Genomic DNA, 117336 nt, shown 5'->3' with positions numbered 1-117336 from the left:
CAGCTCAGTCATGAGTTTGAGGCCAGCCTCAGCTATGGAGCAAGTCTGTGGCCAGCATAGGGGACATGAGATCCAGGGTCAGAGAAAATGGACAATGAGGTAGGTGGCTTAGCAGGTAAAGGCCTTTCCTTTAACATAAAGAAATAAGCCTTGATGGATGGGTGGTGGCACACACCTGTAGTCCCAGCACTTGGGAGGCAGAGGCAGGCGGATCTCTGTGAGTTTGAGACCAGCCTGGTCTACAAGAGCTAGTTCCAGGACAGGCTCCAAAGCCACAGAGAAACCCTGTCTCGAAAAAAAAAAAAAAAAACAAAAAAATCAAAAAAAAAAAAAAAAAAAAAAAAAAAAAAAAAAAGAGAGAGAGAGAGAAAGAGAGCTCAAAAACAAGATAAAACAAAAGCCCAGGAAACAGATTAAATGAAGTCATATTAGCTACCAGCTGGAAGCATCAGTGAGAGCCTCACTTTAATTGGGGACAAGATTGAAGGACTGATTGTCAATCCACTGACAAGTTGATGGATTGTTAATGTGGACAGTATGTAAGCAGCTCATGGGGTCCTGTGCCCACCCCGTGGGGAGGAGCCTTGACTGAGTCCAGAGGTTTGGCCACTCCTCCTACCCCATCCTGGGCTCTTGGAGAAGGGAACATGGTATAAGCACTGCCCAGCTCTTGTCCCTCCTCAGTTATGATGACACAATTTCCCATGAACTGGCAGCAAGCCCACCCTCCATTCAGGGATATGGTACAGCTTGTATAATACAGCAGGAAGGGTTACTTGTCCCCGGAGGTCCCCTTCCTCACCTTCCCAATGGGGTCAACCAGAGAAAGGCAAGTTCATTCTCCCTTTCTGTCTCCGAATAATTTATATACCAACTTTATAATATGTACAAAACCCCCCACACACTTGGAAAGGGGAATTAATTCTCATCACCACCTAGGACAGAAACTACCTTTGCTTAATAAACAAAAGCCCTGTAAGCATCGTGGTTTGAGAGAGTGGGTTAGACAGATGGACATCTGGGGAGGAATTGGGGGAGGGCTACAGTACCATGTACAGAGATGTAACAGGGCAAGTAAGGAATATTAGAGCTCCACCAATGCCCTGCTGCACATTGGCTGTGGAAAATGGGGTCATTCCTTTTTAAAAGTTCCCTTACTCCCATGGCTTGGAGGAAATGGCCTTGCTCTGTCTGTATTGCTTAGGGACTGCCTGTGGCTGGGGTGGTTGGAGGAAGGTCAGGCTTAGTAAGGTGAGGACTGGAGAAATGGCTTTGGTGCTGAAGGGAGGGGGCTGCCCAGGATGGGAGGGTGTGGTACACACCATTATTGCTTCCTCCTAGGGCAACGAGTGTTGTGTGTGTGTGTTAGGGAGTGAGACTCTGCAAAGTTAGTTGAGTGGATACTGGGAGAGTGGACCATGGGCCGGAGCTGCCCACGATGGGAGCAGGAGGGGGGTACCAAGACTTCATCTATGGCCACAGGAATCTTTAAGGCAGAAACAAGAGGAAGAAGCAGCCAGAAGGAGGGTGTTTGTGTGCATACAACAAAGGCCCCTTCCTCCAATGGAGATAATTCAAAGTGATCCAAAGTGGACCAGGAAGGAGGTGGCATCTGGAGAAGGGACTTTAGCCCCAGGCCTGACACTGGTAGAGGAGGTGAAACTAGGGGTCCTTAGATCTTAAAGCAATAGCTCTTCTGACCACTACTCTCATCAATATGGCCAGGGTTGTACAAAAAGATAAGAAAACAAGAGAAGGAAGACGTTGTGTGTGTGTGTGTGGGGGGGACAATGAGCCAGGGAGAGGGGCCCCTGCTGTGGACCAGACACTCCCTGTGGCTCTCCCTGCTGCTATTCCCAATATGGTTCTAGACTCCCTCTGGACCCCAGAAGGACAGCCCAAAGGGCAGCGCCATGCCTAGACTTGAGTATCAAGGAGTAAGTCTCAAGATAGGCAGGAAGATGGCGCCTTGGACTTGAGGTTGACATGATGGGTGGGGTGCAGGGAGGAGGGAAATAAGGGGAACCAGGAATGGGGAGGTGGTGGCATCTACAGTTGCTGTGTTTCTTTCTTTCTTTCTTTCTTTTTTTTTTTTTTTTTTTTTTTTGTTCTTTTTCTAAAAACGTTACAATTAAAATTCAAAAAATAAAATCCCTTTTTTGGGGACTTCAGTTCCTGGCTCCCCAGACCCCACCTCCACAAAAAGCCCTGTGGGTAAGGGCAGCGGGGAAGGGTAAAAAAAAGAAAAGAGAAAACCCCCACTTTTCTGTTTTCTTTTTTTCTCAGGAGGGCCAGGAGTCGTCGAGGTGGTCCATGGTGAGTGAAGACAGAAGGGAGGAGGGAGGACCCATACGTGAAGGGAACAGGGCTCAGGCTGGGTCCCCACCTGACCCCAACCTGCCTGTAGCTGAGACGATGGCAGAATTGTCTCCTGATGTCCCAGAGCAGGCATAAGCCCTGGAGGCAGCCACATGGTCTCTTGGGGCCTCCGCCTCTGCCGCCATGGAGGGGAGGCCCAGGAGGCCCGGGGCCTCCTCTGAGGGGGACAGTGTCCTCAAGTCAGGCAGAATGGAGGTTCCAGGGCTGAAGGAGCAGCACACAGACTCCACAGACTCCTTGGGAGCAGCACATGCTAGATCTGTCCCCTGCTTCAGAGATACCTTTGATTGTTCTGTAGCCTGAGCTGTGATGTCATCTGGAACCAGGAAGATTTCCTCAGCTGTGGGCAATCCCAGAACCTCCAAGGAATCCTCCTCCTCCTCCTCCTCCAATGTGAGCTCAAACTGGAACTTGTCAGGTGGTGCTGGATGGCCAAGACCTCCCGGCTCCTCTTCTGGGGGTGGGGAAGGGCTCTGCCGGATGGCACTGTGATACCAATCCCTGTTGTCTTCCAATGTGTCCAGGATGTCTTGGGCATCAGGATGGACAAGATCTGCCCACGTCTCCCACAATGGGTGGACAATGTAGTCAATGAAGCCCACCTGGGGAAGGGAAGAGCGTCTAAACAAGCGGCTGGGTGCAGCTAATAGCAGGGTCCACTCAAATAAAAAGCAAGCTTCTAGCCTGGCAATGGTGGATCACATCTTTAATTCCAGCACTCAGGAAGCAGAGGCAGAGGGATCTCTGAGGCCGAGGCCAGCCTGATCTACCGAAAGAGTTCCCAGACAGCCAGGGCTACACAGAGAAACCCTGTTCAAAACTCCCAAAATAAAACAAAACAGGCTTCTAAAGCCTGGGGATGTGGCTCAGCTGATTGGCTGACAGACCTTTGTCTAGCATGTACGAAGTCTTAAGTTCCATCTCAGAGATGTGTAAATCAGGCATGCTGGCTACATGCCTGTAATCCAAGCATTTGGGATATTGAGGCAAGAGGAATAGATGTTCAAAGTCACCCTTGAATTTGAGGTCAACTTGGGCTACAAGAGACCCTGCCACAAAAAAACAAAACAAAACAAAAACCTAAACAATCCCCCAAACCCACCAGCCAAATCAAACAAACAAGCTGAAGATATCTGAGGCTGAACTCTGTCCTTGGCCCATGTGTACACACGTGTAACACACACATACACATTTCTAACCCAGAGATTTTGCTTCTTTAAACTTGCACAAGCAAGATTAGAAAAACCATATAGGATGAGATAGCAGCAGTGACACACATCTTTAGTCCCAGCACTTGGGAGGCAGAGGCAGGCTGATTTCTGTGAGTTTGAGTCCAGCCTGGTCTACAGAGTAAGTTCCAGGACAGCCAGGGTTACAAAGAGAAACCCTGTCTGGAAAAACCAAACCAAAACAAAAAACAAAAAACAAAACAAAAAAAAAAAAAAAAAAAAACCAAAAAATCATAAACAATTGCTGGATGTGGAGGCATCTGCCTAGCAGAAGCAGGCAGGTCTCTGTGAGTTCAAGCCCCACCTGGCATACATAGTAAATCCCACGACAGCTAGAGCTATCGCGTGAGACCCTATCTCAAAAAATCAAAACAAAACAAGTTCATGCCTGCAATCCAGGCACTGGAGAGACAGACAAAGGATCTTCAGGCTAACCTACACAAGGAGTTTGAGAACTGCTTGGACTAAGAGAAGATTGTCTCAAACCAACAAAAAGAAAACAATACTGGACGGTACATGCCTATACTGGGAGCACTCAGGAGCCTGAGGCAACAGGATTACCACAAATTGGAAGTCAGCCTAGTCTACAGTAGCTCCCGTTTCAAAATCCAACTACCCAATGACCAAGAAAAATGTGAAAAGTTCCATATTGGGCTGGGAAGGAGGCTTAGCAGTTAAGACTATTTATTTATTTATTTATCTATTTACTTTTCAAGACACGGTTTCTCTTGCTGTCCTGGAACTTGCTCTGTAGACCAGGCTGGCCTCTAACTCCCAGATATCTGCCTGCCTCTGCCTCCTGAGTGCTGGGTGAACCACCACCATCTGATCTAGCTAAGATTACTAGTTCTTGTAGAGATCAGTTCCCAGAACCCACATAGCATTTGTAACTCTAGTTCCAGGGAATCTGATGCTCTCTTTTGGCTTTTGTAGGCACCAGGCACACACATGGTAAACATGCACACATATAGGCAAAACATTCAAACACATTAAATAGTTTCAGGGGGCTGGAGAGATGGCTCAGAGGTTAAGAGCACTGACTGTTCTTCCAGTGGTCCTGAGTTCAATTCCTAGCACCCACATAGTGGCTCCCAACCACCTATAACAAGATTAGGTGCCCTCTTTCAGTGTGCAGACATGCATGTAGGCAGAACACTGTGTACATAATAAACAAACAAACAAATAAATAAATAAACCTTTTTTTTTTTTTTTTTTTAAATAAAAATAGTTCCGTATAGCCAGGTGGTGGTGACACATGCCTTCAATCCCAGCACTTGGGAGGCAGGGGCAGGTGGATCTCTGTGAATTCAAGGCCAGCCTGGTCTATAAAGAGTGTAACAGCCAGGACTGTTACACAGAAAAAAAACCTGTCTTGAAAACCAAACAAAATATGTACCATCTAGGGTTTCTCTGAGGCTTTGGAGTTCTTGTAGACCAGGCTGACCTTGAACTTGACCTTGAACTCAGAGATCCACCTGCCTCTGCTTCCTGAGTGGTGGGACTAAAGGCGTGCACCACAGCCCAGCTCAATATTTAAAATTTTTTTAATTTGAGATAGTCACTGTGTAGCCATGGCTGGTCATGTCCTTGCAGAGATCTTGCCTGCTGCTGCCTCTTTCTGTTTATTTTTATTTGTATGTATATCAATGCTTTGCCTGTATGTATATATGTAGGTATAGCATGTGGGTGGCTGACATCCAAAGAGGAAAGGTGAGCGAGCTGGACACCCTGGAACTAGAGTTAAAGTTGCAAGCTGCCATGTGGGTGCTAGGAATCACACCCAGGTCCTCTGGAAGAGCCACCATCTTTCTAGCCCTGTCTGCTGGGATTAAAGAAGGCATACACCTATACACTTAGTTTTTGTCCCAGTATAGGGTGTCAGAAACAGGCAGATCTCTGAGTTGCAGGCCAGCCTGGTCTACACAATAAGCGTCAGGCTAGCCAAAGATACATGGTGAGGCCTGGTCTAAAAAAAAAAAAAAACTAAAATTTACTTCTTTGGAGGTACATATGTTTCTTGGCATGGTGTATGGTGTGAAGGACAGGAGGCAGTCTTGTGGAGTCATTTCTTTCCATTCAGTGTGTCAAACATTTTTACCTGCTAGGCCATATCCTTGACCCACAGACAGGATCCTGTTATGTTGTCCTAGCTTGCCCCAAATGTTTGGGCTAAAATACACCTTCTGTTACAGTATAAAGAGTAGTGTCTTTTGTCAAGTGTAAATATAGGTATATACTGAAACTGAGGGCTAAAGGTATGGTTCCTTTTTTTTGTTTGTTTGTTTTTTTGTTTTTTGGAGACAGGATTTCTCTGTATAGCTGTGACACTTGTCCTGGAACTAGCTCTATAGACCAGGCTGGACTCAAACTCACAAGATCTGCCTGCCTCTGCCTCCTGAGTGCTGGGATTAAAGGCATGCACCACCACTGCCTAGTTTATATTTTACATTTTAAATACTATGCTTAAGAGAGCTAAAAAATATAAATGCCTCTAACCTGTAAGCCCCACTTGCCCAAGGACAGTTAACTTCCTGGAGTTCTGGGGGCTGCTGTTCATGGAACAGAACAAGCCATGTGGTTTTGCTTCTGTAAAGCTTGGTTGTCTCACTGCACAGGACATGCTTGGTCACATGTAGGTGGGAAATACACAGGCAGGAAGAATGTCAGGATGTATGCTTGCTCCTGATCACACAATGGTGGGAAGTTTACTGCTTTATGGGTTTTGTCTTTATAAGCCTTTAACTAATGCAATTTGTAGCCATACTCTGGGAATCTCAGGTATGGACCTTGCCAGTGTCTATCATCCTGGCCAATATTTAATAAAGCTTGCTTTAAACTTAGCTCTAAAATTGTGGTAGTGATCTTATTCTTCTCAGTGAGATTAACAATACAACTTTTTTTTAAAATCCCCTAAAGGAGAGGGGGGGGGGTTGTAGTTGGTAGAGCATGCTTGCCTGGCATGCATGAAGCTTTGAGTTTCTTTTCTAGCACCTCATAAACCAGGTGTGGTGGTAAAGACCTATGATTCCAGTACCAGAGAGGTAGGGCACGAAGATCAGAAATTCAAATCAAGGCTTAAATATAAAACAAAAACTCAAAAACCACCCCCCTTCCCACATCCTACCCCACCTCACACAAAGTATTGCTCTGAAAACTGCCTAAGGTTACAGCAGACTTGGATGTTATGATAGGTGCAAAGCAGCCAGACGTCTGTGAAAAATAACCACAGCGCAATGCCTCAGATGAGGGTGCTACAGAAGACTAAACACAGCTTCTTCCCCGCCAAGACTGAGACAAACAAGTTTGTAGTGGTGGGCCAAGCTATCCCCATGCTCTGGCCTTGAGGCTCTGGACCTGTACCTGAGACTTCTCCACAGAGGCTGTGTGCTTGTCACACATGGGGCTAATCTCCATTCCACGCTCCCGTTCCCGGTCACCCTGCTGGAAGAACTCAGCCATGATGCGGTCAGTCCACTGTCGATAGAGCTCCAGGGGCTTGGTGGGGTTGCTGAGGTCAGCACAGTGCACCATGTTCCTGAGGACCTGGTGAGCACAGGGAGGGGCCATCAGAGGCCAGAGGCCAGGCGGAGTCCCTGGCTGTGGGGCCTCGACAGAGGGTCTCTTATAGCCCAGATCAGCCCTGAATTTACTGTGTAACTAAGGCTGACCTGGAACTTTGATTCTGTCCTCATCTCCCAAGTGCTTGGATTACAAGGTATGCAACACCACATAAAGGTTTAGTTTTTAGTGGTTTTTTTTTTTTTTTTTTTTTGGGGGGGGGGTTCCCAAATGGAGTCCCAGCTGGTTTTTGACTTGTGGTCATCCTCCTGCCTCTGCTTTTGGAATGCTGGGATTACAGGCACCAGGGTAAAGGTTTTCTTAACTCCTACCGTGTGTGTGTGCGTGCGCGCGCGCGTGTGTGCGTGCATGTGTGTGTGTGCGCGCGCGCGCGTGTGTATGCATGTGTGCATGGCGTGTGTGTGGCGTGTTGGGTGCAGGTGAAATGAGTGAAAGAAAAAGTAGAGGTGAGAAGCATATGTGAGGGAAATTGAGAGGTGAGAGAAATGTGGAGCAAGATGGAGAGGTCAGGAGAGAGGACTGGGTGGGAAGGGCTAAAGAGAAGGAAAGGGCTGATAAAGGGAGGGAAGGAGAAGCATGGGTTGGAAAAGACAGTGATAACATGGAAGAGGGCAGCAGGGGCCATTCAGGAAGCAGGGTGCTAGGGCACCTGGATGCGGTCGGAGTAGTTGTCCAGCAAGAGAACTCCCGAACTGGTTACTTTCTTCGTCTCCACCATAGTCTTCAGGTCAGCCAGGAGGGTCATGTGTTTGGACATGTCTGTGGCCAGTACCTGAGGGCAGAGTGGTATCAAGTCAGGTGGCGAAAGCTTGTTCAGCAACACCATGTCACCCACCACGAACCTGGAATTATTTTCCTCTGCCGACCTGTAAGGCTCCTAACACCCCTCTAGACTGGGGCCCCGCCCTGCAAACTAATTCCCGCCCACTGCACTGGCCCCACCCACCATGTCGATGACCATCTTGCGCAGGCTCTGCCGCTGGCGCTTGCTGAGGTTCTGGAAGATGTCGCAGTTCTCTTCTTGCAGCAGCTTGAATCCCACAGCCAGATGGTGGTTCTCAAGCACAGACTCATCGTTGTACATCAACGCCAGCTCCGAATCTGCGGCAAGACTGAGGTCAGGAGAGGCGACTTTGGGTACCACGCCCCGCCCAGTGTGCACCTTGTCTCCAACTGGCTCCACCCTCAAAGTGACCAGCCCCAGCCCGTACTACATGGGTCCAGGAAGGCATCACCGTAAGCCCCGTCCTCAGGTTGGCTTCGCCCAGCCTAGGCTGTTGCTGCCACACTCCACTTTGTCTGGTGGGCCTCACCCCTACCCCAGCTAGCTCATCCCATCCACAACAAGCCCCGCCCTCATTTGGCTGGCTCCACTCCCACAAACCAGGTCCACAGCCAGGTTGGCTCCATCAGTATATAATGCCCCCAAAGCTAGCCCTGCTAAGCCCACCCCCAACCCCCGGTGGTCCAGTCTCCACAGCACAGTTGTCTCACCTTCATCCTGACCAGCCCAGCCCCCCCCTAGACTAGCGTCATTCTCTCAACCCAGCCTGATGGGCCAGCTCCACCTCTACTCAAGCAGGTGTTGCTCTCATGCCAAAGTGTCACGCCCCGAGTCTGTCTATACCCTGAAAGGCCACTCACTGGTGTTGATAAGGAACTGGTTGGAGACGCCAGGGTGGTCCACATCGTGGATGGCAGCAGCAAAGAGGGCGGCAAGAATCTCCAGGTCTGTGAATACAGCCTGGGGGCAAGGAGAAGAGGTGAGGGAGAGGCAGAGCCTGAAACAAGGGGAATAGCACAGACTGAGAGTTGGAGGGAGGGGGAGGGGTCCAGAAGAAGGAGAGAAGACAAAGACAGGAGTCTGGGCAGATGGCTGAACCAGTAAAGGGCTTGCTATGCGAGCATGAGGAACTGAATTTTTAACCTGGACCCTACAAAAAAAGCCAACTCTGATGGCCTGCTCTTGCAATACCAGCACACTGGGAAGGTCAACAGGTAGATTCTCTGGGGCTCCCTGGCCAGCCAATCTGAGAGTCCAGGTCAATGAGAGATCCTACTTCAAAAACCAAGGTGTTAATCTCAGCACTCAGGAGGCAGATGCAGGTGGATCTCTGAGTCAGACATCAGCCTGGTCTACAGAGTGAGTTCCAACTACATGATGAGACCACCTCAAAACAAAAACAGGGATGCTAGAGACAGCCATAGAATACATCTGTAATCCTATGAGATGGGAATCGGGGCCAGGAGAACCCCCCCAGCCCTGGGTCAGCTCAGCTAGCCTGGCCTATGCAGCCACAAATGAGATCCTGTCTTCAAACACGGTAAAAAGGGACAGCTGACACATAGGAGTGTCCTCTGACCTCTGAACTTGTGCCTGGCTCACATACACATGCCCCCCACCAATAAAACAAAAGAGACACTAGCAAGATGGCTCACTGGGTAAAGGAACTTGCCACCAAGCCCAACAACCCAAGTTTGAGTCATGGACCTACATGGTAAAAAGGCAGAAAAGACCTCCAAAAGTTGTTCTCTGACTTCACACATGCACAACTCCCTCCCCCACACCCCCCTGCTCAATCACAAGATAAAAACAACAACAAAAACCCAGAGAAGATAAGATTAGAGAAACAGGATAGAGACAAGATCAGAGGGACACCTGGGAAGGAGGAAGATGGTAACAAGGGGCAGTGGCAGGCACTTATAAGACACTTACATCTAGTGCGGGGGTGGCCAGCAGCACATGTGTGGATTGGAGCACATCGGCTGCATGCAGGCTGTTGTGGTAGGCCACGTCAGCATGGTAGTGGTCTTCCAGGGTCAGCATGTAAGTCACCATAGTGTCCACAGGGATGCGGAATTTCTTCAGCAGGTCCCGCTCCTAGGAGCCAACAAAGGCTGGACAGTGACCCCTGCTGGCCCCAGTACCCTGTCCCAGTCCCCTACATCCCAGCAGCCCCCTGTTGTCCCCATCACCTGGAATACTGTATACATGATACAGCCCAGTGAGCGTCCTCCAGCGTACTCCGACACACAAAAGATGTTCAGGCCCCATTTGCTCAAGTTCTCCAGTTCCTGGCAATGATAGGGGTGAGAGGTCAGGAGTGTGCATGGCCTGGGGACCTGAAAGCCGCTTCCTAGGGCTGTCAGACTCATTTTTTGCTAACAAAATGTGTCCAAATGCATGGACTTTTTTATTTTTTAACTTTTTTTCTAGAAGATTTATTTATGTATTTTATGTATGTGAGTACTCTACTTGCATGAATGCCTAACATAACACAAGAGGGCATCATACATAAGAGGCATCAGATCACACTATAGATGGTTGTGAGCATGCCGTTGTTGGGAACTGAACTCAGGATCTCTGGAAGAACTACCAATGCTCTTAACTGCTGACCCATCTGTCTAGCCACCCCACAGGATTTGTCTGTGTAGCCCTGGCTGTCCTGGAACTCACTCTGTAGACCAGGCTGGCCTCAAACTCAGAGATCCACCTGCCTCTGCCTTCTGAGTGCTGGGATTAGCACACCCAACCAAATTCAAAGACTTTAACACAGCACTGTACTTGTGTGTGTGCAGGTATACACACCCATAGAGACACACCCAACTCTGGGTGTCCTTGTCAATCATTCCTTGTTTAAAAAATTCTTTTAAAAAGCTGGACCTTGATGTGGCTCATGCCTTTAATCCCAGCACTTGAGAGGCAGAGGCAGGCAGATCTCTTGAGTTCAAGGTCAGCCAGGGCTACACAGAGAAGTCTAAACATACAAACAAACAAAGGGGGACTGGGAGGAGAGGAGGGAGGAGAAACTGTGGCCTGGATGTAAAATAAATAAAACCAAAAAAAAAAAAAAATCTTTTTTTTTTTTTTTTTTTTTTTTTTTTTTTTTTTTGAGACAGGGTTTCTCTGTGTAGCTTTATAGGCCAGGCTGACCTCAAACTCTCAAGAGATCCACCTGCCTCTGCCTCCCAAGTGCTGGTATTAAAGGTGCCACCACCACTTGGCTCAAAAAAAAAATTATTAAAAAAAGACATTTAAAATATTTTTTATTGTATGTCCAGAGAGGCCAGAAGAGGTGTTAAAATCCCCTGAAGCTAGAATTACTGTCAGTTTTGAGTTTCTGCCCTCCCCATCATGGGGTGCTGGGAACTGAACTCAAGAGCTACATAATAGTAGCAAGCACTCAAATGGCTGAGGCATCTCTCTAGCTCCAAAAGTGTGTGTGTTTGTGTGTTTACATGTGTGTCAGTCAGAGGACTAGTAGTGGGAGTTGCTTCTCCCTTTCTAGCATGTGGGTCCTGGGTATTGAACGCAGGTTACCAGGTACCAAGTACTTGTTCATTTTTTGAAATAGTCTCTGCAGTGAACTGGGAGCTCACAGATTTGGCTACTCTGGCTGCCCATCCAGCCCCAGGGACTGTCCTATACTGTGTTCACTTAACCAGAACTGGGATAACAGGTCTACACAGCACATCTGGGTTTTTATGTGGGCACTAGGGATCTGAACTTGCCCCAGTCACACCCTATCTTTTCTTTGAGACAGGGTCTCCTGCAGTCCATATTGACCTTGAACTCACTCTGTAGTGGAAGATGACCGTGAATGCCCAATTATCTGATTCTATCTCTCCAGTGCTAGGATCACAGGGGTTTATATGGTGCTGGGAATGGACTCTGGGAACTCAAGCACACCAGGCATGCATTCTACCAACTGAACCACATCCCTACCCATGCCTGTAGTATCTCTAGCCATTATGTATCAAGTGCTTGAGCTCAGCTGGTGGGTGAAGGAAGCTCAGAGAAATGCCTTTACTTCTCGACTACCCTTCAGGACACAAGCTGGATGGGAGCCAAGGCAGGCTTATCCCCAAGCTGAGCTCAGACTCTAAGCTGAGCTGGTCATGAGGCTTTGGCTGTGTTGGGGTGAGGGAAAGGAATGCTGGTCTCCTCCAAATACATTACACAGCTTTTACTAGAGCTGCTTCAAGTGAGATAGAATGACTGTCTAAATCCAGGCTTCTGCTGAATCTACCTGGAATCATTCCCTGCTCATCCTTCACTTCCATCCTGAAGTAACTCAGGCTCTGCATCCTGGGACTGTGGGTTACATGTGTCCCAAAGACCCAGCCTTTGCTGAATGCCTCCCCAGAGAACACGGTCCCCACTGAACCCCACCACCTACCTGTGCTAAGAGCTCTTCTTGATCAGTCTTGACTCCAAATCGTGGGATACTGGTGTTTATGTTTCCAGTGTGCACCAGCTTTTTCAACCCTGTGATCTGGGACATGGGTGGAGACTGTCGTACCACTGGTGGTGGGGGCTGCTGGAAGGCTCTCTGTCGTGATGTGGGTGATGGGATCTCCACTTCGTTCTGCTTGTCTGTCAAAGATCAGGTAACAAAGCATGAGACCCCCTTTCAAGGAGACTACCCCCATCCCTCAGTCCCTGGCGATGTCCTCAGATATCTCACTTGGTATAAGACAATCCTTCTGGGGGTAATGCTGGTCTATTTTCTGAGGCTGGAAGCCAGGACACACATAAGAAATTTGCTGGAAGGTGGTGGGCTGCAGTGGGGGTCTTAGGGATGATCCTGGACTATGGAGTACCCTCAGACTGGTGCCCAATTTGGGCCACAACATGGTATGAGACATGAGGAGGTGGGAAGGGGGTCCCAGAGTAAGGTGCTGCTGACCCTGGATAGCCAGGGAAACTTCTTGGCTAGGGAAGACGCCCCTATGATGGCCAGGAGTAGTGGCAGGAAGGGGAATCACTGGTAGGTGAGAGGGAAGGGAGGTCTTTGGGTCCATGACCCTCTCCCCTGGCACCAGCCAGCCTGGGGACCACTCCCAGAGATTCTTCTTGAGCTTTCTAAGTTTCTGAGGGCCACCTAGACTCATCCCATCCCATTATGACCTTGGAGGAAGTAATTTGCATGCAACCCTCCCATTGGCTGCATCCTCAGAATTCTGAGACATACCATACCCTCTCACTATTGTAGGAAGGCTTAAAACTGAATCTCCTAATTTTAAAAACTTTTTTTGGGGGGGGTTGTTTATTTGTTTTTCAAGATAGGGTTTCTCTGTGTAGCTTTTTTGGAGGCTCTCCTGAAACTCACTCTGTAGACCAGGCTGGCCTCAAATTCACAGAGATCTGCTTGTTTCTGCATCCTGAGTGCTGGGAGTAAAGCTCTGCACCACTACTGCCTGGGGTCTTATAGTGTAGTCCAGGCTGGCCTGGAATTCTCCTCTCTCAGCCTCTTAGCCTTTTGAGTGTGGGATTTTATAGTGTGCTCCATCACCCCAGCCTTCTTAAAGTTTATTATCTTTTTACTTAAAAGGTTTCTTTTATGTGTGTGCTGCAGGTAACCTGGGAGGCCAGAAGAGGGCATCAGAAGTCTTGGAACTGGAGTTACAGGTGGCTGTGAGCTGCCTGGTGTGGGTGCTGGGAACCTAAGCTGAGCCCTCAGCAAGAGCACTATTCACACTTAACCACTGGGCCATCTCTCCAGAGCACCTGCTTTTTTCTGTTATTGACTTTTTGGTTTTGTTTTTGAGACAGGGTCTCTCTGTGTGGCCTTTGCCATCCTGGAATTTATTCTGTAGGCAGGCTAACCTTTAACTCCAGTCTCTATCTGCCCCCAAAGTTCTGGGGTCAAAGGCATGTGCTGCCAAGCCTGTCCTTTTAGTGATTTGTTGTTGTTCTATTTTTTTGTTTGTTTGCTTTTGCTTTTTTTTTTTTAAGATAGGGTATCTTTGTGCCTGGCTAGAACTCTGAGAAATCCGTCTGTCTTAGTCTCCTGAGTACCATGATGAAAGGCATGTGCCACCACAATGATTCACTTTTATTAGTTTTTTAAAAGTATTTATTTGGCCTGCTGCTGGTGGCTTACACCTTTAATCCCAGCACTCAGGAGGCAGAGGCAGCAGATCACTGAGTTTGAGGCCAGTCTGGTTTACAGAGTAAGTTACAGGACAGTCAGAGCTACTCACAGAAATCTTGTCTAGGTTGGGGTATTTGTGTTTATGTGTGCTCCTATGAGGACAAGTAGATGTAGAGGTCAGAAGACAATCTTAGGTATCAATCCTCTACATCTACCCTGCTTTTGTTTGTTTTTGAGACAGGGTCTGACTGTCTATCCCTGGTTGGCCTGGAATTTGCTTTATAGACCATGCTGGCCTTGAACATACAGACATCTTCCTGCCTGACCATTGAGATTAAAAGCTGTGTATCAGAGATATTCTATATATTTTATTTTGATTTATTGAGAGAGCATCTTGCTATGCAGCCCACGTCGTCCTTAAATTTCCAGTTCTCAGTACTGGGACTATAGGTATGAAACATCACACCCTGCTCTTGGCCTTACTCAGTGTGCTTGGTTCAGTTTTGAGACAGCGTCTTTTGTTTTTGTTTTTTTAAGCCAATCAACTATATAACAAACTATGACTTTGAACTTTTTCCTCTGCTTCTCCAGAGTGGTGGGATGACAGCCTGTGCACCAGGGTGGGTTGATGCTGTGCTAGTAAAGGAGCCCAGGCCATTGTGTATGCCACAGTATGCCAGGACAGAGCTCTACCCATTGACCCCCTTCCTGACTGCTGCTTGGAGGCTTTGTAAAGTTTAAGAATTCTATTGGAGCCTGGTCTACATATTGAGTTCCAGGCCAGCCAAAACTACACAACGAAACCTGTCTCGATAAACAAATAATGAAAAATAAACAAGAATTTTAATGGAGATTTTGATTTTATATTGGTATTTTGTTTTATGTGTGTGAACACATATGCATGCAGGCCAGAGGGGAATCTCCAGCATTGGTGCTCCAGAGTTCCAGAGTGTTGGGGTAACAAACTTGTTTTTTTTTTCTTTTTTTTGAGACATATGTAGTCTGTCTGTCCTAGAACCTGTTATGTAGACCAGGCTGGCTTCACTTTACAGAGATCCTCCCATTTCTGCGTCTTAGTGTTAAGATGAAAGGCGTGCCTATGCCAGAGCTGGTGCCACCGCAACCTCTGCTAGCTCTACCTTGTTTAAGTCAGAATTTCTCATTGAACCCCAGGCTCACAGATTTGGCTACACTGCCTGGCCAATGTCTATATCTACAAAGTGCTTGGATTATATATGTACAATGTGGTACCTGGCTAGGGATCTGAATGCAAGTCCTCATACTTATGACATGGGTGCTAGGGATCTGAATGCAAGTCCTCATACTTATGAGGTCAGTACTTCAATGACAGAGAAATCTCCCCGGCCTGAGATATTTTTAATATGGGCTCCACAGAAATTGGGTGGTTTCACTAAGTTTGAGAGGGGACTCATGAACTCAGTGACCCTTGACCCAATTCCCCACCCCCATCCCACTTGCTGACTTGACACTCACCCAGGAATGTTGTGGAAATGTACTCTGAGACCTGGTTTCCTGACCTGCTCATTTCCGACAGGTGTGTGAGTTCACGGTTCAGCATCCTTTTGAACTGAGGAGAAGGAATGGGTGATGGGGGTCATTGTGGGGTGCATGTGGATACAGATATGTGAGAGCCCTTCCCAGTAACTCCCTAAAGGCTTCACAGTTTCTCCACTCAGAGCACTCAATTAGGCTGCTTGATGGGTACAATTACCTTTTCCTGTCCTCTTGGCTCTGGAGGGGGGCCTCCCCTAACTTGGGAGGAGATTCCCAGTTGAGGAAAAGGACACCCCCCTTATGGAGAGGAATGCAAGGAGCACCTGTGGAAGGGAGGGGCTCCTGCTAACCACAGAACCAATAACACACCAGGAGAGTCCTGTTGCCATGGTGATGGGAGTCTCCTTAGCAACTCCCCCTCCAACCAGCTGCTGAGTCCAGAAAAGGGGGGGGGCAAGCCTGAGGTCCTTTAACCCTTACTTTCCCAGAGCTATCCAGGGCCTAGGTGTTGTCAAACATGACCTCATTCCAGGGGTATAGCTTGGAGGGGAAGGTTGGGGGTCTGCTATTCAGCCCCAGCGGAATCTGGAAAGTTACATGGTTCTTAGCACCCAAGCTCTGGAGAGGGGAGGGTTTGGCCAGACCAGTGGGGAATGAGCGAGCCTAGGAAATCCCAGTCCCATCACCTTGGGGAGTGGGTTCCAATCAAAGTCCCTCCTCCTTATGGGGTAGATAATATACAAATGGGTGGAATATGCCCCCAAATGGGTTTGGGGGTCGTCTCCTGGCCCCCAATGTCCCTTCACACAGGCATCTTCTGTGACATTGGATTTGGAGCAGAAAGGGCATTTGCTCCCCACTGGCAGCACCCCATAGCAGGGACAGACTCTTGTATGGGTAAGGCAGAGAGGTAACACACAGGAGAGGTGACCCACACTGCTGAGTGTGGTCATTTTCTCAGTGCTACCCAGAGACCTGGACACAGACACACATACGCAATCTCACACAACTGTACATAATCCCACACAGCTCAAATGCACCAACTGAAAGGTACATACCCCAATAAGTAGTCATTGACATTTGGGGTCACACACCCCAAGAAACATCAAGTAGCACCACCTACATTTAACAAATAAACCCCAACACAAAGTATCTGGTCCATTCCAGGAACCAGGCAGGATACCTAGCCATTACAGACACATGCACAGCCAGGTACAGGTCAGCCACCCAGCCAAAGAGACACCTTCCCTAGTAAGACTCCCCACAACACACACACACACACACACACACACACACACACACACACACTTACACACAGCCACCACCATCCATACCCAGCCCTGGGTCACACAGAAGCCACAAAGCATATTCTATGGCCCACCTATACATGAACACAGCTGCATCTAAGTGCCCATCCCATAAGGTCAGAAGTCCTTGATGGACAATGTCCCCCCACCCTGACCCCACGCTCCCCTACCTGGTCCCACCAGCCCACCAGCCAGGGCTTGGAGCAGGTCTCGCAGAAGAAGTCCACCAGAGGCATGTTGGAAGCTCAGCTTTGGGCTGGCAAACAGGTAAAGTAGTCCCTGGGTCAGTGATTGCCTGGGGACTGGGGGCAATGGTGGGGGAGGAGGGGCTGGGCAGGTGGGGACACTGTCCAAGGGGAGCTGCGGAGGGGCCTGGGCCAGCCCAGAAAGACCCCTTCCCCTCCGCACTCCCAGCAGCAGCCCTGGTTACATGGTCTGCCAGCCCCTGGTCATGATGGGTCCCTCTGTAGCAGAGGCAGTGAGAAACCTATGCTCATGGGGACAGGCAGGGTAAGTGTCCTGGGAAGGACAGCTGTGCTGAGGAGGCAGGGGTTCCTATGTGCACTGGTGTGTGTGTGTGTGTGTGTGTGTGCGTGTGTTTGTGTGCGCTTCCTCTCTCTCTCTCTCTCTCACTGCAGTACTGAAGGCTGCACTTAAAGTCAGGTGGTGCTGGAGGTGGGGGGGGCGTTAAAGGGGCATGGGAGCCCATGGGCCTCAGCCAGGACTCAGAGGAGGCTGCTGTGGGAAGACTGGGAAGACAAGGAGTCCCTCAAGCCTCTCTGAAGACACATCTCACTCATGCAGGGACACGGCCAGATAGAGAAACACACTGCACATCACATACATGCCTTGAGACACACCATCCTCAAACCCAGACACTGAATACAGCCAGACACTAAAACGCGCGCGCGCGCACACACACACACACACACACACACACACACACACACGTGCACGCACGTGAATGCTGAAGTTTCAAGGCCATCATACAGCCCTCAGCACACAGAGGTCCTCTCAAGTGCCCTCAGACAGCACAGGCTGCAAATCAACACACTGTCACAGAAACACATGTGCAAGAAAGTGTATGCTCTCACACACACTTTTAGACAGTTTAACCCATCCTCAGGGACACAGTTGTCCTTGAACTCCTTTTCCCAGACAAGCCTCCACCCACTCAGATATATGTACTCCTGAAGAATGCCCCCACCTGCACACTCATTTCCTGATAGACACCCACCCACAAGGGCTGCACAGCTCCCAGAAGCCTCATTCATTTGGCCTTGGCGACTAAATGGTGCCCCCTGGAGTCAGGCGTTCACACCCCACACACTGGACAGGGAAGTCCTGTGCCTCCCTTTACAATGGCTAGAACTTGTTAAAAATCACAGGTTCTCAGATTCAAACCCAGACCAAAATCACACCATCAGATGCATCGCTTCAGCAAGCCCCACACCCATAACATACTATGTGACCACTTGTGCACACCACATACCCTTTTGAAGGTACACACCTGCACACAGCCCCTCAGAATGACACTAAACACACTTGCAAATGAATAGTCAAAAAGCCAATAGCCATGCAGGTTGGAAGCCAGGGATACACACATACCACACACCTCCAAGAGAGAAAGCTATCTGTAAAACTCAGCTCAGAGTTATAAGCTACTTTCATTCTTCTAAAGGCAGTCAAATGCCAGGCTCTACATCCGAGCTCAGTCCTGCTCACCACCTGAATTTGGTGATTAGCTTTGCACACAGTCCTGCTCCAGGACTGCTGCTATTCACTCCACTTCTCTACACAGTGATTGGTTCTGCCACACTGGACCTGCTAAGCCTCTGGCATCATTCACAGCTCACGGAATTGGGTCCACCCATGGATTCATAGTACCCCTGCAGCCCTGCCTAAAGGCTAGCCAACCAACATCAGAGGATTAACCCCACCCACCATACCACCCATTCCGAAGGATTCAGGCCGCTCATTAACTCAAATCCACTCCACAAGCTTTACCCTGGCGACTGGCTCCACCCACCCCAAACATTCACCTTGCCCAGTCCTCCCACCCACCCCGTGAGATTCACCTGCCTACTGGCTCCACCCACCCATCAAGATTTGACTTGCCCAACAGCCCCCTCTCTCAAAGGTACTAGCCCAGTCCACCACAGATTCACCCAGCCCTCCAGGCAGAATTAGCTGCTCACCGGCCCCGCCCACCTTGTGCGAGGCCATCTCACTGACAGAGCGGTAGGTCTGCATGGTCTCCAGCTGCTCCAAACACCAGTCTAGCTCTTCCAGGGTCTCCCGGGCCAGCTGCTGGCATGTCTCCTCTGAGAAATGGGTGTTCAGGGAAGTGACCCAGAGGGCCCCCAGGTAGTCTCCCACCCCAGTACTGAGGGCATATCCAGGGCAATGGGGGGGGGGCTTCCCCCAACCTCTAGGTTTAACTACCTGACAGCGTGGCCTTGCAGACAGTGGGTGGGCCGCCCAGTGGGGACCGCCTGCAAAAAAATGGGACTCTAATGTCAGTCTGGGTTCTCTGAGAACCAGCCTCCCTCTCCATGAGTAACACCGGTTTCCCTAGTTTTGAACTCATAGAATTTCAGAGCCTGAATTTGTCTTTTGTGAGACAGTCTCAGCTGAGGCTGACCTCAAAGTCACTAGGTAGCCAAAGATGACCCTGATCCTCCAGATCCCACAGTGATGGGATTGCATATATGTTCCGTTTTTCCCTGTGCATGGAGTGTGGGGGACAGAACTCAGGGCTTCATGCATGTGAGGCAAACCGAGCCCCAGCCCCAGTTATTTATTATTTGTTTATATTCTGGCCTCTGAACTATACACTCAGCCCAAGAGCCCATACAGAGGAAGGACATGAACACTCAAATAGATGAAGCTAGATTCTTTTGCAGGGCCTCGTTGTAGCACAGCCTGGACTGGAACTGGACATCTTGTCTCAGCCTCTTCCTGTGTACTGGGATAACAGGTGAGGGTTACCATGTCTGGTTGGAATGTAATCTCATTTAGTCCACATCTGTGGTAGGCCAGATCCTATGTTTTCAAGTTTCTTGGTCTCCCTAACTCTCTCAAGCTTTTGAGTATGGCCATAACCCTCAAGGACTGCAATTCCCAGATACCCCTCTGCCCTAAGATAAGAACTGTCCCTCCCCTGTTTTTTTTAAAGGCAGGGTCTGACTGTGTAGCCCTGACAGGTCTGTTGCCCACTTTGTAGGCCAGGCTGGCCTTGAAAGCACAGAGCTTCCCCTATTCTGCCTGCAGAGGGCTGGGATTACAGGGGTACGCCACCATGCTCAACCCATACCAACTTCTAATTTTATTTTTTATTTTTTTAAGATTTTATTATGTATACAACATTCTGCCTCCGTGTGTGTGTGTGTGTGTGTGTGTGTGTGTGTGTGTGTATGTGTGTGTGCCCTCGTGTACATGTGTGCATGGGGGTGTGGATCTCCTCAGAATCCAGAAGAGGGCACTGGATCCCCAAGAGCTGGAGTTGCAGGCAATTGTTAGCTGCCCCATGCGGGTGCAGTCCTATGCAAGAGCAATGCTCACTCTCAACATTTCAACAGTTCATTCATCTCTCCAGGACCCGCCACACCCCATACCTATTTTTTAGAAAACTTTCTTTCACATTTATCATGTGGATGGGGGGGGCATGAAGGCCACAGTGAATGTGTGGAGGTCATTTCTCTATCCTCTGTGTGGGCTCTGGGGATTGAACTCAGGCTGTCAGGTTAGGCAGCAAGTATTTTTTATTCATTGAGCCATCTTGCCTAACTGGAACCATCCTTATTTGCTGAGCATATGCTATGTACAAACAATGTCCTATTTATTGAGCATACACTGCGCACAGACAACATCCTAATACTTTGTGCATGTTGTCTTCTGGGCTTCTTGAAGAAGCTTTCTAATTAAAGCAGTTCAGCAGCTTTCATTTTACTAAAGAGAAACACAGGCACCACCCCCCCCCAGCTACTATTTGTCTAGCAAGTTGGTGTCACAACCTGGAACTCAGGGCTGGAGCTAGAGCTGGAGCTTGACCACCATCCATGTCGGCCTTTGTTCCTAGAAGCAGTGGTTCTCTGACTTAGAAGGGTTGCTTGAACAGTCAAGGACTGGCTGGCCTCAGGCCACAAAGCAAGGCTGAGAACTGAGTCCAGCTGTCCTTTTTCTTTTCCTCCACTTTGAGACCAGGTCTCACATAGCCCAGGCTGTCCTGAAACTCCCTATGTAGCCAAGGATGAACCTAAACTCCTGATTCTTCTGCTGGGTTGCCAGGGGTGGAACCCAGGGCTGCTCCCAACTCACTGAGCTGCATCCCCAGACTGAGTGTGGGCTCCAGGGACTCAGCTCCACTTACTTGTTGCTGGGGATGGGCATATTGGTTAAGAGTGAGAAGTTGCTTCGAACGCTGCGAAGACTGGCCAGCACCTGGGGTGAGGGACAGCTGTAAGGAGAGATGTCTACCTGCAGGGACCACCAGGCTGGGCCCTTTTCCCATGAGGGGAGGAGGTCTCTCTCACCTGGGCAAATGGTGTCACAATGAGGTCTTCAGCGTGCCTGAAAGTAAAAATGGGCAGGTGAGGGTCCAGGTCTTCGGGATAAACACTGTCATGATTAGCAAGGAGGAGACAGGACAAGGCAACTGTAGGGACATACCATAGGTGCCACAGAGGGGGAACTGTCTACACAGTGGGGCCCAGAGAGAGAATGATGGTAGATGGGGGCTCTCCCATCCCAATAGGGGCTTAAAAGCAAGGGAGGACTGGAGGGTTCCCAGAAGTGGGGCTCCTCTTTTGCTGGAGTGACAATTCATATGGCTGTGCTTGGGATACAGCTCAGTGGTACAGATTGCCCACCACATGTAACTCTCCAAATCATTCCCAGCAAACAGAAGAGAAAAGAATGCAAACTAAAAAGAACCAGTCTGTACCATACCATATGCTATAATCTCAGCTACTCAGAGAGCTGAGGCAGGGGGATTACAAGCTTGAGGTCAGCTAGTCTGCTCATGGAGATGTAGCTTGGGTAGAATGCTTGCTTAGCATGCAGGACGCCTTGGGTTCAATCCCCAGCACCATATAAATAGGAAGATCAGGAATTTGAGGATAGCTTCAGCTACATAGGGAGTTTGAGGACAGCCTGGGCTTAGAGTCAGAGGAGAGGGGCCAGACTTGAAGGCAACCAGTGACTGGTTGTGAGCAGAGCTGGTGGGCATGGCCAAACACTTGTAAGTCCCCTGTGAGAGGAAAGAAGCTGCTTACCCTTCAGTGGGGAGAACAGTGTGTGGGGGCTGAGCAAAGAGGGGGTGGGGTGCCCACTCTTTGCTGAAAAGGGCAACTTGTGGCAGGGCCAGCCCCAAGGGATCTGGTGAGTAGGGCAGGGTGTGCTCACGCTTCGCTGGTGACAGATGAGTTCCTGGACATAGTCTTGGGTGACATGTCATAGTCACTGTCTGAGCGATAGAGGAAGGACTCTCGGCGCTGGCTGGTGGCTGCCCCAGCATGCAGCACAAGCCCTGGGCTCGCCTGCGAGTCCAGGGGGCTGCGCCCAGGGGATGGTGTTGGCCCATTTTCTGCCTCCAAGCTGCAAGGGACAAAGGGAAGAGGAGTCAGGGGGGACTAAGATCATGCTGGCAAGGTCAAGAGGTGTGAAAGAGAGGAGGTTTATAGCAGAGGTACAGGGAGACAGGAGTGGGAGACAGCATGAAAGACTTGTGTTCATTTCTTGAATGTACCCCACTTTACTTTTTACAATACGTGCGCGCGCACGCGAGCACACACACACACACACACACACAGCACTTGGGAAGTTGAAGCAGCAAGAGCACTGCCATGAATTTGAAAAATCCTAGGTATATGGAAAATCCTGTCTAAGGCCAATTAACTTAAAAATTTAAAGACCACTGAGACGACCCTAACCTCCCTCTTATATCCACTCCAACATCCATGCACTTTCACCCACATATGTCCACACAAAATAAGGAAGAATGTATTAATTATAAAACTCAGGTAGAGGATTCAGAAGTTGTCCCAACAGGTCACAGTCCAAGTGCCCATACCAAGAATCCAAAGAAAAGCATTGTGGGCTGTCAGGATGCTGTGGGTGAAATGTCAGCTGTGTGTAGATAAACCTTGGCTCCAGCTTTAGCAAACCAAGGTGACCTTGGGTTCACTGGCAAAACGAAATCCTCCAAGAAAGTATTGGTGGTGCATACCTTTGATCCTAGCACTTAAGAGGCAGAGGCAGGAGGCTCTGAGTTAGAGGATCTCTGAGTTTGATGCCAGTCTGGTCTATAGAGTGAGTTCCAGGTTACTTAGAGAAACCCTGTCTTCAAAAACCAAAAAATGAAACTATAAACAAAACCAACATAAAAACAAATAAAGTTCACACACACACACACACACACACACAAAATCAACCGAGAGACTGGGTGCAACCCTTTAATCCTAGCACTCGGGAGGCAGAGGCAGGTGGATCTTGAGTTTAAGGTCAGCCTGGTCTGCAGAGGGAGATTCAGAACAACCAAGGCTACACAGAGTGAAACCTGTCTCAAAAAACAAAACAAAACAAAACAAAACCACCTGAGTGACTGGAGACACAACTCAGCTGTTAAGAGCACCAGCTGCTCTTGTAGAGGACCTGGGTTTGATCCCCAGCACCAATATGATCACAACCGTCTGTAACTCCAGTTCTGGTATCTGATGCCATTTTGGCTTCTGTAGGTGTCAGGCACATATGTGCTGCACAGACATACATGCAGGCAAAATATTCATAAATTTAAAAAAATAAGTATTTGTTAAGTAAAACTTTGAGGGACTTGAGTGGCTAAATGCAGGAAAACCATTGGAAAGGCCACAGGTCAAAGCTGGACAAAAATGTTCATAGCAGCTATCAACTATCAAACACAAAATAACCAAAACAATCCAGTAACTGAGGAGTTACATATTTTAGCAAACTTGGGACTGTGGAATAGTATACACCATGTAAAAATGGATGGCTAACATTGTTTGTGTTCATGGGTGCACACAGGTGAGTGTGTGCCATGGCCCATGATGTGGTCGGAGAACAACTGGGGAGTCAGCACTTTCCTTCCACCGTGCGGGTTCCAGGGCTTGACCTCCAGTCATTCTGCTCGACTGCCAGTGCCTTACCTGATACAAGACAGGGGTGAGGCGATGGCTCAGTAGATACAACATCTGCTGTGCAATGAAAAGAAACTGAATCCCAGTCTTCAGCATCCATGTAAAAGCTAGGTGTAGTGCCATGCATCTAGGGGGTCTACAATCCCTGTGCTGGGTAGCAGACCGAGGCAGATCCTGCAGGCTTAATTGCCAGCTGTACCCAATACAGCCAAACAGCAGCTCTATAATACAGATCCTTATCTCAAAAAATAACATGGAGAGTAACAGAAGATGTTTACCTCAGACCTCCAGACATGCACACCCACCCCACATATACAATACACACAAGGAAAAAGATAAAACTATAATCACACCACATTACACATGTCAAAACTCATAGGACTAGCCCAGCATAGTGTGGCTCACCTGTAATTCCAGCACTTGGGAGGCTGAGACAGGAGGATCACAAGTGTAAAGTCAGCCTTGACTACATACATAGTGAGACCCTACAAAGACCCTACAAAACCTAGGGAAGTGGTAAGGAGCTTGTCCTTGAGGCCCTGGGTTCTATATCTAGCATTGAAAGATAAACAACTAAAGACTCAGGCCAGTGAAATGGCAGTGATTAAGGTGCTTGCGATTCCTAGGACCCACATAGTGGAGAGAGTACTGAGTCCTAAAAGGTGTCTTCTGACCTCCACATGCAACTCAGCATGTACACACACACACACACACACACACACACACACACACAAACTGTGTTTAAAAATAAAGCTGGGTGTTGGTGGTGCACACCTTGAAGTCCCAGAGCTCAGGAGGCAGAGGCAGGTTTATCTTTGTGAGTTCAGGCCAGCCTGGTCTACAGAGCTAGTTCCAGGACAGGCTCCAAAGCAATACAGAGAAACCCTGTCTTGGTAAACCAAAATAAATAGAATAAAATAAAAATAAAAGCTGAGCATACTAGTATACTCCTTTAATCTCAGCACTACAGAGACCAACACAGGCATTTCTCTGAGTTTGAGGCCAGTCTGGTCTACAGAGTGAGTTTCCAGACAGCCAGGGCTACATAGAGAAACCCTGTCTCAAAAACAACAACTCTGAAGGCAAATACATAGAGAACTTCAGCCTTTACAGTAGGGCTCATTTAGAGAGCACTTGCTGTGCCCAGTGCACGGTGTAAGTTGCATTCCTCTGGAAGCCACTGTTTCTGATTTCAGACTGTTTTTAGACTTGGCATGTGGTCTTCATATAATGACATACCTTGGGCCCAGAACTCCAGCCTAAATGTGGAACTGATTTCCATTGTGTGAGTGAGTGTTAGTGCCAAGGTAGTTTGGAGGGTCAAGGACTTCAGGAATCACTCTTCTACCATGTGGGTTTTGGGGACCGAACTTATGTAGTCAGCCTCAGGGGCAAGTCCTTACCCACTGATCCATCTGGCCCACTCTACTCCTATCCTTACTGTCTGCCTGCTCCTGTTAAAATGTTTTGTACATATTGATGCATTTATTTCTGCACCATTTCTTGAGGTGGGTCCTGGTAAAATCCCAAAGAACGTGAAACCTGAGGCACAAGTGCCAGTGGGTACATGGGGACCACATTCTGAGTTTGCTACCACTGAGGACCCCAACCCTTGGCCCTCTGCACAGGAGCTTAGGCTGCCGTTTAGGGAAGATGAGACCCACACAGACCCTGAGAGGGCTCTTATCTGGCATCCTGGTGGCAAATCGGCCTGCCCCTAGGGAAGCAGTGCATGTCAGTGGCGGCACAGGGGCCTTCATGGTAAGCAGATGGTCCCTTGGGTGCTGTTGTTTGTGCTTCAGGCCTGAATGTCCCCTGAGCTGAGGGCAGGCGCAGGGGATGGGACTGGGCTGTTGAACTGAAGCCTGGGAAGAAATGAGGGGGTCAGCTAATCCTAGACTACAACCAAGCATAGAGATCTCAGTTTGATCCCTGGACTTAAACTGGACAAAGAAAGTGACTTCCACAGCTGTCCTCTAACTTCCACATGGGTACCATTATACACATGCCCATACATCAACACACACACACACTCACACAAAATACACATCAACACACTCTCACACACAATACATACAAATGTAAGGAAAAAAGACCTCTGCCTCTCCTGTCTGTCACTGGCTGCTTAGAGGTGGCCCACAGTCAGCCAGAGAAATCTACACTGGGGAGAAGGGTAGGCTGGCACTGTAGCCACCAGCCCAGCCAGCATGGGTACAGTGTGCTCTAGACTCTCACTCTGACCTCGGGGCAACACAGTCAAGTGCTGGCCACAGGGAGACCTGAGTCTGGACCACCAGCAGCAGCAGCCACAGCTCATGTATGGCAGGCTAGTGCTGGAAAGGACACGGGGTTCCCAGGCCTCCCTAGCCACATTGCCTTGCTCAGTCAGGGAGCTTCAGGTTTTTGAGACCCTGTCTCAAAAATGTAGGTGTAGAATGGTTATACGGCTCAGCAGGTAAAGAAAGGTTCAATCCCCAGGACCCAAAGAATGGAGAGAGAAAATGAATACCCGAAAGTTGTCCTATAACCTCTGCATGTACCAACCCAGGAAATTAAAAAAAAAAAAAGCAATAATAAAAAAGAACCCAAACATAAACAAATGCTATTGAGTGGCCCATACTAGGTGCTAAATATGTCCACATATACATTATTATCCCATTTTCCAGGCAAAAAACCCTGACAATGTGGAAGTCAGAGAGGATGAGGGGGGCTGGGCCGGGATTAGTGGTAAGGTACTGCCTGGCACTCACACAGGCCTGGGTTCCATCCCCAGTACTCCAAGAGGTAGAGGCAAGATGATCAGCTGTCCAAGGTCACCCGCAGCTACCCAGTAAATTAGAGGCCAGCTTGGCTATTAAATAAGCAAACAAAAGCGCTGAATAAGTTGGTCAGCGGTGGCTTTGAACTTGGGGCTGCTGTGCTCTGTACTGTAGCAGCAGAAACAGAGGACCAGCCTGCTACCTCCAGGTTCTTTGCCTGTGTCCACCTAATTGCCTCAGAGGAGCTGCCAGGAAGCCTCCATGGGAAGGACTGGTTTGCTCTGTGAAGGTCACAAGGAGGTGAGTGTCAGCTCTGGCACGTGTCTGCAGTGGCTCATGGTGCCAGGTGCCACTGATGTTTATGGAACTGGATGTCTTGGAGCATGTGATGGTCTAGGGCAGGGGATTCCTGTATGTCTGTATCCATGCAGGACTACACACGAGGGGGAGGGGCAGGTGTCCCAACTGCCCAGGTGTCTGTCTCTGTGCTCCCTTAACCTCAGGAGAATGCCCCATACAGATACTATGGCTGTCCCTGACCCAAGTGGTTATAAAGTGTGTGTATGGGGGGGGGTCTTTCTTATCTGCAGAAATGTGTATGCATGAGGCTTGGGAGTGTCTGGGTAACTGTGTCTTCCTGGGAACAGCAAGGTGCACACCAGGCTGTGAGGGGTGTTATGCAGGTGTTAACATTTGTGATCACCTACCTGTAATTGCCATGGTCCTTTGTGGGTTCTCCCAGTGCCTTGACTAACCACGAGACCCCAGTCTTGTCTAGAATAGCAAACACCCGTAACCCAGTTTAACACAAATGTGGGTGTGGCTGAATGTGCTCTCGCTGGACACAGTCTATGTGCCATCATGTCGTGTCCATCAAGGTATCTGACCAGACTGTGCAGTGAGGCAAGGAGGACTTCCCAACTAAAAGGTCACTTCCTGGCACAGCTCTACCCATCCAGTTCAAAATGCCCTCTGGGTAGCTCAGGCGCGCGCGCGCGCGCACACACACACACACACACACACACACACACACACACACACCACCTTCCTCCATACACCAGGGCTTGGTTTGTAGTCTGACGGCCCCAGCTGGAGGGGGAGTTGTGTGTGGAGAAACCATGTAAGGCCTTATGGACCTGGCTCTTGGCCAGTGGCTTGGGAATGCAGCCCAGGAGACAGGCTGGACACCCGTATTTGCTACCAAGGAGAGTGCCAGATACTCAGGTTGAGGGGAACAGGAGCCAGGAACCCCAACTTTGGATAGACAGGTTGAGGTGGAAACTAGCACTCATTTTTGGAGCCCTACCATCAGCGAGTGCCCACATTTTTAAGGTTAGGACAGGGGGCAGGGTCCCTTGCTAGATGTGGTAAGTTACTTAGGGGACTCCTTGAGCTGGCTACTCTTCCGCCAAACAGGCAAGAGCACCTTCAGGTCACAAAGAAAGGCAACTGGCTGCAGGCCACCCACCTGACACATCTGCTGGGAGGGTGTCGAAGAGTATCCTCCTCGCTGAAGGAGAAGTGGGTCAGTGACTCTGGTCCCAGGGACAAGGCCAAGGCCGGGGGTCGGGCCCGGGCCCGGGGTGCTGCACTGGAGCGCATGAGAGCCAAGTGCCGTCGGGGCCGGCATTGGGGACCAGCTGCTGCACGGGGGTGGGGGGTGGGGTACGGCGCTGCACGCCAGGCCAGAGGAGCCAGTGATCGCCGGCACCGCCTCCACACTTGTCGTATCCTAGCCCCTGGCACCACCCCTGTTGCCCCCCAAGGGACACGATCCCGAGTGCTGGCGTCCTCCTCACGCGTGTGTGTCCGCAGCGCCTGCCTCCCTCTTGCAGAAGGGCCCTGTGAAACTGAGCGTCCACCTCCCGACGGTCCCTCCCTGGGCTTTAAGGACGCCCGGGGCTCCGGTTTCCCCGGCTCCTAGCCCGCGGCCCTCCCCTCTGCCCCGGCCCCGCCCTCCACCCCTCCCCGGCCTGACGTCGAGCTGTGCCACCTCCAGGTCTCAGATCGCCACCATGCGCCCCGCGGGGGAACCAAACACACCCCAGAGGGCGGAGTGCAAGGCAGGGTGATCAAGACCCTAGGGAGGGGACTAAGTGACAGAGGTAGAGCTGGGGGGTGGAGGGACAAAAAGCGGGACAGGCACAGAATCAAACCCAAGGGACATTTATGTTTCCACACCTTGCCCCATCCCAAAGACTAGGCCTATCCTCTTCTTGTCCCCACCCACTTTTTGCTCAGTGCCCAGGGTGACTTCCAACAGTCTCTGTCCTAAATTAGTATGCATGGGGGGGGGGGGCGCACAGCAGCAAAAACATAGGCCTGTCCCAGTCTGCTGCAAAGTTCAGTCTCCAGGAGAAAGGGATGTTTGGAAGGCACACCGGATGTGGTTTCTAGGCCTGGCTCCCTCAGGCTTCCTGTCCCCACAGCCCATCACAGTCTGGCCAAGCAATCATCCATCCCTTATGGTACAAGGTGGTATCACTACCAACTAAGACCTCGAGGAGGGACTGGGTGACATGCATGGAGGTAGAACTGGGAAGAAAAGGGACACAGAATGAAATCCACCTCCATAAAGCAGCAAAACAATGTCATTCCAGTCTGTTACAGGCTAGAACTCAACAAAAACTTGTTCCCAAGTGTGGTAGCTAATGGTGCAACTCGAGCACTATTGAGTGGGCCTGGGCTACAGAGTGGGACTTTATTTTAAAAGCCATGGCGCTGAGCACACAGCTTAGCTAGCAGAGAGCCTGCCTAACACACAAAGGCTCTGCCTTGAACCTGGATGGTGGGGCATGGCTATAATCCTTGAACACCAGAGTGACAGGAGAATCAGAAGTTCAAGACCACTCCTGGCTATATACAGTAAGCAGGAAGCTAACCTGGGTTACATGAGACTATGTCTCAAAAGAAATCAACACGCACACCACATCTGGAGCGATGGCTCAGTGGTTAAAAGTACTGGCTGCTCCTCCAGAGGACCTGGGATTTAAACCCCCAGTATCTACAAGGAAGCTTACAACCATTGTAGGGGATCCCATGTCTTCATCTGGCTTCCAAACACACCAGGCACACACATGGTGCATATACAGGCAAAACACTCAAACACATTAAAAAACGATTTAAAATTAAAAACAAAACAAAAAGCTAAGGAAGAAAATCAAAATCAAGAAAGGAATAGAGCTTTAGTCCTAGCCTGGTCTACATAGTGAGTTCCAGGCTAGCCAGAACAGAGCAATCAGACTCAGTGTGGTTTCCAGCACCCACACTGGGTGGCTCACAACTGCCTCTGACTCCAGGCCCAAGAGGATCCAGCATTCTCTTCCAGCTTCCACAGGCTCCTGGACTCGTGCACATAACTTAATGCTTATGTATATCTATGGGTGAATGAGCCATTAGTTCTCTGTAGCTGGAGGTGCCAGTGCTTATGGACCCCCAATGTGTGATGTGGTTGGTATTGGGAACTGAACCTCAGCAAGTGTTCTTAGCCTCTGAGCCATCTCTCCAGTCCCTAAAAAAGAAAAGAAATCACAAGTCCCGTGGTCATACTGGATGCTGGGTTGGCCTCAAGTCCCCCAATGCATAACCACAGACTCAAGTAGGCAAAGGAAATGCGAGAGACCCTGCATTTATTGAGCACCTACTGTATGCCCTATCAGATTTCTCCACAGCAACCCAGGAGGGTAAGATGATTTTATCTCTACCTCAGACGTTAGAAGAAAAGCGAGGCTGCAGTAAGACACCCTTCTCCAAGCCCAACAGATGGCCATGCTGGTAAGCGCAGAAAGGCCTCGAACCCGTGGCCGGGGCGGTGCACACTCACCCGGTCCACGCCTGACGGCCCCAGTCTTGCACACTACCGCGGAAGAGCCGCAGGCGTCTGTGGGGTGTAGAGGATATGTTGCCGAAGAACGAGGAGGCTGCGGAAGGCCCGGGAAGGAACGCGTCGTCCTCGGCCGCCGCCTCCAGGCAGGCTGCCATGCGCGGCTCGGGGATGCAGCCCCAGCCCCGCCGCGCCATGCGCCTCCCGCAGCCTCGGCCGGCCCTTCCGGCTGCACTCGGGCCGCCCTTGGGGCGGAGCCCGGCTGGGGCGCCTCAGACCTCAGGAAGCCCAACCATTTTCCTCCAAGGCGCGCGCGCAGCGTGGGATAGCCACAGACCCCTAGATATCCCCTTTTCTTTGCACTGTCATTGTTTTCTGAGCCATCCAGCCCAGGACTCTAGAGTGCACCCACAAATCCAGGTGGTGTTCTGAGAGCCCAAGGGTCCTTCAGACCAAGGCCACTGACAGCATCTCAGGTAGTTTATTCACTATTTTTTCCCCCCCGCGGAGGAAAACCTGGTCTCACTGTGTAGTTCTGGCTGGCCAGGAACTATGAGACCAGGCTGGCCTCGAACTCACAGAGATCTACCTGCTGCTGCCTTGCAAATACTAGAATTAAAGGTGTGTGCCACCATGGGCAGACAGCAGCTCTGATTTCTAAAACTCTCCTAAAGCATGTACAGACACCCCCAGACTCCTTGACTCACCTCCCACAGGTAAAGGCAATGACCACAAGCCATTTGGATTCTCCAAATCCTAGTCTCATCACCTACGGCAAGAAATATCCCTCCACCTTGCAGTGGCTCCACAGCATCCTAAAATGTCCCTCAAAAATGCCAAGACCCTAACATAAGCTTAGGGTATCTCCAGACACATGTGTGCAAACCATGGTGACACTACCAAATGCTGAGGGATCCAAGTAGTGCAAGTAGGTTAATCCATGGCTCTTGGGCCATTCCTAGACCTTCATTCTTGCTTTATGTTAGTTATTGTTTGTTATTTTATTATTGCTTGTGTGCACTCCCATGCACATATGCATAATGCACATGTTGTGAAAACACAACCTTCAGGAGTCATTCTCCTTCCTCTGTGAGGGTCCCAGCAATTGGCCTCTGAGCATCAGACTAAGTAGCAATCATCTTTACCCACTGACCCATCTCAGTGGCCCCAGCCCCAGATTTTAGGTCATAATCTGATACATCTACAATCTTGGAAATGCCTCTGAGTGCCACCTAGAGTTCACAAGGTCTCCTGCAGCCCAATAGACCTCAAACTTGCTATGTGGCAGTCTGAGTTTAAACTCTTAATCCCCATGTCTCCACCCCTAGTTCCAGCATTTCAGGCATGAGACACTGTGCCTAGTGTACTTGGGTGCTGGAGGTGGAACCTGGGCAAACTAGGATGCAGGCTAGGCAAACACTATGGACTGAGCCACAGCCATTGGATTCTTCCTACCTCCTAAGAACCTTAGAAAGCCAGGCATGGAGGCTCATGCTTTTAATCTCAGCATTCTGGAGACAAAGGCCAACAGATGTGTGAGTTCAAGGCCAGCCTGGTCTACACAGAAAGTTCCAGATCAGCCAGGGCTACATAAACCTGTGCAGACAGAGACAGACACACACACACACACACACACACACACATACCCACAGCCCCCATACAAGTATAAGGTGCCATCAAGCTCTGCTTATCCTACTTTGTGACTGGTCCCCTACAGTTCACAAGGTAACCCCAAGAATCCAACCTGCTCCTAGAGGCAGGCCCCATGGAACACAGAGGGTGACATCTGGGATCCCAGGTATGACTGCACATCCTCAACAGTGTGACCCAGTGTAAAGCCCTTTGGTGATGAGGAAAGCAGCCAGAGGGCAGAAGACTTGAACACAGCCAGCCAACTGCTTAACCCACCCCACCTTCATGTCCCCCAGGAGCTCAGCTGGATGCACTCAAAATGCTGCTGTCCTGGCCTCTTGGGCATGTATGTTTCACCATGCAAGAAAGCTTGCTGTACATCAAAAAGGTTATTTCAAGGTCATGTGACCTATGAGTGGCTGAGTCAGAATCTAAAGCAGTGTGGTTTTTCTTTGTTTGCTATGGTTTATATGAGGTCAAGTCTCTATCCATTAGCTCAAGCTAGCCTTCCATCTCTCTCTCCCCAGTTCTGAGATGAAGGCGTGTGGCACCAGACCCTCTCTACTCCAGGGTTTGCCAACCTTTATTAAGAGTCCCTTATGAAATGGCCTTGTCTTCCCCATGATACAGTAATAACTGCATAGTATAGTCAGTTGTCTCTGTAGCTGACCATTTCACATCCTCAGATCCATCCATACACAGACTCAAACACCTCTGAAGCTGCCACACACTGTAAGCCCAGCACTGCCCAGGCACAGACAGGAGGGTCAGATATTCAAGGTCATTTTGGCTACATAGTGAGTTTGAGCCAAATCCCAGTGGGGGTTACATACGACCTTGTCTCAGACAAAAATCTTTTTTACCCTTTTTAAAAGACTTTATTATTTTGGGGCCTAGAGCAGTGGTTCAGTGGTTAAAAGCATGGACTGATCCCCAAAAGGATTTGAATTCAATTCCTAGCATACAGGTCAGATAGCCCACAACTGCCTATAATTCTAGCTCAGTCCAGAGTCCCTGTGGGCACATACTTACAATGATAAACAATGAGCTGAGCTTGGTGGCGCATGCCTTTAATACTAGCACCCCAGAGGCAGGTGGATCTCTCAGTTCGAGGCCAGCCTGGTCTACAGAGAGAGTTCCAATACAGTCAGGGTTGTTACACAGAGAAACCACACATCTCACAAAACCAAAAATAAGTAAATAAAATTAAAGAAATATTTTCATTAATTTTTATGATCACTTTCCATGTGTGTGGTAGTGCCTGAAGAGGCCAGAAGATGGCGTTAGATTCCTGGAGCTGGAATAACCAGCAACTGTGAGCTGCCAGATGTGAGCGATGGAAGAGAACTCAGGTTCTCTGCAACAGCAACAAGTCCTTACCTGCTGAGCCATCTCTCCAGTCCTTGTTTTTATTTTTAATATCTGAAATGTTTATTAATCAATCTAGTGTCCATGGGTGCATGTGTGCAGGCCACAGGACAGCCTTTAGAGTCTGTATCCTTCTACAATGTGGGTCCCAAGGAACACACTCAGGTCCTCAGATGTCACAGCAAGTGCCTTTACCTGCTGAGCCATCTCTACTGCCTAACATCTGATTTTTAAGTATATTTGGAGCTAGGTGTGGTGGTGTGTACCTGTCACCCAAATCTGAGAGGATAAGACACTAGAATCAGGGGTTGAAAGCAATACATATGAAGACTCTGCCTGGGGTGTGGAGGAGTGGGGGAGGCCGTATAAATGGCTCAGCAGGTAGAAGCAGCTGCCAGACCTGCTGACCTGACGGCAACCTCTGCTCTGGAGACCACACAGTGGGACAGGGGACTCCTGAGTCCTACATGTGAACCATGATTTACACTGGCTGCTCTTACAAAGTACCCACATAGTGGTTCAAAACTATCTGGAATTCCAGTCCCAGGGGGATCTGGCACCCCCTTCTGGACTCTTCCAGCACAGCAAACACACAGTGCATAAACACACTTGTAGGCAAAACTCCTGTACACATGAAATGAAAATATCTTAATTTTTTTTCCACAACAAAAGTTTCCTGGTCATGGAAAGGGTTGTGTTGGATCTGCATAGGAATCATGGTGCTCTACAGAATCAATCAGAATGTCTTAGACTGCAGTAGTGGCCTGGAATCCACTCCAGGCATGGTCCTGACCTAGGGGTGTCAGTCATAAGGGACACTTGCAGGCCTGGTTTTCATCCCAATGTGGTAAAACAAATAAATAAAAATATACTTAATTTTTAAAACTGCATACAGAAATCCCCAGAAGCAGTGTTCCTTCACTCCAGAGGTGGGGTCATATTGCTGCAAACTTGGGTTTCCACCTATGGCCCTACTGACACTTGGGGATTAAGTAACCTTTGTCATTCTGGGTGACTGTCCTGTGTAGCATCTGACACAGTCCCTTACCTTACCCACTAGATGTCAGTAGCACACTTCGCTTATGACAACTGAAGTATCTACAGCCTTAGGCACAGTTCCTTGAAAGGCATGGACCAGACCTTTGGTTTGACAACTCCTGCCCCAGTCCCTGTAAGGTCCAGACACCAATCACCAGGACCCAGGAAAGTCCCAGTGCAAACCAGCAAGGCATTATTGTCCCCTAACTGGCTCTAGTTCCTCTGCAGTTTGTGGTTGTATTGTGTATTTGGAATGCCCTGGGTAGTGTTTTTTGTTTGGTTTCAAAACAGTTTCTCTGTGTAGCCCTGGCTGGTCTGGAACTCACTCTGTAGCTCAGGCTGGCCTCAAACTCATAGAGATCCACCTGCTTCTGCCTTCCAACTGCTGGGATTAAAGATATGTGCCACCACTCCCTAGCTAGAAGAGAGGCAGTGGTGGATTTTTTTGTTGTTGTTTTAAGATTTCTTTATTTAATGTGCACTGGTGTTTTGCCTGCAATCTCTGTGTGATGGTATCAGGCCCCCTAGAACTGGAGTTACACACAGTTATGAGCTATTATGTAGGTGCTTAGAATTGAATGAACCTTGGTCCTTTGGAAGAACAGCTAATGCTTTTAATCGCTGAGCCATCTCTCCAGTCACCCCATTCCTCAGTAGTGAGTTTCTGCTAGGACCATTTCAGAGATTTAGAAACCAGAGGCCAGAAAGGGCAAGTCACTTGGACAGGGTTCCTAACCTAGAAGAAATAGAGCTGGGTTTTCTAAATATGTATTTTTATTTTATATTTATAGGAGGTTTGCCTGCATGTGTAGACTGACAACCCCAGATGCCCACTGAGGCCAGAACAGGCTGTCAGACCCCCTGGAACAGAACTGCCGTGTGGATGCTGGGAACTGAACCTGGGTCCATTGTAAGAGCAGCCAGTGCTGTTAGCTGCTGAGCCAGCTCTTTGAGACCCCCTAGGACTCAATTTTTAAAAATAAAAATAAATTTGTTTTATTCTTGCCAGGTGTATACCTTTAATCTCAGGAGAGGCAGAAGCCGGTGGATTCCTGAGTTGGAGGCCAGCCTATCTACAGAGAGTTCCAGGACAGCCAGGAAAACTGTCTCTAAAAACAAACAAAACTGGGGGCTGGAGAGATGGCTCAGACATTAAGAGAACTGATTGCTCTTCCAAAGGTCCTGAGTTCAAATCCCAGCAACCACATGATGGCTCACAACCATCCATAATGAGATCTGGTGCCCTCTTCTGGCCTGCAGGGATACACACAAACAGAACACTGCATACATAATAAATAAACACATAAATCTATTTAAAAAAACAAAATTATTTTATTTTTAATGATGTGTATTGTGTGTGTGTGTGGGTAGATATGTACATGCGAGTGCAGGTACCATAGAGGATAGAAGTTGCCAGGTCTCCTAGAGTTGTAGTCATAGGCAGGTGTGAGCCTGTGCTGGGAACTAAACCTGGGACCTTCTGTGAGAACCATGTGTGTTCTTAACTGCAGAGTGTTTCTCCAGGCCCTGGAATTTTTGTTTGCTTGTGTGTTTGAGACAGGGTTTCATGTAGCTCAAGCTGGCCCAGAACTGACTTGAGACCTTGAATTTCTGATCCCCCTGCCTCCACTTGAGAAGCGCTGGGTCACAGCGCACCCCATGCCTGGGTCATGAGGTACTGGGTTAAAAGTCCATGGTGCATGCATTCAAGCAAGCACAATTGAGCTATAAACCCAGCTTCTTCATTTTTTAAGATTTTGGGTTTTGTTTTTTGCCAACATTTATGTATGTGCACTATGTGCCTGTGCCCAAAGAGGCCAGAAAGGGGTACTGGATCCACTGCTCACCCAAATGACCCAGATTCAACTTCCAACAACCACATAGTAGCTCACAACAATTTGTAACCCTAGTTCCAGGGAACTCAATTAACTCTTTTGGTCTTGGTAGGACACCAGAAATGCATATGGTGCACAGACATACATCAGGCAAAACACCCATGCATATAAAATTTAAAAATTGTATCATTCCTCAAGGCTTAACCTCCAGAGTGCTAGGATTACAGGTGTGGCTGTCACATTCAGCCTTAGTCCCTTCCTAGGCGGCCACTCCTCACCAGAATCTAGAAGCTGCCCCAGGGCCTTTGCACTGCCACCAGACACACCCATCACTAGGTCTCTACTCAAATGTCATCTCTGCAGAGAGGCTTTGCCTGACCTCAAAATTCCTCTGTGCTTCCTATCCCACATGTCATCTACAATTATCTGATAGCTTTGTTATATCTGCCTCCACCACTGAGAACTCCAGACAACAATCCTTTTTTTTTTTTTTTTTTTTTTCTGTTGTTTTGTTTTTCTTTTTTGAAACAAGATCTCATGTACCAGGCCAGCCTGGAGCTCACTAGATAGCTGTGTATCATTGTGACCCTAGCCCTCTCTTTCACCTACCTCCTGAGTGCTGGGATGAAATCAGGACTTCTCCAGTGCTGGGCAAGCACTCCATCTGCTGAGCCCAGGCAACAGAAATTCTGAGCCAAAACCCTGAGCAGCCATGTCTGGGAGGAAGGTTCCTGACAGACGAGGAAGCTGAGGCAATGGAGCAAGGGAGGGACAGAGTGGTTGCATTTGATTTTTTTCATACCAAGAGATTCAGCATGTAAAGGCACTTGCTGCAAACCTGGGGACACATATGGAAGGGGAGAACTAGCTCCCACAAATGTGTCCTCTAACTGCCACATGCTTGCCATGGCACCCTTCTCCTCTCTCAACTCAAAACAAATCCAAAGAAATACAATAAGAGAAGTAAAAACAGCTGGAGAGATGGCCTAGCAGTTAAGAGCACTGTCAGCTCTTCCAGGTTTGAGTCCCAGGTTTGAGTCCCAACACCCACAGGTCACTAACTACTTTAACTCCAGTTCCAGAGGAGCTAACACCCTTTTGTGGCCTCTGAACACACATGGTACACAGATATAAGATGCAAGCAAAACAATCATATACATCAAAAATACAGATAAATCTTTAATGATTTATTTTATGTCCATTGATTTTCTTCCAGCATGTATGTCTGTGTGAGGGTGTGGGATACCTTGGAACTGGAGTTAATGAGAAGAAGGATGAGAAATTGTCTCAGGTCTAAGTCAAATCTTATGTGAGCTGCCATGTGGGTGCTGGGAATTGAACTGGGTCCTCTGGAAGAGCTCTCTTCTCCTTCTTCTCCTTCTCCTCCTCCTCTTCCTTCTCCTCCTTCTTCCTTCTCCTCCTTTCTGGCTCCATCTACTCACTTTGTAGGCCAGGCTGGCCTCAAACTCAGAGAGACCCACCTACATCTCCTCCTGAGTGTTGGCATTCAGGGTGTGTGCCACCACACCTGGTGAGGAGCCAATGCTCTTGACTGCTGTGCTATCTCTCCAACCCCAATTCAATCTTTAAAAAAAAAAAAAAAAAAAAAAAAAAAGCCTGGCAGTGGTAGGGCTTGCCCTTTAATCCAAGCTTGCAGGAGGCAGAGACAAACAGATCTCTGTGAGTTTGAGGCCAGCCTGGTCTACAGAGTGAATTTCATGACAGCTAGAGAAACAGAGAAATCCTGTCTTGAAAAGCAAAATAAAAATAAAAAAATAAAAACACAACAAAAAAGTGGAAACTGTGGTATCTGATGTCCTTGCCCTAGCAGCAGGTGGCTCCCCAGGCTGTGTCTGTGAAGACAGAGGTGGCCCTGCTGCTACAGGGACTTTTCCTTTGACTGGTATCATCTGAGGAAATGCTTTCCCAGAGTCCTTGGCTGTGCAGGCCCCACACCATTAGACTACAGTCCCAGGATGGGTTCTTCTCACTCATTCTAGCTTTGATAACAGAAAGAGGCTCAAGGTCCCAGGATGAAGCTCAGCTCTGCTGCCAGCACCAAGTAAAGGAGACACAGTGATATGCACTTGTAATCTCAGCACTCGGGAATAAAGGCAGAATCATCTGGAGTTCAAGGCGATCCTGAACTATACAAGATCCCATCTCAAAAACACTAACAGGGAGGCCAGGAGGTGGTAGTGCATACCTTTAATCCCAGCACTCAGGAGGCAGAGGCAGGTGGATCTCTGTGTGTTTGAGGCCAGCTTGGTCTACAGAGTAAGTTAGTTCCAGGACAACCAGGGCTATGTGGAAAGACTGTCTCAAAAAACTAAAACTAAAAAACAAAACAAACAAACAAAAGCCAACAACAGTAGGGGGTAAAGAGATGGCCCCAGGGGTGAGAGCACTCTGTGTAGGCATGAGGATGTGAATTCAAATCTCTCACACTCATGTAGAAGCCAGGTCTGTAACCCAGTGTTGGGGGCTGAAGAGAGGTAGTTGCTGGAAGTCCATTGGCCAGCAAGTCCAGCAACAACTTCAGGCCCCAGGATACATCCTATCTCAGTGGAAGAAAGCAGGACAGCAGTGTCCTCTTTTGGCCTCTGTAGCATGAGCCATGCACATACTCAAGTACAAACAACAGGACTAGGGAGATAGCCATGTTTCCCAGAATAGATTACACTAAGACAGAGAAATTGGGGTTGGGGACTTAGCTCAGTCAGTGGTAGAGTGCTTGGTAGCAAGCTTGAGGCCCTGAGATTAGTCCTAGCTGGTGGGTGGGGGACTTAGGGCTGGAGGCTGACTCAGCAGTTAAGAGCACTGGCTGCTCTTTCTTTGATTTCTAGGACCCACACGGGGACTTACAACCATCTTTAACTCTGGTCCCAGGGGATTCAACGCCCTCTTCTGGCCTTCATGGGCACAACATGTGTGTGCTGCACAGACATACAGCAAAACACCCACACACATAAAATAAAGAATAATACACTATTTTTTAAAGAAAGAAATGTGGCTGTGGCAACAGCTTGTAATCTCGGAGCCAGGAGGGGTGGAGACTGGGAGATACTGTCCCCTAAAACCAGTAAGCCAGCTGTGGTGGCACACATCTCTGAGGCCAGCTGGGTCCCCACACAGAGACACAGACACAAACAAACAAAGGGAGATAGCTTTTGAAGAACTAAAACTGAAGTTGTCCTATGACTGCCACTCTCACAGATACATCTGTATGGGGAGCTGGCCAGCTGCCAAGCTAGGTTCAGTGAAGGACTCCATGCCAAAAGCAAGGTGTTGGGCTAGAGACCAGCTTAGTGGGCAAGATTGCTTGATGATCTTTAAGAAGTCTTGGGTTTGGGTTACTCCAGCTAAAGGATCTGACATCTTCCTCTGATACTCAAAAGCTCCTGTACACACCTGGTACACATAGATAAACTCAGGTCTATACACATAAAATAAAATAAGTCTTTTTGTCTGCCAAGATGCTTCATTGTGTAAAAACACTTAACACACAGAACTTGTCATCCATGGAACTCATGATGGATGGAGGGAATCAACTCCTTAAAGTTGTCCTTTGACCTCCACATTTGTACTGTGCCCAAATTCACACTCAGACAACACACAATAAAAATAATAACTATTTTATTAATAGTTGACAGTAATTATGAATAATAATAATTAATGGGGCTTGGGGGTTTTAGACATGGTTTCACTATGTAGCTCTGGCTGTCCAGTAACTCACTATGAGGACCAGACTGACCTCAAAATCACAGAGATCCACCTATTTCTGTTTCCTAATTCCAAGAATTAGAGGTGTGCACCACTATGCTCAGCCATACACACAGTAGTAAATAATAAGGCAAACAGCAATTGAGGAGCATGAACAACACTGACTTCTGTTCCCACATGTACACACATGCATACACCACATACATAAGATAAAATGGGGCCTGTAAGATAGCTCAGTGGCTAAAAAAGCTTGCTAAAGAAGCCTGAGAATCTGAGTCCTGAGACTCACATGGTAAGCTGAAGAACCAACTGTTGCAAGTTGTCCTCTGGTTGTCACTTAAATGCTCAAACACACACACACTGTAATAAAAACTCATAATATATAAAATGTAATACATTGAAAACAAGGCTCCGAGATCACACAGGGAAAACATCATTCAAATCTTCCTGGTGTTCTGGAGTGGAGACCTGGCTCTCTGTGTAACTTCAATACTGTTATTTCTCTGTGACCTTGGCCACCTCACTCTGAGGAGGAAGTTCTCAAAAAGAGGTGGTTCACTCAGGGTTAAGAGCTGGCACTGGTCTTTCAGAGAATGGGAGACTGAATCCAGCACCCCCTGCAACTCTAGTTCCAGATGATTCCATGCCTCTGTCCTCTGTGGGCACCTGCACTAACATACATATACCTACTCCCCCACATACATATAATTTTAAAAAATCCAAATAACCAGGCATGGTGTCGCACCACGGAGGCACAGGCAATAGGATCTCTGTGAGTTCAAGGTCAGCCTGGTCTACACAGAAAGACACTGTCTCAAAAAGAAAAAAAACAAAACAAAAACAAAAGGCAGGCACAGTAGCACAGACCTTCAGTCCCTGAACTCTGAAGGGCAGAGTCAGGTAGGTTTTTTAGAGCTGGAAGCCAGCTTGGTCTACACAGCAAGTTCCAGGACAGCCAAGGCTACATACAGTGAGAACCTGTCCCAATAAACAAACAAACAAATAAACAAATAAAGATGACAGCCAAGGACATCGCAAGGTGTACCACAGAAGTTGGAGTCAGAGGCTCTCGTGCTTGCTGGGACCCAAGCCTCAGAGGCAGAACAGGGCTGGGAATCGTTCCTGGACCAACTTAGAAGTTACTCCAGGAGTGTCCGCCAAATGGCTGTTTCTGCTGCTTTGGCCTAAGGGCGTGGACTTAGGGGACACAGCCCTGTCCCAACCTGCTGTTGGGCCACCTGGCGCCCAGCTCCCCTAGGCATTCCATAAGCATGAAACCCGAGAGCCAATACTTGCATGTTTCTCACAGTCCAGCAGACGGCGCTCTAACAGCCCCAGCTCCCAGCGCAAGGCTGAGCCTTTGGGCGTGCAGCAGGGACCACAAGTGCATAGGACCCCATAGGACATTACCCACAGGAGAGACCAGCCTGGTTATATACACGTCCCTCGTGGGGACCAGGAAGCGTTCCTCTGGAGGAGAGAAAGTGGGAAGGTCCAATGTGTGGTAAGAGGCCAACCCAGTGCCCCCTCTCCCCTGCCTCTGCCTCTCCTGTCCTTCCATCTGTCTTTTGACCGATCACTGCTGGGATGTGATTCAGCCTCAGAGGCCGTGCCATGAATGTGGTCACGCGCATCCCGCCAGATTTGAGGACCTCGTGCAAATGCCACCTCGAAGAGGAAAAGTGCTTCCACTTTGGGGGTTTTATAAGCTAGCGGGTAGCTACACCCTTCACTGCACTAGTTGCCTGGACTCCAACGGAGAGAGTCAGGGACGCCCTGTGCGCAGAAGCTGAGCTGCATTTGTTCTCGGTCCCCTTCCACTTTCTGTGCAGGGAACAGGCACCAATACCATCTCTCAGTCCACAACCCACTGAACTGTCCCAGCTGCGGCCTCCACAGGCCACACACTTCCCTCAGGGAAACCGAAACCCGGGCTGGTTCAGGGATGGGTTGAGATTCCTGTTTCTGATTTCTCACTACAGGGACAAGCCGCTTCCACTGTGGCCTCCTCCGTTTTCCTGTAAGTTCAGGAGCTTCGGACAACAATCTGCAAAATTCCTCACGCACACCAGAAGCTGAGAACTCTCATACTGATGTCTCCTGGGTAATGTCTAACCGGAAGCCGATGTTCAGAAGGCGCTCCTGCAAAGGTACCTGGGAGACCTGAACCAGAAACCCGGAGTTACAAGTCTGAGCTTGAGGGCATGGAAAGGGATTTTTGACCACTTTGATTTCCTCATCAGTCCAACAGGGATCCCACACAGGCTACTGACAAGGAGTAGGGTAAAGGTGTGTGTGTGTGTGTGTGTGTGTGTGTGTGTGTGTGTGTGTGTGTGTGTATGTGTAGGAAAGGCCCAGGCCTGGAGCCCAAGAGTGAGCCGTTAAGGAAAAGAGCACACGGAGTTATAATTATTACCACTCAGACACTGTTCATCAGACAACAGGGGACCAGGAAGTCCCTAGGGCCTTAAAAAGAGAATGGGGCCTGATTCCTAGGCTCCTCCCCTGCCCCATCTCAGAGGCTGGGAGCCTCTGGCATGGCATTTCCTGTTGATGTGGGGTTTTGTTTTGTTTTTTTAAGAGCTTTTTAAGAGCTTTCCTCTCCTAGTTCCCACTGAGAAATCTCAGGAGCCTGACACTTGCTTCCTAGTAGGACTCAGGCTGCACCAGTTGGGAGTATGAAGTATGTGTGGGGCATCCTTGGAGAATGTGTGTGTGTGTGTGTGTGTGTGTGTGTGTGTGTGTGTGTGTGTGTGTGGTGTCCTTGGAGAACTAGCTGTAGGAACTGGGGGAGGGTCCCTGAAGTGTCTAGGAAAACTGCAGTCATAGTCTAACGGGGCCTTGCTTGGGGACTCCAGGCAGAGAAGCCTAGATATGATATTTTACAGATGCTCCAAAGGAACAGGCAATTGTGGTGAATGTTAGCTGTCAATCACCCAGTGGCCTGGAGAACTCACAGTCAGAGCCTGGGGCACCTTTTACAGTGGCTTCAATCACTGGGACTATCCTAGGTCAAGAAGACACTAGAAATTAGGGTACCCAGGGCAGATGGTGCATGGTTTATCAGACTGTTAGAACGGTCACTAGACTCAAGTGACAGCATTGAAGTACTGTACAGGGAAGAGTGAGGCAGGACAGTTACAAGTTCAAGGCCAGCCTAGGCTATTTAGTGAGTTCTAGGCTAGCCAGGCCACTTTCTTTAAAAAAAAAAAAAAAAGCAAACAAGGGTGGTCACACTGTCTCATAGGGTCTCAGGTCATAGGCCCACACCACAGCCCCAAACCCATAAGCCTGTGGAACATATACTATCACTATGGTGGTATCCCCTGGAATGTGGAAACCATTATATATTTATTGTTCTGGAAACACATAGTCACTATGCCATATTAACCATGTCCCATGATGACACAGTTACTCTGTCACCACCACAGACACTCTGCCAGAGGCAGCCACCACTGTCACCATGTCATAAACACACTGCCGGGTAAATGCAGCCATGCCCTTAACAGCTCAGTGACAGACACATAGTCACCCTGGGACAATTACAGCAGCTCAGAAACACAGTCACTCTGTCACAATCACTGCCCCCAAAGCAGAGTCAGGCAAAGCCCTGAGTCCAGGCAGCCCAAGCCAGTCAGTCACACACATAAGGGCCCTTCCTCTGAGATTACTGCAGGAGTAATCCCAACTGTGTGATACACCTTCACTTCAGGGAGGTTGGAACTCCTCTTTGATGGGACCTCAAATGCCCTTGGCACTAGTCAATGAGGTGCCTTGGGGTGCCACTGAGCCCCAAATGTCTGGAAGGGGGCTTGTTCCAAATGTTAATACAGGACTGAATAGTGCTCCCCAGAAGATCTCCCTGAATTCCTAATACCAGCTACTATGAGGCTTCCCTGCATTTTCCCACTCCACCTAGAGTGCTACCCGCCTGAAGTAACCATCGTGGTCCAGCGTGGTTCTGCAGGCACCCACTACAGAATGATCTCTAGGGTATCCCAACAATGACTCCAGCCCTCGGTAAGTCTCTTCAAGTGGTACCCCCTTTCCAGGTGCTCTATACCATTACTGGCTGAGCTTGTAAAGAGACCCCTCAAGCTGCATGAATCCCCCACACCCAACTTCACTCGGGAACCCGCAACAAACAGTAAGAGAGTTTCTGGTGCAATGGCTCCCCCTCTCACCACCCACGCGGGTCACGCTGACCCCACCCGTCCCACAGCGCCCCCTTTGGCCAGATTTGCGCGTGGCGCCCCTCGCGCGCCTGTGCGCTCTGCGCGTCGGGGAGTCTCACCGCCTGCTGCTTCCTCCGCTGGTACCAGTGCCGTGGAAGGACGAGGGCCAGGACATGCGGGTAGTCCGCAGGCCTGGCCGGTCACCAGTGTCCACGGCGTCGGCGCGCTCTATGGGCCGGTGCGGCGAGCGCTCCGGCTCTGAGCGCTCGGCACTGTCCGAGTAGCCGCGCTGCTGGATGCGGATCGGGGTCCTCGGTTGCCGCCACAGGTGCTGGGGGGGCGGCTTCAGGGTGGCCTGGCCCTCTCGGGGCCCGGGGAGAGAGAGAGACAGGCTCCTTTCCGAGGGGGCGGCCGGGGGTTCCATGGCTCCAGCTCGCGGGGCGCCCCGGGGGAGTGCAAGGCGTCCCCTGACCTGTCCGAGATTAGCGGCGCCACGGCAGAGGTGCTTGGGGACCCACGGGGGCTCCTGGCCTCAGTGGAGCCATGGCGCCCAAGAACGGAAAGCGCGGACGGCGGCAGCGCCGGAGTCCTCCCGGCTTTTGGAGCCCGCTGCACTCTCGGAACCCAGCGCTAGCCGTGACTCCCCGCCCCGGCCCGCCCCTCCCTGCCCCCCACCCGCCCGGCGACTGTCACAGCACCACCCCCACCTCCTCCAAGAAGAGGAGGGTGGCGGCCCTCCACACCCACGCACAGCCAATCCCGCCGGGGAGGGGGCGCCGCGGCTCGCCTCTCTCGGAGAGCCCTTTAGAGCAGCAGGCTCGCTCAGGGACCGAAGAGTTAAAGGGTTAATGGCATCCGGACGGAGACATCCGACTGGTTGGCGGGGTGTCACTCAGCCTCATCCATGAAGGCTTGGGCGGAGTCAGGGGCTGTCGTTTTCTCGTCTCTAAAACCTCAGTCACCCTTTCTCCCAGGCCCACTTTGCAGAGAGTCCTCCTGGTGCCTCCAAGGTGCGGTGCAAACCAGTGTCTGCAAACCAGTAGTGTTGCGCGTAGGGCCGTGATGGCGTGTGGCTACCCCCCCAACCTGGCGGGATGTGAGCGCACGTGGCCCCTTCCCGAGCGTTGTCTGTGTTTTCGATGTCGCCTGGAAGTGTGCGCGCACGTGGTGGCTGCTCCCGCTGCTGCTGTCCGGGGTGTAAGGATGCGCGCGCACGTGTGCGGCCCGTCGGGAGGACGGAGCGTCCCATAGGGTTTGTTCCGGTGGCCCCGGTCTACATACACCTTCCCACGCGCTCGGGCGCTGTTTTGTGATTATGATGGGAGGATGCTGGTGCGAGTTGTTCACAGGATTTCTCCTCTGTTGTCTGTGACTCCCGAGGGTGTGTGCTGGGGCATGTTGGTGTGGTCCGCCCCTTGAGTTGTGTCGGGGGTGTGTCCTTTGGACATTATTTTAGTGTGCTTGTGTGTGGGCACGCGTGTCTCCACCTCACCATCCAAATGCTACATATCTCAACTCCTGCAGCAAGATTTGGTCCAGCTGTGTACCATTGGTCCTTGAAAATACCCGCTAGATGCCTTGGAGAGGAGAGGTCAGAGGACAATCCTTGTGGGCCCCAGAATCGAATTCAGTCAAGCTTGGAGGCAAATGCCTTTACCTACTGAGCCATCTCGCCGGCCCAATCGCCGCTCCCTCTTTTAATTATTAAAAACTAAAGCTCTTCTGCGGAAGATAAACTAAGGCAGACGGGAGGGATAGCTGGGACAGGATACACCCCACCTCTGTCGTTTTTAGGCGAGTAAACAAATAGAGCCTCTTCCCCTGTCTCCCGCCCTCAGAACCCCCCTTCCGGCACCTAAATCCGGAGTCGCCGTGACTCACGCTCCCGCCTCCCTCAGCGCCGTGCCGAGCGATCGAGCAAAGAGCGAGCCGGGATTCAAGCGCATCCCCATCCCTCCTCCCAGCTCTGGCTGAGCCCTGGTGACTTGCGGGGGGACTGTTCTTGTGCTCCCCCATGCCCCACCTTCCTCCCAGGCTGGATCATTGCTCAGACGCTGAAGTGTCACCGAGTCCAAGCCCTGTCCCCTTTACATCCCCTCTCTAGATCGCCTAAGAGGACAAGTCTTGCCGCCCGCCCCCACCCGGTTCTCATTAACATAAAGGCAACAAACCTTTCCCAGTCTCCCAACTTCTTTAACCACTTTTCTGTAGCTGAAGGGGTCTCCAAGCGTGGGCCAAAACGCGGCAAAAGAACTGGTCCCTTACCAACAGCCCTAGGTATCCCCCAAGCCAGAATTGTATCTGTTCCCCACTTTTCTCAGGAACCTTCCCCCTGGCATCTAAACGGGATTTGCAAGTGTTGAGGGTGCCCAGATGTACCAGAGTCAAGAGCATGAGGGTCAAGAGCATGAAGGAGCTGCAGGTGGAAGGCTCCCAGTTGTGAGTCAAGGCTGTTTATCTTAAGCCCTGAGGTAAATCAAGCTGGACTTGAACCAAATACAGGCTGGAGGGTGGGAGAGGGGACTTATCTGGAGAAAGTACCATGGCTTAAGCAGAGACCCTCCAAAGCAGTAGTGGTTTGGGGGTAGCTCAACTGTCTGGCTCTCTAACTGAGCTCCCAGCCAAGAAGTGGGCATAGGGGCTAGGTTGCCCTGGGAGGACCCTGATGAGAAATAGCTAGAAGGCACAACTAGTGGAGCTGGTGAGATGGCTCAGCAGGTAAAGGTGCTTGCTGCCAAGCCTGATGGCCTGAGTCAGATCTTCAGGACCCACACGGTGGAAGGAGAGAACTGACCCTTAGAGTTGTCCTCTGAACAAGACACACATACACACCACCAACCAACCAATCAATCAATGTCACAAAAACTGTTAAAGAAAAAAAGAAGTACAGATGGAGCTTAGACTTTCTGTACCCCCCACTCCCATCCCAGTGAAAAATACAGGTGCTGGACCTACTCCAAGATGCCACCATCCTGGCTAAAGTTGAGAGATCTAGACTGCTGCCAGCAGGGACACTGCATCACACACTGGCCAAAAGCCAACCCCTCAGCTCTGTGAATTTAGGGAGTGTCCAGAAGGCTCTGCAAAGGTGCAAACCCTTCTCCTCTATGTGGGCCTCTGCTGACTCAGGCGGCTTAGGAAAAAGGCTCGCTGAGGCTGCCAGGGCGCCTCCTAGGAGAGCTGTCCCAGCCAGAATTGGCGAGGGTTACAAAAAACGCTAGCAGCTCAGGAAGGGCTCCTGGTTGGCTCAGTTCCTCCATGCTCACTTCCCACTTCGATCCCCCTCCTGCCTACCTGTTGGCCTCAGCTCTGGTGATAAATATTCGAGGCGGGATCAGCAGCGGCAGCGTGGTGGGCCTTGGCATTGGAGGGACCCCAGGATCCGAGGGCTCAGGCTGAGCCCAGCCCTGACCAGGAGATGATGGTGAGGGCGGCGCAGGGCCGCCCCTACCATGTTGGCACAGCAGGACTCTGTGGGCTCCCTGGGCCTCTGTGGAGGGACATGGGTGGAATTGGGGTGTGTTTTGTGGGTCTAAATGCTGCCCCCAGAAACACAACTATTTAGCTACCCCAGGGAGCAGCTAATGGGCACATACAGGCCTCTCGTTTCTGAGTCTCCCATGGAGGGTGCCCTCCCACGCTTAGTGTGAAAGAGCCTCTTTTTAAGCCGCATAATTTGAAGTGTGTGTGTGGGGCGGGGTTATGGAGCCTAGGCTGGTCTCCTCCTGCCTCAGCTTACCACATGCTGGCATTACAGGTCCGTGCCACTGTGCACCTATGTGATAATCTTTCTACCCTATTTCTTTCCTTCTTTTAGACTGTTTCTCTATGTAGCCCAAGCTGACCTTGAAATCACTCCCGCCTTTCCTGCCAAGTGCTGAAATGAAAGGCCCATGTCTCGTCTCTGCATCCAGAATCACCCTCTGTAAGCGATCCACTTGTGTTTTCTAAGGGGTCCCCCCCACCTTAGTTTTCCTGACATCTGAGACCCACAATACCTCACCCTGGACAACCTTCCTCCACCAGCTGGCCAAAACTGTCTCTCTACCTGAGAGGCCACAAGGGTCCCTGCCCACTATCTGTGGACTGAAATTTGTCAATCTGAAATTTGTGTGTTTGTGTGTGTGTGAGTGCAATCAAAGGGGGTAAACTGAGGCATAAATATGCCCGCCCCCCAAAACAGCTACAGTGGCTAGAGGGCTGTCCCCATGACTAACTTTTGTCTAAGCCCCGCTCCAAGCCCAAACCCCCCTACCGCCCCTGGAGCCTTGGTTGGGATCACTGACTCGATCCTGCTGTTCCTTTTCATCCAGTTTCCCTGAGCTCATATCCTGAGCCCGGGTCAAGGGTCACCTGCCTGTGTGGTAGACTAGAGGCACCTTCCCATAGAACCCGCGGGTTCCCCCTGAAGACTGGGTCTGGAACTTTCCCAGTCCTTTCGGTTATCCCTCATCTCTCCCAAGGGTGTGTGTGACGTCAGTGGACGTCAGCAAGCAGCTGACTCAAAGCTTGCGGGGAAGATGACGCCTCCCGTTTCCGAGACGACAGGTGACGCACGCGCGCTCGGGAGGGTGTAGGTGCGGCGGTCGGCCGCTGGGGGCGCGGTGGTCCCTCTGCTTGCTCTTCGCGGATCCACGCTGGGACTTCCCCGTCCGGGAATCCCACGGAGGAGCCGGCCGTGTGCTGAGCGTGGTCCGAGCCGGGGGCCGAAGGAAGCGCTCCTGCGAGCTGTTGGGCTTTCTGCCACACCCAAAACCCCCAAAATAGCTGCGGTGTGCGGGGGCTGGCACAGAGAGAGACGGCGGCTTCTGGGCACAGATGGGGGACGCACAAGGCAGAGGCGCGGAGACAGACAGGGACTGGTGGAAATAGAAACAGACAGACAGGGACACAGACTCAGCTTGCGGTGATGGAGGAGGGAGAGGCTGGCTCACTTTACCTTTACACCTTGACATTGAAGATGTGGGTTGGTGGCTTAATCTTTCTAAGCCTCAGTTTCCTTCGTTCCAGTCTAGCCTCAGACTTCTGCCCTATGACCTTGAACGTTTCATCCCTCTTCCCTCACTTCAGTGCCAGGATTAGAGGCAACACCAAGCCCATTTAAGGGATCCAATTTAGGGCTGCACAGGATGCTATGTAAACGCACTATCAACTGAGCCATATCCAGACTTCTTTTTAGACAAGGTCTCATATTGACCAGGCTGACCTCGAACTCACAGACCTACTTGTCTCTGCCTCCTGAGTTCTGGGACTAAAGGCATTCACCAGGTAGATTTCTGCTTCGTATAAGCCATCCATCCACCGAGTGCTCCTCACCTTTTGGGGCTCCAAAAGTTACAAACCCACCTGAACCTAAATTTAGATCCCCAGAACCCACGTAAAAGCTCGGTGGGCTGGGGTGCACCTGTAACTCTACATGTTGGAATGGGAGGTGCACATGGGGATTGTGGGGCTCCATGACCAGCCAGTCTAAAGAAATGATCTTCAAGTTCAGTGAGAGACTCAAAAAATATGTCAGGTTGTGGCGCAAGACTTTCTTTAACGCTCTGCACAGAGATAGACACAGGTGGATCTCGTCTGTGAGTCAGATAACAGCCTGGGCTACATAGTACCACCCTGTCTCTAAAATAAAAAGGTAGGAACAATAGAGGGACACAACTGTTGTTGACCTCTGACTGCCATATGTACCCCACATGTGAATGTACCCACATGCACAGGTGCAAACACATGGACGCCAAAATGAAAAATAGGATATCAGAACTAGATTTGGTGGGACACATCTTTAATTCCACCACTTGAGAGGCAGAGGCAAACTGATTGATTGGTTTCGGTGAGTCTGAGGCCAGCCTGGTCTACATAGTGAGTTCCAAGCCAACCAGTACTAACACTGAAACCCTGACTCAAGAAAAATAGAAAAAGAAGGAAAATAGAACATTGACCAAGAATCTTTTATCTTTTTTTTTTTTTTCCTTTTTTCTTTTTTTTCCCAAACAGGGTTCCACATAGCCCAGGCTGAATTTGAAGCCCAGATCTTACTGCTTCCAAGTTTGTTTGTTCTTAAGACAGGGTTTCTCTGTGTAGCCCTGGCTGTCCTGGAACTCGCTCTGTAGACCAGGCTGGCCTGCCTGCCTCTGCCTCCTGAGTGGTGGGTGCGTGCCACCACTGCCCAGTGTGCCTCTAGTTTTTATGTTCTTGATTACAGCTACCATACCCAGTTATTTCTGTGTGCTGGGACTCATGTAGATAGTTTCCAACCTACCAGAAATGATTAAGAAGGGGCGTGTAAGCTGGGCATTGGTGGCACACGCCTTTAATCCCAGCACTCGGGAGGCAGAGGCAGTCCGATCTCTGTGAGTTCAAGGCCAGCCTGGTCTACAGAGTGAGTTCCAGGACAGGCTCCAAAGCAGTACATAGAAACCCTGTCTTAGGGGGAGGGAGAAGAAGAAGGGAGTGTGCAATGCTAAGGGTTAAAGCCAGGGTTTCCTCCTGCATGCCAGGCAAGCATGCTATTATTAAGGTATAAGATCCTCCCTGCTTTTGTATGTAGTGTGAGAAAGAGAGGACTCTTGATACATAGCCCAGGATAGCCTCAAACTAAAACTCTTCCTGCCTCAGCCTGCCAAGTGCCGAGATTATAGATGTGAGCCAACAAACCCAAATCTTCCCACTTTTTGAGATTTCATCATTCTGTGTTGTTCAGTTGGCTGCCAACTCCTAGATAAGAAGCTTTTTTGAGGCTGGATGGTGGTATCACACATTTAGTTTCAGCACTCCAGAGGCAGAGGCAGATGCAGGCAGATCTCTGTGAGTTTGAGGCCAACCTGGTCTACAGAGTGAGTTCCAGGACAGCTAGAGCTGTTACACAAAGAAACCCTGTCCCTAAAACAAAAGAGCCCTTTTGCCTCCGTTTCCCAAGTATCTAAGACCACAGTCATGTGCCACTGTACCAGTAAGACATGGTTGTATACTGTTATTTCCCTCCATGTTACGGAATACCAAAATTAATTGTTCCTAATTTCTTTTTCTTATCTTGCTGCAATGGTTGAGACCTTAATGCAAAAATTGTTAGAAGAGTGCTAAAATCCTTATTTTAGAGAAGGAAGAATGTAGTGTATATAACTGAGAAGAGATTCTGATAGTACAGTTTTGGGTTGTGAAGACTCTGGAAGCAAAGGAGGGAGAGAGGAAGGGTGGGAGCAAGAAAGGGAAGAAGGAATGGGAAGGAAGGGAGAGGGGGAAGAGGAGATGGGAAACCTTCAAGAGAATCTGGTAGTATCGTTTTGTTCTGGAAGGTTGTTGAGAAACCTATGTAGCCCTAGCCATCCTGGAACTCACTATGTAGACCAGACTGACTTTGAACTTAGAGATCTGCCTCCTTAATGCTGGGATTAAAGGTGTGCAGCACCACATCTGGTTCTGATTTTCTATTTTTCATTTTGTCAATCATGTGTGTGAATCTGGGGCACATATGGAAGTCAGATTTATTATTTACATTTTATTTGTTTGTATGTAGATCTGTGTACCATGTATGTGCATCAAATGCTCTGGAGTCACAGGTAGTTACAGGTGTGAGCCACCATGTGAGTGCTAATAATTGAACATGGAAGTGCTCTTAACTGCTGAGCATCTCTCTCCACCTAAACTTTTTTTTTTTTTTTTTTTTTTTTTTTTTTTTTTGGTTTTTCAAGACAGGGTTTCTCTGTGGCTTTGGAGGCTGTCCTGGAACTAGCTCTTGTAGACCAGGGCAGTCTCAAACTCACAGAGATCTGCCTGCCTCTGTCTCCCAAGTGCTGGGAGTAAAGGTGTGTGCCACCACTGCTTGGCTAGCCACCTAAACTTTTAAAGGCCCTAAAAAGAAGGGAGGGAAGGAATGAGTGTAGCTGCAGGAGAGTCTGGTAATCACTGGGTTTTGAAGGCTCTGGAAGGAAGGGAGGGACAGAAGGATGGAGCAGAGCTGCAGGAGAGTCTGGTAGCATAGCGTTTAGTTTTGCAGGCTATGAAAAGAAGAAAGAGAGGAAAGGAGAAAGACAGGTGCCTTTTCTCTCTATGTAATAGCTAAATATGCTCAGTCCATAGAGAACAGAGCTGGTAGTTGATACCTAGGTTCTATAATCATGTCAGCATGGCTACAGTCAAACCCTACCTCTGGCACTTCCTGGTTATGTGACCCAGCTTTCCTAAGTTTCAGTTTTCTCATCTGTAACATAAAAGTACTGTTTAGTTAGCCAGGCAGTGGTGACGCACACCCCAAATCCTAGCACTGGGGAGGCAAAGGCAGGCAGATCTGCCAATCTGGCCTTCAGAATAAATTTCAGGACAGCCAGAGCTCTATAGAGAGACCCTATCTTGAAAAACCAAAAATAAAAAAGCATGGGATGCTCTGAACACATCTTCCATGCACTCACAAAATCAATAGGAGGCCACCGTCCTATTGATTGTAATAGTAATTGTTAGAGCTGGGCATAGTAGCACACACCTTTAATCCCAGCACTTGGAAGGCAGAGGCAGGTGGATCTCTGAGTTCGAGGCCAGCCTGGTCTACAGAGTTAGTTCTAGGACAGCCAGAGAAACAACAAAAATAGTAATTTTGCTTCACAGAGCTGTAGACACACTTGAGAGACTATAAGACATTCAGAGAAGCTGGCCCTGTTAGTCTCCCCTGTCCCTCACACAAAGAAAGTGCTGGGACATCAGAGCTTTTGCACAGGCTCTTCTGCTGCCTAGAAAGTATATCAGGACTCCCTGTGTTTTCTAACCCTGGATCCCTTTATGCTGTTGGTGTTAACTTTTAAATTTTTAAATCACCTCTTAAATTTTATAATTTGTGGGTGTGTGTTTTTATGTGTGAACCATAAGAGTGTGAGTGGTACACACATGCCACCATCCACATGTGGAGGCCACAGAACAATTTTCAGGAGTTGATTTTCTGCTTCCATCATGGAATAGCAGGATCAAACTCGGGTCTTCTGGTTTGTGTGACAAGCAGCTTTACCTGTTGTCCCATCTGGCCTGACCTAATTTAGACTTACCATATTACAATAAGTTATGTGGCTTATTAATTACCTATTTATTTATTTATTTATTTAGAGACAGGGCTTCTTTGTGTTGTCCTGGAACTTAATCTGTAGATTAATTTGCCTGTGAACTCACAGAAATCCACCTGCCTTTGCCTCCTGAGTGCTGGGATTAAAGGTATATGCCCCCATGCCCAGCCCCACCCCCATCTTGAGTAATGGGTATGAAACCAAAGGTCTCCTATGTACTAGGTAGAGGCTTTCCCACTGAGCCACACCCAGCCCTTGTAATACTTGATCATCTTATCTTGAGCATGGACTCTGTCTGCATTGGCATTTTCCTAGGTCATGTAAATCCTCTGTAGTATATATAGTAAGCTGTACTACTGTACAGCCTGTAGCTGCCCATGGTACACACTAAGAATTTATGGGCCTGTGTCTCAATTGTTAGAGTGCTTGCCTCTCATGTACAAAGATGTAGGTTCCAATCCTAGTACCATATAAAACAGCATGGTGATATACATAATCCCAGCAGTATAAGACCCTGTCTCCAAAAAAACAAAACGAAAATGAAATAGCATTTATGGAATACGATGAAGAGAGTAGTGGAGAGGGGTGGAGACCAGCCCCTTTCTGTTGTCCATATAAATGTCAGTGTTTTTTGTAGACAGGATCTCTTTTGTGTAGCCCTGGCTGGTCTAGAATTCAGTATGTAGACCAGACTGACCACTTACTCTCATTGACCTGCATCTGCCATTCTCTGAGTCTTAAGTGTTGGGATTAAAGTTGTCAACTATCACAAGCCTACAGAAAAACACAGACAACCCTAAGCTTCCCTTCTCTGGACAGTATCCTGGATGAAGAAGTTTCCAGGTGTACAACAGGCTGCTCTGAGCTTTGAGTGTCCATCCATGTCCTCTGTGTGTGTGTGTGTGAGCACGTGTGAGCACATGCGTGCATGTCCTGCTTGCTGAGTAGCTGGGCTCACAGGTCTCCGTGGCAGTTAGGAATTGTTGCCATCAAGCATTGCATTGTAGGGCAAGGAGGAACCATTCTCCACTGTGCTTCTCTTGTGGTATTGTAGAATCAGTCATCATTCACTAGCCATCTGGAGCCCCTATCCACACCACAACTCAGAGCATTTGCTCTCACCTCAGCTCCCCCTCCAGAGCTGCGGCAGGCCTGTGATGGCCTCTAAAGAACCTGGGCATGTCTACTTGTATTTACATTTGAGTGCAGCTTTCTGGATAGTCAGACACGTGCAGTGCACCCTGGAATGGATGTTCTATGAGTGCCAGTGTTGCCCACTTGGGATCAGATCACAGCTTCAGGACAGCTATGCAAACTACAAAATGGACAAAAGATCACTGTCAGTGGACAGACATAATGCTAGATGGGTGGCTAAGTGGCCCTGCTGTGTGCTTGTTGGGATTCCTGTGTGTGGATGCAGCGGAAGCATTTCCCTGTGGTTAAAGGTTTGAATTTGCAGTGAGCAGGATGGCATAACACGCAGAGGTGCTTGTTGATGGCTTGAGCTCAATCCTGAGAACCAACACAGTAGAAAGAAAGAACCAACTCCCTTATGTTGTCCTTAAACCTCCACCGTTTGATGTGGCATCTGTGTGAGTATGTAAACAAGAAAATACATTACAAAATAATTTCATGGAAAGTCAAGAGCCCATAGTGTGGTGGTGTACACCTGCAGTCTGGCAACAGGGAGGCAGAGGCAAGAGAATCATGAGTTCAAGGCCACCCTGGGCAACTAGGCCACCCTAGTGACACTACCCTTGTCTCAAAAGAGGAGGGGAGCTGCTGTGGATCCTTTCCTCCCTGAGCATCTGTAAGCACTAATGGTTGCTGGGGGAGGAAGAGATTTTTTTCAGTGGTGTCACTGCCGTTAGTTAAGGTGCCCATAGTGCTTTAAGCAACTGTAATGAAACATTGTATCACCAAAATAACAAGACATTAAAATAGAAGGGGTCAGTGGGATCAAGAGATCAGGAAGGGCAACTGATCAAATGCATTATGTGCATGTATAAAAATAATATTATGCATAATTAGTATGTGTTAACCAAAGAATTTGAATATGCATTAAAATGTAGGTTCTGTGTTGGGGCAGGGCTCAATGGCAGAGCACTTGCATCCTCAAAGTCTCAACACTGCAAAGATAAACTAAATAGGTTCTGAGTTCAAATCCCTGTAGTCTCTAGTCTCTCACTACCCAGGACCACATCTGAATCTGTCTCTACTGCATATCTGTTCAGTAGTGACTAACTTTGTCTGAGTTAGACAGACTGTGTGATGTCAGAGAATTTCTCCTCCCTGGGTATCTAATCAGAAGCATCTACCTATCTGTCTGTCATGGCACCAGTTTCTTAATGGAGTCAGTTGTGTTGTTTTTAGACAGGTCTCACTATGTAGTCTGGAACCATGGATCCTCCTGTCCCCTTAGTCCACCAGGTCCTGTGTTCAACTGGATCTCCACAGGGCCCCCTTAGTAACTGTCCAAACCATTCCTCTGGTCTTTGTTGTTTGTTTGTTTCAGAGGCCTTGGCCCACACTGGCTTGGAAGTCTAGTCCTTTCATTATGACCTCCAGAGTACAGAGACTGGGCATGCACGATTGTGCCTTTTTCTTTCCTCACTTTTTTTTCCTCCATTTTTTCAAATGGAAAACACTGGTCTGTGGTGGTACACACCTTTAAATTCCAGAGACAGAGGCAGGTGGTGGATCTCTGTGAGCTCCAGGGCAGCCAAGACTACACAAAGAAACCTGTCTTAGAAAGAAAAGAAAAAAATTTCTTTATTTCTGTTGGGATGGGAAAGATGGCTATGCATAGCCATCAGTGTATACAGGAGTCATTTCTTTCTCCACCATGTGGTCCTGGAAATGGAACTTCAAACTTGGTAGCAAGCACCTTTACTGACTGAGCCATCTGACTGTCCCCTTCCTCATTTTTATAAGAATGATGTTCAACTGCTATGTGAGAGAGCAAGGCAGGATGGCTATAGCACCTAGCATCTCAGCAGTTGGGGGTTAAAGGCAGGAGGATCAGGGGTCTAAGGCCAGCCAGGGCTACGTGAAACCCTGTCTGAAAAAGAAAAAAAAAGTGGGGGGGGGTGACTAATTGGTTCATGTTAACCCTCTTTCCTGTTGCCCAATTATCTGAATCTAGTCTGAATTTTAGTTTCCTTCACTTAGGATTCCCCCCCCCCCCCCCGGAGTCTCACTATGTGTGTCTGGCTGTCTTGGAACATCCTGTAGCCAAGGCCTACCTGGAATTCACAACAGTAGCTCTGCCTCTGCCTCCGGTGTGCTGGGATTCCAGGACAGACTTCTGTTTTCTGAGACAGGGTCTCCTGAAACCTAGAGTGCCTTCAAAACCCCTTATAGCCATTGTCAGCCTGAAATTCCTGACCCCCCTTCCTGCCTCTACCTGCCAAGTGCTGTGAGATCAAGCATTGAACACCTCCATTCCTGCCAGAATTTCCATCCCAATAGTAAGTTTACATACAAAGACTTGTTTATGTGCATATCTTGCTGCTGCAATTATGGTCTGGACAACATGGCTGACATTTACAGTACGCAGTTGGGGAACAGGAATGACAACATAGAAATGGATGAAGCAGTAAAGGCATGTTGGTTGATCTTCTGGCTTGCCTTAGTCTCAGCCTGCAGTCACTGCTGAAAAAAATAGAGGTCCAGAAATGGACAGCAAACAGCTGGGTTATCTGAGATCTGGATGCGTTAAATGGTGTTGGCAATAGGGGATCCTATCCCCAGCCTCAGCCCAGCCCCAAAGCAGTCGCAATTCTCCCTTACCCGAACTCTACAAAAACAAGGTACACTGTAGGGTTCTTTCGGGGAAGATGGGCTACCAGGGATGCAAGACAGAGAAACAGCTGTAAGTAATTCGGCCTTGGGTGTCTCTCCCTGTCCCCAGAGGCTGGACACAGCTGGTAACATTAGAAATGCTTGGTGATGATGGGGTTCCCAGAGCTCTGATCCCAGTTCTCTGCCATTAGGCAGCCCCAGTGTCAAAAGCCTAGGGGGGAATAGCCCCTCACCTACCAGAAAATTCTCAACAGCCAGGGTTTCCTACACAGACGGAGACAGAGAGACAGACAGACAGACACACACACACACATACACACACACACACACACACACACAGAGTCAGTGGTGGGTGGAGACTCTACAAGAACGTACCAAGGCATGGGTGGAGAGATCACAGCTTTCATGGCGAGCTAGGGGAACCCCATGATCTTAATGCCCTTCCTCCCCAGAGTCGGGTTCCCCCCTTTTCCCAACACAGCTCACAACCTCAAAACTTACCTTGCTGGGAAAAGGGGCTGAAGAGAGGAGCCGCGCCCTCTCTGGCCTGGGATCGGGACAGCAGGATGGGACAAGTGTCCAGACCTTTGTTTGCTGGTGTGTGTGGGTGTGAGGGAGACCCTCCGGGTATAGGTCTGTCATGCGCGTGCCCAGGCTGGGATAGACTGCTGCTCCTGTAGTGGACCGCCAAGCTGGGGGAGGAGGGGAAGAGAAAAGGGACTCCCTTGCTCCGCCCGCCCACTCCTCGAGTTTGAGCGGGAAGGGGAGGGTCCATAGAGGGAAGAAGCTTTTATGCCCACTACCACTCCCCTTCCATGGATGGGGGACATCCCCCAATTTGCAGACCTTTATTCGCTCCTAACAGTCCTCTCTCCAACAGCTCCCGAAAAGCTGGAAAGAGGAACCCTCCATAAGCCAAATGGATAGAGCTCCTCTCTTTCCACCTGACCCCACCGCAAGTAGCACCCCTTAAACTGAAATAATCCTGGCCCCAGGCTGCAGCTCGAGTTTCTAGATCCTGTATCAAAGCATGGGGAGGGGATGTACTACCTGGGTAGCTCAAGCTCAGGAAAAAAAAAAAAAAAACATAATGGATTCCCTCAAGCCCCAGCCGAAATTCAGTAAGAGGCTGTGGGCAGCCCCAGATGGTGAGGGAAGCCCCCTCAATAGCCTTCCGATTTCCCCTGGGCGCAGAGCTGGGAACGCTGTCGTTGGTTAGTCATCAGCGACACCTAGAGGTTGTACAAGGTGATACTTGAGGTGGTGGATTCTGATGATTCCAGAGGGCTGCAGGCGTCCAGGATCCTTCCAACCACTGGTGTGAGATGGTGTTGGAATAAGTCTCCAGACAGTGTCAGCCATCACCCATTCTGATCCCCAAGCAAGGACAGGGCTGTAACACTGGCCACTTACCAACCCTCAGACTGAAAAGTTCCGGAGGTAAAGACACTTGCCACAAGCCTGAAGACATGAGTTCATCCCTTCTTTATGGAAGAAGACAAATGATTTACAAAAGTTGATTTCTGGCTTCAAAATGCGCACTATAGCGCTCACTGCCTGCCCCATAAATAAATCAATGTAATACTGATTTATTTATTTTGAGATAAATTCAGTCTACATAGCTGTCCTGGTACTCATTATGTAGACCAGGCTAGCTTCTAACTCCACCTGCTTCTGCCTCTTGAGTGCTGGGATTAAGGCATGTTCTACCAAGCCTGGCCAATAAATGTAAACAACTCTTTTTTTTTTTAAGAGTAAAAATCTGCCGGGCAGTGGTGCTGCACACCTTTAATCCCAGTACTTGTAGGAGTAGAAGCAGGTGGATCTCAATGAGTTGGAGGCCAGCCTGGACTACAGAGCTAGTTCCAGGACAGCCAGAGAAACTCTGTCTCAAAACCAGATCCCTCCTCCCCCCCCAAAAAAAACCCACTTCACTCTTTTTTTGTTTGTTTTGTTTTTCGAGACAGGGTTTTTCTGTATAACAGTCCTGGAAGTCCTGGAACTCGATTTGTAGACCAGGGTAGCCTTGAACTCACACCTGCCTCTGCCTCCTAAGTGCTAGGATCAAAGGTGTACCAAACCAACGCCCAGCTTTTTTTTTTTTTTTGTGAGTATTGATATTTTCCCTGCAAGTATATATGTGCATGACATGTGTGCCTGGTATAGGCAGTGGCCAGAAGGGGGCGTCAGATCCCCTAGGGCTGGAGTTACAGATGCATGTGAGCCACCATGTAGGTGTTGGGAACATAATCAGGGTCCTCTGGAAGAGCTGCTCTTAGTCACTGAGCTACCCCTGAAGGCCTCAATTTTTATTTTTTATTTTTTGGGGGTTTTTGAGACAGAGTTTCTCTGTGTGATAATACCAGTTGTCCTGGAACTCACTTTATAGATCAGGCTGGCCTCTGACCCACCTGCCTCTGCCTCCCAAGTGTTGGGATTAAAGGTGTCTCAATTTCGATTTTTAAAAAAGATTTATTTATTATGTATACAGCGTTCTGTGTGCATGTACACCTGCAGGCCAGAAAAGGGCACCAGATCTCATTACAGATGGTTGTGAGCCATCATGTGGGTGCTGGGAATTGATTGAACTCAGGACTTCTAGAAGAACAGCCAGTGCTCTTAACCTCTAAGCCAGCTAGCTCTCCAGCCCCCAATTTTGATTTTTAGAGACAGAATTTCACTATGTAGCCCTGGCTGGCCTGGAACTTTGTTGATCAGGCCTGCCTAGAACTCATTGAGAGCTGCCTGACTTTGCCTTCCAAGTGTTGTTATTACTGTGGGCCGCCAACTCCTAGGCAACTATCTTTATTGTCCCAAGGGATGCTCGGTTGGATTTCGGCGGGAACTCCCAGAAGGCTGCACCACGTGAGCCTGGCCCTTTAAGAATCACCTCCAGTTGTCAGTGCCGCCGACTCCCGTTGCTAAGGACATGACGTTCGTGCGGATGTTGGGGCGGGGCTGTCGTGCGCGGCGCCGTGAGCGGAAGCGGAAGGGGCGGGGCTCCGCGAGCGGACTCTCTATCCCTTGTGGATCCCTGTTCAGCGCCCGGCCGTGTGGAGAGCCGGCAGCCGATCCGGGCCTCCGAGGCGAAGATGGTGGACTACAGCGTTTGGGATCACATCGAGGTGTCGGACGATGAGGACGAGACGCACCCCAACATCGACACGGCCAGCCTCTTCCGCTGGCGGCACCAGGTGGGGCTGTGCGCTCGCATCCCCTTCCCCCCACTCCCGGGACCCCCAGCTCTAGAGTTCTGACCTCTTACCTTGGCCGCCCTGGTTCGGGCGGGTCGGGGGAAACACAGTTACTGACCTCTGGAGCCTTCTGGTCCACAATCTGGACTTTCTTTCTCTCTCTTGTAAAAAAAATTTGAAACAGGATCTCACTGTAACCTTGCCTGGCCTGGAACTAGCTCTGTAGACCAGCTGGTCACTAACTCACAGAGATCCTCCTGCCTCTGCCTTCCCAGTGCTGGTATTAAAGGTGTGTGCCGTCATGTTGGCCTGGACTTTTAAATTCCATCCCAGGACTTCAGGATCACTGGGGACCCTAACTCCCCACCATCATCTCTCTTATTTTATTTGTTAGTTTACTCATTGCGGTGTGTCTGTGCATGTGGCACAGCATGCATGTGTGGGTTAAAGGACAATTGACAGAAATCAAGCCTCTCCTTTCACCACGTTGGAACTGGGCATGGTATTTAGGTCACCCCCATTTGCCACAAGCACCTATACACGCTGAGTCTTCTTATCAGTTCTTAATACTTTCATCAGAGCCTAGACTCCCTCAAATGCTGACCCTTGTGAGTAGGGGTCCTGATTATCCTGCGTGGAACCTTTTTTTTTCTCCTCAGAATTTTTTCTTGGAGTCCAGGCCTCAGATACTGTTAGACTTTCCCTTATCCTAGCCCATGTACACACTTCTGATTGCACATCTCCCTCCTGCCTCTTCTCAACCCCTAGAGTCTGGATCCACAATACTTTTGATTTGATTGTGGCATCTACTTCCCAAGACCTTAAGCTCAAATTCCCATTAAGGCCCCCAACTCCCAGACTGAATGAGAGCTGTATCCTACCCTTAATTTCCTGATCTTAGCTTTCAGCTGAGATTCCATAATCCAGGGACCCTTTCCCTGGAGTATAGACCAGAGCCCCACTAGGGACTTCAGTTCCACCTAGGACTTAAGTGTTAGAGTCCCCTTTCTCTGCATTTGGCCTCCAGCCCCACTCCCTTTTCTCCAGTAGACTCCAGGAAACCCTACCCACTTAACTTCCGGCCAGAACCTCTACTCCTTTAGAGTAAGTAGACCCCTATCCTGGCCACCCTGGATCCTGTATGAACTTTGGCCATCATTGAATACTCACCAAACTAGGAGCTAGGCAGTGGTGGTGCATGCCTTTAATCCCAGCACTAGGGAGGCAGAGGCAGGCCTGTGAATTCGAGATTAGCCTTGTTTACAGAGAGAATTCCAGGACAGCCAGGGCTACACAGAGAAACCCTGTCTTGAAAAACAAACAAAAGACTAGAAAGAAAGAAACTCACCAAACCTGAGCTCAGAACCCCAAACCCATCCTGTTTTACTCACCCTTTCCTCTGTAGCCTCGTTGGCTTCTCTCCACGGTTCAAATCATCCTACTTAACTGGGGGACCTTCTGGAACTTATCCCAGCATCACTTTGCTTGCTGAGCATGGTGCCACACATCTATAAACATAGTTCTTGGGAGATGGAGGTAGGAGGATGAGGAATTCAGTCAATCCTTGCTACATGGCAAATTCTAGGCTAGTCTGAACTACATGAGACACTGTCTCAAAAGCCAAATAGGCTCAGTTGTGAGTCATTGCCTTGTACTGTGTCCCCAGCATTGCTTAAAAGCTGGCCATGGTGGGACAGGCCTGTAGTCCCAGCACTGGAGATGGAAACAGGAAGGTCAGAAGTTCAAAGCCTTCAGCCTCATAGTAAGCTTGAGGCTGGCATGGACCACATGGGATCCTGTCAACAACCAAGCAAATAAAATAAATCTGGACAGATTTTTAAAAATCTGTCCCGAACAGATTCCCGCAGGTTCAGACCTTAGAATCCCAAGTGTGTTTGAGCCATTCTCTTCCATTCCTGCCCAGCATTGCCCACAGGACAATAGTGAACTACCAAGATCTAAGGGTGGTCTGGAGATGTGGTTCAGTGACAGAGCACTTGTATAGCATGCTGGTGGTTATTCATTTGAGTATACATTCATGTATGTGTAAATGTGCATGGGTAGTCCATGGTACCCTTGTGGATTCAGAGGATAACTTGGTGGAATCTGTTTTCTCCTCCCGTATGGGTTCTGGGGATCAAACTCCGGTCTTCAGGCTTGGTGGCAGGCCTTTACTCACTGAGCCTTCTCATTGGCCTCTGAGCTTGTTATACTCACAAGCTTAGGGCAGGTACTTTCCCGTTAGGAATTTTGCACTTTATTTTCCTGAGGGCAGCTTCGGTTCATTTATCTGGAAGCTCCTAGAAGGTCCTACTCATTTTTCCCCAAATTAGTGTCAGTCCTTCACCCCACGTGCACACCTATTCCTTCCAGTTTCCTAGCACAACCACCTGCCAGGCAAGCTGCTGGGGACAAGCTGCCATCACAGTGTTCCTTGCCTCATAGCATTGCATTAGGAAGCACTGAAGACCCTTGTGGTTGGTGAACTGTTCTCAGGAACACCTCTCTCTGTTGTACAAAGACATTCATATTCCTGCTGCATGGAGAACAGTTGGGGCCTGCTGAGTGGGAGGGAGGCCTCCCCTTTGCTAGTACAGAGCCTGCTTCCTATCTTGCTGCTGTGGAAGTAGGACCTTCTGCCCAGCACATGTGAGAGGATAGGCAGGCTCTGGTGGACATTCTAACATTGCTTCTTCTGCATCTGGCTGTGATGGGACTGAATTCAGAAGCTCTGAGGCCTGATTGATAGGTGTCATTCCCAGCCCATGACCCTGATGTGCTGTGGCTTGCACGACTCTGTTTGGCTGCTCTGTGCCTCAGTCTTTCTGAGGATGTGAATAGGGTCTCTGTGACCCATAGGGTTGGTATAAGTTTCCCGGTATTTAACAATTGATTTCCTTGGGATAATAGTTCCTGTCAGCACTAGTTAGGTATGTCTTGTGGGGTAATGGTTCCTGTCAGCACTGTTTAGGTATGCCTCATGGGGTAATAGTTACTGTCAGCACTTTTTAAGTGTGCCTGTGGTTTCTAAACAAATTCAAAGCCAGCTGTGATACATGGCTGTCAGTCAAGGCTATCCTTGGCCATATAGCCAGTGGAGGCCAGCCTGAGCTATATGAACCACTGTCTAAAAACAAACAGCAAAGGCCCAGCAAGATAAAGGCACTGGTCACCAAGCCTGATAACCAAGTTTAATCCCTTCTATTCAGTGGTAGGAAGAGAAGTAACACAAGTTGTCCTTTGACCTCCACACTCCACATGCACACACTGTGGCATGAATCCCAACTTGACCCAGTGGTGTAGGTCTATTTTTCTAGCTGAAGCAGGAGATCACAAATTCAAGACCATTCTCAACAATGTAGTGTGAGGTCAGGGTCAGCCTAGACAACATAGAGTGAGGTCAGCAATGTAAGGAAACACCATGTCAAATTATGAAATAAAAAAGGCTATGTGCAGCTCAGTAGCAGGCCACTTGCAGAGCAGGTGTGGGGCACTAAGTTCAGTCTTTGGTAGAACCACCACTAGAAAAAAAGATGTGGAGGTTTGAGAAGCAGGTGAGTTCCCAGCCCCACCTCCTAGACTCTGTGACCAGATATGTGTTATGTGGGATTTCTTCTGGCTCCTTCCAATGAGCTGTATGGTGTCAGAATTCTGAGACCCTCAGTGGCCCTTGTGTAAGGAGCTCCCACACCACCTGTTACTTGTGCCTGGTCAGCCTGCCGCTGCCACTCCTGTGTAGGTGTAAGCCGGGCTGGCCACTATCATCCCCCCCCCTTTTTTTTTTTTTTTTTTTTTTAGCTTCAGCCTTCCCTGGCAGCTGCTCAGAGGACACTAGGGAGAATGGTGGCCATCCTCCAGAATGCCAGCAGCCTGTCAACTTCCTGTTGCTGTCTGGGGCCACTGAGGTGCTGACCTAAGAGCCCTTGGGAGAACATGACATAGGCCAGGGCTGCCATAGAAGGAGACTTTTGTTGTCCTGTGTGCACATGAGTGTGGGTTCGAATGCAAAGGACAGAGGAGGATGTCGGGTCCTGCTTCATCTCTCTTTGCCTTATTCCCTTGAGACAGGTCTCACTGACCCTAGCCATCCTGTGTGCTCCCTACAGTGCTGCGGTTACAGGCAGCACCATTTTTTCTTGAATGCTCTGGATCTGAACTTGGCTTGTCCTTGCACAGTGTTCTTCCTGGGAGCTATCTATATAGTCTCCAACTTCCTGTGGTCCTTACTTTAATGCTGTGTATGTGTATGTATGTTTTGTTTTTGTTTTCCTAGACAGTGTTTCTCTGTGAGATGGTCCTGGCTGTCCTAGAACTCACTCTGTAGACCAGGCACACAGAGATCCACTTGCCTGTCTCTTAAGTGCTGGAATTAAAGATATGTATCACCACTGCCCAGGTGTGTGTGTGTGTGTATTCGCATGCGCATGTGTGTGCATGGGTCCATTGGTCCATCTGTCTCTTAAAGTGAAAAGCCAGTCAGGTGTTACATGCCTGTCTCTAGCCCTAGGAACAAAAAAGCAGGAGTTTCACCACAGGTTCAAGGTTGCATAGAAACACTTCATCAAAACAAAACAAATTAAAGTTGGATTATGGTGGCACACACCTTTTCCCAGAACTCTGGAGGCAAAGACAGACTGATCTCTGAGTTCAAGGCCACCCTGGTCTATAGAGTAAATTCCAGAACAGCCAAGGCTATGCAAAGAAACCCTGTCTCTAAAAACAAAACAAACAAAATTAATAAAATTGCTGGGGTTGTAGTACTTGACCCTAAGTTTAGCCTTTGGTACTGCACTCACATCTATATATCCACACTTATGTAACAACTTTGTAATACATTTTGTTTTGGTTTGGTTGGTTGGGCTTGGTGGCACACATGTTTAATCTCAGCAGGAGGCAAAGGCAGGTATATCTTTGAGTTTCAGACCATCCTGGTTTACAGAGTTCCAGGACAGACTACACAAAGAAACCCTATCTCAAAAAAAACATACATACATACATACATACATACATACATACATACATGGTTTTCTCCAGGCCAAATTCTTGTTAAAAGTGAAGACTCTTGCTGTGTCAGGACAACTTGGGAATTGCTTCTCTCTCCACCATGTAAGTCTCAGGAATGGAACTCAGGTCATCAGGCTTGACTGCTACCACTTTTACTTTCCCAACCATCTTGCTGGCCCTAAAATTTATTGTATTTACTTGAGCTCATAGAGATCTGCCTGCTTCCGTCTGCTCGTTGCTGGGATTAAAGACAATTGCTACCATGCCTGGCCTTAATTTTTATTTCATGATGCTGGGATTAAAGGCAATTGCTACCATGTCTGGCCTTAATTTTTATTTCATGATGCTGGGATTAAAGGCAATTGCTACCATGCCTGGCCTTAATTTTTATTTCATGATGGGTCTTGCTGAGTTGCCTAGGCTGGCCTGGTATATACAGAGTCTTGTGCTTGGTCACAGGAGTGCTCCATTATGGCCTCTTGGGTTTTTCTTTGGTTTTGTTTATGGTGCTGCTGGTGCAACCTACGATGTTTTCAGATAGTAAGTAAGCAAGGGCCAGCAAGATGACTCAGTGGGTAAAGGCAATTGCCACCAAGCCTGACAACCTGAGTTCAACCCCTGGCACCCACAGTGGGGCTCTCACATTTCCTCTCTGTGTGTTGTTGTGATATGTGTGAGCATGCATACAACACAAAAATAAATGAATTGTTCGAATCTACTTTTTCAAAATTAAAATGCTGAACAAGGGCACTCCTGCCAAGTTGCTCCCTCATGTGACCAGTTCCTGTTGCTCTACCTTGCCTCTGTGATGGAGAGGCAGGAGGATCAGGAGTTCTGGTTCGTTCTCCGCTACATAGAGAGGTGGTTTTGTTAGTAAGATAAAAAACTGTAAAAATGTGGCATCAGTTCACCAGCAGGTAGTGCACATGACTATGTGAACTATAGCAAGGACCCAGGATTTGTCTCTGACCAAGGTATGTCTAGTCCTCTATGGTAGGCTGGGTGGAAGTTGGGAGGCCAGAGCTTAGACTGGTGTACATATCTCTTGGGGTTGTGTCCATTGCAGAGATTGAAACCCCAGGGCTGTGGCTGGGCCTCTGCCTCCTAACTGCTGAGACTTAAGGTGGGCACCTCCATGCCTGGCTGTCTTTCTTTCTTTGTTTTTTTTTTTTTTTTTTTTTTTTTTTTTCTGGTTTTTTGAGACAAGGTTTCTCTGTACTGCTTCGGAGCCTGTCCTGGAACTAGCTCTGTAGACCAGGGTGGCCTCGAACTCACAGAGATGCCCTGCCTCTGCCTCCCCAGTGCTGGGACTAAAGGCATGCAACACTACCACCCAGCTTAAAGTTGTTTTTCTAAGTGACCAGCTGCTAGCTGTCCCTGCCCACAGGCCCGAGTGGAGCGCATGGAGCAGTTTCAGAAGGAGAAGGAGGAACTGGATCGGGGCTGTCGTGAATGCAAGCGAAAGGTAGCTGATTGCCAGCGCAAGCTAAGGGAGCTGGAAGTGGCTGAAGGCAGTGGCCAGGTGGAGCTTGAGCGGCTTCGAGCTGAGGCACAGCAGCTGCGCAGGGAGGAGCGCAGCTGGGAGCAGAAGCTGGAAGACATGCGCAAGAAGGAGAAGAGCATGCCCTGGAATGTGGACACCCTCAGCAAAGACGGCTTCAGCAAGGTGGGACACGGGAGAGAGCGCTGCAGAGCTCAGTCAGACTTGGGCTGGGCATGGTTTGGTGGTGGAGACTAGACCTGTGTGAACTGTGAAGGAAGGCCCTAGGTCCATATCTGTCTCCTCATCCCTGCACATTAGGAAAATAATTCTGACAAGGAGAGGCAGGCAGAGAGTCACGGGGGTGGGGTGGGGGAGGTGGGAGTGTGCTCGTGAGACTGGCTGATAGAGACCATTGAAGCCCACCCATACCCTCTGATCTGCCCTAAGGCCCGCGGCCACGCCTCTGCCACCTTGCTGTACTTAGCGACACCACCGTCTCCGAAGTGGACAGGATGGGCGCGGCGGCCAAGGCCCCCGCACCCAAGGCTCAACCCTGCCCTGCCCCAGCCCACTTGCCCTCTCACCCTGTCACAGAGTATGGTCAATACCAAGCCTGAGAAGGCAGAGGAGGACTCAGAGGAGGCCAGAGAGCAGAAACACAAGACCTTCGTTGAAAAGTACGAGAAACAGATCAAGCATTTCGGTAAGTTCCTGCTCAGGGCCTCTGGTTGGGAGTCAAGGCCAGGGAAGGGCTTCCAACTGCCTCTGCAACACCCTTCCCTGCAGGCATGCTCCATCGCTGGGACGACAGCCAGAAGTACCTATCAGACCATGCCCACCTGGTGTGTGAGGAGACAGCCAACTACCTAGTTATCTGGTGCATTGACCTGGAGGTGGAGGAGGTGAGTAAAGCCCTGTCTAGCTTCAGACACTCCCAGACATGGCTGCTTGGTGACACCCTGCCTCTTTGTCCTGGCAGAAATGTGCACTGATGGAGCAGGTAGCTCATCAGACCATGGTGATGCAGTTTATTCTGGAGCTGGCCAAGAGTTTGAAGGTCGACCCCCGTGCCTGCTTCCGGCAGTTTTTCACCAAGATCAAGGTATGGATGGGCTCCTGTACACACTAACTAGGGACCTGTGGTTAGAGCTTTTATTGGGAGGGCTCAGAGTGGTGTGGAAATGAAAGTGGCCAAAAACGGCCCTATTTGTTTCTTTTTAATCTTTAAAGAGTGTGTGTGTGTGTGTGTGTGTGTGTGTGTGTGTGTGTGAGCGTACGTGGCATATATGTACGTGTGTGTGTGTGTGTGTGTGTGGTGTATATATTTTTATGGTTTGTATGTATGATGTGTATGTGACCTCATGGTCAGAGGACAACTTTGGAGTTGATTCTCTCCTACCTTTGTGTGGGTTCCAGTGGGCAGACAAGCTGTTGGCTTGTGTGGCAAACACTTCCCTCACTGAACCACCTTGCTGACCCTGTATTTGTTTTTATTTATTTACTTCACATGTTTATTTGTTGTTGATGTCTGTGTGTGTGTGTGTGCCTGAGTTTATGTGCATCATGTATGTGTGTGCTGTGTGAATTTATGTGCATGCAAATGTCTCCAGAGGCTAGAAGAGGGTGTTAGGTTCCTGGAGCTAGAGCAGCTGGCATATGGTCCTCTGAAAGATTGTTGATCCTGAAAGTGCCTATAAGACTTTGCTGGAAGACACCTGAAGGTGTGGTACCAGGCCTGTGCTGTTTAGGTGGGCCTGGAAGCTGGCCATCAGTAGATGGACACACATGATAGTAGGAAGGGGCACTGAGTACAGGAGAGTAAGGCCAAGCCTTGAGGTGCCTATGGGACGTTCAGGAAAAGCCTTGGGGAACCCCAGAAGGCTTCCAAAAGCTGCAGATGGGGCCTTGCCCCCTAAACACCTGGGTATCAACTGTCCGGTGAATATCATACACCCTCTCCTGCAGACAGCCGACCACCAGTACATGGAAGGCTTCAAATATGAACTGGAGGCCTTTAAGGAGCGTGTTCGGGGCCGTGCCAAGCTGCGCATAGAGAAAGCCATGAAGGAGTATGAAGAGGAGGAACGCAAGAAGAGGCTGGGCCCTGGTGGCCTGGACCCCGTGGAAGTCTATGAGTCTCTGCCTGAGGTGTGACTCCCCGGGGCCCAGGAGGGAGGAGGGTGATGTGTGAGCATTGCTGTCCTCTGCACACCTGTTAGCTCAGGTCTTCACCCTGCCCCTCTATACCTCAGGAGCTGCAGAAGTGCTTTGACGTGAAGGACGTACAGATGCTGCAAGACGCCATCAGCAAAATGGATCCCACTGTGAGTCCCATATGTGGGCCTGAGGGCCACCTGTGTGTCTACACCTGGTCCCCAAAGTTCTGCAGCACATGGGAAGAAGTGGCCTCTGGGTGGGCCTGGGGGTGCAGACCTGTCATCTCAAGAGGCTAAGAGCAAGGTTGTAAGTTCAAGGCCAAGCTTAGACAGGATGAGTTCAAGATGAGCCAAAGCAGCTCAGTGAAACCCTGTCTCAAAATAGCAATAAGAGGATGGGGTGTAGCTCAGTGGTCAAGTCCTTGCTAGGTATATATGGGGCTCTGGTTTCATCTCAGCAGCACAAAATAACAAAACAAAGATAGTGTCCCTCCTGGGCCTCTCTAAGAAAGGAGAGGCCTTCCAGGCTGTGGTCGTGCACACCTTTAGTCCCAGTGCTCAAAAAGAAAAAAAATCTGGTGGATCTCTGAGTTCAAGGACATCCAGGGCTGTTAGAGGAACCCTGTCTCAAAAAAACAAAACAAAACAAAATGTGTGTTGGGGCAAGCCTCCTGGCAGAAGCACTGTTGAGTACCTGCTGTGCACTCATCGTCTAGGATGTGAGCTCCTCTTCCTTTTTGGTGACCCGGATAATGTAACCCAATGTCTGCTGCTGAGTCACACCCTTGCTCCCTCACTGGGAATTCTAGGCAGGGCCTCTACTCCATCACTTAGCTAGGAATCCAGATAAGGTTTGAGTTTTAACAACTTGGTTTGATGCAAGTTCTGTCAGCTGGCTTCTAATTAGCCACCTTAGTTTCCTTATCTGTGGAAACATTCTATATACAAGATCAGTACTAGGGATTCCAGAAGCTTCCATAGGAATGCATATTTAGAACAAAGTTTTACAAATCCCAGTGGAAGGCTCACCAGTTACCTTTGTGGATCAAATGTAATTAAAATGCTGCCCCACACTTCTTTTTGCATCATTTATTATTGATTTTTCTGCTAAAACCACAGAGTTACTAGGACCATACACTATATGACAGAATTAAAGCTATTAACTCTGGAGCCAGTCAGTGATGGTGAATGCCTTTAACCCCAGCATTCGAGAGGCAGAGGCAGGCAGGTCTCTGAGTTCAAGGCCAGTCTGGTCTACAAAGTGAGTTACAGGACAGCCAAGGCTGTTACACAGAGAATCCCTGTCCCCCCCCCAAAAAAAAAAAAAAAAAAAAAAAAAAAAAAAAGAATTTGCTGGGCAGGACTGGGGCTACCGTTCAGTTGCAAACACTTGCCTGGCATGCAGGATGCCCTCCATTCAATCCCTTTCCCAACCAGCGGGGCCTAGTTATTCGTGGGTCGAGGTGAGCTAGAACCTGAAAATAATGGGAGAGAAAGAAGGAACGAGACCAAGCAATCTTTGTCAAGGTCTCACTTTATTAGGCACAAAGAGGAGTTATTAAAGCAAAGCAGGGAGGAAATGGAGAGGGGTAGCTGTGCTGACTCTGGGGCTCTGGTATTTTCCCAGGCCAAAAATAATTAGACTCTAGATGTCTGCTTATCTCAGTTCCTGGCATCTTAGTTCATCTCAGTTCCTGGGTTGAGTGGACCAGATTGCTTTTTCAGCAATTTTCTGTTTTACCAAGATAAGGCTCAATTAGAGTTTTAAGGTATAAGTTATTTTGCAAGAGGATGTGACTCAAGGCCAGCTCCCAACAAATCCCTAGCACTCATAAAGCTAGTAGTGGCAGGTTTATACCTGCTGTCATCACACTCAGGAAGAGGATCAGGAATCAAGTCAAAGTCATTGTCTGCTAACTTAATGAGGCTAAGATACATTAGGGCCAGTCTTTAAGATCAAAGGAGAGGCTACAGACATGGCTCAGTGGTTAAGAGCATTGGCTGCTCTTCTAGAAGACCCAGGTTGAATCCACAGCACCCACATGGTAGCTCACAACAATCTGTAACTCCAGTCCCAGGGCATCCTGTGCTCTCTCCTGGTCCTCTTTGGACACCAGACCTACAGCTGGTACATAGACAGACATATGTAGGTAAAACACCCATACATTTAAAAAAAATTGTTAGCAGAGGCAGGCGGAGCTCTTCAGTTCAGGGCCAGCCTGGTCTACAGAGTGAGTTCCAGATCAGCCAGGGCTACACAGAGAAACCCTGCCTCCAAAAAAACGGAAAAGAAAATAGACTTCTGGCATACTGTCATAGCTTCGGAAGGAGGCTTGTAAGCTGAGACCAATATGGGCTCCATTCTGAGTCCCTGCCTCAAAAAGCTAGTGAAGGCCATAAGATAATCCCAACAGAAGGTACTGCTCCTAAACCTGACAGCCTACATTCTATCCTTGGGACCTATATGTGGAAGGAGAGAACTGATGCCCACAAATGCTTTCTGACCTCCATATGCATGCACAGACAAGTTGTGGCTGTTGCTAAGAGCAACTGGGCTCCATGCCCAGTGCCACAGACAGATGTCTTCGGAGCTTTGCTCTACACTTGATGCCATCCTGTCTGTTTTCAGCTTCTGGATGCCTTTCTGTTTGCAACCACTCTTCATGGCAAATGGGTTGGAACATTGGTCAGCTTAGGGAGTGTGTACTTAAAATGCAATTTGGTGGTGCTGCCAGTGTGTGTGTGTGTTTATTTTTTGAAACACAATCGGATGTAGCCCAAGCTGACCCCAAATATGCCGTATAGCTGGGTGACCTTGGTCTCCTGATCCTCCTATCTCTACTTTCAAAGTGGTGGGGTCACAGTATATACCACTATATCTGGTTTTATGTGGTGCTGGAATGGAACCCAGAGCCTCATGAACACTAGGCAAATGCTCTACCAGCTGAGCCATAGTACTAGCCTTTTCCGTAGAGTAGGTGCCAAGCAGCTTTGAAGGAAGTGTAGCAGACGGTGGGGCCACCATGGTGCTGACACAGCCTCCCCTGCTTCTGCTCTTCCTCCACAGGATGCCAAGTATCACATGCAGCGATGCATCGATTCTGGGCTCTGGGTCCCCAACTCCAAGTCTGGTGAGGCCAAGGAGGGGGAGGAGGCTGGCCCTGGGGACCCATTGCTGGAAGCCGTCCCCAAAGCGGGCAACGAGAAAGACATCAGTGGGTGACCTGCCCCAGCCACTGCCACCGGTCTGCAAGCTTCTGTAGGCCCTTCTCCAGTAAAGGAAACCTAGACACCATATTCCTAGCTCCTGACTTCCTTCACTTCTGCAGCCCCTCAGATCCTGGCCCATGGCTTGCCCCATGTCTCCTCTCTTCCAGCCTCCCCAGCGCTCATCAGACTTTCTGCTTGTGTTGAGGGGCTCTACTGTCTACAGCCCCTGCCCTCCAATCAGCGTTATGCCAAAGTCCTGGGGGTCGGGGGAGGGACAACAGTTGCCAGGTTGGCCCACTGGGTTGGGGATACACATGTTCCCAGATGGGCAGGGTCTGTCCCTATGGGTCGTGGTCACTGTTTTTCTTCTGTCTAGCTTTCTGTTCTGCAACTGGCAACAATGTCTAATAAACAGTTGCAGGTGCTGGAAGCCATGGCTCAGTGCTGTTTGAGGCAGAGGGTGGACCTAGATGGGGGAGAACCAGAGACCTGACAGCTATGCTTTGGCCTGTTCCTCACTGCTCAGAAGTACTAGGCCTTCAGTGCCTCTCCAACTCCTTGTCTTCTCGCCTGTCCTTCCTCTTTGCCTTCCCTCTTCTCCTAGCAAACACTCCATGAGGCAAAAGGGTACAAGTTTAAGGGCAGCCTGGGCAACATGAAGAATGCATAGCCTTTCACACCGGTCTTTGCCTCTGCTAGGGGAGCATCTTAATCTAAATTTTAATTTGTGTGCATGTCTTTTTGAGATAGGGTTTCTATGTATCCTTGGTTATCCTTAAACACACTTTGTAGACCAGGCTGGCCTCAAACTCAGATTTTCCTGCCTCTGCCTCCCAAGTAGTAGGATCAAAAGCACAAGCCACAACTGGCTTAAGTTTAATTTTTTAGTTTATGTGTATGAGTGTTTTGTGTGTGTGCATATAGTGTCTCCTGGAGCTGCAATTACAAGTGGTTGGAAGGCCACCCACCACATGGTTTCCTGCAGTGTAACCAAGTCCTCTGCAACCTGGAGCCTTCTCCCCTCCACAGAAGGAGTATCTTCAAGGATTTGGAAGTATTGCTGCTGTTGGAAAGAGCATAATGGGACTCAGGCTGGAGTTCTGTGGCAGAGCTTGGTTTCACATATGGTGTTCATTCCAGCACTGTAAAAAACAAAAACAACCCTGCACACCTATCATCCGACAATAGAAGAATGGAACACAAGGATCATGAGTTCAAGGCCAGGCTGGGTTGACCAGTGAGACCTTGTCCCAGTGAAAACGAATTAAGTGATTTGAGACTATGGCTTAGTTGGTAGAGTGCTAGCCTAGCATCCAGGAAGCTCTGGTTTCCAGCCTCACCCTGCAGAAACTGGGTGTAGTAGCACACACCTGTAATCCCAGGACCCAAGTCTGCTGGGCTGAGTCCATGACTCTTGTTAAAATCATGTTAAAATCTCTTGCTGCTGAGGACTGAGTTCAAGTAATAGCACCCATGGCAGATGCTGGACATGACCAATTATGTAGCCTCAGTGCTGTTGGGATTGAGACAGGACATTCTGGCTACTAGTCACACTTAAGATTTAGTAAGAGACCCTGTCTAAGGAAATAAAATGGAGCATGATAGAGCAGAACATCCACATCCTTTGAACTCTGAAAGTAGGTAGGTGCATGAGAGAAAGTAGATTAATAATTTATTATGAGCTGGTAAGATGGCTTGGCCACTAAAGGCACTTGCCACCAAGCTTAGCACTTCACTTTCCAAAATTCACATGGTGGTAGGAAAGAACCAACTCTGTAGGTTGTCCTCTGGGCTCCACATAGGTGTAACCTAAAAATACAGTTGAACAAATAAACATGAGACCTGGTACAGTGAACTGCTTCAGCTGATATCAACCAAAGACATGGCCCCTTAATCTTTTCTGGGAGCTTCTGAACACTCAGAATCCAGCTCAGCAGCACACAGCTGGGGTTCAGCAGCTGGCTAATACCTGGATTTGAGAAAACCTGGTCTACATGGGAGTTCCAGGCCAGCCAGGGAATCTCAAAGAACAAAACAACTAAACATTAAAGTCTGGCTCCAGTTCAGTGCCATCACCTTCCAGAAATTTTCTTAGGACCTCTCAGCCTGTCAACAGGTAGCCACACAGCCTCACCACTGGGCATTGTGTCCTGTAGTCTATAGGCAACTAGCGTTTATCACTTTCTCTATCCTGTGATCCCCACAGCACTGGGCCTGGAACACAGTAGGCCAGCAGGAAAGATTGGCCAGAATGTTATTGTCCAAGTGAATATCCACCAGGGGGTAGCAGTGAGCCACAAAGCCCTGTAGTCCCAGTGCTTTCAAGCTCTAGTTGCAAGGGATCCAAACAACTGTACAGACATACATACATGCAGACCACACACCCATGTATGTATGTATGTACGTATATTATATATATACACACACACACACATACATGGGTGTGTACACATATACGTGTGTTGTGTATGGGTGTGTTTTTAATTGTATGATAATTAAAAGTAAAAGATTATAAGCCATCATGTGGGTGCAAGAGCAATCAGTGTTCTGAAACACTTAAGCACTTCAAGCTCTTGCAGCTCTTTTGAGACTAGCTGACAGTAGCAAAGGCTAGTCTCAAACCTGTGACAGTCATCCTACCTCATTCTTCCAAATGCTGTGATGAATATATATATAGGTTGTCAGTCACTTTGACTAGTTTGGGTGGTATTTTTAGTGTCACCATCCTAGGAGTTTGAGCTATCCCATAATAACCGATAAGGGGGTCATACCCATAATCCCAGCACTTGGGAGGCTGAGGCAAGAATATGGAGAGAGTTCAAGGCCAGCTTGGGCTCTAGGTTTTGTCTCAACCTTTTTTTTTTTTTTTTTTTTTTTCATAACAAGAGTTCCACAAATAGGCCTAAAATTTTTCCACTGACCTGTCCCAGCCTTCCTAGTGCTGAGTTGTAGGTATGTTGTTATAGTTGGCTCTTTGCATAGTGATGGGATTGAACTGGGTCTCCTGGATTGCAGGGCAAAGCAGGCTCTTTGCTAACAAAGCCATCTCCTCCAACCCCAGGGTTTTCATTTTGACTAGTTTAGTTGAGGTTCCATACATATATATCTCTGAGTTTACAAAGGCTTAAACATAGCAAGGTCAAGATACTGCGTGGGGATCACACAGCAGCAGAGTGGCCTTGAACTTGAGCTGTCTGTCACAGGCGCTGCTGCCTGTGGCTTGTTTTTTCTCTGTTGTGCTTGCTTTGCAGTTTCTGGAAAGAGTGGCTTCACACACATGTCCAACATGGAGCCTTCTTTGAAAGTCTCCCAATAAGTCACCTTACAGCTTCCAGGAGAGATGCCTGAGTTATCTCTGACCTCTCCCATTCAGAAGACAAAGGGTTTTGTTTTAATTTCCTAAGACTTGGCTTTTCCCAGGCTTAGTGGCTTTAAGGAAGCCCTTCCCCGAAAACCTGCCTTGATCAGGGGAACCCCCCCATTTTGCAAACTAACTTACTTGGGTTTGTCCCCAATAGCATGGAAAGTCCCTGGTGGGTAAACCCCTTGGGCATCCCTGGTCATGGCCAGGTTTATTGTGTAGAGGTTCTATGAGACCTGGGCCTGAGGAGCAAATACAGGTCATTCCAGTAGCCTAGTGTACCTTCTTTTCTCCACTGTTCAGTGGGTGCTTGTTCCTCTTTGATTGGACCTCAGGCTTGGGATGGCACATCTGGGAAACTGAAACAGCAGGAGGGCTAAGTGTGAGGTCTGTCCTACAAAGTGAACTCTAAAGACCCCCCCCAAAAAAAAAAAACAGGAGGGAGGAAGGGAAGGAAGGAAGGAAACAAGCCAACCAGTCCAGAGGTAGCTCATGAACACACAAAAAACCAGGCGGCATGCTTCCTGCTCAGTTCCCAGTGTTGGGGAGGTAGACACAGACTGGACATTAGAGCAAGTTGGTCAGCTTCCCTACCCATACTAGTACGATCCAGGCCAATGAGACCTTGTCTCAGAAAAACAAGATGGATGGCAATTAAGGAATGACAGTTGAGGTGTTCCCCTGCCCTCCTCACAAGTACATATACTCATGCATGAACACCACCCAAAAATGCACAGGAACACATACAAATAGCCAACGAAGAAAAGACAAACCTCAGGACTGCTGGAAAATATCAAATACTGGCCTGTGACTCAGCATCCCCTGGAAAGGCGTGAGCTGTTGTTTATTATTACTGTGATTATTATGATCATTATTGTTATGAGTCACCCAATCTGAAGTATTGGATACAAGATCCCAGGCTCGATAGTTCAGCTTCAGAATTCCAGAGGGGTTACACCCATGTGAGCTGGTTCTTCAATGTGGCACACTGCTTCCTGCTACCAAGCTCTTGATGGCCTGGGCAGTGACAAGAGAGATTGTCTTAGTTACGTTTTTATTGCTATGAAGAGACCTAGGCAATTTATAAAGGCATTTATTAGAGGTCAGAGCTCCAGAGGACTGGAGTCCATGACTATCATGGTGGGGGCACATGGCAATAGGTAGGCATGCTGCTGGAGCATAGATGGGACTTATCTCCTGATGTACAAGCATGACGCAGTGAAGAGTTAACTGGGAATGGCATGGCCTTTGGAAACCTCAAAGCCCATCCTAGTGACAGACCTCTTTCCAAACAGATTCAGCAACTGGGCACCAAGATTCAAATATATGAATCTATGGAGGACATTCTCATTCAAACAATCACAGAGGGTCTGGCAGGGAGAAGACAGCTAGGCCTTCAGAAGCAGGAAAAGACAGCAGCCTTTTCAACTCAAACCACTCAGTGTCTGCACACTTGACACTTGCCCTCCATGGCGGTCTGATATTCTAGAATAGGAAAGAAATATTAGTACACGTACTCAAAGAAACTTTGAGTTCAGCGGGTGAGGCATTTGCCTAGTGTATACAAGATTCCAGGTCCCATTCCCAGCACTTTCAGGCCAAACTGAGCTATCCAAGATGGGCCAGCAGAGATGGTTTAGCCATTAAGAACACTGACTTTGGGGACTGGAAAGGTGGCTCTTGTTAAGAGCACTGACTGCTCTTCCAGAGGACCTGAGTTCAATTCTCAGCACCCACATGGCAGCTTTCTCTAACCCCTGTTCCAAGGGATCCGGCACCCTCATACTACAGACATTAATGTACACAAAACACCAGTGTACAGAAAATAAAAAATAAATTATAAAAAACAAACAACACTGGCTGCTCTTGCAGTGGAGCTGGACTTGGTTCTCAGCATACACATGGTACAAAACCATCCATAACTCTAGTTTCAGGGGACCCATTGCCCTCTCCTGGCCTTCATAGGCACAGACACAGCAGGCAAAATACCCACACACATAAATCTAAAAAAAATATTTCAAAAAGAAGAAAATAAAAAGGAGGAGAGGGAGAAAGAGGAGGAAAGAGAAAATTCCAGGTTGAAGGGATGGCTCAGAGGTTAAGAGTACTGGCTACTCTTCAGAGGTCCTGAGTTCAATTCCCAGCAACCACATGGTGGCTCACAAACACCTATAGTGAGATCTGATGCCCTCTTCTGGTGGGAAGGGTTACTTGCAGACAGAACACTGTATACATATTAAATAAATTCATCTTTAAAAAAAGAGAGAGAATATTCCGGTGAGCTTATTATGCCAGTATGCAGTAGACATGAGGCTGGCAAGTCCAAGGCTCTGGGTTCAGGGTTCACTCTAACATCACTAGAGGTAGAGAGGAAGAAGGCTCTTCTAAGTTATGACAAGGGCTCAGTAGAAAAATACCAAGGTTTCTAGCCCAAAGCTTACAAAAAGCTATAGGTGTGTATGCCTTAGTCTGAAATCTGGTTTATCATTTCTGGGTTTTTGAATAATAAAGTCACACACAACCTTGAGCATTTCAATACTTGATCCCCACCCAGTTGGTGTAGCTGTTTGGGGAGGCTTAGGAAGTGTGGCCTTGCTGGAGGAAATACATCACTGGGGTGGAGTTTGAGTTCAGATTCCAGGTGGATATTGGTAGCGCATGTAGTTAGTCCCAGCACTCTGGAGGCAGAGGCAGGTGGATCTCTGTGAATTTGAGGCCAGCCTGATCTGATCTACAGAGTGAGTTCCAGGACAGGCTCCAAAGCTACACAGAGAAACGCTACCTTGAAAAGAAAAAAGAATAAGAAAAAAGAGAAAAGAGAAACAAAAACAAACAAACAAACAAAAAGCAAATTCCAGCTGGGCTTTGGTAGCACACACCTTTAATCTCAGCACTTGGGAGGCAAAGGCAGACAGATTTCTGTGAGTTAGAGCCCAGCCTGGTCTACAGAGCGAGTTCCAGGACAGCCTCCAAAACTACAGAGAAACCCTGTCTCGAAAAACAAAACAAACAAAAAATTTTAAATTAAATTTTTAAAGTTGTGCCATTCTGGTTTGCTGTTTACTGCTTGTGATTGGAGATGTTACTCTCAGCTCTACTGGCCACCATGCCGTTGTGGTGATGGATCCTTATCCCTCTGAAGCCCTAAGCCCCAGATCACCCTTTTCTTCTGCTTATAAACTGCCTTGGTCCTGGTGTTTATCACAGCAATGGGAAAATCACTAAAGCAGCACCTGGGACGCCAAGGCAGGCAGATCTCTTGAGTTCAAGGCCAGCCAGGTTTACAGTCTGAGTTCCAGGACAGCCAGAGCTACACAGAGAAACCTGAGAGAGAGAGAGAGAGAGAGAGAGAGAGAGAGAGAGAGAGAGAGAGAGAGAGAGAGAAACTAAAAACGTTAATCCCAAAGGTGGGAGGAGAAAAATCATTGACCCAAATCATCATGGCCAAATTAATTAAAGCAAGCAATTAATTAAACCAAATTTTTTATTCAGGTTGCCTTCTCCTAAGGCAGAGTTTGAAAGGTCAGCCTTGAACATAAGGAGAACAAGGCTTTTAGCTAGGGGTAAGGTGTTTCCAAATGGAGGATCTGGCAGGCAAAATAGGTTGGGTTACAGAACATGAGCATAACGAATTAGCATTAATGACCTCCTGAAACATCTTAGCAACAGGTCGTTATAACAAGGAAGTCATAACAACCTTTTGAAACAAAGGTAGGATCTCAAGATGGTTCTAACTTTTTGCAACAAAGACATGATTTCCAGGTGTGTTCACAGCTGTCGCCGCACCGCCTCTCGCTTGCCGAGCTCCAGCTGAAGGAGAAGGGGGTTAAGTAAGGAGAGTCTCATACCATGGCTTGTACAAAACAAAATGACTGCCCGTAAATCCACTGGTGGTAAAGCACCCAGGAAACAACTGCCTGCAAAAGCCGCTCGCAAGAGTGCACCCACTACTGGAGGGGTGAAGAAACCTCATCCTTAGAGGCCTGCTACTGTGGCACTCCGTGAAATCAGAAGCTATCAGACAAAAATCCACTGACCTTCTGATTCGCAAGCTCCCCTTCCAGCGTCTGGTGGGAGAAATTGCTCAGGACTTCAAAACAGATCTGCGCTTCCAGAGTGTAGCTATCCGTGCTTTGCAGGAGGCAAGTGAGGCCTATCTGGTTGGCCTTTTGATAACCTGTGTGCTATCCATGCCAAACGTGTAACAATTATGCCAAAAGATATCCAGCCAACACGCCACATGCGCGGAGAACGAGCTTAAGAGTCCACTATGAGGGGAAACATTTCATTCTCAAAAATTTTTTTCCTCTTCTTCCTGTTATCCGTAGTTCTGAATGTTAGCTATTTTTTCCATGGGTTCAAATATGATTGCGAGTGGAAAAATAGGGGACAGAAATCAGGTATTGACAGTTTTTCATTTTCATTTGTGTGTAAATTTTTAATATAAATTTTTTAATATAAATGCAAGATGTAAGGCATTAATGCAAGCAAAGTGTTTCAGTGAACACATTTAACAGTTTAACTTTATAACAATTATAAATAAACCTGTTAAATTTTTCTGGACAATGCCAGAATTTGGATTTTTTAAAATAAGTAAATTTCTTATTGACGGCAACTAAATGGTGTTTGTAACATTTTTATCATACAGTAGATTCCATCCATTCACTATACTTTTCTAACTGAGTTGTCCTACATGCAAGTACATATTTTTAATGTTGGCTGTCTTCTGTGCTGTTCCTGTAAGTTTGCTATTAAAAAATGTGTGTGTGTGTGTGTGTGTGTGTGTGTGTGTGTGAGATTTCCATTCCTGTAACAGGCAGTATGGAACTATTTTTAGTTAAGGTTACAGGTAGGGCATAGCCCAATCCTTGAGAAACAGAGGTTTAATTATAACCAGGAATGAACCTAGTTTGCTTTTATTATAAGATGGCTTTATTAAGATGGAGACAGACTGGTACATCATTCCCCCTTTTTAAAAATGTGTCCCTTTCAAATCTCTGATAGGGTCTTGGCATTCTTTATGGTGGAGGGGTGACAACATTTCTAATGCATTAAAAGATGCATGGCCTATTTATAAATTACAAGTGTAGAAAGAGCAAAATTTTTAGGGCCCTGTAATCTTGACATGCCAAAAGGTAGCCATTTTGTCCTCATTACCAGGGAGTGTTCTTTGGATCTAACATCCCAGCCCTTTGTTGAGGAGAAGGGGTGATATATTTCTCCTCTGTAACTACTTCCTCCTGAAATTAGTGTCCAGGAAGGCTGGGATGGTAGCCAAAAGCAGAAAGGGATTAGGGCAATGAAACATTCATCAGAACCATCTGCTTTGCTGACCTGGTTGGTTGGACCAGTTAATATCAACTTTAAGCAAGTCCAGGGCTTATCTCTGGAGCAGTTTGTAGTCTGTAGCTAATTTCTGCATGGTGTCAACCAGCCAAAACAGATGCAGACTAGGGACAGAAGTTAAAGAACTTAAAGGAAATTTTACATTTAGAACTTCCCTTCAGGAATAGGTAATAGATTTGGAAGTTTAGACTGTTGATTGACAGGAGTACTTATCTGGAGTCCATTGCTCTGTGAGAGGTGGACCTGAGTCTTAAAACCTTCTTAACTCTCTGAAGCTTATATTATTGTTTATTTGTAATGTGTGTTGAAATCCATATTTTAGAAAACAGCCAACAGGTATCTGTAAAATAGCTGCAGTAGAATCATGCCTTTGAATAAGAGCAAAAGTTATGGATGGGTTAAAATGTGTAGATTGGACAGAGATGTTTTTAGCAAGATGAGAAGCATCCTTAAGTTTTTATTTAGAAGACAACCAGAGAGGATTAACCTTAAATTACTGATCCTCTTTCCTTTACCTACTCCCCATTGCTGGATGCTGAGATAATAGGCTTAGGTCACATGACTGCTTTTATTTAAATATTTTTTATTTAAATTAGAAGCAGTCTTATTTTACATATCAATCCCAGTTCCTTCTCCCTCCCATCCCTGCTTTTTATTTTTAAATTAAATTTATTTTAAGAAATATATCTCATCTAGGTGATGGTGAACACCTTTCTAATCCCAGCCCTTGGGAGTTTGAAGCCAGCCTGGTCTACAAAGTGAGTTCCAAGATAGCTAGGACTACACAGAGCAATCCTGTCTCAAAAAAAGAAAGATAGTCTATAGTGTGGCCCAGCAATTAACAGCATGGCTGCTCTCAAAAAGGACCAGGGTTAGATTCCCAGCACCACATGGTAGCTGTGGTGGCTTGAATGGGAATGCCCCCCCCCCAGACTCCTGTGCTTGGATGCTCATAGGGGTGACACTGTTATTAGGTGTGGCCTTGTTGGAGTGAGTGTGTCACTGTGGGGGCAGACTTTGAGGTCTTTTATGCTCAGACTATGCCCCATGTGGGACACAGTTTACTTCCTGTTGCCTACTGATCAAACTGTAGAACTCTCAGCCCCTTCAACACCACATCTGCCTGCATGCCTCCATGTCCTACCATGATGATAATGAACTAAACCTTTAAAAATGTAAGCCACCTCCAATTAAGTGTTTCTCTTTACAAGAGTTGCCATGGTCATGGTGTCCCTTCACAGCAATAGAAACCCTAACTAAGACAGTGGGTCAGAACTATCTGTTACTCCAGTTCTAGAAAATTGGAAGTCCCTTCTCGCCTCTGAGGTTACATAATGCATTTACATACTCAGCCATTAAAAAAAAAGTCTCATGTATTTTCCTGGATATTGTCTCTTACTTATGTAGTGTGTGTGTGTGTGTGTGTGTGTGTGTGTGTGTGTGTGAAGAGTCAGTCAGTTCTTGCCTTCACCCTTGTGAAACCTGGGGCTTTAACTCAGGTCTTTAGGCTTGGCAGCAAATGCCTTTACCTGCTGAGCTACCAAGAAAGAGAGACTCTGTCTCTCTCTCTCTCTTACCCCCTTCCTTCCTTTCTTCTTCTTTCTTTTTTTCAAGACAGGGTTTCAATGGTAGCCCAGGATGGCCTAAACTTGCTGTGTAGCCCAAATCGGCATGAACTCAAAGAGATCCACCTATTTCTGCTTCCCAAGTGCTAGGATTAAAAGGATTAAAAATAAATGTTGTGTGTGTGTTTTGCATATGTGTCTGGGCAATGCTTGTGTGGTTGGTGTCAGATCCCCTGGAACTGGAATTATTGATGGTTGTGAACTGCTGTGTAGGTGGTGAGTGCTCAACTTGAGTCACCTGGAGAAGCAGCAAGTTCCCTTAGCTGCTGAGCCATGCTTCACTAGAGGGAAGGACAAAAGCATCTGTCAGATGTGAGGGGACATGGATTCTTAGCTAATACGGGGCTGCACAGACCAAGGACAGGACCAGCTTCAAAGCTGGGGTCTCATGGAGAAGAGTGCTGAGGACTAACTCTTTTGTCACTGTTTTGTTTTAACCCAGGTCTCGGCTTGGATGGTGGTGGTGGCACTGGCCTTTAATTCCAGCATTCCAGAGGCAGTAGCAGGCAAATCTGAGTTCGAGGATAGCCAGGGCTACATAGAGAAACCCTGTTCGACAAAAAAACAAAAACAAAAACTGGGTCTCCTTTTACCTAAATTGTTCTCAACCTACACGTCCCCAACCCCCACCGTGATGTTGGATTTCTGAGCCTTCCTCTACCACTCAAATGCCGAGACTACATGCATGTGTCACACTGAAGGTGGTTCTGGGGATGGAGCTTAGACCTTCATGCATGCTGGCAAACACTCCACCATCTGAACTACAGCTTAAGTACCATTCAAGAGAGGCTTGGGCCGGCATTGGTGGCGCGTGCCTTTAATCTCAGCACTCAGGAGGCAAAGGCAGGCGGATCTCTGTGAGTTCGAGCCAACCTGGTCTACATAGTTCCAGGACAGGCTCCAGAGCAATACAGAGAAACCCTGTCTCGAAAAACCAAAAAAAGAAAAAGAGAGAGAGGCTTGGATGGGTCACATGAGACCCTGTGTTTAAAAGGGGGTGGTGGTGGAGAGGTTGGATCGGAAGGGACAACACCGGGAGCCTCAAGTCTGGTGACTGCAGCCTCCAAGCCCAGGCGTGTGTCTGCAGAAACTTGGGTTCCAGGCTCTTCGCCCACCGACCTCACTCTTCCGCCCGGCCCTTCAGCCCCTTCTGCATTTCCGCCCTCATCTCTCACGTCCAATTGCAGAGGCCTCAGAGGTTCCGCTTGCCTCTCCAACAAATAAGACGTTCCTCCATCAGCACCATTCAGAGTGACACCATCTTGTACGGTCACCAATAGGAACGTAGGATCGTAGGCCGGGCGGGACGGACTGAGGCCAAAGGGCATGCGTGATTCAGGCGGCCAATGGCCCAAGGCGCGGTAGCAGCCGCCTAGCAGCTGCTCCCTGGGCAGTGGGGCGGGGTCCAGGGTCCAAACCGGAATACCCAGCAAACGGAACGGTGAGTGCCGCCGAGGGGCGCCCCTGGGACGCGGGCAGGGAGGAGGCAGGGACTTGCCAGCTCTAGTACTTCGGCGGAGTTGACCAGGAGGACCCGCTCTCTCTGGACCGGTCGGTCGCTTGGATAGTGCATAGTGCAGTTATTGCCTGAGCCAGATGGATCCGCGGGTTTTTGGGCAGTGGGTGGGGAGATATGTAACTTCTACAAGTATAGATCACAGATTTCGTGTTCAAAGCTGGCTAGGATCTTTGGAACTGGGAAGGAGGAAGTGAGTTCTTCTAAAGGCCCCATGTCCGCAGGATGGCGTCTTGAACATGAATAGACTATTAAACGCTTACTGTGTGCTGGACACTTTTCCATTGAGCCTTTAAAGTAACCACTGGTACGTGCACACTTACCACCTGAAGAAACTGGCCCAGAGAGGAGACATGTATCAGCAGACCTGGCTTTTCAGGGCTCTTACAGTAACATAAATCATTGAGGCTAGTGGGCTCAATACCGGTGTGCTGATCTCAGAACTTGGGAGACAGAGGCAAGAGGATTTCTCAAGATATGTATGTATGTATGTATGTATGTATGTATGTATGTATGTATGTATACACACACCCACACATATAAAATTGACTACATCATTCCCGTACTTAGGAGACTAAGGAAGAAGGAAAGTGTGAGTTACAGTGTGAGTTCCATGATAGTTTGGGCTACAACAGTTAAACCAATATAAAATAAAATAAAAGATGAATGGACATCCTTCAGTTGGTAAAGTGCCTGTAAGCCTAAGGAGCTGAGTTTGAATCCCAGCACTCACATAAAGTGGAGTATGGCAGCAGTCACATGTCACCCCAGTACTAGGGGATGGAGACAGGGAGGTCCTAGGGGCTCCCAAGGAAGCCCAGCCAAAACAGTGACCCTAGGTTTAGTAAGACCCTGTCTCAAAACATAAGGTGAAGGGCAAGAGAGATGCTCAGAGTTAAGGCACAGGCTGATCTTCCAGTGCTCACATGACAGCTCACAACCATATATGTAACTAACTCCATTCCAGGAGATCCAACACCCTCTTGTGGCCTCCATCAGTGCCAGGTAAAGCACAGATACACATGCAAACCATTCCACATATTAAAAAAATACGGAAGAAAGTAATAGAAGTAATAGAAGAGGGACCCATTACACATGTCTGGCCTTCATATGTGCATACAGGGAGCAGACTTTTGCACATGAATCAACCATGCACATATATGCCCACATACACACTTATATACCGACACATGCCCATACACTATCAATGCACATTGAACAATTCATATACATACATCCATATGCCAGATACACATATACCTGTACACATGTAATACAACATGCATACATACACACTATGCACACAAGTGCATACATCATGCATACCATGTACATATATGACTATACATGACTGTACACACATGTGCATACTATACACATGCACCTTGCTCACAGAATTTAATTTTTTTTTTTAGTTTTTCAAGACAGGATTTCTCTGTGTAACAGCTCTGGCTATCCTGAAACTCACTCTGTAGACCAGGTTGGCCTTGAACTCATAGAGATCTGCCTGCCTCTGCTTCCCAAGTGCTGGGATCAAAGGTCTGTGCCACCACCGACTGGCATTTTTTTTTTTTTTTTAATTGTGGAGCCTTGTCCCTGAAATGTGGCAACCCAGATGAGCATCCCCTCATGGAGACTCAGAGTACACTGTCACCTGTTGGGGTGGATTCAGGGCACAGAAAGAAAAATAATGGTTAAGCTCATTACGATTTAATTAAGTTACACTCTTTATTTGTGTGTGTGTGTGTGTGTGTGTGTGCGTGTATGCCATGGAGCACAATTGGAGATCAGAGCACAACTCAGAGTAGTTGTTGTCTTCTTTCACTATGTGAGGTAAAGGATTGGCCACAAGTACCTTTACCTGCTGAGCCACCCCACTGGCCCTAGTGAAGCACTGCTTTGGTGGTCCAGAGAATGAAGCCCGGGGCATACAGGACACATGCTGTCTGCTCTCAACTCCACCCCAGTGGATTCTGTTGTTTTTCCTGCCTAGTTCAGGTTCCTGCTGACACAGTACCATGCAGAACCAGGTTGGAACATCTTTCCATAGCAACCATCTCTTCGTCTCTGATTGTGCTGGGAAACTGAGGACCACAGAGGTTAAGTGCGTTTCCTGAGGTCACACAGGAAGTTCCAAGACAAACTGCCAGGTCTTCTGTGTCAAGCCTGCCTTGCCCTCTTGGCACTTTGTTCAGAACAGAAACTGATTGGTTGACTGACTAATTGATTGAGACTGTATCGCACTGTGTAACTCAGGCTAGCTTGGAACTACTTAAACCACGCTGGCTTCAAATTCACAGAGTTCTGGGGTTAAAGGCATGCACCACTGTGCTTGGCTTAAATTTATTTTATTTTATTTTTAGAATTGTTACGGTGTTTTTATTTACTCTTAAGTTTTATTTATTTTTTATTTTTACTTTATGTGCATTGGTATTTTGCTTGCACGTATGTCTGTGTGAGGGTGTCAGATCCCCTGGAACCAGAGTCACAGACAGCTATGAGCTGTCCCATGGGTGTTGAGAATTGAACCTGGGTCCTCTGGAAGAGCAGCCAGGGCTCTTAACCACTGAGCCATCTTTCCAATCCTGCTATGTTGGTCATTTTTGGTTGTTGTTGTTTTAATTTTTATTTAATGTGCATTGGTGTGAAGTTGTCAGGTCTCCTGGAACTGGAGTAACAGACAGTTATGAGCTGCCATGTGGGTGCTGGGAATTGAGCTGGGGTCCTCTGAAAGAACAGCCAGTGCTGAGCCATCTCTCCAGCCCCCTGGGAGTCAGTTCCCACCTTCCATCATGTGGGTGCCAGGGATAGAGCTGAGGTCACCAGGCTTGGTGGCAAGTGCCAGGCCCCTGTTTATTTATGTTAAGACAAGATCTTATGTATCCCTGGCTGGCCTCCACCATCCTAGGTGTCTGAGGATAGCCTTGTACTCCTGATCCTCCTGTCTCCCTCTGAAGTGCTGGGACAGCAGGCAAGTGTCCCCTCAACATGCACCTCAGAGTGGCCATTCAGACTGTTGTAAGATTATTGAAGGAGAAAGCAAGGTGTGGTAACTCGTGTTTGCAATTCTGGTAGTCAGGAAGCGTTGGAGTACAAGGCCAGCATGAGCTAGGTAGATGGACCTTGTGAACCTTATTTCCCACCAAAACAAGACAGGAGGGTTCTGTCTACAGACATTATTGTACATCTGTAGTCCCAGTTACTTGGAAGATGGCAGCTGAATTGCTTGATTGTAGGTATTAAAAACCAGTCTGAAAAAAGCAAAATGAGACCTTGTTTCAAATTAAATAAACACTTCTTGGGTGGTAGGTGATACACACCTTTATTTTGTTAGTATTTATTTATTCATTTTTAGGTTTTAGAGACAGTATTTCTCTGTATAGTCTTGGCTATCTTAGAACTATCTCTGTAGACCAGGCTAGCCCCAAACTCACAGGAATCTGCCTGCCTCTGCCTCCCAAGTGCTGTGATTAAAACATGCTCTAACATTCTTGACTGACATACCTTTACTCTCAGTACTCTGGAGGCAGAAGTAAGCAGATCTCTATGAGTTCAAGGTCATCCTATTGTACATAGTGGGTTCCAGGCCAACACCAGGGCCACACAGTGAGACCCTGTCTCAAAAAGAAAAAAGAAACACTAAGAAGCCAAAGAAGCAGCTACACCCCTGTAATCCTAACATTTGAGATTCAGACATCAGGTTCAGAGCCTCAAGACCATCCTGAGCTACATAGTGAGTCTGAGGCCTTGGCCACTTGAGGATTGTTTGGTTGGTTTTGTTTTGTTTGTTTGTTTGTTTGTTTGTTTGTTTGTTTTTGAGACAGGTTTTCCCTGGCTGTCCTGGAACTCAACCTGTAGTCTAGGCTGGTCTTAAACTCAGAGATCCACCTGCCTCTGCTTCCCAAGTGAGAATTTTTAAAAAGAAAACAAATAGGACCTAGTTAGATGGTTCAGAGTCAGATGTTGAGTACTTGCTACTCTTCCAGAGAGCTGGAGTTCAGTTCCCAGCACCCACATTGAGTGGCTCATGGCTGCCTGTAACTCCAGTGTCATAGGAGTTGATGTCATCTGTGGGCAGCCACACACATACAGATCTTTAAGGAAAAAGTGCAGTAGTGAGTTGGAGGCAAGCCCAGCCTACATGAAACCTTCTAAATGAACAAAATGAAACAAAAATATAGGATGGCTTTGCTGTCACTAAGAACAGTAGTCTCAGGTGGGCAAGCATTCCCTGTTGTCAGACAAGTGTATAAACTGAGGTTGAGGGAAGACCCATGTGTGAGTGAGTGCAAGGCTCAGGAGCTAAGAGGACTGTGGGTTGTGGCCCGGAGATGACAGCCTGTCCTTAACCAGCAGTGAATGGTGACAAACATGCCTCTGTGTCGTCGGAGAGCCACCTCGGAAGACAGCAAGGCACATGGCACAGAAGCTCAGCCCCCAGCGCCCACGGGAAAGTTGATGGTGCTGCTGCACTGGGCTGGACCAGAGGGTGGGGAACCCTGGGCCACCTTCAGCCAGGCAGCTCTGAGTGCAGAGGATATCTGCATCCACATCGCACACAAAGTGGGTGAGTGGGGGAGGCTGGTGATATGTCTTACAGTCACCGGACAAAAGTCAGGGCCAGTGGAGGCTGCTATCCTACAGGGGCAGGGAAGGGATCACTGTTGAGCCAGGGACATCTGATCCTGGAACTTGGGAAGCTGACACAGGAGGATCTCAAGTTCCAGGCCAAACTAACTACAAAAGAAGACCCTGTCTCACAAAGTAAATCTGAGACTCAGTGTTAGAGCTCCTGCCTAGAAATCCCCAGCTAAGTGGTTAAGAGCACTGACTGTTCTCCCAGAGAACCAGCACCACATGGCAGCTCACACTGTCTGTAACCCCAGTTCCAGGGGATCTGACACCCTCACGCAGACATACATGCAGGTAAAACACCAATGCACATAAAAGTAAAACCTTTTTTTAAAAAAGAATCCCCGGGGCTGGAGAGATGGCTCAGCAGTTAAGAGCACTGACTGCTCTTCCAGAGGTAGAGGTTCAATTCCCAGCACCCACATGGCAGCTCACAACTGTCTGTAACTCCAGGATCCAATATCTATACATACATGCATACATACATACATACATACACACATATATATATATATATACATATATGCAAAACACAAATGCATACAAAATAAAAAAATAATAAAAAGAATCCCCAGAGAGGGGCTGACATGTGGCAGCCCCTTCCCAGAATCCCCCTGTGAGAGGTTAAGGTGTAAATCGGCAGAACCTGCCAAGTTTGCATAAAGTTCTGATGTCTATCCTCTGTACCCCCCCCCCAAATAAAGCCACTAATGCCATCATTGCCACCCCACAACCTCTTTTGGTCCGAATCCTGTGTCAAAAGTCCTGCCTTAAATTCCATTAACATGTGACTTTGGTGATTAAGATTTCAACTTGTGAATGTTAGGATATAGTTCAATGTTGGAAGATGTTCAATGTTAGGACATGTTCAGGCCATCACGGGGAATGGGCCACTCTCACCACCTTACTTTTGTTGTATTGTTGTGAGTAATGGGACCGTAGCTCTACAGAGAAAATGGCCTCCATACAGGTCCAGGATGTGCCCTGTTTGAGGAACCAGACTGGGTACAAGTTCTAAGAACTGGGAAAGGGCCAGGTGGTGGTGGTAGCACACATCTTTAATCCCAACACTTGGGAGGGAGAGGCAAGTGGATTTCTGTGAGATTCAGGCCAGCCTGGTCTACAGAGTGAGTTCCAGGATAACCAGCACTGTTAACTATGTCTTAAAAAAAAAAAAGGAAAAAAAAAAATAAAAAGGAACTGGGAAAAGGAAGTAAAAATTGAAACTTGGCTGAGTCTGTCATTCTCAGCTGGTAGAATGCTTACCCAGCACATAAAGAATCCTATCTTCCATCCCCAGCACATACAGAATCCTATCTGCTTATCCAGCACATACAGAATCCTATCTGCCATCCCAGCACCCTGAACCAGGCTCAGTGGTGCAAACCTGTCATCCCAGTGTTCTAGGAAGTGGAAGCAGGAAGCACAGAAAGAAATCCAAGACAAACCTTAGCTACATAAGGACTTTAAGACCAGCCTGGGCTCTGTGAAGCCCATCTCAAATCAGAGGAATTAAAATCAAACATCAGAGGCAGAAGCCAGGTCCTGGTGACTCAGAACTGAGGGCTTTAGGATTTCTCAATGGACAATAATAGGGAGTCATGGAAGCTTAAGCCAGAGACCAAAGCAGCTGGCATATTAGAAAACTGTTTCTCAGCTAGGTGGTGGTGGCATACACCTTTAATTCCAGCACTTGGGAGGCAGAGGCAGGAGGATCTCTGTGAGTTCGAGGCCAGCCTGGTCTACAGAGTGAGTTCCAGGGCAGGCTCCAAAGCTGCACAGAAACTCTGTCTCTTAAAACCAAAACAAACAAACAAAAACAAAAGTCCCTTACTTTATTAAGCCTGTAGTGAAGTTACTTGTAACTTTGGAGAGCAACTCATGTTTATCTGACAGGTTGAAACCTTTGTTTTGTTGTTTATTTGTTATTTGAGATAACATCTCTCTATGGAGCCCTGTCTGTCCTGGAACTAGCTCTGTGGACTAGGCTTGCCTAGAACTCAGAGATCCACCTGCCTCTGCCTACCCGAGTGCTGGGATGTGCTATCATGCCTATTTTGTTTTTGAGACAGGGTTTCATGTAACTCAGGCTGGCCTCCAATTTATATGTAGCAGACAATGACTTTGTTCTGCCTTAGCCTCAAGAGTTCTGTGATCACATGCCACTTAGTCCAACGTCCCTGTCCTAGCTGCAGAGGAATCTGGGAACCCTTGGCATGGTGAAATTCTAATCTGCCTGTGTATTTATCAATATCTGCCAACCCATAGACGGGAGAGGGAGGTGCTCTGGGAAGGGCATGAGAAAGGGCTCAGTGCATTGCAGGATCCTCAGAGCTAAGGTCTGATGTGGCTTCTGACTCCATCCCTCCCACGCTCCAGGCATCACTCCACCCTGCTTGAATCTCTTCGCCCTCTATGATGCACAGGCCAAGGTCTGGCTGCCCCCAAACCACATCCTAGACACTTCCCGAGATGTGAATCTGAGTCTATATTTCCGAATGAGGTAAGTGAAGGTCTCTTGGAAGGAGTGTTCATGACCACTCATTTATCAATAATGCCACAGCACAGGTGTGGAGGGAAATTCAGTATATCCATTATGCCAAACACACATCCTCAGGCTTGGCAAATACATTTACCCACTGAGCTTCCTCTCTGGCTCTGCCTCTCCTTTCCCTTCTTACAGGTTTTACTTCCGGAACTGGCATGGCATGAATCCCCAGGAGCCAGCTGTATACCGATATGGTTCCCCAGGGACAGAGACTTCCTCGGAACGGGCAGAACAGGGTGTGCAGCTCTTGGACTCTGCCTCTTTTGAATACCTCTTTGAGCAGGTATGATCAGGGTGGAGAGTCTGGGTTACTTGGGGGGACATAGGGACAGTTACAGACCCCCACTTCCCACTCCACTTCAGCTCATACTAGCTAATTTTTAGCTGTCTTCACCAAAAGAAGTTGGGGTGAATGAGTGTTAGGTTTGATTGGTAATGTCTGCCATGGTCTCCAGATCATGAGGTGGTGTATGTGGTGTGTATGTGATGTGTACTTGGTCTTTCTAGGAAAATACTTATCTCTCCCTTCCCCACAAGGTGCCTAGAAGTAGGGGATTACAGTTTGTTGAAAATCGTCCCCACACACGTTTCTATCCATCCCTTTACTCCTCAGGGAAAGCATGAGTTCATGAACGATGTGGTATCTCTGCGGGACCTGTCTAGTGAGGAAGAGATCCACCACTTTAAGAACGAGAGCTTAGGCATGGCCTTTTTACACCTCTGCCACCTTGCTCTCTGCCGTGGTGTTCCTCTGGAGGAGATGGCCAGAGAGATCAGGTGACTGGAAATGGAGTGGGGACCAGGAGTAAGTGGGTAAAATCCCCCATCCCAGGGGTACCAGGGTGGGTCTTTCATGTTGCCTTCATCCATCCAGCAAACACTTGTTGATCACCGACTGTGCTCACACTAGCTCAAGTGTTGGGAAGACAGTGCCACCTCTGGGAGCTCACATCTTGTAAGGCAGATTAGGTACAAAGGAAACACTAGGACTGACACCACTCAGCAGATACAACTCTGCAGAGGACCCGAGTACAGTTGTCAGCACTTTTATTGGGCGACTCGCAGCTGTCCATAACTCCAGCCCCAGGGGCTCCAAAACCCTCTGTAGCTCTCACTGGCACACACCCACACACATCATCACATAAAAAATTAACAGTGTCTTAATAAAAAAAGGAACACAAATGTGAAATGTAGAAAAATTGAGTAGGAAAGATGGAGTCAGAGCTTACATTAATTAATTATTTTCTTGTTTATTTACTCCCCCCCCCCAGACAGGGTTTCTCTGCATAGGGTGTGCCACCACTGCCCATCCTACTCTGTTTTTGTTTTGTTTTTTGGGGTGAGTGTTTTCTAGACAGGGTTTCTCTGTATTGTTTTGGACCCTGTCCTGGAACTCGAGCCAAGACCAGGCTGGTCTTGAACTCACAGAGATCCACCTGTCTCTGCCTTCCAAGTGCTGGGATTAAAGGCACGATCACCATTGACTGGCTACTCTGTTTTTAAAAAACATTATTTCAAGCTAAGTTTAGTGGCACACACATTTAATTTCAGCCCTCTGGAAGTAGAGGCCAGGGGAATCTCTTTGAGTTTGAGGCCAGCCTGGTTGACATAATGAGTTCTAGGATAGCCAGGGCTTCATAGAGACTCTGTCTTAAAAAGAAAGAATCCTGTAAAAGCCTACAGAAGTGAGGTTCCCTGTGAGTGCAGGATACAGACTTGTGAAGGCTCTATAGGGCTCAAATATCAAGTCCTTGGCAGCTCAGAAGGCTCTGTCTCTGGCTAGGCATATGATACAGACCTGTAATCACAGCAACCAGTGTTCCAAGACAGAGAATTACAAGTTCTAGGCTAGCCTCAGCTACAGTGTAATTAGCTAACAAATTAGCTAATAGTAGTTGGTCCTGCCTGACCAACGCATGGGAGGTAGAGCAGGGAGATAAGGAGTTCAAGGTCAGTGTTAACTACCCAGAGTTCAAGGAAAAGTCTGGGCTACATGAGACCCTAGCCCAAAATATAAGACAAAATCAGGGCCACATATGGTGGCATGTACCTATAATTCTTGGACCCAGGAGGTAGATCCAGGAAGGTTACTTCAAGTGTGAAGTCAGCCTGGGCTAAATTATGTAATATAAAACTAAGGTACAAGGAGACCTGACTTCAGTTCCCAGCACCCATATGATTGCTTACAACCATCTGTAACTCCAGTTCCAAGGGATCTGACACCCTCTTCTGACCATTGTGGGAACACAAACATACACAGAGAAGAATAAAAGTGAAATGAAAACTTTTTAGAGCCAGAATTTCACTGTATAGTGCTGGGATTAAGGGCAGAAGTCATAGACAGTACTGTGGAATGGGTTCTTTATTTCCGAGTTCATGACCTAGGCATTATTATCTACATTAGGCAGCAGAAAGGTTAAGCCACTAACCCCATGTCACCCAGCTTATCTGGCTACACAGGCTCTGACATGTCCCCTATGTCCTTTACAGCTTTAAGAAATGCATCCCTCGTTCCTTCCGCCAGCACATTCGCCAGCACAATGCACTGACACGCCTGCGTCTCCGCAGAGTTTTCCGGCGATTCTTGAGAGCCTTTCAGCCTGGCCACCTCTCCCAGCAGGTTGTGATGGTTAAGTACTTGGCCACACTGGAGCGGCTGGCTCCTCGATTTGGCTCAGAGCACATACCGGTGTGTCATTTGGAGGTACTGGACCAGCCTGAGAGAGACCCGTGCTACATCCAGAACAGTGGGCAGACTATTGGGGACCCAGACTCAGAGCTGGCCACCAGGCTTCCCACCCACGAGGTACTGGTGACAGGCACCGGAGGTATCCAGTGGCATCCACTTCAGAACCAGGTAAATATTCACCTTAGCTGTGGGCTCCTCAGGGTGGCTCAAATGAGCTCTGTCTTCCCCTGGCTTTGGAGTTTTGTCCATTTGTCCTTCCTTTGATTTCCCCCCCTCCATTTATTACTGGGAGATGGTCAGGGGTGTGCTAGGGTATACATGTGGACATCAGACGACAACTTGGTTTCTCTCCTTCTACCATGAGGTCTCTGGGTATCAGCTCATCAGACTTTGGAGGCAAGTACCTTTACCTGCTGAGCCATCTCTCTGGCCCTTGAGGGTTTTTTTTTTTTTTTGTTGTTGTTGCTGTTGTTATCGCTTTGTTTTGGTTTTGGGAGAGGATTCTCTGTGTAACCCTGGCTGTCCTGGAACTCACTCTGTAAAGCAGGCTCATAGAGATCTGCCTGCCTCTCTGCCTCCTAAGTGCTAAGCTTAAAGGTATATCCCACCACCACCTTTTTTTTTTTTAATTTACTTGGGATCTTTGAGACAGAGTTTCTCTGTATAGCCCTGGCTATCCTACAACTTACTCTATAGATGAGGCTGGCCTCAAATTCACAGAGATCCGCCTGCCTCTGCCACCTGCATGCTGGGAGTAAATGTGTGTGCCACCACTGCTCAGCTTATTTTTGTTTTTTGAGTTAGGGTCTTATTCTGTACTGTAATTCCAGCTGACCAGAATGCAGCCATGTAGCCCAGGCTGGACTTGAACTCATGTTACTCTTCCTCTAGCTTTCCAACTTTTGGAGTTAGAAGCTTGAGCACAGTTTCCTTCTGTCCTTTGAGGGGACATTAAACCATCCTTGTCCTGCTCTGTCTTCTACCCCCCAACCTGACCCCTTGGCTTGTTGGTTTTTAGGAATCTGAGAGAGGTAGCATCAGAGAAAATCCCCAAGGCAACCGGTCTCTGAAGAAAGCAAAAGCCTCTGAGGCTGGAGAGCAGCTGGCAAAGAGCCCTGGAGAGCCACCCTGGACTTACTTCTGTGACTTCCAGGACATTTCCCATGTGGTGCTAGAGGAATGTCGAGTTCGCATACACCTTCAGGACAACAAGTGCTTGGTGGGGCCCCTGGGCAGTAGGCTGGCAGAGGAGGCATGGGCCTGTCCTGCCAGGCTCTCTGACCATGTTCCCCTGGCTTGTAGTTGCTGTGCCTCCGTTCCCGGGCTGAGGCCCTGTCCTTTGTGGCCCTGGTGGATGGTTATTTCCGCTTGACTGCTGACTCCAGCCACTACCTGTGCCATGAGGTGGCACCCCCGAGGCTGTTGACTAGCATCCAGAATGGCATCCATGGGCCTCTGATGTGAGTGGTGGTGGTCCGAGGGTGGCAGAGACTGGCACTGCTGGAAGCTAAGTGAATGCATTCTAACTAGAATATGTTCATGCACCTACCATTACACCTAGGTGCTGCCCCCAGTCCAGTTAGCTGTGGGCCATTTCAGTGTGTCACCATCACGTTTATGTCTAAATACTGGCCTCTGTGTATGACTCCCTTTAGTCCCTATTTTTTGTTGTTGCTGTTGCCACTTCTAGGATGTCAAGGCCCTTATACTAGTTCATTTTCTATTACTATAATAAAATACCTTATTCTGGATACTTTAGAAAAAAAGAGGTTACCTGAGCTACATAGTAAGACCCTATCTCAAAATTAAATTTTATTTGTTTGTTTGTTTTTTGAGACAGGGTTTCTCTATGTAGCCCTGGCTGTCCTGGAACTTACTCTGTAGACCAGGCTGGCTTTGAACTCAGAGATCTGCCTGCCTGTGCTTCCCAAGTGCTGGGAGTAAAGAAAGGTGTGTGCCACCGCTGCCTGTCTTAAAGATTTATTTTTTATTGTTTTAAATTATGTGTGTGTATGTCTGTGTCCTTGAGTACAGATGCCCCCAGAGACCAGGGGATCAGATTCTCCTAGAGCTGTGGGTGCTGAGAACTGAACTTGGATCCTCCTGAAGAGCCGTAAACCCCTTAACATCTGAGCCATCTCTCTAGCCTTCAAAATTAAATTGTAAAAAAAAAATTTCTAGGGGGCTGGGGAAATGACTCAATGGATAAAGTGCCTGCCTTCTATTGTGAGGAAGACTCATGGTGCAGCAACTTATGTGGAGTGCCAGCATGGCTACTGTGACTTGGTAGGAAGAGATGGAGTCTCTGAAGACCCCTGCTGCCCAGCTTACGTGTGGCCAACAACAGATCCCTGCCTCTAACAAGGCAGAAGGAGAGGACATGCATAGAGTAGCAAGCACGCACACCCATACTCACATATGCACAGACAGTAAAAAAAAGTCTGGTCTGTGTCTGTAGCTCAGTTGTAGCAAGCTTGCTAGTGTATGAAGCCCTCAGTTCAGTCCCCATTACTGCTTGAACTGTATGGGTGGTATGCACCAGTACTTCAGCACATGTGTGGTGGTCACAGGACAACTTACAGGGGTCAGTTCTCTCCTGCCATCTTGGTGCTGGGGATCAATTCAGGTTATCTATCTATCGACTGGGCAGCTAGCATCTGTACTCGGAATCATCTCGCTAACCCGGTTTTTTTTTCCGTGTGTGTGTGTGTGTGTGTGTGTGTGTGTGTGTGTGCGAGAGAGAGAGAGAGAGAGAGAGAGAGAGAGAGAGAGAGAGAGAGACTGTTTTCAGTTATCAAAGACTAGGCTTGAATTCTATGTAGTTGAGGGTGACCTTGAACTCCCTATCTTCCTGCCTTCATCTCCCAGTGCTGGTCTAGAGACATGTGTTGCCACCTTGGTTTATTTTTATGTCTACCTTTTTAAAAGGGTTTTGTTGTTTGTTGGTTTGTTTTTGTAATTTTATGTGTATGTGGTTTTTTTTGTAATTTAATTTTATGTGTATGGTTTTTTAAAGTTTTTTAAATATAATTTAATTTTATGTGTGTGTTTGTTGTTTGTTTGGTTTGGTTTTTTGCCTACATGTATGTCTACACCACATGCATATCTGGTGCCCACAGTGGCTGGGAGTTATAGAGCAGTTGTGAGCCCCTTTTGGGTGCTGGGAATAGAACCTGGGTCCTCTGCAAGAGCAGCAAATACTTTTAACATCTGAACATCTCTCCAGCCTGTCTTATCTGACACCTCATCACTGAGTGTAAGGCCTGACATGAGCCTCAGAGGGGACAGAACACATGGAAATGGTGTCCCCACACGGAACTGCATCCGTGATCTGTGTTTTGGAGGCATGTGACTGTCTTTCTACTTAAAGTAACTCTGTCTCTTTGTGGCTATATCAGGGTGTGACCCATGTGACCCATGTGACATATGACAGTTATTTTTCTGTCTCAGCGTCTGTCACTTTGTCAGTGACTGATGTTAGGCACACGAGACTGTTCTTACATGTATCTGTGTCAGTGGTCATTTGTATATGTGGGATTATTATCAGGAGTTCTGAGATTTTTTTTACACATTCATTTATTTTGGGAGAGGACATGCCGTATGTATGTGGGGAGGTCAGAGGGCAGCCTGTAGGCATCAGTTCTCCCCTTCTACCATGTGGGTCCTGGATGTTGAACTCAGATCATCAGACTTACAGCAAGTGCCTTTATCCACTGAGCTATCTTACAGTTCTCTGAAGGATTTTTGTTTGTTTCTTTGTTTTGTTTTTTGAGACAGGGTTTATCTGTAGCTTTGGTGCTTGTCCTGGAACTCACTCTGTAAATCAGGCTGGCCTGGAACTCAAGATCCACCTGTCTGTGCCTCCCAAGCACTGGGTGTGGGCCACCGCCCAGCTCTCTCTGAAAGTTTATATGCATGTGTATGCATGCAAGGCAGCCAGAGGTTGGCCCTGAGTGTCTTCTTCAGATGCTCTCCGTCGTTTTTTTTTTTTTTTTTTTTTTTTTTACTCTTCATATGTATATGTGTATATATGTAAGTGTATGCCACATGTATGTGGGTGCCCATGGAGGCCAGATGAGGCATGGGACTCCCTGGAGCTGAAGTTATAGGTGGTGTGAGGTATGGGTGCTAAGAATCAACCTGTGCTCCTCTGTAGGAACAGCAAGCACTGTTTGCCACTGAGCCATCTCTATAGCCTCTCCACCTTAGTTTTTGAGGCAGGGTCTCTCCCTGAGACTGGAATTCACTGATTAGCTAGAATAACTGAGCTGTAGCCTCAGGGCTAGGATTACAGGTGCATGCACTGCCAGATTCCCACATGCTAGAGATTGGCACCCTGATCTTTTAAGGTCCCCATTTCTTCCACTTTTTCTTGAGACATAGTCATACTATGTAGCCCAGGCTGGGTTTGAACTTTCGGAACTGGAATTAAAGGTGTGTACTACCACACCTGCCTTTTCTGACTTGTGTCTGATTGGTGTGTGTATCTCTGGGCAGGTCTCCTGTGCTCATTGCCTGGCATAGATCCCATAGTGACCACAAGAGGCTAATGGTGTTCCCCTGTTCTCTTCCTCTCCCAGGGATCCATTTGTGCAAGCCAAGCTGTGGCCAGAGGACGGCCTCTACCTGATTCAGTGGAGCACCAGCCATCTTCACCGCCTGATCCTCACTGTGGCCCATCGAAATCCAGTGGGTCTGCAGCCAGGGTGGAGGGGTAGGGAGGTGCACCCTTCATAGCCAGACCCCTGCTTACCTCTTCTTCCCACCTCCCCAGGCTCCCAGCAGTGGCCCTAAGGGCCTGCGTCTCCGAAAGTTCCCCATCACCCAGCAACCTGGATCCTTTGTGCTGGATGGCTGGGGTCGCTCCTTTGACAGTGTGGGGGACCTTCGGGTGGCCTTGCAGGGCTGCTCATTGCGGGCTGGAGACAACTGTTTCCCCTTGCACCACTGCTGCCTGCCCCGGCCAGGAGGTGAGTAGGGTAACGAGAAGCACCAGATAGGGAGGGTGTGGTGTGCCCTGAAGCTGGCTCCTGAGGGCAGCATCCACCCTGTGCCTAGAAATCTCCAACCTCGTGATCGTGCGAGGGTCTAGTGCCCACACCCGGCCTCTTAACCTCAGCCAGCTCAGCTTCCACAGGGTTCACCAGGATGAGATCACACAGGTGGGTATTCTGTGGAAAGGTGTGTGGACCAGGGGAGAGGCTGTCACCTGGCAGCCACTACTGCTGTACTCAGTACCACTTCTTACAGCTGTCCCACTTGGGTCAAGGCACAAGGACCAATGTTTATGAGGGCCTTCTAAGAGTAGGAGACCCTGAGGAAGGCAAAGTGGACAGTGGATGTCCCCCTGAACCTGGTGGGTGCACTAGGCAGCAGCTTCGAGTAGTGCTTAAAGTCTTGGACCCCAGTCACCATGACATTGCCTTGGTAAGTGTGCAAGGCTGGCCCTGGTGTCTGGAGAGGATAGGGAGGGACTGGGTGAGTTTACAGGAGCCTGACCTGCTCTTTGCCCATCCACACAGGCCTTCTATGAAACAGCTAGCCTCATGAGTCAGGTGTCACACGTGCACCTGGCTTTCCTGCATGGTGTCTGCGTGCGTGGCTCAGAGAGTGAGTTCACCCCAGTGCCTGCCTGGGTTTGCATGCCACCCCTTCTGTACCCTCTCCCTTGTTTGTATCCTGACTCACCACTCTGTTTTTTGTTTTTTGGTGCTGGAGATGGAACTCAGGCTATCAGCATGTAGTAAACACCATCCCTTAGTGATGCCCCCAGCTCCACACTGTAGTATTCAGAGCAGGGGCTCTATCGTTGAGTCATACTCCAGGTCCTCAATGGGGGAATTGTAGGCAGGGGCTCTGCCTCCGAATCACACCCAAACCATTTGACCTGTAGCCCCGAGATCAGACAATGCCTTGGTCTTCACTAAGCCCTTTTGCACAGTGGTCCTCAGTCACCCTGTATTTCTGCCCTGCTTAGACACCTCTCTGTCCCTTCCTTGCCTGTCCCTCCAAGCTTCTTGTGCAGGCTGACCCTGGTGGTGACCCTGCAGTGCTCCTGTGTGTCCCTTGACCCTGCTTTCCAGCTTGTGCCTGGCCCACTGCTCTACTCTGATGTCACCCCTGCTGACATCGCAGCTCGAACCTCCTCCCACCTTGTGCACTCTGCCTTGTCCTCTGCTTGCACACTTGCTCCATACCAAGATTCCCATTCCTTCTCTGCCCCTGCTCTCTTCTCTGTCCTTGAGGTACTCCCCTCATCCAAGCTCCGCTCAGCCCTACCATCTGTCCCAGTCCCTAGAGGCAGAGGCAGGTGGCTGCTCATCTAGCAGCTGTATTTTTGCAGATATCATTGTGACAGAGTTCGTAGAACATGGTCCCTTGGATGTGTGGTTACGGCGACAGAGGGGGCGAGTGCCCATGACCTGGAAGATGGTTGTGGCTCAGCAGCTGGCCAGTGCCCTCAGCTACCTGGTATGTGGGCCTGAGGGCATGCAGCATGGGTATCAGAGTAGGAGGCCATACTAAGCTGTGGTTCTGCACTGTAATTCCTGGAGCATTACATGTTTGGCTTCTGATAGCCCCAAGCATTGCTGTTCTGATTATACTGTTTTCAGAAGGTCTGCTCCCTCATTTGTTTAATCATTCTTTGAAGGATCAGTCAAGATCCCCTATCTGTGGGTATCAAGTCTCCTATAGAAAATGGGGTACAGTGGGGCCAGGAATGGCAACACATACCTGCCATTCATAGCATGTAGGAGCTGAGGCAGGAGGATCTGGAATGTAGTGATTCTCTGCTATATAATGAGGCTAACCCGAGCTATTGAACACCCTGTCGAAAGCATTGGAAAAGGGGCTGGGCCGGGTAGCACACTTGGGAGGCAGAGGCAGGGGATCTCCATGAGTTTAAGGCCAGTCTGGTCTTCAGCGCCAGTGCCAGGAGAGGCTCCAAAGCTACATAGAGAAACCCTGTCTCAAAAAAACAACCAAACAAACAAAAACAAAAAAAAAACAAACCCCCCCAGAACTCAACCGTAGAACTAGGCTGACTAGCCAGTGAGCCCCAGTGTTCTCCCGTCTCCACCTCTCTACAGCACCCGGGTTACAGACACACGCTGCCAAGTCCGTCTTCCATAGCACAGCATGGTCTCAAGTGCATTATGTAACCAAGACTGGCTTTGAACGCCAATCTTCCTGCCTCTGCCTTTCGAGATGACAGGCTTACATTACCATGCCTGATATATAACTTCAGTTTTTGCTTCTTGTTTTTCAAGATAGGGTTTTTCTGTGTAACAGCCCTGGCTTTCCTGGAACTCTCTGTGTAGACCAGGCAGGCCTCAAACTCACAGACACCCACTTGCCTCTGCCTCCAGAGTGCTGGGATTAAAGGTGTGTGACACCATCACCTGACCCCTAACTTCAGTTTTGATCATGACTAAGTCTGAAGATGACCTGTGTTTAGACAGGCTAATTGAACAGAAGCAGTGAGAACTGAGCAGGGAACTCTGGGGAGATAGTGGTTTGCTGTACAACCATGGAGACTTGAGTTCATATCTCTATCACCCACATAAAAGCCAGATGTCTGTAACCCTAGCACTGGAAAGGCAAAGACAGGAGGGTCCCTAGATCTCATTGCTTGCTGGCTTACCCAATCTGTGAGCTCCGGATTTGGTGAGACCCTGTCTGAAAGAAAAAGGTGAGGGGCAGTTGAAGACGCCACCTAGCATCTATCTCTGAACTCCACAGGCATGCACCCACAGGAGTACATAACACACATACAGTACAGAAAGAATTGAGGGCCAAATGAGGTGAAGTCGAGGTAAGGCACAGTTAGAACTTGGGAATGAGGCAGAATTTGAAACAGATGGACTGGGGCTGGTCTCAACTGACAGAGGCTGTGAGGAAATCTTGGGAAGATCGTTTTTTGGGTGTGTGTGTGGGGTGAACAGTCTGTTCGAAGGCCTTGGGGCAGGGTGTTTGGGAACTCAGTGGTGTCTCTCTGCCTTTTTGTTCCCGGCCCAGAACCTTGGTTATCCACTCAACTCCCAGTGTTACCTGGTCCTGATAACAATGTTGTTAGCCCAATAGTTTGACAGTTATTATTTTCATGGGATGGGGTGGTGAGTGGAACTGGGCCCACCTCTAGGAGTCATGGACTTTTTCCTCCTCTGCCACCCAGGAAGATAAGAATCTGGTTCACGGGAACGTATGTGGCCGGAACATCCTGCTGGCCCGGTTGGGACTAGAGGAGGGTACCAGCCCCTTCATCAAGCTAAGTGATCCTGGTGTGGGCCAAGGTGCCCTCTCCAGGGAGGGTGAGTTCTGGAGTAGGGCTGGGCACAGGGATGGCCTTTCCCTGCTCTTTCCTCCTTCACTGATCTGTGACCTGTTCTCCCCAGAGCGGGTGGAGCGCATCCCCTGGACAGCTCCTGAGTGCCTGTCTGGAGAGGCCAGTAGCTTGGGTACTGCCACTGACATGTGGGGCTTTGGTGCCACCCTCCTTGAGATTTGCTTTGATGGAGAGGCACCCCTGCAGGGTCGCCGTCCCTCTGAGGTATATTGTAAGGATTTCTATGGACTCTGAAGGGTTCCCTGGTCCATCTGAGTGGCTGAAAGGGTTTCCTAAAGAATGTTTCATTAAGTGTTTTTGCTCATGAGCCAGGTTAGCAAGAGCAGCCTGGATTTCAAACACAGCTTTTGCAAAGGCCCAGGGGCACTGAAGAAGCTGAGCTGAGGGCAGGGAGGAAAGGCCAATAGAAAGAAGCCAGAGTACTAGGAATGACTTGGTAGACCTGCTTCAGTTCTGCAGAGCCAGCTGGACTTGGTTCTAATCCCTGACTCTGTAGTCTTTACCAGGCTTCAACTGCCTTCTGTGTAAAATGGACATAAAAAGACCAGGTACTGGTCTGAGCCAGCCATGCTGCTTGGCTGTGCCTTTTGGGGAAGATGTGGGTATAATGGGGGGCTCACTCTCTGAGGTAATCACCCCCACAGAAAGAACGATTCTACACAAAGCAGCACCAGCTGCCTCAGCCCTCATGCCCGGAGCTGGCCACACTCACCCGCCAGTGCCTGACCTATGAACCAGCACAGCGGCCATCATTCCGCACCATTTTGCGGGACCTCACTAGGCTGCAGCCACAGAGTGAGCCAGGGTCTGGGGATGGGGGGGGGTTGGTGGCATAGCTGGGGTCCCTGCCAATGAAGGCTCTGTACATCCAAAGTCGCTGCACTGGGGCCTGTTACATGGTAGTTTCTGATTTACCTAAGGGTGTCCAGGTGAGAGGGATGCTAGGGAGCAGGGACAAGTCATGTGATACTGTTTGGGGAAAGCCAGCCGTCTAACCAAAGACCTTGGCTCTTCCAGATCTTGTGGGTATCTCAGCTGTGAATGCAGACTCAACAGCATCAGACCCCACTGTTTTCCACAAGCGTTATTTGAAAAAGATCCGGGATTTGGGCGAGGTGAGGGCTTGGATGGAGAGCTGAGGTGGGAGTGAAAAATGGCTGGGGTGTAGGTTCGAGACGAGGGGTGGAGATTTGGAATGGAGCCTGGAGGGCTGGGATGTGTCTGAGGAAGTCTTGTTTAAAAATAGTTTTGAGGGCCAGTCATGATAGGCATGCCTTTAATACTGTCAGGAGGCAGAGGCAGGCAGATCTCTTGAGTTTGAGGCTAGCCTGGTCTATATATATAATTTTGAGAGATGGAGACAGGGTGATCCCTCAGCTTTGGAAGAAGGGCGTCTTCTGCCTGGTTCTAACTCCTGTCCACTTCTGCCAGGGTCACTTTGGAAAGGTCAGCCTGTACTGCTATGATCCAACCAATGATGGCACTGGCGAGATGGTGGCCGTGAAAGCCCTTAAAGAGGGCTGTGGTCCCCAGCTCCGCACAGGCTGGCAGCGGGAGATCGAAATTCTACGGACCCTGTACCATGAACACATTGTCAAGTACAAAGGCTGCTGTGAGGATCAAGGTGTGCCAGGCCATGGTGTGTGGGTACAGGGCCTAACCATCCTAGCCTGACTAAGAATTATTAGCCTCAGTGGGGATGTGGCTGGGCAGCCTTCTCAGTCCGGGGTGTTACCTACTGGGACCAGGATGAACAGTAGCTCCCCCCATCTCCCTATCGCAGGACCAGGGCTCTACACGGGGTCATCTCGTCATTGGATCTGTCCTAGTGTATATGGGTCTTGGTCTTGTCTCCTCCTTGGGATCGATCTGTGCAGTTCTCAGAGCTCCACGATACAGGAACTCCAACTCTCCTTCAATATCTGTCCCCTATGGCCTCTTCCTGACAGGAGAGAAGTCTGTACAGCTGGTCATGGAATACGTTCCCTTGGGTAGCCTCCGGGACTACCTGCCAAGGCACAGCGTTGGGCTGGCACAGCTCCTGTTGTTCGCCCAGCAGATCTGCGAGGTGTGATGGCGTCACCCCTCCTTCCTGAGCTGAACACCTCTGCTTCTGCCTGCCAGTCCTGAAGGGGCCTATCCTTGTCCTTGGATTGGATTCCTTTCCCTTTTTTGTGTTCAGCTCACCTAGCCAGGCCATACTCCCATAAGCCTCACCCCTAGTCCCTAGTTTCTTATGCCTGGAACCACCCACCTTTTCTTGGCTCCTCCCACCAACCCGCCTCTCACCCCTCAGCTCACCCTCCCCCTACTTAGTCTACCTTGCCTGGCCTAGTATCTGCAATTCCTATCCCAAACTCTGTAGAGGTTTGAATATTCCTAGACCCGTCCAGCTCCGCTTGGCCCAGCCCACCAAGTCCCGCCTCGTCTTAGTCGCCCTCCAGCCTAGTTTACCCTGAAAACCCCTCTCCTTGTAGAGGTTGGCACATTCCTAGGCTCACCTACCTTTGCTTGACCCCCGTCTCTCACAGCACCCTCCTGTCTATTTTGCTGGCCTGGCCCCAAACCTTGTTCTGGCTCCTTTTGCTTGCTCAGGCCTGAGCTGAGCCTGACTCGCCCTGCCCCACCCCAGGGCATGGCCTACCTGCACGGGCAGCGCTATATTCACCGAGACCTAGCCGCGCGCAACGTGTTTCTGGACAACGACAGGCTGGTCAAGATTGGAGACTTTGGCCTAGCCAAGGCAGTGCCTGAAGGCCACGAATACTACCGCGTGCGCGAGGACGGGGACAGCCCGGTGTTCTGGTGACCAGGAGTGGACACAGTCTGAGGGGGGCGGGGTGGAGGAAATGCTGGGCTGCACAGGGAAGCTGGGAGGGGTCTAGGGATGGAACGGGCAATATTAAATCCCGATAGTCCAGTGTGGTGGTCTGGTTTAGTAAATCTGAAACCCCTCAGGCTGCGCCCTGAAGAGTGAGGTCCCAACTGGAATCCTAGGGGTCCTCTGACTGGATGTAAACTACAAATCCAGCCAGCTAGTCCTAAACCGCCTCTGTCTCCAGGTATGCCCCGGAATGCCTGAAGGAGTGCAAATTTTACTATGCATCAGATGTCTGGTCCTTCGGGGTGACGTTGTATGAGCTGTTGACGTACTGTGACTCTAGTCAGAGCCCCCCCACGGTGAGCGACAACTGTTCCACTCTACTCTTGTTTGCTAGGGAGCTTTTCTAGAAAAGCAGGCCTTCAAAGTTCAGCCCTTCAACACTGACAAGCTGTTCACTGATCTGCAAAGGTGTTGCCTGGCAGTGTTCCCTGAAGTTTGAATGGTTCTTTCCCCCACCTATTTATTGTGTGTTGTGGCATGTGCCACCACCCTCCAAACCCCCAGAGAGCCTGGAAGGCAGCATTCACTTTGGTATGCTAACAGACACCACAGCCCTTTGTCGGGAGGGCTTTTTTGTTTGTTTGTTTTTGTTTTGTTTTTTGAGTCAAAACACTTTATTCAGAGACTTGGGGAAAGGCTGGAGTGGTCCATGCTGCCTGCTGCCCTCTACTGGGAAGATCTTGAAGGTCTATTTGTCAATAAGAGCTGTCCTGAGTTTCTTTTGGACCCAACAGAGGTCAGAGGACAACTTACAGGAGTTTATATACGGTCCTCAGGTGGACAGACTCAGCAGCAGGCACCTGCCAGCTCAGCAGCCTCTCCAGTCCTTGTCCTTCCTTCCTTTTCTCTTTCCTCCTTCCTCCCTTCCTTCCTTCCTTTCTTCTTCTTCTTCTTCTTCTTCTTTTTTTTTTTTCTGTTTTGTTTTTCAAGACAGGGTTTCTCTGTATAATAGCCCTGGCTGTCCTGGAGACCAGGCTGGCCTCAAACAGAGATGCACCTGACTCTCTCTCCCGAGTGCTGGGATTAAAGGTGTGCACCACCAGAACCCAGCTAGTAGGAACTATTATTTATTGCCCTTGTTTTAATGATTTCATAAAATTATGTTTTGCTTACTTATTGGAGAGGAGCACATTGTGTTGCAGCACACATGTGGGGGTCAGAAGACAACTTGCAGGTGGCTCTTGCTAACTTCTGTCATGTGGAACTCAGGTGATCAGGCCTGGTAGAAAGCCCCTTCACCCACTGAGCTGCCTTCTTCAGATAGGGGCTCCTTTTGGAACTCAGGCTGTCCTAGAACTCTCAGCCTTCTGGCCTCAGCTTCAGTGTTGGCCCTGCAAGAGATTGGTTCTTTTTATCTGTACGGGTGTTTTGCATACTTGTATGTCTGCTCAGTGCCAGGGAGGCCAGAAAGGGGCATCAGATTATCTGAAACGGTAGTTCTAGCCTGTTGTGAGCTTCCATGTGGGTGCTAGGTATTAAACACGGGTGCTCTGCAAGAGCAACAAATGCTCTTAACCACCGAGCCATCTCCCCTTACTAGAGACTTTTAAACTGAAATACTCAAAATGCACACAGGCAGAGTCCTGGTATTTGCTGTTATCTGTAGACTCCCCAGCTCTGCCCCTTGTTCACTGTGGTGGTGCCGCAGGCTCTCTGCTCTTTACATAGGGACCCTTGTCTTGTTGTCACTTGACACCCCTCAACAACTGAGACCAATGGATCTTTCCTTTCTGCTCCAAATTTCTGTGACTTTTTCTGATGAGCCCAACTAGTTCATGTGTCTGTAAAATCACTGAAGAGCTGTGGACCACAGTGATTGGGTAGCTGTGTGCTAGGGGGAGAAGCCAAGAGAATACTAGATTAGCCTCAAAGATAGCATTTCTCCTTAGCTACTCAGGACAGGGCAGAAAGATCCCTTGAGCCTAAGAGGTAAAGAGCAGCCTGTACAACATAGCAAGATCATTGTCTGAAGAAACAGATTTTAAGTGGGCTGGATCTGTGTCTCTGTTCATGGAACCCTGGCCTGGCATATATGAAACCATTCTCCCAGGCCAGCATAAAATGGGTGTGGTAGGGCAGGCGCCTGCCACCTGCACTGGAAGTGGAGGTAGGAAAATGAGGAGTTCAAGGCCAGCCTGGGACACCTAAGACCCTATCTTGAAAGAGGATGAGAGCTGGGGACAAGGCTCAGTAGTTAAGTCCCCAGAACTTACTTGAATGTCAGGTGGGCATGATGGCTTGACTTTAAATCCAGCCTGGGAAAGCAGAGATAGCATCCCTAGAACACAATGCATAGCCAGACTAGTTATATCAGGGAGCTCTGGATTTGTTAGAGACCCTGCCTCAGCGGATAAGGTCAAAGATGAGCTCTATTGTAATGATCCTAACTTCAGCTTCCTGTCTCCATATTAATGCATATGCTAGGGCACATAGCTCACACACATGTGCCCCACTCATGCACATATGAATGCAGCTACATGAAATGGGGATCTGGACATAGATGTATGAGTATGTAACATATAACCCCAAGACCATGGAAGGCAGAGACAGAGTTCTCAGAAGGCTTATTGGCCACCAAACTAACTTAGTCTCAAAGGACTAAGGCAGGGATAGACTGGGACATCTTTGTTGTCCTCTGGCCTCCCCTTGCCTATGCACATTCCATGTACCATGCTTCTCAGTTGTGTGCCTATGTGCATGTGTGTACATGTACACAGAGTGCAAATAGTTGCTGTCAATTGTGCCTTAGAAATTCATCGAGCTCATCGGAGTCACCCAGGGCCAGATGACGGTGTTGAGGCTCACCGAGTTGCTGGAACGAGGAGAGAGGCTGCCTCGGCCAGACAGATGTCCTTGTGAGGTGAGTCCACCTACAGCAGTTGCCCAGCTCACCCTCATGACATAGGGTGAATGGTCCCACAGCCCCATTTCTCCCCCAGATCTATCTCCTCATGAAGAACTGCTGGGAGTCAGAGGCCTCCTTTCGGCCCACCTTCCAGAATCTTGTGCCCATCCTCAAGACAGCCCAGGAGAAGTACCAAGGCCAAGTGCCTTCTGTGTTCAGTGTGTGCTAATGTTCAAGGGCAAGGGGATAGGCCTCACGGAGAAGCCCCCACCCGAATGTTCTATGCCTTACTCTTGCCCAGAACCCCCTTTCTGTGAACTAATAAGTTTCCTTCCTTGATCATGAGCCTGGCTGTGCAAAAGGGCTAAGTGGATCCTTGAGTCTTTAATTTTGGGTTCATCCATCTTTTCACAGTGGAAACCCATCATCTTCACTAGCTGGGAAGAAAGTGTTTGTTTTGCTGGAGGCCCGAGGGCTTAAAGGTCCATAATCAGCAAGGTGGCATGACAAAGTGTGCAGATAGAATGAGACATCAGAAGGAGCTGGAATACTTCTGGTCACCTCTCAACCAGCAGCCAAGCTGGGTGTGAATGGCAAAGCCTATGCTTAGTGGAGAGACCTGGGTTTTTTCCCTAGTAACCCAAGCCATCAGTTAGATCAGTTCCTGGTATACAGAGTACACAGAGTACAAGGCACTCAATAATTGCTTGTTGGAGACTGGGGAGATTGCTTAGTCAGTGAAGTGCTTACGAAAGTGCTTGCCTTGCAAGTACGAGAATCTGAGTTCAATTCCCAGAACCCATGTTAGCTGCCTGGGTGGGACATGTTTGTTATCCCAGCACTGGGGAGGTGGAGAGAGGCAGCTCCTTGGGGCTTGCTGTTCAGCTACTCCATTCAGTGAAACAAAGGCCAATGAAAGTCTCTGCCTCCAAACAAAATGGTGGGACAGTGCCTCAGGAAGTGTACCCAAAGTTGTACTCTGACCCCTGCACAAACACTTACACACATACCTGTATATACATTTGCATACAACATAGGAGGGCCATTTGTCACATAGGTAGGACTCTGCCAATTTTACCCTTTTCTTCCTGTGTGACCTCAGGTAAATGTCTTGACCTCCCTGGGCCTCATGTCTCACCTATGTGGATGGTCAGGCTTTCTACCTCATAAAGAGCGCTGATGAATTGTGTTTAAACTGCTTAGGAGAGAGAAACAGATAAGTGTTTAATAAATGTTTATGTTTATTACTATTCTGATGTTTTGGATGAAGTGTAAGGAGTTCGGTTTTTCTGCCCACCGCCTGCTCTTGTTCCACCACCAAGCCAGCCCCAAATAACACACAGAGACTCTGTATTTGATACAATGCTGTTGGCCCTGTTACTTGTTTCTTATCGGCTAGCTCTGCCTTAATTATTAACCCATTTCTGCTGATCTATGTATTTCTCTTACCGGGGAGCCGGCGGCATACTGCTTTCTTCAGACTCTCCATCTTGACTCCTCCTTACCACTTCCTATTTCCTCCTTGTCTCCTAGTCCCTCCTATCTTCCTTTCCTATTGGCCAACAGTGCTTTATTATTAACCAGTATGAGAAACATATACAGAATGACATCTCCCATCATCTCCTCTTTTCTGTTTAAATAAAAAGAAGGGTTTTAACCTTAACATAGCAAAATATATCACATAACAGTTATCAAATAAGAATCACAGTTAACACTATTTAGTCCATTAACATTTATCAAGATTTAAGAAACTATTCCATCATCTATTTTATCTTTGTGAGTCTAAAGTTTTATATGTAACTTATCTTTAATCCTGACTAAGGAAAACTATAACCATAACTATCTGTCTTCAACTCCTTCAAAGACCACAGAAGGATAGTATATAAGCTCTAGAAATGACAGAGACATCTTGCCTTTTCAGTCACCCGAAGTTCTTCTGTAATCTTCCATCTTCAGCCCATAGGCCATAGTGTGTCTGACAGACTCTCCAGTAAAGCAGAAAACTTTAAACTGTCTTCTTTATTGGCAGTTTGTCAGTCACTTTTCTCCGTGTCCTGCATACTGTCTCGAAGACTCTTCCATGAAGCAGGATCTCTGTAGCAATGTCCATCTTGAATCAGGAGTCACTTTTCTGTGGGTCCTGCATGTCCAGTATATACAGCATAAAGTCAAACAGTCCAGACAAGAGCAGTATCTTGTCCAAATGGCTAGTCTTGCCATATTGGAAGTAAACTCCATAATGAGTTTCTTCAAGTCCATCTTCATCTTCCTTTCTGACACAGGTGGTGTTGCCAGGAACAATTATGTCTCATTGTCAAGAAAAACCCTAAACCATTTTAAATGCCATATTCTGTAGGTCTTTGAAAGATTTGAAGAATATCTATCTATCTCAAATACATCTGCATATCTAGAAATACTAACTAACTTAACTATAAGTTCTAAGTATCATAGGTAACTATCTATAATCTGTACTACATTATACATTACATTTCTAACTGAGCTCAATAAACACAATACCTAAACAAGAGGAGAAATATACATATCACCTTATTGACCTTAAATTGTATCAATAAATGAAAATCCATTCCAAAACAAAGTATTCATATCTATACCATAATTCCCTTTTTACCTTTAAAAAGAATTGGCTGTGATCATTAACCATTTATAAGCAAATCCATTTAAATGAAAACAAACATTTATAAACGATATTTGGGAATTTGGGCATCGTTCTTTCCAAACTACTTCCTGCTGATAGGGGCGCTGTCATGGGGAACCTAAGAAGATGCAGAAATCCTGGCTGTAGTCTGCGAGGCTGCTTTGTCCAGCTGTTTTGAATGTAGGATCACCAGCAACTGTTTCAGGGGGCCTGGCTTGCTCAAACCACATTAGTCTGCAAGGAATCCACAGCTTTTCATTTTCTGTGGAAACAAAAATAGAAATCCTTTTCCCCAGTAACTTGTCCTTGAACTTACATTTTTGAGTCAAAGCATTTTTAAAATATATAAATTGAATTAATCCAGCAGCATTTCCTTTATCAGTTGTTGTTATTTTCTCAGCAGTCAAACAATATAGAGACAACACAATAGCATACAATAACCAGATTCTCTCTGAGCTTTTCATCTTTACGTGCCTTTATTACTCTGTTTATTTTACTTTTATTTTTTTTTTTTATTTTTTGACATAGGGTTTCACTGTGTAACTCTTATCTGTCCTGGAATTTACTCTGCATACCAGGTTTACTTTGCAAATCACAGAGATCTGCTTGCCTCTGTCTCTCAAGTGCTGGGATTAAAGGCGTGTGCCACTACACCCAGTTCCTCTTTGTCTTTTTAAACTCATTTTATTTTTTTCCATGTCTCCTTATTTTAAAACACACTGTAAACCTTTAGATTCTTAATATGAATCTGTCTTTACTGTAAATCTTTATCTTCATCTGGCCACAAGTCTTTTATCTGGTAAACAACAACATTGCTAAAATGAAAGTCATAGCTGTATCAGCCGCGGTTTACCAAAGATGATGGCAGGTACTTTTACCCGCCAGCACAGAAAGCTGTGCTCACAGCCTTGCTCTGTGCTGCCATCCAGAAAGCATGCTGCTGGCTTGGAGATGTGGTCACTGCCATTGCCATCTCTCATACACAACAATAAATTGTTAGCAGAGTTATTTAAAAGCTGTGCGGTTTTTTGCCGCTTAAGCTGAGTCAGGAATCTTCCCTTAAAGGAGCCGAACAATCTGCGTGTCTCTAGCAAGTCAGAGTCCAACTGAGAAAAATGCTGCTACCAAGAAACCTTGCTTATCTCTGTTCTTTTGTTTCTAAAACCCATTTTTAACCTTTTGTTAAATTTTAAGTGGAAATTCTTATTACCCACGTGGGCGCCATTTGTAAGTAGTACGGGTTTTTCCGCCCGCCGCCTGGTATTGTCCTGCCGCTGCACCAGCTCCAAATAATACACAGAGACTCTGTATTTGATACAATACTGTTGGCCCGGTTACTTGTTTCTTAACAGCTAGCTCTGTCTTAAGTATTAACCCATTTCTGCTGATCTATGTATTTCTCTTACCGGGGAGCCGGCGGCATACTGCTTTCTTCAGTCTCTCCATCTTGGCTCCTCCTTACTACTTCCTATTTCCTCCTTGTCTCCTAGTCCCTCCTATCTTCCTTTCCTATTGGCCAACAGTGCTTTATTATTAACCAGTATGAGAAACATATACAGAATGACATCTCCCATCAATGAAGAAGTGAGATTCTTCTGCAGATGGGTTGTAGGATCAGCTGCCTTTGTCAAAGACAGGGAAATAACTGCTTCCTCAAGAAGGGTGTCTAAGACTGCATGTATGCCGGGCATGTTAACACACCTCAGTGCCCCAGTCTCTGTAAGACAAGTTCATGCCACCAAGCCCAGTCATATATAGTCTTGTTTAAAAAATTTGAGAGCTAGGTATGGTGGCACACACCTTTAATCCCAGCACTCAGAAGGCAAAGGCAGGTAGATCTGTACACCAGGTAAGCCAGGACTAGAGAGAGAGATCTTGTCTAAAAAATTCACTGTTGCACAATGCAAAGCAATTTCCCTAAAGACTTATTTACTTACTTATCTGCTATATTTTGGGGCATGGAGAATTGTTGTCACAGGCCTGGGACATGCTCATGCCACTGAACCACTGAGCCAAGACACTCCCCTCACCATCTCAAAGTCCTTCTGTTTCTTGGTTCCTTGAGTTTCTTTTTTTTCCATTGCAGCATATCTGTTGTTGGAACTAGGGGGTGTGGCAGGTATGCTTTGTGTCAGGTGAACTTTATTCTTCTGCCCACTAACCATGACCGAACATTCATGTGTCTGATTCACTTCTTTTGGACAGGCTTCCTTCCACAGTACCTAAGACTTGCTTAGTTTTACCTTCAAGAGGTTTTTAAAGGTTTATTCATTTTTATTAAAACAATTTTGCTTGCATATATCTAAGTGTGCCACACAAATACCAGAAGAAGGCATCAGATGCCCTGGAATGGAGTTAGGAGTTACAGACATTGTGACCTGCCTTGTGGATGCTGGGATTCTAACCCCATCCTCAGGAACAGCCCGTGTTGTTAACCCCAGAGACAGCTCTCCAGCCTCTATTATTATTCTTTAATCTGGGTGTGTGCATGTGATATGTTCATGTGTGATATGTGCATGTGTGATATGTGCAGATGCATGTGATGTGTGCATGTGATGTGTACATGCATGTGCCTCAGTGCTTCTGTGACAATGTTGGGTAGTCCTAACCTTTTGCCTTATTGGAGGCAGAAGACAGGGTTCCTTTTTTTAAAAAAGACAAGGTTCCTCTGTGTAGCCCTGACTCTCCTGGAACTCACTATGTAGACCAGGCTGGAACTCAAGGAGATCCACTTGCTTCTGCCTCCTGAGTTCTGGGACTAAAGGTGTGTGACACCATGCCTGGCCTGAGACAATGTCTCTTGATCACTGTACTAAGAGCTCACTAGCCTGTCAGCTTCTCAGGAGTCTCCTGTGTCTGATCCCAATTTGCCATAGCAGCCCTGAAATTAAAAATGTATTACAGGGGATTGGAGAGATGGTTCAGGGTTAAGAGAACCTATTGCTTTTCTAGAGGACCCAGGTTCAATTTCCAGCACACACATGGCAGCTAACAACTGTTTGTAACTCCCAAGATCTGATACCCTCACACAGACATACATGTAGGCAAAACATCAAAGCATATAGGATAAATTATTTAAAATAAAACATGTTACACTTTCCTTGTTGGGGGGATAACATGATCATGGAGGTGGTTTGCCCAGGGCCAGGCTTATCCATTGCACTCTGGATGTGCTGATCCCTGTGATTCCCCTAAATTCAGGAAACTCAACTACATAACTGTGGTAGTGGGGGACTGTGTGCGCTCTCTCCTGAAAAAATAAATAAAATAAAACATGTTGCTGGGCAGTGATGTCACATGCCTTTAATCCTAGCACTTAGGAGGCAAAGGCAGGCAAATCTCAGCAAGTTCTAGGACAGCCAGGACTCTTACACAGAAAAACCCTATCTTGGGGAAAAACAAAACAAAACAAAACAAAATATGCTTTATGTGAGATCTGAACACTGGGTCCTCATCCTTATATGCCAAATACTTTACCCACTGAGCCATCTTACCATACCTCTCTATCTATCTGTCTCTCTGTCTCTTGTCTGTCTATCTGTCTCTCTACTTAGCCCCAGCTGTCCTGGAACTAGCTAAGTAAATCCCCTGATTCTTTTGGGAATAAAGACATGTACTACTGCACCCACTTTAAACTAGATTATAAAAACCATTTATTTATTATTTATTTTGTGTCCATTACAGGGTGAGCAAATGGAGGTCAGAAGACAATTTTCAGGAATAGGTTCCCTTCAGCCTTTAGATGGGTTCTGGAGATGGAGCGCCTATTGGGCTCTGAAGCAAATGGTTTTACCTAGCACATTTCTCTCTCTCTCTTTTTTTTTTTTTTTTTTTTTTTTTTTTTTTTTTTTTTTTTAGGCAGGTTTTCTCTTTGTAGCCAGGGCTAGCCTATATTTCACAATCTTAGTCCTCCAAATCCTGGAATTGCATGTATATGCCATTCCTCCTGGTTCATGGTTTTTACTAGTGATATAGGCAGGTCCAAGTCACTCAGGGAAGCAGGGTCCCCTCATTGTGGAGTGCCTCACAGGACAGATGAAACTGTACTACTGAGCTACTTCTGTAGTCTTCTGGGATTCTGGGTTTTCTCTTTTTGTTTTGCACAATAGGGCCTCATATAGCCCAGGATAGCTTGGAAATCTATGACTGATGATCTTAGTTTTCTTTTTAAGTACTTTTGAGCCTCACTGTGAAGCCCTGGCTGGCCTGGGATTCACTATGTAGAACTGGCTGGCCTTGAACTCAAGAGATCCTCTGCTTCTACCTTCCAAAGGACTGAAACTAAAGGTGTGTGCTATCATACCTGGTCCTGACCTTGAATTCCCAACACTGCTACCTCTTAAATGCTGCAATTACAAGGGTGAGCCCTCCATCCAGCCACAGTGTGATTTTGATTTGAATTTTCCTTTTTAAAAATTTTGTACTGGGGCCCGGAGAGATGGCTCAGTGGTTGAGAGCACTGGCTGTTCTTCACAGGACCCAGGTTCACTTCCCAGCACCCCCAGGACAGCTCACAACTATCCATAGCTCCATTTCTGGGGGTTCTGGCACCTTCACAGACATACACGCAGTAAATCACCAATCCATATAAGATACAAATAATTTTTGCATCTGGGTGGTGGTGGCACATGCCTTTAATCCCAGAATTTGGTAGATAGAGGCAGGAAGAACTCTGTGAGTTCAAGGCCAACCAGGTTTACAAAGCTTGAACTCACCTTCAGTCCTAGTTGTCGGTATTTTGGGGAGCTGTCTGGCCTGGCCCTACAAATAGTACACGAATCACTAATCTGCTATTAGTCACCTCCGTTCCCAGCCTTCTGAACAGAAAACAGGTTTACATCTTTTGTCTCAAAACAAAACAAAAAATTGTACTGGGTTCTATAATGCAGAGGCAGGTGTACCTCTCTCCATTCAACATCAGCCTGGTCTACATAGTGAGTTCCAAGACAGCCAGGGTTGTGCAGAGAGACCCTGTCTTAAAACAATTCATCTAGGCCTCCTGAGCTGCCCCCAGCCCCTTACTGAGCTCAGATGACCTTTACACTATCTGTGTGACTAAAACCACAGTAGATCTTCCCCTAGGCCCTGGTGATGGTTTGAATTTGAAAGAAAATAGCAGCCTGGTGGTGGTGGTGCATGTGCACACCTTTAATCCCAGCATTTGGGAGGCAGAGGCAGGCAGATCTTTGTGAGTTCAAGTCCAGCCTGGTCTACAAAGGGAGTTCCAGTGTTCCAGTACAGTTAGGACTACACACAGAGAAACCCTGTTTAAAAAGAAAATGAAAATAGCCCCAAAAGAGATTGGTACTATTACTAGGTGTGGCACTAATAGGCTTTGCTGGAGTGAATGTGGTCTTGTTGGAGGAAGTGTGTCACTGTAGAGGCAGGCTTTGAGGCCCCAATATGCTCAAGTGTCTAGTGTCTAGTGTCTGTTTCCTGTGGAATCAAGAAGAGTTGTCATGGTCATGGTATCTCTTCACAGCAATAAAGCCTTATCTAAGATAGAAGTTGGTACCAGGGACTGGAGTATAGCTCTTATAGGCCTGACCGTGTTTTTGTTTGAAAGAATATGAACCTTGGGACTGTGGATTAGAAAATCAGTTGAATGCTTTAAGTGTTGCTTAATGGGTCATACTAGTAGGAGGATGGAAAACAGTGGTGCTGGATGTGATTTGATGAATTATGGGAGCCTGGTCTGTAGAGCAAGTTCCAGAACAGCCAAGCATAGGCAGTGAAGGAAACTATGGAAAACAGAAAGCTGGTGAAGATGTAAATGAATGAAGGGGGCATGTTCCAGCCCCAGCAAGCAGCAGAACCTGGCAGCTCTGGCCACGTTGTTCAGGTTTTAAGGACAGAAGAAAGGGGTTATGAAATATTCCTCAATAAATAAGGAAAGCCACTGAGGCCAGGCACGCTTGTGTCAGGAAAGTCCCTCAATGGAGGTCTAGAGAGGCCATTGTGAGAAGCTGTTAGGGTAAAGCCTGGATTGCCTTGGAGAACCCAAGATGTTGGGTTCTACCATGGGATACCAGCCAAGGATAGAGGTTAACAGGGAATGGAACCAGCCGAAGAGAAAGAAGTGTGTTGCAGTCAACAAAGCTGAAAGGACATGTAAAGAGTGTTTTGATATCAGTGTTTGGGTGGAGCACCGACTGGAGGGGACTTGACGTGGGATAATGCTCTTGTTCACTGTAAAGATTTGTCACTCCTGGTGCCCACAGAGGCCATAATAGAACATTGGATCCCCCAGAACTGTAATTACAGACAGTTATGAGTTGCCATGAGAATTGGGAAACACACCCAGGTTCTATGGATGAGGACACAATTCTTACTACTGAGCCCGTGCCTCTACTTCATGAGAACTGGGATGACAAATGTACACAACCATGTCTGGCTTAATAGTTACTGGGATGAAATCCAGCTCTTCATGAGCCATAGTCCTTTTTTTTTTTTTTTTTTGAGACAAAATTTCTCTGTGTAGCTTTGGAGCCTGTCCTGGAACTCAATCTGTAGATCAGGCAGACCTCACAGAGATCTGCCTGCCTCTGCCTCCCAAGTGCTGGGTTTAAAGGCATGTGTCACCAGTACCTGGTAA

At 48.2% G+C, this 117336-nt stretch overlaps 3 protein-coding genes and 1 non-coding gene across 10 annotated transcripts; 3 read left to right on the top strand and 1 right to left on the bottom strand.

Annotated features, from left to right (window-relative positions):
- Positions 1-1779: 1779 nt before the first annotated feature.
- Pde4a (phosphodiesterase 4A) lies at positions 1780-47740 on the bottom strand. 4 transcript variants are annotated; one of them, XM_051196759.1, is made up of 15 exons: positions 44517-44826; positions 22294-22485; positions 21423-21459; positions 21260-21330; positions 19333-19382; positions 19099-19211; positions 15560-15653; positions 12368-12564; positions 10164-10262; positions 9904-10068; positions 8832-8931; positions 8134-8288; positions 7837-7959; positions 6969-7151; positions 1780-2981 (listed from the first exon to the last, which is right to left on the bottom strand). In XM_051196759.1, the coding sequence occupies exons 1-15, from the start codon at positions 44819-44821 to the stop codon at positions 2370-2372; spliced, it is 2496 nt and encodes an 831-aa protein (XP_051052716.1). In that variant the 5' UTR covers positions 44822-44826; the 3' UTR covers positions 1780-2369. The 4 variants fall into 4 exon arrangements, with proteins under 4 accessions (XP_051052716.1, XP_051052717.1, XP_051052718.1 ...); XM_051196760.1 differs by lacking the exon at positions 44517-44826 and adding an exon at positions 30627-30823 and having other exon boundaries at positions 1781-2981; XM_051196761.1 differs by lacking the exon at positions 44517-44826 and adding an exon at positions 28272-28456 and having other exon boundaries at positions 1782-2981.
- Positions 47741-60219: 12479 nt separating this feature from the next.
- Cdc37 (cell division cycle 37, HSP90 cochaperone) lies at positions 60220-72722 on the top strand. The gene is made up of 8 exons (XM_051196764.1): positions 60220-60439; positions 66831-67109; positions 67521-67629; positions 67713-67828; positions 67906-68028; positions 68892-69074; positions 69179-69250; positions 72150-72722. Exons 1-8 carry the CDS (start codon positions 60338-60340, stop codon positions 72303-72305), a joined length of 1140 nt encoding a protein of 379 aa, XP_051052721.1. The 5' UTR covers positions 60220-60337; the 3' UTR covers positions 72306-72722.
- Positions 72723-83992: 11270 nt separating this feature from the next.
- Tyk2 (tyrosine kinase 2) lies at positions 83993-116085 on the top strand. 4 transcript variants are annotated; one of them, XR_007835285.1, is made up of 25 exons: positions 83995-84065; positions 88494-88707; positions 91152-91275; positions 91456-91603; positions 91934-92097; positions 93811-94177; positions 95028-95228; positions 95312-95469; positions 98590-98698; positions 98784-98979; positions 99068-99171; positions 99260-99436; positions 99532-99619; positions 100353-100480; positions 102186-102321; positions 102406-102560; positions 103001-103151; positions 103374-103471; positions 103788-103980; positions 104306-104424; positions 104989-105161; positions 105419-105536; positions 107990-108100; positions 108180-108539; positions 116074-116085. XR_007835285.1 is itself a non-coding variant. In XM_051196757.1 (24 exons), the coding sequence occupies exons 2-24, from the start codon at positions 88500-88502 to the stop codon at positions 108312-108314; spliced, it is 3561 nt and encodes a 1186-aa protein (XP_051052714.1). In that variant the 5' UTR covers positions 83993-84065; positions 88497-88499; the 3' UTR covers positions 108315-109335. The 4 variants fall into 4 exon arrangements, 3 of the variants coding, with proteins under 3 accessions (XP_051052714.1, XP_051052713.1, XP_051052715.1); XM_051196757.1 differs by lacking the exon at positions 116074-116085 and having other exon boundaries at positions 83993-84065; positions 88497-88707; positions 108180-109335; XM_051196756.1 differs by lacking the exon at positions 116074-116085 and having other exon boundaries at positions 108180-109335.
- LOC127232018 (U1 spliceosomal RNA) lies at positions 113834-113994 on the top strand. Its single transcript, XR_007835323.1, has one exon. It is a non-coding gene; the product is annotated as a U1 spliceosomal RNA (small nuclear RNA).
- Positions 116086-117336: the final 1251 nt, after the last annotated feature.

This window comes from Phodopus roborovskii, unplaced genomic scaffold (genome assembly GCF_943737965.1).
Source record: "Phodopus roborovskii unplaced genomic scaffold, PHOROB, whole genome shotgun sequence".
Taxonomy (NCBI): domain Eukaryota; kingdom Metazoa; phylum Chordata; class Mammalia; order Rodentia; family Cricetidae; genus Phodopus; species Phodopus roborovskii.
This window is presented reverse-complemented; position numbering and strand designations above follow the sequence as displayed.

Bases quoted from the DNA above. Each gene is read 5' to 3' on its own strand.
- Pde4a (XM_051196759.1), bottom strand. From the start codon at position 44,821: ATGGAACCCCCGGCCGCCCCCTCGGAAAGGAGCCTGTCTCTCTCTCTC. The intron at 19,212-19,332 runs GTAGTTAAACCT...CCCATTTCTCAG, and splicing joins CTGCAAGGCCACGCTGTCAG to AGGAGACATGCCAGCAGCTG. The intron at 8,932-9,903 runs GTAAGTGTCTTA...CCTTGCCCCCAG, and splicing joins TGGCCACCCCCGCACTAGAT to GCTGTATTCACAGACCTGGA.
- Cdc37 (XM_051196764.1), top strand. From the start codon at position 60,338: ATGGTGGACTACAGCGTTTGGGATCACATCGAGGTGTCGGACGATGAG. The intron at 68,029-68,891 runs GTATGGATGGGC...CCTCTCCTGCAG, and splicing joins AGTTTTTCACCAAGATCAAG to ACAGCCGACCACCAGTACAT. The intron at 69,075-69,178 runs GTGTGACTCCCC...TCTATACCTCAG, and splicing joins TCTATGAGTCTCTGCCTGAG to GAGCTGCAGAAGTGCTTTGA.
- Tyk2 (XM_051196757.1), top strand. From the start codon at position 88,500: ATGGTGACAAACATGCCTCTGTGTCGTCGGAGAGCCACCTCGGAAGAC. The intron at 99,437-99,531 runs GTAAGTGTGCAA...CCATCCACACAG, and splicing joins GTCACCATGACATTGCCTTG to GCCTTCTATGAAACAGCTAG. The intron at 103,472-103,787 runs GTGAGGGCTTGG...CACTTCTGCCAG, and splicing joins AGATCCGGGATTTGGGCGAG to GGTCACTTTGGAAAGGTCAG.